The 144,179-nt window shown below is 44.6% G+C and overlaps 1 protein-coding gene across 4 annotated transcripts; it reads right to left on the reverse strand.

The window, feature by feature from the left end:
* Positions 1 to 53,052: 53,052 nt before the first annotated feature.
* On the reverse strand, positions 53,053 to 103,846 carry gramd2aa (GRAM domain containing 2Aa). 4 transcript variants are annotated; one of them, XM_072282274.1, is made up of 13 exons: positions 103,741 to 103,846; positions 99,095 to 99,232; positions 86,626 to 86,742; positions 85,153 to 85,213; positions 80,380 to 80,452; positions 76,547 to 76,650; positions 73,178 to 73,276; positions 68,721 to 68,792; positions 63,914 to 63,976; positions 62,313 to 62,409; positions 59,426 to 59,519; positions 58,136 to 58,243; positions 53,053 to 54,676 (listed from the first exon to the last, which is right to left on the reverse strand). In XM_072282274.1, the coding sequence occupies exons 2-13, from the start codon at positions 99,133 to 99,135 to the stop codon at positions 54,673 to 54,675; spliced, it is 933 nt and encodes a 310-aa protein (XP_072138375.1). In that variant the 5' UTR covers positions 99,136 to 99,232; positions 103,741 to 103,846; the 3' UTR covers positions 53,053 to 54,672. The 4 variants fall into 4 exon arrangements, with proteins under 4 accessions (XP_072138375.1, XP_072138372.1, XP_072138373.1 ...); XM_072282271.1 differs by having other exon boundaries at positions 62,313 to 62,472; XM_072282272.1 differs by having other exon boundaries at positions 62,313 to 62,472; positions 99,095 to 99,186; positions 103,741 to 103,837.
* Positions 103,847 to 144,179: the final 40,333 nt, after the last annotated feature.

Consider the following 144,179-nt stretch of genomic DNA (forward strand, 5'->3'; position numbering starts at 1 on the left):
TGCTGCCTGACCCGCCCAGCTCCTCCAGCATTTTGTGTGTGTTTTGGGTACATGTGATCGTGCTGTGTGCTCATGGGATGGTTTTGTGGAGGTGGAAACTGTACAAAGTCAGTGAGCCTCACATGAACTCAGTGGGGAGGGGGCGGCTAGTACTGATTGTGAAGGTTTAAACTAATTCAGGAGATGAATGGAGCACTGAGCTGGTGAGGAAAGCTCAGACAGCCTTGTCGACAGAACTTAAAGACCCTTGACGGCACTTGAAGGTAAACATTGAGTAAAGATCCGAATCAGAATCGGCTTCATTATCACTGATATGCAGTATGGCATGAAATCTGTTGCTTTATGACAGCAGTAAAGTGCAAGACATAAAAAATTGCTATCGGTTAAAATAAACAAAGAAATAAATAAGTTGTGTAAAAGTGAAATAGCGAGTCAGTGTACATCGGTTCACAGACCACTCAGAAAGCTGATGGCAGCGGGAAAGGAGCTGTTCCTGAATTGTTGATGGTAGTAACAAGGAGAGGGCAAGTCCCAGATGCTGAGGGTCCTTAATGATGGGTGGCACCTTCCTGAGGCAGATGTCCTGGGTGGCAGGGAATGTTCTGGCCATGATGGAGCTAACTGGGTCTACAATCCTTCACGCCAGCCTGTGGCCCTGGGCACTGGAGCCTCCACACCAGCCTGTGACCCTGGGCACTGGCACCTCCATGCCAGCCTGTGGCCCTGGGCACTGGCGCCTCCACGCCAGCCTGTGGCCCTGGGCACTGGCGCCTCCACGCCAGCCTGTGGCCCTGGGCACTGGTGCCTCCACGCCAGCCTGTGATGCAACCAGTAAGAATGCTCTCCACTTTACATCTGCAGATATTTTCTAGGCTCTTTGATGACACAACTAATTGCCCCAAACCCCCAATGAAATATAGCCACTGGCATGCCTTCTTCATGATTCCACCAATATGTGGGGCCTAGGACAGATCCTCTGAGATCTTGACGCCCAGGAACTTAAAGCTGTTCGCCCTTTCCACCACTGACCTCTCAATGAAGACTGGAGTGTGCTCTCCTGATATCTGCTTCCTGAAGCCCACGATCAATTTCTTCACCGGCTGAATCTTCTCACTCCTGTATGCCTGTTCGTCAGCATCTGAGATTCTGCCAACAACAGGAGGGCCATCGGAGAATCTAGCCACACGGTCATGAGCATAGACAGAGTGGACTTTGAATGGAGCTTGGCAGACTGGGTTTGTCTGCGTTGGAGTGAGGAAGGCTGAGGGGGACCTGATGAGGTGCACAAAGTTATGGGAGGCATAATGAGAACTTAGTAAGAGTATCTAAAACCAGCTGGAAACATCCTCCATTTGAACCGTACACCCTTCCTTCTCTGTGAAAACCAAACCCAATTTTTAAAAAAATGAAACCGTGGCAACTCAATACTGGTGTGAACATTTGGGTGTCACCGAAGGAGAGCCTGGTAGAAATGCACTGTTAAACCTTGTTCTCCAGGATAAGGTATTTGCTTCTTCAGGGGCATTTGCAATAAGCACTGGCCTTGTGTCTTGTTGTCTTTTCGCCATGGCCTGCTTAATCTGTGTGTTTTTGTACAGGAAGTGGTGTGTCTGGCATGGGCTGTTGGAGAGGGTGGTGGATGCAGATGTGACAGTAGAGTTTAAGAGGCTGTTAGATAAACACAAGAATATGCAGGGAATGCAGGAAATTGGAGCGCTACAGGCAGAAGAGAATTGGTTTAATTTGGGTCTGTGTTTAGCACAACATTGTGGGCCGGAGGGCCTGCAATGTACTGTACTGTTCTATGATCCGTGCTCTCTGCTAACCCCTTATTTATAATAAAGGGGCAGGAACCGGCTGTTTGATTCCAGCATTCCCTGTGACCTCCCCCTGTATGATGTACTGTGAGTATGGAGTTAGTAAGTGGACACGTGGCTGAGACCTATTTTTGCCCGACAGGGGAGGTGAGGTTTACAGGGGACTGAGGCCAGTGACCAACCATGAGCTAATTGAATGGGGGAGTAGCACCGAGGGGCCAAGTGGCCTACCCCTGCCTTCATTCAGATTTGCATGGAAATGCTTGGAAGGCCTTCTGGAGTCTGAGCAGTCACAGGAGCATTCTGGATTTGGTGGCACCATGCGAGAGGAGCACACAGTCCTGTCTGTATCTGTGGTATTGTGGTGGATGAGAACTTCAGATTCCTCGGTGTAAATATCACCAGCAGCTTGTCCTTGTCCAGCCACATGGACACGACACCCAAGAAAGTACACCAGAGCCTCAACTTGTGCAGAAGCTAAGGAAATTCGGCATGTCTCCATTTTTTATAGACATACCATAGAAAGCATCCTATCCAGATGCCTCAGGGCTTGGTACAACAACTGCTCTCCCCAAGATTGTGAGAAATTGCAGAGTTTTGAATGCAGCCCAGTCCATCACACAAGCTCCCCTCCATTGACTCTGACAATACTTGCTCCCTAGGTAAGGCAGCCAAGGTGATCAAGAACCCCTCATGTCCCAGACATTCCGACCTCTCTCCTCTCTGATCCGGCAGAAGAATGAAAAGTTTGAGAGCACTTAGCACAAGGCTTCAGGACAGCTCTTATCCCATTGTAATCAGACCGTTACACAAAATTCTCTTACACTTAAAAAAACCTTAATCTCCCAATCTACTGTATCCCTTCATAGCCTTGCACCTTATTGTCTACTTGTGCTCCACTTTCTCTGTAACTGCAACACTCTGTTCAGCACTCTGTTCTTATTTTACCTCTTCAATGTAACTATGGATGGAACAATCTGTCTGGAAGGCTTGGCATGGAAACAAACGTTTTCGACTATAACTTTGTACATGTGGATAAACCAATGCACAACCATGTTGTGTGGATTTTTCCAAAGATCACGGGCTACTAGAAAGGTCAAGAAGCAGAGTGATTTTACTGGGTCATAAAGAAGTGTCCGTTACCATAATTATCACAAAATTTTAAAAAATGAAACAGACACTCAACCAGTCAGAGTCATACTGACTCCCTTGGAATGGAGCGTCAGTCTGACAGGGAACAATGGGAGAACTTGGCATCAGTTGTTGGCAACGGGTTCTCCTTAACCTACAGGTTCTTAACCAGGGGTCCATGGATAGATTCCAGAGGGTCTGTGAACAGATGGGAAAAATTTACATCTTTATTTCACTAACCTCTAACTGAAATTTAGCATTTCCCTCAATTATGTAGGCAACAAACCACAGTAGTATTAGCATCATCTGTAACTGTCTCCAATAGAAATCACAGGTATTGTCATATCACATTACATTTGTTACAGATACCATATCTCAAAAATATCATGTACTGTATAAGGATAACTGTATTTCAATATAATTGGTTTCTTTTCTAATCCTATGAATTAGGCTGCCGTGGGTTTATTGCGTTCGCTTTCCAAAAGCGGCTGCGTGACCTTGGCTGCACCAGAAGAGAGAACAAGTCAACCAGCAGGGCTGTAGCTGAGGCAGCAGAGAAAGGATCAGCATGGGTGTGGACCAAGTATGTCCAGAGGGGCAGATAGTCAGACAGTGTATACATATCTTGCAAACCCTTCAGTAGTTGCATAGACACCTGAAGAGCAGACTACCTGTTGGATGGAAGTGACCAACAAATCTGATAGAGGCAGATGCCAAGTTTTTAAGCTCACCAGTGGGAGGTGGTGCTTTAGCACTGCTGGCCCACCACCTCGAGGGAGACTTGATCATAAGCGGGCCGAAACTCCTGAAGACAGGTGGCAGATTAACTGATGATCTCACTGGTGATAGCACATGACAGTTAACATCTTAGTCCACGTGTATTTTTTAAACTCTTTTGTTCTGGACACCAGTGACTACCGGGAATAGTCCAGTGACAGCGTGGAGAGACAGCGGACAGCCAGGAAAGACTGGCACCAAGGATGTCGGGATTGGCAGTCCGGGCACCAGCTCAGAAGAGCACCCACCTCTTGATGCTTCTAGTTTACACGGAGAAACATACCCTCGGGGTCCTCCGAGAGGGAGGGAGAATGATGGACCCTATCGGACGGATACTGTTAATTACAGGGAACGACTACGATCAAGAGCAAGGATAAGAGGCTCTGAGTGTCCAGTGTGTTGGTGTGGGAGAGCGTTTTTCCAGCATTAAAGGTTTACGAGTCCACCAAGCAAAGTTGAAGTGCTATTCCATCCCAGTGGATGAAGATGAGATTTCTTCACCAAGCACAGATGCTGTGGTCTTTTCAACCACTGATTCACAAGCCACAGCGATTTGCTCTGGAGAGCGCCATCATACTCCAGGTCAGACGAGAGATAACCCAGGTCAGGTTTCAGACCACAGTACCCAGGTAGATCCTTCGCATGATGGCAGTGGTGAGGAGGTAGAGAAAAAGAGGAAGGTCAAGTGGCCAGTAATGGCAGATGAGAAGGCTTGACATGTATTCGATGAGGATATCAGTATGATGTTGGAGAACACTCTCAGGGGAACATCAAAAAGAAAGTTGGAAGTGATGGGCGATATGATTTACGATGTTGGAAAGTACAGGTTTGGTTTGGTTGAGTTGAAGAAAGCAAAGCCTACACAGCAACCAAGCAGGCGCCAGAAGGAGATTAGTAGGTTGAGGAGAGAGCTTAGATCATTGAGACAGAGGTGGAAGGTAGCAAGTGAGGGTGACAAGCCAGGGCTTGCTGATCTCCGAGAGCAATTTCGAATAAAGTTAGCATCACTCTGTCGTGCAGAGTCACAACGTAAAAAGAGAAAGAAGAGAGAGAAGGCAAGAAAGTCATTCTTTGAGAACCCTCACGAGTTCACAAAGAAACTGTTTGAACAAAGTAAGAGCGGGCAGCTTAACATCTCTCAACAAGAACTTGAGGATCTGCTGGCAAGCACTTACTCTAACGAACAGTGGGAAGCTCCTTTGCTTGACATTTCAGGGCTTGTGAAGCCTACCAAGCCAGAACTGAAGTTTGATCTGTCAGAACCCAAACTGGCAGAAGTCGAATGGTTCATCAGAAAGGCAAGGTCAGGCTCAGTGCCAGGACCTAATGGAGTGCTGTATAAGGTGTTCAAGAAGTGTGAAGAGCTGAGGAAATACTTGTGGAGATTGTTAAAGGTGGTGTGGAGACAAGGTGTTGTTCCTTTGTCATGGAGTGAAGCTGAAGGAGTATACATCCCGAAGGAAGAGAATTCTTCTACATTGAATCAGTTCTAACCTTTACATCATTCTAATGATCACAACAAGCACCTTATTATTTGCGAATTTATTTGTGGTAATATTACCTTATGCATTGCGTGAGTTATATGTACTGTGTTGTGCACCTTGGTCCAGACGAACATTGTTTCATTTGGCAGTGTACATGTACTGTATACGGTTGAATGACAATAAACTGAACTTCAACTTGAACTTGAAACCTAAATGTCGGATTTGGAAGATGGCAAGTGCCTAGATAGCTGATGTTGGCACAGACTCGATGGGACGAAAGGCCTGTTTCCAAGCTGTATCTCTCTTCCTCCATTGGTAGCGCCTGTGACTCACTGCTGCACCCTCCAGGCCAGTGTGGGAACTGCAGGCTTGAATCCAAAGGTTTGAAGTCCGTGACTGGCTTCAAGATTCAAAGTTGTTTAATGTCATTTCCGGTACACAAGTGTAAAGGAGAATGAAATAATTGTTACTCTGCATCTGATGCAGCACAAACAAAACAGGATAAGATAAAGAACACAATAATGAAAATGAATAATAAATATAAATACAGATAGCTCATATGCATAGATCAATTGTATGTCCATAAAGTGACACTAGGCACAGGAGTGTCTGTACATAAGGTGACTCTGACAGGAAATAATACTGACCGGACCACCACTACTGTCCAGAACTGCTAAAACTCATGATCTCAAACACGATTGCCAATGCCTTCTTCTCCACAAAGATACACAAAGGCAATGCGGTCCTCCTGGCTACACTCCATAAGCGAAGCCATCACATGGGAGCTCGGCTGAGTGAGTTAACCAGCTCGGGCTTTTCATTCACCTTCCTCCACCATCGGGGGAAATCTTTCTCCAGCAAGGGGATGATCGGATGGGGTGGGTGGGGGAGAGATAAAGTCAGCCAGAAATCTTGGCCTAATATTGGATAGTGCAGACGATGACGATGGAGAATGGTACGGTACAGAAACAGACCAGCCGTTTATACAATGATATTTGTGCCAACCATTATACTTACCTCTTCTAGTTCCAGTTGTTTGTGTTTGGTTCATAGCCTTCTCTGCCTTGGTGATTAGAATCATAGGGTTATAGAGAAAGCAAACAAGCCCTTCGGCCCAACTTGTCCGTTCCAGCCCAGTTGCTTGTATTTGGTCCATATCCCTCTAAACCTTACCTATCCCTGCACCTGTCCAAGTGTCTTTTCAATGTCATAATTGTACCCATCTCTATTACTTCCTCTGGCAGTCATTCCATACACCTACCACCCTCCGAATGAGAAATTTACTGTACCTCTCAGTTCCCTTTCAATTTTTTTTCCCCTCTCACCCTAAACCTATGCCTATAGTTTGGGACTCCCCTACCCTGGGAAAAAGACTTTGACCTTATCTATGCATCTGATAATTTTAGAAATCTATGTAAAGCCATTTCTCAGCCTCCTACACTCCATGAAAAAAAAATCACAGCCTATCCAGTCTCTCCTCAGCTTAAATCCTCTAGACCCGACAACATCCACATACAATGTCTCATTTGTATCCATTCCAGTTTAACATAGAATAGAGAACATTCTAGCATTGTACAGTACTGGCCCTTCAACCCTCAATGTTGTGCCAACTTTTTAAACCCAGTCTAAGATCAATCTAAACCCCTCCTATGTAGCCCTCCATTTTTCTATCATCCATGTGCCTATGGAAGAGTTTTTTTTTAATGCCCCTAATGTATCTGCATCTACCGTCACTCTTAGTAACGCATTTCACACATCCACCACCCTGTGTAAAGAACTTACCCCTAGTATCCCCCCTATACTTACCTCCAATCACCTTAAAATTATGCCCCCTTGTACTTGCTATTTCTGCCCTGGGAAAAATGTCTCTGGATATTCACTTTATCACTTGTACACCTCTAAGTTACCACTCATCCTCCTTCACTCCAAAGAGAAAAGCCCAAGCTCACTCAAACTATCCTCATATCCTCTAATTCAGGCAGCATCCTGGTAAATCTCCTCTGCATCCTCTCTACTCCACATTCTTCCTATAATGAAGTGATCAGAACTGAACACAATATTCCAATCATGGTATAACCGAAGTTTTTGTCAGGGCATTGAAGCAGGGACCCAATCGCAGACCAAGTACTGTGCATACAGTGATATTTACTGAGTAGCAAATCCAGAGGGGCAACAAAGTCGGCTTCAAAGTTCAGGCGGAGATCAAAAATTTCTAGAGAAATCCAAAAACCAGAATCGGGAAACAGGCAGAGTCGATATTCAGACAGACAGAGTTCAAATACAAATGCTAGAAAGGCTCAGGAAAACTCACTGAAACAATCTGAAAACAAATAGGTGAAAACACAGGACTGAAATAGACTGAGCAATAACCAGAGAGGCAGATGATAGGTGGAGCACAATGAGACACAGGTGGCAGCAAAACAGGTGAAACAGGTGAGAGGCGGAGTACTCAGTAATACAGGGGCTGAAGTAGAGCAGGAGCGGGGACAGGAGCATGAAAACAAATGGCAATACAAGACCACAGACTGACAGCTAGGGGGAAAACACACAAAAAGACAAAGTTCAACTGGAGGCACTGACAGTTTTATAGAGCTGCAATATTACCTCATTGCTCTTGAACTCAATCCCCCAACTATTGAAGGCCAACATACCATACACCTTCTTAACAATGCTATCAACTTTGAGGGATCTATGGATGTGGACACCCTGCAATGCGAGTCCTGCAATTAACTCTGTATTCTGCCTTCAAATTTGACCTTCCAAAATGCATCACTTCACACTTTCCTGGGTTGAACTCCATCTATCACTTCTCAACTCAGATCTGTCCCACTATAACCTACAACAACCCTCCACATGATCCACAACTCCAATAACCTTTGTGTCATCTGCAAACTTACTAATTCATCCTTCCAATTCCTTGTCCAAGAAGTTTATAAAGTTTTCAAAGAGCAGGTGTCCCAAAACAGATCCCAGCAGAACACCACTCTTCGCTGACCTCCAGACAGAATACGTCCCATCTACTACTACCCTCTGCCTTATCTGGGCAAGCCAATTCTGTATGCACACAGCCAAGTTTCCTGGATCCCATGCATCCTGACTTTCTGAATAAGTCTAACATGGGGAACTTTATAAAATGCTTTACTAAAATCCATATACACCACATCTGCTGCTCTACCTTTATCAATGTGTTTGTCACATCTTTAAAGAATTCAATCAGGCTTGCAAGGCATGATCTGCCTCTCACAAAGCCTTGTTGACAATCCCTAATCAGGCTAAGTGTCTCCCAATACCAGTAAATGCTGTATCTAAGAATCTTCTCCAATAAATGTTCCTCTGCTGAAGTAAGATTCACTGGTCTACAATTCCCAGGGTTATCCCTACTCCCTTTCTTGAACAAAGGAATAACATTTGCCACCCACCAATCATCTGGTACTACTTCTGTGGCGAGTGAAAATGCAAGGATTATTGCCAAAGGTGCAGCAATCTCTTCTTTCGCTTCTCACAGTAACCTTGAATATATCCCATCAGGCTCCTGGGACTTATCTATCCAAACATTTTTCAAAGGTTTCAGTACATCTTCTTTCTCAACATTGACATGCTCCAGCTCGTTGGCCCATTTAATGCTGCCCCACGAACGTCAAGGGCCCTCTCATTGGTGAATACTGAAGCAATGTGTTCCTAAAGGACCTCCTCTAAATCCTCTGACTCCAGGCACATTCCTTGGAGTACAGTTAAGTCAATCATCAAGGAATGGAAAAAATATGGTACAGCTGTAAATCTGCCAAGAGCATACTGTCCTCAAAAACTGAGTGATAGTATAAGAAGGAATCTAGTGAGGGAGGCCATCAAGAGATCTATGACAACTCTGGAGGAGTTACAAGCTTCAATGGGAGAGATTGTGTATGCAACTGTTGCCTGGGTGCTTCACCAGTTGTAGCTTTATGGGAGAGTGGTAAAGAGAAAGCCACTATTGGGGGGAAAAAAAACTGACATGAAATCTCAACTAGTGTTTGCCAGATGTTATGTGGGAGAGACTCTGAAGTCAGCTAGAAGAAGGTTCTATGGACTGATGAAACCAAAATTGAGCTTTTTGGCCATCAGACTGAATGCTATGTTTGGTACAAACCAAATACTGCATCTCATCAAAAACACACCATCCCTACCATGAAGCATAGTGGTGGCTGCATCATGCTGTGGGGATGCTTCACTGCAGTGTGCCCTGGAAGGCTTGTGAAGGTAGAGGGTAAAATGAATGCAGCAAAATACAGGGAAATCCTGGAGGAAAACCTGATGCAGTCTGCAAGAGAACTGTGACTTGTGAGAAGATTTGTTTTCCAGCAAGACAATGACCCCAAGCATGAAGTCCAGACAATTGAGAATTTGTGGCTGGCTTGGAACAAGGCTGTACATTCATGATCCCCATGCAATCTGACAGAGCTTGAGCAGTTTTGTACAGAAGAATGGATGGAAAATTGTGGTGTCCAGATGTACAGATCTGATAGAGACCTATCTACACACTCGAGACTGTAATTGCTGCCAATTGACTTGAAGGGGGTGAGTAATTATGCAATCAATTATTTTGTGTTTAATAATTGTAATAAATTTAGATCAATTTGTAGAAATTTGTTTTCACTTTGACACAAAAGTGACATTTCTTTTGATTAGTGTCAAAAAAGCCAAATTAAATCCATTGTGATTCAGTGGTGTAAAACAATAAAACATGAAAATCTCTGGGGGGGTGAATACTTTTTATAGGCACTGCATGTAGGCAGAAGAGATTGGTTTGGGTAGGCACAACATTGTGGGCTGAATGGCCTGTCCCTGTACTGTTCTATGTTGGATCTTCTGTGAGGATTGTCACCTTGTCGTGTGGGGAGCTTTGTTGGTTCCTGAGAACGATGCTGTCTGGAGCTTAGCTCCTGGTAGGGTCACCCATGTGCTGAGGCTCCAGGCAAACAGCGATCTAACCAAGACCTCAGTGTTAGGGTTGAGAGAAGATGGTAATACATCACAATGGCAGTGAAGATAAAGGAAGTCTGCAGCGGTGAAGGGTCCCCAGTTGTCTTGCATTCCACACGTCTGGACGTTGACCCTGATCTGTCAAGGACTGTGCGCTGGGTGTCCATGCATCAGCCTCCTTACGTTAAACAAAATCACTCACACATGTTCTGTATTGAGGCGATCAGCCCTTATGAGAGCATCATACTCTGCTCGGGCGATCACACTACTAGGTGCTATGTTCTGCTGCCTTCTCTAAATGGTGCCGCAGACATGGGGTCCGCAAGGACATGCGGCAAACGTTACAGCTCACGGGTAGTGTAACTGGAGCACGTTAGTCACAAGTGAGAAGGACCAAAAGAAGCACTGAAAATTCCCAGCTTTCTGTTTTGTTGAAGTCTTGCTGTGTGTGCTTGATCTTTTTAAAGACTGGGTAAGCTAATCTTATTTTTCTAAGTGGATTGTGAGTCTTGTTGATTTTATATTTTGCTTATCTTTGGTTTTTTTCAGTGCCCTGCAGGGTTAACCCGGTAAGCTCTTCCCCCATGACCGCTCTGGGTAAGAGAGTGTTGTGGAATTAATAAGATGTAACAACAAACCGTGCCCTGAATGCTGAATTATTGAAGTGCTCCCTCCCCCAACCCATATATGGTGAACTCGGAATAACCCAAAGATGACTGATGGGCAAGCGTAGCCTAGTCATTGGTACCCATCACATCCCTAAATCCTTGGAATTAGCTCTTTTTTTCCCCCTTGGGCATTCCCATGGGATCAGTCTGGATTTAAGGGCTCTGAGCAGCCATTGTGGGAATGGTGGGCAGGAAACAGTGGGGGAGGGGGGGGTGTGGGATTACTTATTGAGGTGGTGAGTTCTCTCCACCAGTGAATGAGGACCTCTTTGTGTTCCCCACACATGGCCACGAGCTTCAGTACATCTCCACTCCAAGCTGCACCCAACTAGAGATTCCCAGGAATGCATGGGGATGTGGCATCGCTTCCAGGAGACTTTGAGCATGTCCTTGGATCTTTTTCCTTGTCCGCTCGGCCACCTCTTCCCTTGGCGGAGCTGAGGACGGAGCATGGGCTCGTGGCCAGCTCTTCAAAGCTGACTGACCAGTGTCCAAGTGCTGGAGATATCAGTCTGGGAGAGAACATTCGGCTCTCCCGTCTCTCGATGGAGTAAGAAAGTGTTGTGATGATCGTGTTCCAGTTACCTTCCTCATGCCGTGAGGTTCCTGCTCTACGTGTCCGACAGCAAATGCCACTGCTTCGAAGGTGTAGAAATAATGTGTGAAATCTGGAAGCCACAAGATCTGGGGTGAGACAGGAACTGCCCCCTCCTCTCCTCTCCCCCTCGGAAGCCTCCTGTTTGTTCCCAGCCTGGACTCTGTCAACTACCATTCAATATCGCTGTTTGGCTGTTCTTCCTCAACCCTCCTACCTCCTCTTCCCCCCCCCCCCCCCCCACCAATGCCTTCACTATTGGCTGGGAACTCACCAATGACAACAAACAAAGATCCAAATGAGGCATTGAGCTCTGGACTCACTGATGATGGGACCCCAAACACTAGATCTCAAACCCCAGTTTTACGATTTGCTTATCTTGGGGGTCACTGTCCCTCCTTCCTCATGCCTGCATAGAATCCCAATCCTGAACCATGCCAAAATATGTAGCGATTTTTCTCACTAAACTACAGGTCCAACATCTGACCATGCCCACATCGGTGGCCTTCAAATGTGGAGTGAAGGTTTAGACATTGGCATGTCTAGTTCCTTCATATTCCTATTCCTAAACCCTAACCTGACCCCTAACTCCGCTCTCTATCTCCCCCAAAAATCTTTTTTTTTTCAAAAAAAAAGAAAAATGTCTGTGCTGTGACCTCAACAGAGACTGCAGCTTGGTGCCATCCTGGGGAAAAGCACCTTGGGCTGGTGGAATGGGCAGAGAGGTGGTAAATGCAGTTTAATACAAAGAAGTGTGTATTGAAACTCTTAACAGAACAGAAAAGGGGAGGAAAAAAAAATTGCCATTCTAACAGTGCAGAAGCAGGGGATGGTGTGGGGGGGAGGGATGGTACTGATGTATACATGTAGAAATCTTCAACAGTAGCAGGATATGTTGAGAAAGTGGTTAGTGAAGTAAATGGTTCCCTTCTCACTAGGTAGAAGCAAAAAGAGTATGAGAGCAGACAATGTCAATAAATTCAGCCTGGGCCACATTTGAGTATTATGTCCTTGATGGCTTTACTTTGAGAGGAATAGGAAGGTCATGGAGAGGGGTAAGGGGAGGTTTGTAATGACTCGGGGAGGAAGGGTGTCAGATCCAGTATTGGACTGGGGTAGATCTCCATGGAGCGGGGAGGTGGGGGGGCGAGATTCTGATACTTCTGACTTGTAGCTGGTGGACAGCCTTTGGAGTATCAAGACCTGACTCGCTTACGTTGGCATACCCACCTCTGACCTAGTCGTAGACTCACCGTGGCTAATCCAGTTTCTGATTATGTTGCAGAAGTTCCTCAAGGTAGTGTCTGGGGCCCAACCACCTTCAGCTGCTTCATTAATGATCTCCCTTCCATCATAGTAGAGATGTTCACTAATGATGGTTCAATGTTCCATTCACGGCTCTTCAGCAAGGACCCAGTCTGTACCTGCATCCAGCAGGACCCAGACATCTTTGTCAGAGAAGACTAAATGAAAAAGAGTAAGCATGGTGAGAATAGGACCCCCTAAAGACCAAAGAAGACATCTATGCGTGGAGCTGCAGGAAGTGGGCAAGGTCCTCAGACGAACATATCCTGGGGATCTGCTTATAGGAGGGCAGGTGCTGGATGTCTTGAAAAGTATGAACATAGATCAATCTCCAGGGCCTGACCAGATATATCTAAGAACACTATGGGAGGCTAAAGTATAAAGAAGAAACTGCGGGAGCCCAAGGTAAGGTTTATGCATGATCACTGGTGACAAGTGAAATGTTGGAAGACTGGAGGGTGGCTAATCTTGTGCCTTTAGTTCAGAAGGGCTGCAGAAAAACTTAACATCTGTGGTGGACAGGTTACTGGAGAGTATTCTTAAAAAGTTGGGGCTTGATTAGGGATGTCTGTGTTCATGGGAGATCATGTCTTACAAACTTGATTGAGATTTTGACCAAGAAGGTCAATAAAGGCAAGGTGGTAGAAGTGGTCTATATAGACTTTAGTAAGGTTTCGATGAAGTTCTAGATCAGAGGTTTCTGACCATTTTAATGACATGGACCAACACCATTAAGAGAGGGGTCTTTGGAGCCTGGGTTGGGATCCCCTATTCTAGATGGTAGGCTGATGTGGAAGGTTAGATCAATCTAGGAGTAGTTGGCTAATTGGTTACACAATTTGCTTAATGGTAGAAAGCAGAGGATGGTGGTGGAAGGTCATTACTTGGACTGGAGGCCCATGACTAATGATGTGGCTCAGAGACTCATTGTTTCTTATCTCTACCAATGATTTGGATAAGAATGTACACGGCATGGCTAGTAAGTTTGCAAATGACACTAAAATGCGTGGTAGCACTGACAATGAAAAAAGTTATTAATTACAGAGGGATAAATTGAATAAATGGCCAACGATTGTCCAATGGAGTTTAATCCAGGTAAGTGGGTGGTTTGGCATTTTGGAAAGTTAAATCAAGGTAGGAATTCCACTGTAAATTGCAGGGTCCTGGGGAGGGATGTAAAACAGATGGACCTTGGAGTTCAGGTATTTGGTTCCCTTCAAAGTGGAGTCACAGGCAGACAGGATGGAGAAATAGTTTAAAGCAACACACACAAAATGACGGAGGAACTCAGCAGGTCAGAGAGCATTTATGGAAATGAATAAACGGTTGACATTTCAGGTCAAGACCCTTCCTCAGGACTGGAAAGGAAGGGGGGAGATGCCAGAATAAAAAGGTGAGTGAGGGGAAGGAAATAGCCAGCACGTGATGGGTGAAGCCAGGTGAATAGGAAAGGTAAAGGGCTGGAGAAGAAGGAATCTGATAGGAGAGGAGAGTGGGACATAGGAAAAAAGGAAGGAGGAGGGATACGGGGGGGGGGGGGGTGTGAAAAGCAGGTGAGAAAAGGTAAAAGGCCAGAGTGGGGAATAGAAGAAGAGGGAAGGAGGAAGGGAAGATTACCAGAAAGAGAAATCGAAGTACATGCCTTCAGGTTGGAGAAAAAGGTTGCTGGTACACAGGCCTTCATCAATCAGGGCATTGAAGCATAGTAGTTGGGAAGGCATGGTGTAGTTGTACGTGGCTCCAAGGTAGTGTAGCAGTTAGCGTGTCACACTCTCAGCTTAGGACATCAAAGGTCAGAGTTCAATTCTGGTGCCATCTGGAAGGAGGTGCTCAGAGGTTGGACAAGGTAAGAATTTCTAAATTTTAGCATGGTGACTGAAAGGTCTGGTAGAATTAAGTTGAGTAGATACATTTTCTTCATCCCAGGGTTGAGGAATCAAGAACTGGAGGGCCTACTGTGAGTTTCAGGCGAGAGGAGAGAGACTTAATAGGAACCAGAGGGGAAACCTATTTACACAGAGATTCAGAATCATATTTAATATTATTGGCAAATGTTGTGAAATTTGTTTTGTGGCAACAGTACATTACAATACATAATAAAACTAGATTACAATAAGTATATGTAATAATAAAAAAAATTAAATATGTAGTGCAAAGAGAGGGAAAAGGTACTGGGGTAGTGTTCATGGGTTCAATGTCTATTTAGAAATCTGACAACAGAGGGGAAGAAGCTGTTCCTGAAATGTTGAGTGTGTTTTCAGGCTCCTTGATGGTAGCAATGAGAAGAGGGCATGTCCTGGGTGGTGGGGATCCTTAAAGATGGGTGCCACTTTTGCCATATGTAAGAAATGTTCAGAGGGATAACCATAAGACCACAACATATAGCTGCTGAATTAGGCCATTTGGCCCATCGAGTCTGCTCTGCCATTTCATCATGGCTGATCCATTTTTCCTCTCAGCCCCAGTCTCCTGTCTTCTCCCCCTATCCCTTCATTCTCTGACCAATCAAGAATCAATCAACATCTGCCTTAAATATACATAAAGACTTGGCTTCCATGGTTGCCTGTGCAAAGAATTCCACAGATTCACTGCTCTCTTGCTAAAGAAATTCCTCCTCATCTGTTCTAAAAGGACGCCCCTCTATTCTGAGGCTCTGTCCTCTGGTCTTAGACTCTCCCACCAAAGGAAACTTCCTCTCCACATCCACTGTATCAAGACCTTTCACCATTTGACAGGTTTCAATGAGGTCACCCTCATTCTTCTGAATTCATGTGAATACAGGCCCAGGGCAATCAAACATTCTTCATATGACAAGCCATTCAATCCTGTAATCATTTTTGTAAACCCCTTTTGAACCCTCTCCAGTTTCAGCACATCCTTTCTAAGATAAGGGGCCTAAAACTGCTCACAATCCTCTAAATGAGGACTCACCAGTGCTTTATAAAGTCTCAACGTTACATCCTTGCTTTTATATTCTAGTCCCCTTGAAATGAATGTTAACATCATATTTGCCTTCCTCACCACAAACTCAACCTGCAAATTAACCTTTAGGATATCCTGCACAAGGACTCCCAAGTCCCTTTCTGCCTCAGTTTTTTTGTATTTTCTCTCCATTTAGAAAATAGTCAACTCTTTTATTTTTTCCACCAAAGTGCATGACTATACACTTCCTGAAACTATATTCCATCTGCCATGTCTTTGCCCATTCTCCTAATCTGTCTGAACCTTTCTGTAGCCTCTCTACTTCCTCAAAACTACCTGCCCCTCCACCTACCTTTATATCGTCTGCAAACTCTGCAACAAAGCCATCGATTCCATCATCCAAATCATTGACATTTAACGTAAAAAGAATCAGTCCCAACACAGACCCCAATGGAACACTACTAGTCACTGGCAACCAACATGAAAAGGCTCCTGTATTCCTACTCTTTGCCTCCTGCCAATTAGCCACTGCCTTATCCATGCTAAAATCTTTCCTGTCATTCCATCAGCTTGTAGCTTGTTAAGCAGCCTCACGTATGGCACTTTGTCAATGGCCTTCTGAAAATCCAAGTACACAACATCAACCGATTCTCCTTTGTCTATCCTGCTTGTTAATTCTTCAAAGAATCTCAACAGATCTGTCAGACAAGATTTCCCTTGAGGAAACCATGCTGACAATGGCCTATTTTATCACGTGCCTCCAGGTACCCTGAGACCCCATCCTTGATAGTCGATTCCAATATCTTCCCGACCACTTGAGGTCAGACTAACTGGCCTATAGTTTTCTTTCTACTGCCTCTCTCCCTTCTTCAAAAAGCACTGTGACATTTGCAATTTTCCAGTCTTCCAGAACCATTCCAGAATCTAGTGGTTCTTGAAAAATCATTACTAATGTTTCCACGATCTCTTCAGCCATTTCTTTCAAAACTCTGGGTTGAACATCATCTGGTCCAGGTGACTTATCTACCTTCAGACCTTTCAGTTTCCCAAGAAACTTCACACACTTCACTGACACCTGGAATTTCCACCATATTGCTAGTGTCTTCCACAGTGAAAATTGATGCAAAATACCTATTCAGTTCGTCCACCATTTCCTTGTTCCCCATTACTAGTACTCCAGTGGTCCAATATCTACTCTGGCTTCTCTTTTATACTTTATGTATTTGAAGAAACTTCTGGTATCCTCTTTAGTATTATTGGCTAGCTTACTTTCATATTCCATCTTTACCTTAATGACTTTTTAAATTGTCTTCTGTTGGATTTTAAGAGTTTCCCAATCCTCTAACTTCCACACTAATTTTTGCTCTATTATACTGCCCTCTCTTTGGCTCTTGTGTTGGCTTTGACTTCTCTTGTTAGTCATGGTTGTGTCATCTTTCCTTTAGAATACTTCTTCCTCTTTGAGATGTATATATCCTCTGCCTTCCGAATTGCTTCCAGAAATTCCAGCCATTGATGCCTTACCATCATCCCTGCCAGTGTTCTTTTCCAGTCAATTCTGGCCAATTCCTCTCTCATGCCTCTGTAATTCCCTTTACTCCACTGTAGTACTGATACATCTGGCTTAGCTTCTCCTCAAATTTCAGGGTGAATTTGATCATGTTATGATCACTTTCACTGAGAGTTCTTTTACCTTCTCTAATCAACTCTGGTTCATTGCACGACACCCAATCCAGAACAGCTGATCCTCCAGTGGGCTCAACCATGAGCTGCTCTAAAAAGCCATCTCGTAGGCTCTCTAGAAATTCCACGTCCTGGAATCCAGCACCAAGCTGTTTTGCCAAGTTTACCTGAATATTGAAGTTCCCCATCACTATTGTAATATTGCCCTTTTTCCATGTATTTTCTATCTCCCATTATAACTTGTAGGACACATCCTTACTAATGTTTGGGGGTCTGTATACAACTCCCATCAGGGTCTTTATACTCTTTCAGTTCCTTAGCTCTATCCACAATGATTCAACTCCTTCCGACCCCATGTCACCTTTTTTTCATTTCATTTTTTTAACCAACAGAGCAACGTCACCCCTCTGCCTTTCTGCCTTTCCTTTCCTTACAATGAGTATCCTTTGACCTTAAGCTCCCAGCTATAATCTTCTTTCAGCCATGATTCAGTGATGCGACGCCTACAACATCAAACCTGCCAATCTGCATGCACTCAAATATAAACACCTTCAGTCCTGAATTCGCCCTTTTCGATTTTGTCCGCCTATCAACAGCCTCTCCTCTCAACACATTGCCTCTGTTTGTAAATCAGTTACCTCATCAGCATTATCACCTTGCCTTTCCTACAATACTTCTGCATTGAAACACAGGCAGCTCAGGACACTAGTCGCACCATGAACAACCTTTTGTTTCCTACCTTTGTCTGAGGTCTTAGCAACATCTTCCTCCACAATCTCTCCACTCTGGTTCCCATCCCCTTGAAACTCTAGTTTAAGCTCCACCGGGCAGCATTAACAAACCTTCCCACTAGGATATTAGTCCCCCTCCAGTTCAAGTGAAAGCTGTCCCTTCTGTACAGGTCCCACCTTCCTTGGAAGAGAGCCCAATGATCCAAAAATCTTATGCCCTCTCTCCTTAGCCAAGTATTAAACTGTATATTCTTCCTAGTTCCACCTTCACTAGCACGTAGCATGGGTAGCAATCCTGAGATTACAACCTGTGGGTCCTGCCCTTTAACTGAGTATTAACGTGGCCTGAGCCTGGGGATTGGGACTAGCTTAAATGTGTATCTTGGTCAGCATGGAGCAATGGGCCAAAAGGTCTGCTTCCATTCTGTGTGACGCTACGATGATGTTTAGTCACTGGGAGATCCGTTGCTAGTTCGTGTCTCTGTCACACCATCAAGAGCGAATCTAAACACCTCGCCTTCACATTGTTTGATTTTTTTTTCTCCCCCTCCCCCCCCCAACAAACGCCTGTAGTTAGAATGGCTGGGTGGTCCTGTGAGGGAAAAGTCCAACAGACTGGGCTTGTATCTGCTGAAGCAGAGAACAGTGAGAAGAGACTGGATTGAAGCTGAATTCTTGAGGGGATCTCAGTGGTGGGGGTGTGGAGAGGATTCTTCTTCCTGTTTGAAAATCTACAACTACTGTTTAAAAATACAGGGACACCCAGTAAGCCAGGATGTCATTTTTTTTCCCTCCCGGAGGACGTGAATCTGGTACTCTGTTCCCTGAAGGGTGGTGGAAGCAAGTAACCAGGATCTGGTTAATGGTGGAGCAGGACTGATGGGCTGAGTGGACTTTTGATTCATTTGTTTGCCTGTATAGGGAACATCAGAGCAAAGGAGAAGGAATGGATCTGGGATGGGGCACGGTTTATCCCTTCCCCAACGTTCCAGACAGGTGGAGTTGTTTTGGATTTCCCTGTCCAACTGCAGCTGTACAAGGCTGCACCCTCACTGCAGGCAACTCATAAAACCTTGGCTCTTTGGCTCACCATGACTGTGCTGAGCATGAAGCCGAATTAAAGTAAACCTACCTGCCAGCACATGATCCATATCTATTCCCTGTATATTGATGCATCTGTCTAGAAGCCTCTTAATCGCCATTATCATGTCTACCACCCCTAGCAGCCTATTCCAAACACTCTCTACATTAAAAACAATACCCCGCACATCTCTTTTAAACTTTCCTTCTCTAAAGCTATGCCCTCTAGGATTTGACATTTCCACACTGGAAACGACTCTGACTATTTATCTATCGATGCCTCTCATAATTCTCTAAACCTTTATCTGGTCTCCCCTCAGCTTCCAACATTCTGGAGGAGCCAAGGAGCCTCGCCTCACAGGCACAGGTTCAGAGCAGCTGTCAGTGCCAGCCCAGTCTCTCTCCCTGGCTCCCTCACCGCCAGATCAGATTCCTTAATAAAGAAGTTCACTCAGATGCATACAACGGGACTATTGATTGCATCATTCACCACAGGGTAAGATCCTGCTGTCACCATGACTGTATTCCCTCTAAGTCCCACTCACCCACACTCCCTGCGTTCCCCTTTTGTTCCTTTCTCGGAATATTTCTAATTTAGTTTGGAAAATGTCCTTGAATCTGCTTCCACCAACCTTTTAAGTAGTACATTCCCAACCCATTCTCATACTCTCCTCTGGTTACAAATGACCCTCCAGCCAGAAAGGATTTCCCCGATTAGACCATAACACCACAGGACATTGGTGAATACCAGGCCATTTGGTCCATTGATTTTAATCTGCCATTCGATCATGGCTGATTTATTTTTCCTCTCTGGCCTTCTCCCCGTGATTTTGATTTTTGTTTGGTGCATCTGTCATGCACCTGGCCCTGATGCACCTAGAAACGACAGACACTTTTGACAGAAGGCTGTTTCTGGATTTTAACTTGGCATTCAACACTATTGTCCCACAGACCTTAGTGAACAAACTCCTCTCCTCAGTCTAAATACATCCCTGTGCGACCGGGTGTTGTACTTCCTAAGCAACAGACATTAGTTAGTCAGAATGCACAACCGCTCCCCCCTCTCCATTCTCAGCACGGCTACCCCAGGGCTGTGTGCGGAGCCCATTACTGCACACTCTGCTCACACGGGACAGCACGGCCAGACACCTGAGCAATCACATGGTCAAGTTTGCTGATGACACGACAGTGGTGGAGCTCATCACCAGAAACGATGAGACAGCCTACGGAGAGGAGGTGGAAGAGCTCGAGGCCTGGTGCCAGTCAAATAACCTCTTCCTCAATGTCAACAAGATAAAGGAGATGGTTATCGACCTCAGGAGAGTTCACACCCCTCTATAAATCACCAGTGGAACTGCAAGCAGCTTCAAACTCCAGGCAGTGCACACCACACACAACCTCTCCTGATCTCAGAACACACCTTTCATAGTCAATAATGCTCACCAGTGCCTCTACTGGCTGAACAGAGATGCACTTTGCACATCCATCCTCACATCTTTCTACAGACATGCAGTAGAGAGCATCCTGACAAGCTGAATCACTGCTCGGTACAGAAACTGCACTGCGGCAGACAGGAGACTCTACAACGGATTATCAAAACTCTGCAATGCGTCACCATCAAGGACATGTATACAGAAAGCTGCTGGGAAAGGGCCAGGAACATCATGAAGGATCTCACCCACCCTGCTCATGGGCTGTTTGTCCCACTCCCATCAGGGAGGAGGCTACGTAGCATTCAGGCCAAGATCACCAGATTCAAAAACAGTTCTTTCCCCCAAGCGATAAGGTTGACCAACACCTCCACCCACTAATCCACCACTACTTTATTACTTCCCATCAGTCACCTTATGTACAGCCGAGTGTGACTATGGACACACAATGAATCTATGTATACAAGTTATCTTGTATATGTACGGGGTCTTCCTTTTTTTTTGTTAAATTTAAAATGGCTTCCATGTTATGTTAAATGCTGAGAAAGTCTCCAGCTAGACAGTTGCTTGGGTTATTAGAGACAGCAGGGTGCGATTAACCAATGGGTGGTCATGTATCGTTTTGTTTTCGGATACCATGCTGTATCATATGACTGGGGACAGAGTTTTGGCGGGGAGTGGGAGGAGAGACGGGGAGTGGGAGGAGAGACACGGAGGATGGTGGAGAGACAGGGTTTTGGGGGGGAGTCAGAGGAGAGACGGAGAGGACGGAGGAGAGACGGGGAGGACCGCGGATGTGCGGAAAGGCGCTGGTCGATCACTCCAGGTGGTCCCGAGCCGTGAGTCGACAGAATTCGGGTGGTCGTCAGGAATCAGTTGAGCTCCAACGGTTGCGTGCGAAGAACTTGGACTTTGATAAGTGTTGGTGCCTTTTTTCATTACTTCCTTTTCTGTATTGAATTTGTATTAATGTCATAGAATTAGTAATATCTATAAAGTGTACTTGGTAAAACGTACTGGGTGTGCTGGCTGATGATTGATGTTTGGGATTGATTCGGGCAGCGACCAACTCCAAGGGAAGCGTTGAGGCAGGTGCTGGGTGGGATTTCCCCTAGACATATACGAGCCAATATAACTGAGCGTTACATATATTATATTCATAGTGCATTTCATATTATTGTCTTTATCTTTTGTAGAATTTTTTGTGTTGCATCAGATCCAGAGTAACAATTATTTTGTTCTCCTTTACACTTGTGTACAGGAAATGACATGAAACAATCTTGAGTTTAGAGAAAGTGTGGAACAGGCTCTTCTGGCCCAACAGCAGTGTGCAGGCAATACATAGCGTAGTAATTTATTTATAATAAGGAATGCATTATTTGTATATAAATAAAAAATGTGTGAGTATATATATTATACATATACAGTGGCATGCAAAAGTTTGGGCACTCCTGGTCAAAATTTCTGTTACTGTGAACAGTTAAGTGAGGAGAAGATGAACTGATCTCCAAAAGTCATAAAGTTAAAGATGAAACATTCTTTGACATTTTAAGCAAGATTAGTGTATTATTTTTGTTTTGTACAATTTTAAAGTTTGGAGGTATTTAATCTTCCACAATATTCCACTTGGGAATTTAAACTGGAGGTGGCAGTGTTTTTTTTTTAACGAGGTCGAGTTGTGAGCTTGACATCAACCCGACATGGATGGAGAGCGTGCTTGGGAGTGGTCTGTCACTGGATCGAACTCGGGAACCTCCGTTCTTGAGCCTGCGCTGATCTCACTGTGCCACCAGAGTCGGGGAAAAGGAAAGGAGTGCCATGCAAAGTTTGGGCACCCCAAGAGATTTGAGCTCTCTGATAACTTTTACCAAGGTCTCAGACCTTAATTAGCTTGTTAGGGCTATGGCTTGCTCACAGTCATCATTAAGAAAGGCCAGGTGATGCAAATTTCAAAGCTTTATAAATACCCTGACTCCTCAAATCTTTCCCAACAATCAGCAGCCATGGGCTCCTCTAAGCAGCTGCCTAGCACTCTGAAAATTAAAATAAATGATGCCCACAAAGTAGGAGAAGGCTATAAGAAGATAGCAAAGCATTTTCAGGTAGCTGTTTCCTCAGTTCATAATGTAATTAAGAAATGGCAGTTAACAGGAATGGTGGAGGTCAAGTTGAGGTCTGGAAGACCAAGAAAACTTTCAGAGAGAACTGCTCGTAGGATTGCTAGAAAGTCAAATCAAAACCTCCTTTTGACTGCAAAAGACTTTCAGGAAGATTTAGCAGACTCTGGAGTGGTGGTGCACTGTTCTACTGTGCAGCAACACCTGCACAGATATGAACTTCATGGAAGAGTCATCAGAAGAAAACCTTTCCTGAGTCCTCACCACAAAATTCAGTGTCAGAAGTTTGCAAAGGAACATCTAAACAAGCCTGATGCGTTTTGGAAACAAGTCCTGTGGACTGATGAAGTTAAAATAGAACTTCTTGGCTGCAATGAGCAAAGGTATGTTTGGAGAAAAAAGGGTGCAAAATTTCATGAAAAGAACACCTCTCCAACTGTTAAGCATGGGGTGGATTGATCATGCTTTGGGCTTGTGTTGCAGCCAGTGGCATGGGGAACATTCCTCTGGTAGAGGGAAGAATGAATTCAATTAAATACCAGCAAATTCTAGAAGCAAATATCACACCATCTGGGGGGGAAAAAAAAAAGCTGAAGGTGAAAAGAGGATGGCTTCTACAACAGGATAATGATCCTAAACACCTCAAAATCTGCAATGGACTACCTCAAGAGGCGCAAGCTGAAGGTTTTGCCATGGCCCTTGTTCTAGTGCGGAGGAAGTCACCGGAGAGGGAGTTACTGGTAGATACAAAGCAGCTTCTTTATTCGGCAAAACAAGGTACAGCAAGCATCATAAGGACAGATGCTTTCAGTGGAAAGGTCTGCTAGCCCAATGTGGGCTCTATTTATTTGCTAAACACAAAGGGCAATCCCTATTTACAAAGTATAGACAATGCTTTCTTTTGAGGATGCATACAAGACATCACACCTTCTGACTTCATCCTTTCCTCCTGATGCCTGCATGTCTGGGTTGGTACTCACAGCCTTTAGGAGTGCAAGTTAAATCCACAATGTATTTATTTGGTATATTACTTGCTAACATAGAGGACAATTCATATTTATAAGGTACAGATAATACTGTCTTCAAAACTGCAGCATCTGGTCAAACTATGGCGTCAACAGCATCTGGTATTCACAGCTTTTCGGAAATGCATTGTTGTGAACTCAATCCACAGTACTTTGTCAAACAGAAGACTGGTGGCCAAAGTCATTTAAGTGTATATGAATCATCTACCCAAAATCGCTCTAACAGCCCTCACAGTTCCCCGACCTAAACATCATTGAGAATCTGTGGATAGACCTCAAAAGAGCAATGCATGCAAGATGGCTCAAGAATCTCACAGAACTAGAAGCCTTTTGCAAGGAAGAATGAGTGAAAATCCCCCCAAATAAGAATTGAAAGACTCTTAGCTGGCTACAGGAAGCGTTTACAAGCTGTGATACTTGCCAAAGGGGGTGTTACTAAGTACTGACCATGCAGGGTGCCCAAACTTTAGCTTCAGGGCCCTTTTCCTTTTTTGTTATTTTGAAACTGTAGAAGATGGAAATAAGAGTAATTTTAAAATATTAAAGAAATGTGTCATCTTTAAGTTCATGCCTTTTGGAAATCAGGTCATCTTTTACTCGGTTTGCTATTCACAGTAACAGAAATTTTGACCGGGGTGCCCAAACTTTTGTGTGTGCATGCGCGCGCACACACACCTCCTCATCTCTGTTTTAAAGACACAGCCTTTTACTCCAAGGTCTAGTCTCTCCTAACAGAAACGTCCTCTCCACTTCCACTTTATCCAGGCTTTTTAGATTAACTCTATGGTAAACTTTCTGAATGTTTTTCACAGCTATTAAGTTTGCTCCAACCCACATGCCTGATCTGTGACAGCTGCCCCAATCTGTTCATGTGATAGGTTTCTTGTACCTGGACCGCCTCAGTAAGTGGAGCAGGATGCAGGCAGATGTGAGGTTGGCCCCCAGTGAGAAGTGGAGCATTGTCTGAGAATACTACATGGCTGTAGTGTGCACCACCTGCCAAATTGCCCCTGTTGCATGTCCAGGCTCCTCCAACGGGTAAAGCAAAGTGGGGATATCTCTAGCTCCTGAGGCTTTATAAGGTGTGGGTCAGATCACATTTGAAGTACTGTGAGTAGTCTTGTGTCCCATGTCTGAGAAAGGATGTTCTGGTATTAGAGGGGGTCCAGAGGAAGTTTGAGATTGATCCTAGGAATGAAAGGGTTAATGTACGAGGAGTGTTTGGCTCTGTGCCTATACTTGCTGGAGTTTAGAAAAGTGAGGGGGGATCTCACTGAAACCTATTGAATATTGAAAGGCCTAGATAAAGTGGATATAGGGGGATGTTTCTTATAGCAGTGGAGTCTAGGACAAGAAGGCACAGCCTCAGACCAGAAGGACATCCCTTAGAACAGAGATGAGGAATTTCTTCAGCCAGAGGGTGGTGAATCTATGGAATTCATTACCATGGGCATCTGTGGAGGCCAAGTCATTGGGTATATTTAAACTGAGGTTGATGGCTCTCAATTAGTAAGCATGTCAAAGGTTACGGGGAGAAGGTAGGAGAATGGGATTGAGAGCAGAAAATTCAATGGACTGAATGGCCTAATTCTACTCCTGTGTATTATGTTTTTACAGTGAACCCTACATCTTTCTGCTCACCTTAAAATACAGACAGATCCCAAGTTACCACAGTGTTCTGCTCCTGAGAACCATTTGTAACCAAAACTGGCTGTAAGTCAGAGATGAACAACAGTTGGTGAGAGAGGACCAAAGAAACGACGGTGATGGGAGACCGAGCAAGCGTGGGAAGAATGGACTGACTCTGGGAGGGAGCAAGGCAGCCTGTTCAATGCGCCCAGCTTTGCTTGACCCCATCCAGCCCCTGACTGTTGTGATTTGGTACGGAGAAGTTGCCTCTGGCCCCATAAATTCCATCGCTACTCGCCATGAAAACTCAAAAACATTTAATCATATGTACAGTCTTCTCATAAATTGGATGTTTGTAATTCTGGGAAAGCCTGGCATGGGCTGCTGTGTCAAATAGCTCCTCCTGGTGGTTGTACCTTTTGCAGTTTCCCACAGGCTAAGTTCAGTGCACTAAACCTCCCTCACCTCCCCCCTCCATGTCTCACGCACCCAAATTTTGAATTCCTTACATGTAGCAGTAATTTAAACCTGATTGCAATATTCAGTCTGGTAGTGCAGTGGGTAATCCTGCCCCAGGATAATCTGTCTGCGGTGCATCTTATTCTGCTGTCTGATAACTGAGGTACTTATTGTCACTGCTACAACAGTCTGAATGCAGAATAACAATTTCTATTTGTTACGAGGTATTGCACGGGCAGTGCATTCATCATGAGCTGCTGCCGGTGAGAACAGCGTCCCGTTTCTGAAATGCAAGCTCTCACACTCTACTCGAACCACTGGAGGGTGGGGTTAACCCCAATCGCACAACAGCACAGCTCCCTTCACATAATCAAGTGCGGACAATCAACAAAATGTGAAAGGGGTTTGGACCTGTGAGGGTGGCTCTGTCAAACCTAAAGCATTTCTTTTTCCTGCCTATTAAATACTTCTGAAGCACAATTACTGAGGCTGTTTGGAAACACGGCAGCCAATATTCCGAAATAATATGAGTATAACCAAAACCCAGAAACACTCGGCAGTCAGTCAGAAACAGTGTGGAGAGACCATTGTCAGTGGTTTCCCTGAATCTGAATGATGATGGTAACCAAGACTGGAAATTTTTCAGAAAAGCACCATTTTTAAGAGGCATTTAGACAAGCATGTGGAGGGATACAGACCATGTGCAGACAGGTGGGATGTTAGATAGGTTTGGTCATCACAGATATGATGGGCTGAAGGGCCTGTTTCTGGGCTGTACTGTTCTAGGTTCTGTATATTTTGTGACAACTCCTTTTCAGCTGATTCCTATTTCCTCTCCCGGATGAATGGCCACACTACTACCCACCTGCTGATCCTTCCTGAGCTCAGTTACTCCTCCCCTGGCTCCCAGCCATAGTGAGCTTCCTTTCAGGCACACTCCTATCCCTTCACCCTGGTCTACAGGCCAGCCCTGCAGTTCCTCACCGTCTTTTAACAACGCCTCCTTTGTGTAGCTTTTGGCCAGGACTATCAGAGAAGCCCTTTTCCCTTACCATAAGATTCAAGATTGTTTAAAATCATCTCCTGCAAAGTAAAGAGCCACCAGGACCATCAGAGGCTGCTGAGAGAGCCTCCAGACGGCTATGGGTCAGGAGGTGTGACCCGAGGACCAATACTACTGGGACACAAGCTCGGGCGGGGCACAGTCGTCCCAGGCTGGGTCGCCTGGGCAAGGGTGTCTGACGTTGAAGGACCGAAACACCCGGTAACCCCAAGTTACATCACTGATGATGTGTCCCAGCGTTTCTTATGATGTATTTCAGCATCAGTACACAAGTGTAAAAGAGAGCAAAATAATTATTACTCTGAATCCTATGCAGCACAAAAAACCCACAATAAGATATAGAACACAATAATAAAAATATAAAAACATAGAATGGCTTTGTACATAGATTGATCGTATGTCCTTAAGGTGACAATAGGCACTGGAGTGTCAGTTCATAGGTGGCTGGCGGGAAATGATAAAGTAGTGGTGGTCGGGGGGCATGGATGTGTTGATCAGCCTTACCACTTGGGGAAAGTGATTGTTTTCGAGCCTGCTGATCCTGGTGTAGATACTACATAGCCTCCTCCCTGACAAGAGTGGGACAACCAGTCCATGAGCAGGGTGGGTAGAATCCTTCGTGATGTTACTGGCCTTTTTCCGGCATCTTTCTGTATATGGCAGGTAGGCTGGTACCGGTTGTATTGGGCTGTTTTGACTACCCGTCGTAGGGTCTTCTTGCCTGCCTCAGCGCAGTATGTTAGGATGCTCTCTACTGCACATCTGAAGAATAATGTTGCGTGTAGATGTGCGTAGTCCAGCTTCTCTTCAGGAAGTAGAGGCATTGGTGAGTAATCCTGATTGTGTACCATGTGTTTTAGGACCATGAGAGGTTGTGTGAGATGTGCACTCCCAGAAGTTTGAAACTACAATTCCCATTGCTGTGCCACTGATGTAAGGATGGTTGTGAATGGTGCGAGTTCTCCTGAAATTGATAACCATCTTCTTTGTCTTGTTGACATTGAGGAAGAGGTTATTTGCCTGACACCAAGCTTTGAGATCTTCTGCCTTCTCTCTGTAGGCCGTCAAGGCTTTCAGCTCATCCGTCTTCTCCGTAGGCCATCATTGTTGGTGATGAACCCCACCACTGTTGTGTCATTGGCGAACTTGTCAATGTGATTACTCCACTGTTTGGCCATGCAGTTATGTTTGAGCAGAGTGTTCAACCATGGCTCAGCCTACAGCTCTCGGGGGAGCCTGTGTTGAGGGTGATGGGGAGGCAGGAGCGGTTGTGCATCCTGACTAGCTGAGGTCTGTTGATCAGGAAGTCCAACACCCAGTATTTAGACTGAGGAGTAGGAGTTCGTTCACCAAGGTCTGTGGAATAATAGTGTTGAATGCCCAACTGAGTTCAAAACATTTCATCGTGATTAGTGTCAGCTCCAAACGGTGGTAGTCGTTTAGTTCTGAGGATATATAGTTCTTTGGTACAGGGGTGATGGTGGCTGTAAGATTATAAGGTATAGAAGCAAAAATAGGCCAATCAATTACTCCATCATTCTATCATGTCTGGTTTATTTTGTGTCTCAAACTCCTTCTTCTGTCTCCTCTCTGTATCCTTAGATGCCCTTACTAATCAAGAACCTATCAACTTCTGCTTTAAATATACCCAATTTAGCCTCCACTAATTGCCTATGGCAATGAATTCCACAAATGCACCATCCTCTAGCTAAAAAAATTTATCTTCATCTCTGTTCTAAAGGAATGTCCTTCTATTCTGAGATTGTGCCCTCTAATCCTAGACCCTCCCCTCCTCTCCACATCCACTCTATCTAGACTTTTCACTATTCAATAATTTTCAATGTCCTAAACTCTAGTGAGTACAGGTCCAGAGCCATCAAATGCTTCTCATATTTTAACCCTTTTATTCCTGGAATCATTTTCATAAACCTCTTCTGGACCCTCACCAATGCCAGCATACAGGGCCCAAAGCCGCGCACAATGGCGCCACCCTGACTCATCTCCTCAAAGTGCAGAGACCCTGGGTGAGCTTAATTTGGTGTGTTGGCCAGCAAAGGTGTTACAGGTTGAGAGACACGCCCCTGAGCTGTACCAAAAGACTCTGTCACCAAAGATTGCTGGAGCTGTAGCAGGGACGGCAATCTGCCTGGCTGCATCCCTGCCTGGTCTGGGGGCTCCAGGGCGCAGGGTTGAATGAGGCTGCAGGGGGCACAACCCTCCCCACTGTGGAGGACACAAAGGTGGCATTCATCACGAAGGACCCTCAGCATCTGGGACGTGCCCTCTTCTCATTACTACAGGAATGGGAGCCTGAAGGCTCACACTCAATGTTTTAGAAACCGCTTTTTCACCTCTACCATTACATTTCTGAGCTCATGAACATTACCTCACTATCCCTCTTCTGCACTCTACATTTACTGTGATTTATACTGATTTTTTTTGTCTTGCTCTGTACTGCTGCCACAAAACAACAGATTTCATGTCATGCTGTACGTCAGTGATCATAAACCTAATTCTATTTCTTAAAGGTGATCCATGCTTTGTATATTTTAAAATTACAATTATAGCTGACAAAAAAGAACAAAGCATTACTAAGGCAGGAAGACCTTTCTGGAGGTGAGCGTGTCACCACACTCGGTGAGGCTCAGTGGATGAGGAAGCTGCAGCCAATTAATCACCGGGCACATCGGTCTTCATGAGGTGACTGCTGGGTTCCTGGCTGAATATTGATGGGCAAGGAGGAGAGTCGACACTTTGTAATGAAAAGTAGTTGTAGGGTAGTTAAAAGAGGAGCTGAGAGACAGATAGGGGGAGGCCTCATGGAGGGACATTGAGGCTGCTGAGAAGTGGTTGGTTTTGCAGAGACTTGCAAATGTTTCCAAACCCAGACTGCTCTGTTGTCTGACACGTTTAATTTTACAACAGAATTCTGACTGGCATTCCAGATGAGTTTAGATCAGAGGCATGCATCTGGAAGACTTGTTTTGGTACAGTGGGTAGTACCTTTACCACTGGATTGAAGGCTGGGAGTTCAAGACCTCTCCAGGAGACACCTTGGACTTAAGGCCATAAGACAATGGAACAGAATTAGCCTAATTAGTCCTTCAAGCCTGCTCTCCCATTCAATAAATTTTCCCAAACCCATTCTCCAGTTTTCTATCCAAAACCTCTTTACAATTAAAGAATCTACCTTAAGTGATTTGTTCTTCACAGCCCTCTAAGGCAACGAGTTCCACAGGTTCACCACCCCTGGGTGAAGAAATTCCAACTTGTCTGATTTTTAAAGGTAAGTTGCTTTATTCTAGGGCTGTGTGGTCAGATCCTAGACTCTCCTAGTAATGGAAACACCCTCTCCACATCCAGGCCTTTCAGTATTTGTTAAGTTTCAGCCGGATCCCCTCCTCATCCTTCTGAGCTCCTTTGAGTGTAGGCCCATAGACATTGACAAGGCCCATTGCGAGAGTGTGAGAGAGCAGCTACAAGGCTCTGGGACTGGACGGCATCCCAGGGCGGGTACTCAGTGTGCATGGCACAACTGGCTGGTGTGTTTGCAGACATTTTTAATCTCTCCCTCTCCCAGTGCAGAGAGTCCTCCTGCTTCAAAACATCCACCATTGATCTTGTATCAAAAAAGACCAAGATAAAATGCCTGAACGACTGACGTCCTGTTGCACTCACCTCAATAAGAAGCAAGTGCTTTGTGTGGCTGGTCAAGGACTACATCTGCAGCTTGCTACCACCCACACTGGACCCCCTACGATTCACCTACCGACACGACCGATAGACAGATGATGCAATAGCTACAACTCTACACATCGTCCTTACACATCTGGAGAAGGATGCTTATGTGAGAATGCTGTTCTTAGACTACAGTTCAGCATTCAACACCATAATTCCCTTGAGGCTCGACCTCGGCCTTCACCCTGCCTTGTGCAGCTGGATCCCAGACTTCCTGTCAGATCGCCGAGGTGGTAAGAGTGGGCTCCCTCATCTCTGCTCCTCTGACCCTCAACACAGGATACCCGCCCCCCCCCCACAGGCTGTGTCCTAAATTCCCTCCTTTACTCTCTGTACACCCATGACTGTGTCACCACCCACAGCTCCAATCTGCTAATTAAATTTGCTGACGACGCTATGTTGATTGGCCTAATCTCAAACAATAACAAGATGGCCTACAGGGAAGAAGTCATCACCCTGATGCATTGGTGTGAAGAAAACAACCACTCTCTCAATGTTGCAAAAACAAAGGAGCTGGATGTGGTCTACAGGAGGAATGGAGACAGGCTCGCCCCTATTGACATCAATGAATCTGGGGTTGAAAGGGTGAATAGCTTTAAGTTCCTCAGCATCCACAATACTGAGGATCTCACTTGGTCTGTACATACCTGCTGTGTGGTTTTAAAAAAAAAAACACAACAGTGCCTCTATCACCTCAGACGGTTGAGGAAGTTTGGTATGAATCCCCAAATCCTAAGGACTTTCTACAGGGGCACAATTGAGAGCACCCTGACTGGCTGCATCACTGCCTGGTATGGGAACTGTACTTTCCTCAATCACAGGACTCTGCAGAGAGTGGTGCGGACAGCCCAGCGCATCTGTAGATGTGAACTTCCCATGATTCAGGACTTTTTCAGCAACAGGTGTGTTTTTTAAAAAAAAGGCCCAAAGGAACATTGGGGACCTGAGTCACCCCAACCACAACTATTCCATCCAGGAAATGGTACCACAGCATTAAAGCCAGGACCAACAGGCTCCAGGACAGCTTCTTCCACCAGGTCATCAGACTGATTAATTCACACTGACACAATTGTATTTCTAAGCTATATTGACCGTTCTGTTGTATATCTTACTGTACATACTATTTATTACAAATTACTATATATTGTACATTGCACATTCAGATGGAAATGTAATGTAAAGATTTTTACTCCTCGTGTATGGGAAGGATGTACGAAACAAAGTCAGTTCAAAAATTCAAATGCTCATCATCCAGGAAGACTTTTGTTCCTGAAATTCATTCTAGTGAACCTCCTCTAGATCTTCTCCAGGACCCAGCACATCCTTCCAAATCAAGGAAGAAATCCAAAGGTGAAATAGTGCAAAAAATCTGTAATAAAAACGCAGCGCTGGGCAAACCCAGCCGCCTGGGCAGCCTCTGTGGTGAGAGGAAAAGACTGGAAGTTTGCAGCTCCAAGGCGGTCTCTAGTACACTGAAGAAAGCAAATACTGACCAGGTTACCACTTTGCAGGGAACCTGTGGTCAGCCCACGAAATAAGCCTAAGTTCCCTGTTGCTGTCATTTTAATTCACTGTCCCAGTCCTACACCCTCTTCGTCTGTGGCCTCTGGCACATCACAACAAAGCCCAACACGAGCTTGGGGATATTTTTCAATAATAATAATGTTATTTATCTAGCACTTCTCATTCAGATGATGTAGCTCAAAGTGCTTTGCTGTGGGATAAAAGTACAAGTGTGAAAATAAAATGAAAAATAAAAACAATGACAAAAAGACATTCATTAAAAGTAAGGTTAAGTAAATCTGAGCAACACACACAAGATGCTGGAGGAACTCAGCAAGCCAGGCAGCATCTAGGGAAAGAGCACAGTCAACGTTTTGGGCCAAAACCCTTCAGCGGGACGTGTTGACTGTACTCTCTTCCTAGATGCCGCCTGGCTTGTTAAGTTTCTCCAGCATTTTGAGTGCGATGCTCGGATTCCCAGCATCTGTGGATTTTTCTCTTGGTTGTGATTAAACAAATAGGCTTTGAGCAGCCATTTAAAAGTGTCAAATGAGTCTGCATCCCTCATAGCTTTTGGTACTGAATTTCACAGCTTAGGAGCATAGTTCAAATTATCTTTCAAGGGAGATGGTTTAATTTAAGAAGCCGGTGGGAAAAGACCTGTGTACTCGAGCAGGATTATTAAGCAAAACCAATTCTGTGATGAAACTTTTCTAGAATGTTGTTTTCATTCAGAAAGTTATTGGGTTGGTTGAAAATGACTTCCTCAAGAATCTTGCCCGGGAAGGGAAGATTTGACATTAGCCTGTAGTTAGCTAGTACCTCAATATCAAGGTTTGGCTTTTTAAGTAGGGGTTTGACAGCCACAGTTTTGAAGGCATCTGGAAAAACTCCACGATGTGCCAATAATTTTCCTAATGAAATTGAAAACTACTAAAATAGTCTTTAAGTAGTTCGGTCAGGACAGGATTGAGACAGCAAGTTTATTCTTCGTTACAATCTTATCGCGTTCTGAATCAGAAATACTTGTAAATTTTGAAAATGTTACACTGGACCCAATTTTCCTCCATTTTCAGCTACTTTGCATGATCTTTTAAGTTCATAGACAGAATTGTTTGACCATGGTGATGCTTTACTAAGTGATTTTTTTTTTAAATCCTAAGTGCAGCCACCAAATTTAATATATACCTCAAGTCATTGTTCAACGTATATTACTGGTCACGTGGATCAGATAAACTGGCCAGCTCAGAGTACTTAAGTAGTGTTGCAGCATCAAGATATATAACATAAAAACATGAAAAGTAGGAGTAAGCAAACACAAGGAAATCTGCAGATGCTGGAATTTCAAGCAACACACACAAAAGTTGCTGGTGAACGCAGCAGGCCAGGCAGCATCTCTAGGTAGAGGTACAGTCAACGTTTCAGGCCAAGACCCTTCGTCAGGATGGAGTGGTAGTCAGGAGAAGTAGGAGTGGGCCATCTGACCCTTCAAGCCTGCTCCGCCATTTAATAAGATCATGCCCAATCTGAATGATACCATTTTTAAACTATATCTTCTCTTGTGGTCTTGGTTCCAGGCAGGAGGACATCAAAAAGTACACAAAAACAATCAGAGATAGTGGTAACAGTCAGAGAGACAGTGATAATATTTAACCCTTTTGTTGTCCCAAAATCAAGTTTAAATCAGCCATGATTGTACAATGGGGCAGACTCAATGGGCCAAATGGCCTAATTCCGCTCCTGTGTGTTATGGTCTAACATCTCCGCTTCTGTCTGGGTACTTTCCAAATTCTCTGATTTCTTTGTCTGCATCAAAACAATTTTAAAACAATGGTGCGTGGTAGGGAAATTACATGGTGATTTTCATGATCAGCAGCCCAGAATCCATAAGATACACCCAAAAGCACTCAGGAAGCAAAATCTTTGTTGTCCAGTGTTACCAATGACATATGTTGTGAAATTAGTTTTGTGGCAGCAGTATTGTCCAAGATATTTAAAAAAGTTATAAGTTACAAAAATAAATACTGTAAATAATAAATGCATGAATAGTACAAAAGAACAATAGTTTATGTAGTGTTCATGGACTGTTCAGAAATCTGATAGTGGAGAGGAAGGAACTTCATAAGACATGCTCGAATTTCCCTCATAATCACCTACTCTGTCACAGATATTCCCTCGTCTTGTCCATCCCTTCTGCCTCCTGCTGTGCAGTTTAAAATGACCATTTTTACCTCTCTTTCCCAGTTCGCTGACCCAAAACGTTCACTTTGGTTCTGCCCCTGCAGATACTGCCTGACCCACGGAGTGTTCCCACCATTTTCCGGCTTTGTGAAGATTTGGTGTGGTGAACTTCCACCAGAACTGGAGAAAAATTAGAAATGCAACAATGTCAAAGTTACAGAGAGTTTTGGGGGAAGGGGAGGGAGTACGACAGGTTGGGAGATCAGAAGAGACGCAAGTATTGGGAGTGCTGGCTAAGAGAGGATGGGAACAATAATTTCAGAGAGGGCAGTCACACCTCGGAGAAGACCAGGAGAAGAAATGTGTAGAACATACAGTAGCTGGAGAAGCTAGTTCTCTGTCCTCTATCTATTGATGCAATAACACATCCTACATGGTTATTGTGTCCTAGCAATGCACCATCGCAACCAAATGTTGTAATGCGCCTGCTAAAAAGAAGCCCTTTCCTAGCTTTGAACACACATTGTCCTCCCTCAGAGTCAGAGGAGGGGTTCCTGCTGACACTGGTAAACACCCAGTCAATGTGGGGTGGTCCCAGGATACACACCAGCAGGTCCACAACAGTACCAGTATAGGGCAGGCACTGGACAAGCATGTTTCAGTAAAAACTGGGCAATGTTAGACCCAGCAATAAAATGTGCTCATGTGCCTCCCCACCCCTCCTGTAGAAACCTTCTCCTGCCCAGTGAGCAGCAACAAGCCACCCGTGAGCCCCAGGGTGTCACTGGTGGAGGCGAGGCGGGCGGTAGGCTCGGAGCAGCTCTGAGGATAGGAGGAGGAGGAGGTTGGGCCATCAGTCCGGGAATGAGGGGATGATGAGAAATCACGAGTGGTTGGTTTGAAATAGGGCCAAGGTCTGATAGTAACAGGTGGAGGAGTGTGGTGACAGTGAGATAAGAGATCAACAGGAGAATCCATGTGATAAACTCCATGAGCACCGACCAGATCCCTGGTGGGGTGGATCAAATCAGATCTGCACTGGGATGGCCATGATGGAATGGCGGAGCAGATTCAATGGGCCAAATGGCCTAGTTCTGCTTCTATATCTTATGGTCTCATGGGAGGGACCTGTCCTCTGTACACCTATGGGTTATGTCTCTAGTGCAGGCTGAGAGGCTCCCCTACAGTTAGACAGAAAATCACTAGTACATGGGACCCACACCAAAGAACCTGATCACCCCGCAATGGGGTCTTTAAATAAACCCTCTTGTGAAGGGTTGGGCTACACTGAAGACTTCCTTGCTTTTGACCCAAAATACCAATAGTTCCTCTCCCCACTACAGTTGCTGCTTGACCTTCTGAGTTCCTTCAGCAGTTAGTTTGCTGCTCCCTTAAAGGTCTTACTGTAGTTAAACATCTCAGGAAAATATTTCAGACTGACAGTGTTGTTAAGAAGGCCTATGGTGTGTTGGCATTCATCAACCGTGGGATTGAGTTCAAGAGCCGGGAGGTAATGTTACAGCTATACAAGACCTTGGTCAGACCCCACTTGGAGTACTGTGTTCATTTCTGGTCACCACACTGCAGGAAGGATGTGGAAGCCATAGAAAGGGTGCAGAGGAGATTTACAAGGATGTTGCCTGGATTGGGGAGCATGTCTAATGAGAATAGGTTGAGTGAACTTGGCCTTTTCTCCTTGGAGCAGCGGTGGAGGAGAGGTGCTCTGATAGAGGTGTACAAGATGATGGGAGGCATTGAGTGTGTGGATAGCCAGAGGATTTTTCCCAGGGCTGAAATGGCTACCATGAGGGGGCATAGTTTTAAGGTGCTTGAAAGTAGGTACGAAGGGGATATCAGAGGTAAGTTGTTCACACAGAGAGTGGTGGGTGCGTGGAATGCACTGCCGGCAACAATGGTAGAGGAGGATACAATAGAGTCTTTTAGGAGACTCTTAGATAGGTAGATGGAGCTTAGAAAAACAGAGGGCTATGCAGTAGGAAAATGCTAGGCAGTTTCTAGAGCAGGTTTACATGGTCGGCACAACATTGTACTGCAGATTTAATGTTCTATGAAACAACCAGGTTAGTTTGCAGTGTTTATACTGCCAATAAAAAGTATTCCCCCCAAAAAAAATTTCCATGTTTTATTGTTTTACAACATTAATTCAAAATGGATTTAATTTGGCTTTTCTGACAATAATCAAACATAGAAACATAGAAAATAGGTGCAGGAGTAGGCCATTCGGCCCTTCGAGCCTGCACCGCCATTTATTATGATCATGGCTGATCATCCAACTCAGAACCCTGCACCAGCCTTCCCTCCATACCCCCTGATCCCTGTAGCCACAAGGGCCATATCTAACTCCCTCTTAATGAACTGGCCTCAACTGTTTCCTGTGGCAGAGAATTCCACAGATTCACCACTCTCTGTATGAAGAAGTTTTTCCTAATCTCGGTCCTAAAAGGCTTCCCCTTTATCCTCAAACTGTGACCCCTTGTTCTGGACTTCCCCAACATCGGGAACAATCTTCCTGCATCTAGCCTGTCCAATCCCTTTAGGATTTTATACGTTTCAATCAGATCCCCCCTCAATCTTCTAAATTCCAACGAGTACAAGCCCAGTTCATCCAGTCTTTCTTCATATGAAAGTCCTGCCATCCCAGGAATCAATCTGGTGAACCTTCTTTGTACTCCCTCTATGGCAAGGATGTCTTTCCTCAGATTAGGGGACCAAAACTGCACACAATACTCCAGGTGTGGTCTCACCAAGGCCTTGTACAACTGCAGTAGTACCTCCCTGCTCCTGTACTCGAAACCTCTCACTATAAATGCCAGCATACCATTCGCCTTTTTCACTATCTGCTGTACCTGCATGCCCACTTTCAATGACTGGTGTATAATGACACCCAGGTCTCGTTGCACCTCCCCTTTTCCTAATCGGCCATGATTCAGATAATAATCTGTTTTCTTATTTTTGCCACCAAAGTGGATAACTTCACATTTATTCACATTAAATTGCATCTGCCATGAATTTGCCCAGTCACCCAACCTATCCAAGTCACCCTGCATCCTCTTAGCATCCTCCTCACAGCTAACACTGCCACCCAGCTTCGTGTCATCCACAGACTTGGAGATGCTGCATTTAATTCCCTCATTCAAGTCATTAATATATATTGTAAACAACTGGGGTCCCAGCACTGAGCCTTGCAGTACCCCACTAGTCACTGCCTGCCATTCTGAAAAGGTCCCGTTTATTCCCACTCTTTGCCTCCTGTCTGCTAACCAATTCTCTATCCACATCAATACCTTACCCCCAATACCATGTGCTTTAAGTTTGCACACTAATCTCCTGTGTGGGACCTTGTCAAAAGCCTTTTGAAAATCCAAATATACCACATCCACTGGTTCTCCCCTATCCACTCTACTAGTTACATCCTCAAAAAATTCTATGAGATTCGTCAGACATGATTTTCCTTTCACAAATCCATGCTGACTTTGTCCGATGATTTCACCGCTTTCCAAATGTGCTGTTATCACATCTTTGATAACTGACTCCAGCAGTTTCCCCACCACCGACGTTAGGCTAACCGGTCTATAATTCCCCGGTTTCTCTCTCCCTCCTTTTTTAAAAAGTGGGGTTACATTAACCACCCTCCAATCCTCAGGAACTAGTCCAGAATCTAACGAGTTTTGAAAAATTATCACTAATGCATCCACTGTTTCTTGGGCTACTTCCTTAAGCACCCTGGGATGCAGACCATCTGGCCCTGGGGATTTATCTGCCTTTAATCCCTTCAATTTACCCGACACCACTTCCCTACTAACATGTATTTCGCTCAGTTCCTCCATCTCACTGGACCCTCTGTCCCCTACTATTTCTGGAAGATTATTTATGTCCTCCTTAGTGAAGACAGAACCAAAGTAATTATTCAATTGGTCTGCCATGTCCTTGCTCCCCATAATCAATTCACCTGTTTCTGTCTGTAGGGGACCTACATTTGTCTTTACCAGTCTTTTCCTTTTTACATATCTATAAAAGCTTTTACAGTCAGTTTTTATGTTCCCTGCCAGTTTTCTCTCATAATCTTTTTTCCCCTTCCTAATTAAGCCCTTTGCCCTCCTCTGCTGAACTCTGAATTTCTCCCAGTCCTCAGGTGAGCCACTTTTTCTGGCTAATTTGTATGCTTCTTCTTTGGAATTGATACTCTCCCTAATTTCTCTCGTCAGCCACGGGTGCACTACCTTCCTTGATTTATTCTTTTGCCAAACTGGGATGAACAATTGTTGTAGTTCATCCATGCAATCTTTAAATGCTTGCCATTGCATATCCACCGTCAATCCTTTAAGTGTCATTTGCCAGTCTATCTTAGCTAATTCACATCTCATACCTTCAAAGTTACCCCTCTTTAAGTTCAGAACCTTTGTTTCTGAACTAACTATGTCACTCTCCATCTTAATGAAGAATTCCACAATATTATGGTCACTCTTACCCAAGGGGCCTCTCATGACAAGATTACTAATTAACCCTTCCTCATTGCTCAAAACCCAGTCTAGAATAGCCTGCTCTCTAGTTGGTTCCTCGACATGTTGGTTCAAAAAACCATCCCGCATACATTCCAAGAAATCCTCTTCCTCAGCACCTTTACCAATTTGGTTCACCCAATCTACATGTAGATTGAAGTCACCCATTATAACTGCTGTTCCTTTATTGCACATATTTCTAATTTCCTGTATATACCATCTCCGACCTCACTACTACTGTTAGGTGGCCTGTACACAACTCCCACCAGTGTTTTCTGCCCCTTAGTGTTACGCAGCTCTACCCATATCGATTCCACATCTTCCCGGCTTATGTCCTTCCTTTCTATTGCGTTAATCTCCTCTTTAACCAGCAACGCCACCCCACCTCCTTTTCTTTCATGTCTATCCCTCCTGAATATTGAATATCCCTGACCGTTGAGCTCCCATCCTTGGTCACCCTGGAGCCATGTCTCTATGATCCCAACTATACCATAATCATTAATAACAATCTGCACTTTCAATTCATCCACCTTGTTACAAATGCTCCTTGCATTGACACACAAAGCCTTCAGGCGCTCTTTTACAACTCTCTTAGCCCTTATACAATTATGTTGAAAAGTGGCCCTTTTTGATGCTTGCCCTGGATTTGTCAGCCTGCCGCTTTTAATTTTCTCTTTACTACTTTTTGCTTCTACCCTCACTTTACACCCCTCTGTCTCTCTGCACTGGTTCCCATCCCCCTGTTGTGAACTAACAGAAAAAGACTCCTTCATGCCAAATTGAAAACAGATCTCTACAAAGTAATCTCTATTAATTACAAATTTAAAAGACAAAATAATTGATTGCTTAAGTATTCACCCCAACCCTTTAATATGACATACCAAATCATCACTCTTACAGATAACTGGGTTTAGAAGTCACATAATTAGTAAAATGGAGATCTGTTTTTGAAGACCTGTGTGCGGTCAAGGTGTTTCAATTGATTGTATCAAAAATACACCTGAATCCGGAAGGTCTGAGTTGGATGATCAGCCATGATCATACTGAATGGTGGTGCAGGGTCGAAGGGCTGAATGGCCTACTCCTGCGTCTATGTTTCTATGTCCGATTACCTTCTAAATGCTGCAATTATACCCACCTCTGGATGTTCACTCCATATACTTGTGTGAAAAGAACTAATTCATCTGGCCCCCTTATACAAAATAAATCTATTATCAAAGTATCTATATATTATCATAAGCTTTTTCAAGATTCATTTTGTGACAGACACTTAGAACATGGAACAGAACAGCACAGGGCAGGCCATTTAACCCACAATGTTGTGCCGAACCAGCTAAAAAGCGAACCAAAAACACCCAAACACTAATCTCTCCTACCTACACCACGACCATATCCCTCCATCCACCTCACATGCATGGGCTGATACAAACATCCCTTAAAAGCCTCTAATGTATTTGCCTCCACCACCATACCTGGCAGTGCATTCCAGCCATCCCCCACTCCCTGAGTAAAAACACTTACCCCTCACATTCCCCTTGAACCTATCCCCTCTCACTTTCAATGCATGCCCTCTGGTATTAGACAATTCAACACCAGGAAACAGATGCTCCTTATCTATGCCTCTCATAATCTTGTAAACCTCTATCAGATCTCCCCTCAGCCCTTAATTTGTAATTAATATAGATTACTTTGTAGAGATCTGTTTTCACTTTGGCAGAGTAAACAACCCAAATTTACCCAGCCTCTCGAGATAGCACATACCCTCTAAACCTGGTAAACGTCTTCGTCACCCTCTCCAAAGCCTCGACATCCTTCCTATGGGGGGGGGGGGGGACCAGAACTGTATGTAACACTCCAGATGTGGCCACTTACAGGAAAATAAAGAAAATCTGTACCTAAACAAAGATGAGAACAACCAATGTGCAAAAGACAAATAGTGCAAATAAAAAATAAATAGGATTCAGAACTCGAGTTGTAGAGTCCTTGAAAGTGAGCCAAAGGTTGTGGAGTCAGTCCAGAGTAGTGGTGAGTGAAGTTATCTACACCAGTTAGGAGTCTGATAGTTGTAGGGTAATAGCTGTTCATGAACCTGGTGGTACGGGATCTAAGCAGCTATACTTCATTCGGGGTTTGAAGCGAGTTGGCATGTCAACAAAAACACTTAAAAGCTTCTATAGTTGTACTGTGGAGAGCATTCTGACAGGCTGCATCACTGTCTGGTATGGAGGGGTTACTGCTCAGGACCCAAAGAAGCTGCAGAGGGTTGTAAATCTAGTCAACTCCATCTTGGATATTAGCCTATAAACTACCCAGGACATCTTCAAGGAGTGGTATCTCAGAAAGGCAGTGCCCGTTATTAAGGACCTCCAGCACCCAGGGCATGCCCTTTTCTCACAGTTACTATCAGGAGGGAGGTACAAAAGCCTGAAGGCACACACTCAGCGATTCAGGAATAGCTTCTTCCCCTCTGCCATCCAATTCCTAAATAGACATTGAACCCGTGAACACTACCTCACTTTTTTAATATATATAATTTCTGGTTTTTGCACAATTTTTAATCTATTCAATATACATACACTGTAATTGATTTACTTATTTATTTGTTATTTTTTAAATTTTTATTTTTTTCCTCTCTTCTGTATTATGTATTGCATTGAACTGCTGCTAAGTTAACAAATTTCAGGTCACATGCCAGTGATAATAAACCTGATTCTGATTCTGAGCCTCCTGCCCCTCTTTCCCCTCACCTTAAACCTATGCCCTCTAGTGTAGGATACCCCCACCCTGGGAAAAAGATTATGACCACCCACCTTATCTGTGCTCCTCATCATAGTCATAGTAATACTTTATTGATCCCGGGGGAAATTGGTTTTCGTTACAGTTGCACCATAAATAATAAATAGTAATAGAACCATAAATAGTTAAATAGTAATGTGTAAATTATGCCAGTAAATTATGAAATAAGTCCAGGACCAGCCTATTGGCTCAGGGTGTCTGACCCTCCAAGGGAGGAGTTGTAAAGTTTGATGACCGCAGGCAGGAATGACTTCCTATGACGCTCTGTGTTGCATCTCGGTGGAATGAGTCTCTGGCTGAATGTACTCCTGTGCCCACCCAGTACATTACGTAGTGGGTGGAAGACATTGTCCAAGATGGCATGCAACTTAGACAGCATCCTCTTTTCAGATACCACCGTCAGAGAGTCCAGTTCCATCCCCACAACATCACTGGCCTTACGAATGAGTTTGTTGATTCTGTTGGTGTCTGCTACCCTCAGCCTGCTGCCCCAGCACATAACAGCAAACATGATAGCACTGGCCACCACAGACTCGTAGAACATCCTCAGCATCGTCTGGCAGATGTTAAAGGACCTCAGTCTCCTCAGGAAATAGAGACGGCTCTGACCCTTCTTGTAGACAGCCTCAGTGTTCTTTGACCAGTCCAGTTTATTGTCAATTCGTATCTTCAGGTATTTGTAATCCTCCACCATGTCCACACTGACCCCCTGGATGGAAACAGGGGTCACCGGTACCTTAGCTCTCCTCAGGTCTACCACCAGCTCTTTTTCACATTAAGCTGCAGATAATTCTGCTCACACTATGTGACAAAGTTTCCTACCGTAGCCCTGTACTCAGCCTCATCTCCCTTACTGATGCATCCAACTATGGCAGAGTCATCCGAAAACTTCTGAAGATGACATGACTCTGTGCAGTAGTTGAAGCCCGAAGTGTAAATGGTGAAGAGAAAGGGAGACAAGACAGTCCCCTGTGGAGCCCCAGTGCTGCTGATCACTCTGTCGGACACACAGTGTTGCAAGCACACGTACTGTGGTCTGCCAGTCAGGTAATCAAGAATCCATGACACCAGGGAAGCATCCACCTCCATCGCTGTCAGCTTCTCCCCCGGCAGAGCAGGGCAGATGGTGTTGAACGCACTGGAGAAGTCAAAAGGCATGACCCTCACAGTGCTCGCTGGCTTGTCCAGGTGGGCGTAGACACGGTTCAGCAGGTTCACCATCTACCTTGAACAACCTTTTGGCTCACTGTCAAGGACTCTTAACTCATGTTCTCAATATCAATTTTTTATTTCCACAATTTGTCTTCTGCACACTGATTATTCGCAGTCTTTGTTTATGTATAGATCCTCTTATTTTCCTGTAAATGCCTGCGAGAAAATGAATCTCAAAGCAGTTTGTGGTAACATATACATAACTTTGATAACAAATTTACTTTGGCTTTGACCAAAGGGGTCCAGACGAATAAGTTATTTCACACAAGTTTGTAGAGTGGGCTTCCAGAGGTGGGTATAATTAATTTTTTCATTTACGGAATTCCGCATTGCCAGGTATGCCGGTGTTTCAGCTGTACTGGAACAGCTTGGCTAGTGCTGCGGCGAGTTCTGGAGCACAAGTCTTCAGGACTATTACTGAGATTTTGTCTAGGCCCATGGCCTTTCTAGTATGCAGTGCTTTCAGCTGTTCCTTGATATCACGTGGAGTGAGTCGGATTGGCTGCTGGGGCCTTCTGGAGGAGGCTGAACTGGATCATCTACTCAGCACTTCTGACTGAAGATTATTGCAAATGCCTCAGCCCTATCTTTTGCACGGGTGTGCCGGGCTCCTCTATCGTTGAGGACGGGGATATTTCTGGAGCCTCCTCCTCCAGTGAGTTGTTTGACTGTCCACCACCACTCACGGCTGGATGTGGCAGGATCACAGAGCTTGGATCTGATCTGTTGGTTGTGGGAGCACTCAGCTCTGTCCATTACTTGCTGTTTATGGTGTCTGGCATGCAAATAGTCCTGTACTGTGGCTTCACCAGGGTGACGCCTGGTGTTGTTCCCGGCGTGCCCTCCTGCACTCTTCATTGAACCGGGTTGATCCTCTGGCCTGGTGGTAAAGTTAGAGTGGGGGATATGCAGGGCCAGGAGGTTACAGATTGTAGTGGAGTACAATTCTCCTGCTGATAGCCCACAGCGCCTCATAGATGCCCAGTCTTGGGCTGCTAGATCTGTTCAAGGTCTATCCCATTTAGCATGGTGGTAGTGGGTTTCTTCAATGTGGAGATGGGATTTAGTCTCCACAAATACTGTGCAGTGGTCTCTTCTACCAATGCTGTCATGGACAGATGCTTCCGCGACAGGCAGGTTGGTGAGAATGAGGTCAAGTTGCAACATTTAGAAGGTATTTGGGCTGGTTCATGGGTTGGAGAGGTTTAAGAGAGATATAGGCAAAATGTAGGCAAATGGAATTAGCTCTGAAAGGCACCTTGGTCAACATGGATGAGTTGGACTGAAGAGTCTGTTCTACATTACTGTCACATTTGATCATTTGGTCCCATTCTCAGAGATATTCCCTTTGTTCCACTCACCTGTTCCCCCCCTACCCTGCTACTGTGATAAACTTGTTTTCTCTCTCTGCCAGTTCTAATGAAGGGTCTCCAACCTGAAACGTTGTCTCTGTTCCTGCTCTCACAGGTGCTGCCTGCCCCCCAACTGCAGCATCTTCTGTTTTCATCCTAACATTGTGAAGTTCTCTGATACTCACTGGTCCACAGACAAAGCTGGCTGCATGAGAGGCAGGTGGTGTGGTGGGGGGGGGGGGGTAGTCTTCACAGCTGGGTCCCAGTTTTGGTCTCCAGTCCATCAATTCAAGGCCTCTTCCAGGACTGTCCAGCTCAGATGTCCTGCGCCTCTCCCAACAAACAAACTAGCTGTGATTCACCAGGATTCATGTCCTCCTTTCAGACAACATTGAGTGTCACCTGGACAGGTTTGGTCTCCACTCCCTGCGACATTCTCTGTGTAATCCCCCTATCTGCAATTTCACTCACTCTGATTTTTGCAATCACAGTTCTGATGAAAGATCAAACATTAATCATTTCTTTCTCCACAAATGCTGCTTGACTTGATGAATGTTTCCAGCATTTTCTATTCCATTCCATGTGTTAGGAATAAGTGCAGGTCTTCAGTAGAGGTTAGTGGGTGACAGACATTGGAAACATATTGAACGTAACACCAAACTCTACTATTCTATTCCTTGTTAATAGTGCTTCTGTAGGTTGAGCTGAAGATGTAGAATCTCCAATTTTATTCATTGCTGTTGAAGGGAAACACTGCAAATTAACCTGGTAAGGTTTCTTGGAATATTTAACTAGAGTAAGACCTTTAAGGGCAAATATTTCCAGGGTGCTATCTGTTCTAGTTGTACAGGACAGCCCAAAGACTTTTGAATAAGAAAATTGGGAACAAAAACATTAATCGCTCTGCTACCTGGAGAGTTGAGATTGTAAAGAGTGAAGAGCAAGGAGATGATTGGGAGCAATGTCACAGGTCAAGGGGCTGGTGTCACTGAAGGAATCAAAGAATTTCTGTTCCAGTCAACAGGTAGGAGCTGAGAACACTCAGGGTCCAGGGGAATGGTCACCTGTACATCAATACACAGTCACATCGCCTTATGTCAAGAGTATCATTGTTTTTGTCTCAATTGTGTAGAAGAAACAATCAGAAGGACATTGGGTGGAGATTCCCTCTGCACGCTCTCAGTGAAGGAGCATCAACACCAGATCCCTGTCTCTGGCATCTGAGAGATGAATGACACACAACTTGTACATTTCAGAAGAGACAGGTTTTGTGGTCAGCACTTGCCCCTTTCCCTAAGGTCCTCTGATCTATCCTGGGCCCAACACCTTGTCGCAATCACAAAGAAGGCACACCAGTGGCTCTTCTTTCTTAGGAGCTTGTGAAGACTTGGCCTGCCTCCAAAGACTCATGCAGGTTTCTATAGATATATGGTGGAAACCATTCTAGTTGGCTGCATCACAGTACAGAGCCTCCAATGAACAGGTTAACAGGAGGCTTCTGAGGGTTGTAGACTCAGCCAGCTCCATCACAGGCACAAGCCCTGCTCACCATTGAGGGCATCTTCAAGTGGCATTGACTCGAAGGCAGCATCCATCACTAAGGACTTTCACCATCTGGGGCATGCTACCATTGCGAGGCATAATCTCTCTCAGAGTACAGAGTGGGCAAATCCCCAGAGCCTCACCATGTGCACACCTAGACTTTCTGGGAGGCCAGGGCAGAAATTCTGGAGTCTCTTTTGAGATATTTGCTTCATCATTAACTATTAAGGTTCCAGAAGACTAGAGGGTGGCTAATATTGTTCCATTGTTTAAGAAGGATAGTGAGGACCCGCCAGAGAACTACAAGCTGGTAAGACTGACTTCAGCTGTAGGGAAGTTATTAGAGGGAATTCTGAGGGATGAGATCTACCATCACTTAGTCAAGACCTCATCAGGAACAGTCATCATGGTTTTGTGTTTGTAAGGTCATGTCTGACAAATCAATTGAGTTTTACAAAGAGGTAACTAAGGGGTAACTTTGGCAGATAGGGCTTGTCAGCCATAGTTGGCAACTCACCTAGAAGGAAAACTCGGACCTCAAACCTCCACGGCCTTGCAGCTATACCCAATCCTTGGGGAAGGCTTCAGGAGCAAACCCTGAGGAAAAAATACAGAGCTAGAATCCCTAATGCAGTCCCATGCTGAGTTCAACACTGAATGACAACTCCTGCGATGCTGCTGGTGCCAAACTGTATCAGTTTCTGCTGTTCCTTTGGGTTCATCAGATGCGTGGAGAGGGTGAGCTTGCTACATGGGCAACAATTTGCTCTCCATATTGTACTGTCCTGGCTTACATTTCTAGCCAGCAACACCCACAGTTGACCCTGGCCCATGGAAGCCTCACTCACTCACTCAGCTAAGGGGATAATGTAGATTGAGTAGTGGACATTGTCTATATGGATTTTTGTAAGACCATTGACAAGGTCCCACAAGGCAGGTTGATCTGCAAGATTGGGTCACATGGAACATGGGGAGTTAGCCCAGTGGATTCATAATTGGCTCAATGATAGAAAGCAGAGGGTGATGGCTGAAGGTCAATTCTTTAGCTGGAAGCCTGTGACTAATAGGGTTAGTGTGTGCCCCAGGGGTTAGTGTTGAATGTACATGGAACAATGAACAAGTTTGTTGATGACAATAAATAAGGGGCATTGTTGATAGTGAAGCAGGTTGCAATGAAATACTGAGATCTTGATGAGGTAGGGAGATGGACTGAGGAATAGCAAATAGATTTCAACTTAGATAAGTGTGAGATGATGCGATTTGGACATTCAAATCAGGGTCAGACTTATCCAGAGAATAGCAGGGTACTGACAAGTGTTGTGGAACAGAGAGACCTGAGACCTCAAGTGTACAGTTCACTGAAAGTGGATAGGGTGTTAAAGGCAGCTTTTATCCTACTGGCCTTCACCAGTCCAAGCAACAAGTTTAGGAGTAGGGACATTATATCGCAGTTATACAAGTTGCTGGTGAGACTGCATGTGGAGAATTGTGTATAGTTTTGGTCACTCTGTTATAGGAAAGACATTATCTAGAGGGCCTAAGTTATAGAGGGAGGTTGGCCACACTGGATCTTTTTTCCTTGGAACATAAGAGAATGAGGGGTGACCTCAAAGAAGTCAGGGTTATGGAGAAAAGTTTGGACATCCTGAAGGTGGGGAGTCTAAAACTAGAGGGACCCAAGAGAAAACTTCTTTTCCACCCACTCAGAGGGTAGTGTGTACCCGGAATGAGCTGCCAGAGGAAGTGGCTGAGGTGGATACAAATGCAACATTTAAGTGGCATTTGGATAGGTACGTGGAGAGGAGGGGTCTTGGAAGGATTAGCACGGAGGATGCTGTGGTCCCTATGGGCCAATGGGCCTACTTCCATAAGAGTTCAACCTTTCCAACACAGGACACATTATAAACAAGAAATTCTGCAGATACTAGAAACTTTGCATACTGTACACAAAATGCTGGAAAAACTCAGGCAACATCCAAGGAGGGGAATAAACAGTCTACATTTTTGGCCGAGACCCTGATGACAGAACACATTATACCGTTTCCTCCAATTTATCTGTAAAATGGAAATGTATTTCTTGAAGCAACACTAAGTTGCATTTTAAGAGCATTTAATAATTAGTTGCACATATAACAAGCCACAAGCGGAGATTTTAGTTGACAATATATTTTAGCTCGGAGTCAAATAGTGATTTATTAGTAATTGATTGAAGTTGAATTAGATGTGAGTTAATGTATCTATGAAATCTTAGGTATTAACTGGAATGTGTTAGGAAGTTTATATTTATTAATTTATTTACTTAGAATGCACTGGAAAATAGTTATTAGTTCTGCAACAAAAGCAGAAAATGCTGCAAGTTGTCAGATCAGGCAGAAATGCAGAAGAGTCAAGGCTTGTTCTGACCTTCTATTAACTAGGTATCTCTCTCCACAGGTCTCTGCCTGACCTGCTAGATGTTTCTAGCATTTCCTGCTTTGATTTCACTTAAAAAAAAATTTTGTTTCAAATTTACAGTATTTCGTATGGAAAGTGATTCTTCTCTCCAAGCTGGAAGGTGGGTGCTAACAAAGATGTCATGGTAACAATGAACTTTAGCTCAGAGACAGGAAAGAAACTGAAAAAAAAATGAACAAATAGTTTTTTGTCTTCTGTCTCTGAGTACCAGAATTAAAGGCAATTATTACCACAACTTTGGTCTGCACCGTATCACAGACGATCTCTTACCCTCACCTCTTTCTCTACCACTTCAACTACATTTGTCCTCTCACATTCAGCCAGAGACTCATTCCACCAAGATGCAGCACAGAGCGCCATAGGAAGTCATTCCTGCCTGTGGCCATCAAACTTTACAACTCCTCCCTTGGAGAGTCAGACACCCTGAGACAACAGGCTGGTCCTGGACTTACTTCATAATTTACTAGTATAATTTACATATTACTATTTAACTATTTATGGTTCTATTACTATTTATTATTTACGGTGCAACTGTAACGAAAACCAATTTCCCCCAGGATCAATAAAGTATGACTATGACTTTCCCTGTTCTAAGAAGCACTGAGCTGAAAGGTAGACTCTGTAAACAAATTGGACTGTGCATGAACAGGATGCTGTTCTACCCTTAATTGCAAATGTGTTTCATTACCTTAAAGCCAGCCCCAGATTTGTGAAAGGTGCTCTACAAATAAATCCATTCTTTCTACCTACTTAATTCCTAAATGTTACCTCAGGGTGAGTGGGAAAGGACTTGTGTTTAATTGAAAACCTTGAGGACAAAAGGGCCTTAAGTGGCAGTGTTGTAAAGTCACCAACAGCACAAATACTTACCTTTCTCCCCACTACACCCACTGTACCCACCTACACTAATTACACTTACCCACGTGCATAGTCTGTAGTCTTCTGGGCCTTGGCAGTTCAAATACTTGCCTTGATGCTTCTTAAATGTGAGGATCTGTCTCCACTGGCCCTTCAGGCACTGTGTTCCAGGCTCTAAACATCCTTGCTCAGTTCCCCTCTGAACCTCCTACACCTCACTTTAAACCCATGCGCTCATCTAAGGTGGATTCACCACAGGGAAATAGTTTTGACCATAGACCCATCCAACCCCTTCATAATTTTGCACACATCTGTCAGGTCATACCACCCCCCAGCCTCCACCACTCCAGGGAAAGCAATCCCAATATATTCACTCTTTCTTTATAACTGTGATGTTGCTCCAATCCAGGCTCCTCTGCTGTCTCCAGTGCAAGAGAGAGAGAATGAAGAAGTAATTTTCCAAACCAGGGAGCACAGGTGTTCCACCCAGCAGACAGATGGTGGTCAAGAGCATAATGAATCAACCCATTCTTGGCATTGGCTGGGCTTGTGTTGTTGATTCGTTAAGGACATAGCTGAGTCATGGCGAGTTGGTTGGGGGAGGAGAGCTTTCTGTTGCCAGGAGACATTAGGAACCTCTCCTACCCCACTGAAGGAACCAGAGGTTCTTGATGATATCCGATTTTAATTGGTTCAGGGTGCAAGATTCCCAGGAGCTGCTGAGGGTAGTACACATTTTCAAAGAGGCTTGAGGACATCCTGGATAGTCTCCTCCATTTGCCTGATCCTCTCTGGCTATGTTGACCTAGTGTATCCAGAGAGCTGTGCCTGTCCAGCTCAGCACTGCCCTCTACCTGCTTGGAAGGCACACCACATGCCAGTCAACATTTCACCCTTCCCAACTAATCAATGCAGACTTAACAATTGGCCACCTTAATTGGATTAACCTGTCTAGCACCAAGCTGTTGCCCCCCTCTCCCCCCCGTGAATCACCTGGGCTGGACCCTCCAGCCCCCTGACCTATAAAGGGTGCTACATGAGCTTAGCTCGCTCTCTTTTTTTGCTATCTCCAAGGGTGTTAGCACAAGGCTGTTGGTGAGTTGTGCATTGAATAGGGTTTTGGGAGCATTTATTGTTGTCCCTGTAGCAGAGAGCTATGCCAGACCATAGTCAAGGGGTGGCAGATAGCGTAGTTACTTTTCCCTTGGTTGTATATGTACCTGTACTCTATCCCCAGTTTTCCCGTGTATTGTACTGCCGCCCCAACTTTTCCCACGCTCGTCTATTCTAAGCACATTTGTGCGAATATTGTAGCCGCTTGTGTTGTCCCCAAGCTCTTCTCCCCTTGTAAATAAACTCCTTATTGTTGAAACTGTGTCCAGAATCCTTGCCTTTGAGACCCAAAGAACCTGTCATTTCCATCACAACACCTGGGTTCAGAAGTCAGCTGCTGGAGTATTGCAACGTCCACTGGGGCATCAAACAACAGAGCTTTAGTACTGGGAGATGTCCTTCTGTTGGTTTACTTACCATGATGGTGGATTTGGAGAATTTTAAGCTGTATTTTAATTTCCTTATGATTAGAAGGAAGCATTACAGCTCATTCAGTCTACACAATTTTAAGAGTAATACCATTCCTTACTAGTCCTCCCTCTATCTCATTCTCTCATATTCCATCGGTTTCTCCTCAGATTCTACCATAGACAGCCTGTGCACACATCACCTTCGCAACCCCCAGCAAGTCCCACTATTCACATGCCAGAAAACCTCTGCCACGTTGATGCTGCTTTGAGATCTGCTCACGGCGCAGGTGCCAGTCTCAACCCTAGACCTGAATCTCCCACTGCCGGTGGGTGAATGACCCACCAGAAACTTCATGAGCTTGGCTCAACACCATGAAAAAAAAGGTCCTGTTCAAGTTCTGTTCTGACAGACAGAGAGACAGGGAGACAAAACAAGTGCGAACGTACGTCTAAGTACAAGTTCATGCACGTGTATATGTACATAGCGAGTAAAAGATGAACTGACTTCCAAAAGGCATAAAGTTCAAGATGACACATTTCTTTAATATTTTAAGCAAGAACACTTTATTTCCATCTGTTACAGTTTCAAATTAACAAAAAAGGAAAAGGGCCCAAACCAAAAGTTTGGGCACTCTGTATGGCAGTACTTAGTAACACCCCCTTTGGCAAGTATCATAGCTTGTAAACGCTTTCCATAGCCAGCTAGGAGTCTTTCAATTCTTGTTTGGGGAATTTTCACCCATTCTTCCTTGCAAAAGGCTTCTAGTTCTGAGAGATTCTTGGGCTGTCTTGCATGCACTGCTTTTTTTGAGGTCAATCCACAGATTCTCAATGATGTTTAGGTCAGGGGACTGTGAGGGCCATGGCAAAACCTTCAGCTTGCACCCCTTGAGGTAGTCCATTGTGAATTTTGAGGTGTGTTTAGGATCATTATCCTGTTATAGAAGCCATCCTCTTTTCATCTTCGGCTTTTTTACAGACGGTGTGATGTTTGCTTCCAGAATTTGCTGGTATTTAATTGAATTCATTCTTCCCTCTATCAGTAAGTGTTCCCCGTGCTATTGGCTGCAACACAAGCCCAAAGTATGATCGATCCACCCCCGTGCTTAACAGTTGGAGAGGGGCTCTTTTCATGAAATTCTGCACCCTTTTTTCTCCAAACATTTCTTTGCTCATTGCGGCCAAAAAGTTTTATTCAAAAGGTTCAAAGGAACATCTAAACAAGCCTGATGCATTTTGGAAACAAGTCCTGTGGACTGATGAAGTTAAAATAGAACTTCTTGGCCGAAATGAGCAAAGGTATGTTTGGAGAAAAAAGGGTGCAGAATTTCATGAAAAGAACCCCTCTCCAACTGTTAAGCACAGGGATGGATCGATGATGTTTTGGGCTTGTGTTGCAGCCAGTGGCACGGGGAACATTTACTGGTTAAGGGAAGAATGAATTCAATTAAGTACCAGCAAATTCTGGAAGCAAATATCACACCGTCTGTAACAAAGCCGAAGATGAAAAGAGGATGGCTTCTACAACAGGATAATGATCCTAAACACACCTCAAAATCCACAATGGACTACCTCAAGAGGTGCAAGCTGAAGGTTTTTCCATGGCCCTCACAGTCCCCTGCCCTAAACATCATCGAGAATCTGTGGCTAGACCTCAAAAAAGCAGTGCATGCAAGACAGCCCAAGAATCTCTCAGAACTAGAAGCCTTTTGCAAGGAAGAATGGGTGAAAATTCCCCAAACAAGAACTGAAAGACTCCTAGCTGGCTATGGAAAGCGTTTACAAGCTATGATACTTGCCAAAGGGGGTGTTACTAAGTACTGCCATGCAGGGTGCCCAAACTTTTGGTTCGGGCCCTTTTCCTTTTTTGTTATTTTGAAACTGTAAAAGATGGAAATAAAGAACTTTTCTTGCTTAAAATATTAAAGAAATGTGTCATCTAACTTTATCCCTTTTGGAAATCAGTTCATCTTTTACTCGCTTATCTATTCACAATAACAGAAATTCTGACCAGGGGTGCCCAAACTTTTGCATGCCACTGTACATGTTTAGGTGTGTATGATTTTGAGTGTTCAGTTTTAGCATGTGGGTGTGTGCGTTGATAGGTATGTGTCTGTATGTCTGTGTGAATGTGACCTTTGGAGGTTGTCCAAAGGAGATCCTGACAGAAATGAGGACATGAGTGAGCACACACGCACACAGTTAGCAACTAATTGTCTTGTGCAGATTACCTGAGCTTTTCAGCAGATATCCCCAACACATCTGCCTCTGTAACATCGTTCACCACCCAGCTTCAGTTTAGTTTCCAGAGGAAATTTCCTGCAGATCTTTGTCCCTCTAGACACTCCTGTTGCCCTGATCTGCATCGACCCTCCCAGCTCCTCACCACCATCCCAAGCTCACAAAAACCTCTTCTTCCCATATTCCAGCAGGAAAGGATGTCATGGGGTGTTTCTATGACAAACATTAATGAAGGTAGAACGCAGCACTGAGGAAAATCACAGGAACACCATTGTAACATTTATTAATCTAAATAACGAGAATAACAGGCAAGTATTTCTGATCAGCAAGAGTGAAGCCCAGTGTGCACGAGGCCCAAATAGCGAGTGTTCCCGGGAGAGCCCACACCCTGTTCACAGGTCAGAATCTAAGCATCAGAAATGCACTCGGTACACCAAAACTCTCCCAATGACCGTGATCTACGATCAATTCTATCACCTTATAACCCTAGCGTGAAGGGTCCACCTTCTCCTCTGTTCAGTACACACAATTCAATACTACTAAATCATTCCACAGTATCCTGCCTGTTCCCATATCCACCTGCTGCCCATGCCCAACAGAATAACATGTCCAACCACTGCTCATTGCACTTTAAAGCAAACTTCTTCTTTCAGCTTTCTTACTTTTCCAAGATACCCAGCGAACATCCACCCACAGCTACTGGTCTCTCTCCTGCTCTCCCGCCATCAATGGCCCTCCCTTCGTCCCCCCCGGCTCTTGTTCCTTTCTTCCGCTGTGGCCTCCTCCCTCCATCTACTCCACTTGTGGCCCTCCCACCACTCTCAATGATGACGCCTACTCATGTCACCCTTTTGATCACCTTCCGATCATTATGTTTGGGGATGGCCCTCCTTCCAATGACTGCGTTCCCTCCAGCAACCACCCTCACTCCCGGCAATCTCCTTCCCTCCACTGTCTGTGCTCCCTCCAACAAATGCTCTCTGTCCCACTCTCTCCACTGGACACCCTTCTTCCAGAAACCACTTCCCTCCACTGACCACCCTCCCTCCAGCAACTGCTCTCCCTCTGCTTCCTGTGACTGTGTTTTCTCCATTGCTGTGAATCTGTCTCCATAGCAGGAGTAGGTGCTGTCTTCTTGCATTACTGAACACAGAAGGGACCCACACTTTTAATTATCGTAATGCCCACATAAAATCCAAAGTTGAGTCATTTCCAATGTAAACAGCTGCTAAAGCTTCTTCGAGATGTGGAGAGCACAGAAACAATTGGCACCTGCTGAGTAAGGGTGTGGAACAAAGCGAGGAGGCAGGGCAGTGACTGGCCAAGGTCAATGGAACAATTTGTTTAGTGGGTGGGGGGCCAAGAACTCCCATCGTTCCAGTGACAAGGGCGCTGTAGACACTGAGTTCCAGTCCGCTGTGGTCTCTTCTGCTGCTTCAGAAGGTCCAGTCTTCCATCACTCGGCGCATGGGGTTCCCAGCTGCCCTGTCAACAACTAGCCCTGATGTCCAATTCACAAATGATTAGAAGCAAATAAAGCTCTTGCTTGTGAATGCTGGGTGCCCTAGCCCCAGGACAGTAGGAGTGAGGTACTTTAACCTTTGGAATGGACAGATAACACACTGAACTTTATTTAACAAATAAATTAAAAAATAGGCTTCTTATTGGGTTTTGTGCAAGTGTTCTGAAATTGAAACCTTTGTGTTGTGGTAATATCAGAGTGCACTGGAGACATCAGCAGCTCACGGTTTGTAATTGGCCTCTTTCAGTTCCAGTCCCATCCAGTGAGTACAGGAAAGAGTAGAGTCTCTGGGCTGTCCGGTCCAGCGCTGAGCCAGTGTGAGCCAACAGCTTCAACAAAACCTTAGGGACCTACCTTACCTGGAACATAACAAACATGAAGGTGAGTGGGTTGCACAGTGCTTCACGAGTTCGAAAAGGGTAGTCCTAACAGCTCTTTTGATGTTAATTGAAGATTTTGACAGAGGATTTAAACATTTACACCAAATCAGACCCTACTTCCTATCTCACTGCAGACAGCAGCTGCTTGCCTCTGCATGAAACAGCACCCAGAAGAATGTTATCGAATTCCCCCCGAGAGCCCACGTTTATAATGGCAGATGGCCTTCAACCCAAATAAGTGTGAGGTGGTTCATTTTGGTAGGTCAAATATGATGGCAGAATATGGCATTAATGGCAAGACTCTTGGCAGTGTGAAGGATCAGAGGGATCTTGGGGTCCAAGTCCACAGGACACTCAAAGCTGCTACGCAGGTTGACTCTGTGGTTAAGAAGACATACGGTGCACTGGCCTTCATCAATCGTGGATCGAGTTTAAGAGCAGAGAGGTAATGTTGCAGCTATATAGGACCCTGGTCAGACCCCACTTGGAGTACTGTGCTCAGTTCTGGTTGCCTTACTACAGGAAGGATGTGGAAACCATAGAAAGGGTGCAGAGGAGATTTACAAGGATGTTGCCTGGATTGAGGAGCATGCCTTATGAGAATAGGTTGAGTGAACTCGACCTTTTCTCCTTGGAGTGGCAGAGGATGAGAGGTGACCTGATAGAGGTATACAAGATAATGTGAGGCATTGATCGTGTGGACAGTCAGAGGCTGGATACCGAGGGCTGAAATGGCTAGCACGAGACGGCACAGTTTTAAGGTGCTTGGAAGTAGGTACAGAGGAGGTGTCGGGTAAGTTGTGTTGTGTTTTTTTTATTAACGCAGAGAGTGGTGAGTGCATGAAATGGGCTGCTGGCAGCGGTGATGGGGGTGGAAACAATAGGGTGCTTTAAGAGGCTCCTGGGTAGGTACATGGAGCTTAGAAAAATAGAGGGCTATGGGTAAAGCCCAGGTAGTTGTAAGGCAAGGACATGTTCGGCACAGCTTTGTGGGCCGAAGGGCCTGTATTGTGCTATAGGTTTTCTATGTTTCTATAACACCCTTAATGGAGCCTGCAGAACTCTTTCATTATCACTTCAGCATAAAGCGGGTCAGCTATTGGGGTAAGTCGGGGCCGGCTGTCTTATCAACCCACACTTCCCCCTCAAAGAATGTCGAACTGTTTTCTCACTACTGATATCAGTATCCCAACTAGACAGGCAGATACCACTGAGACACAAAGTGAGTGCCAATGAAATTAATGACGTACCCTGACCCCTCCGTTCCCCTCACCCCAAGCTTTCCCCACATGCAGGAGTTACCCTGATCCCATTACATTTAGAAATATTAAATCTGATCGGAAGAAGTGCCAGCAAACATCATCAACTACTTTGGTGAACTGCCTTCACCGTGGTTATTTTACTTTACTTAAGAGATACAGCACAGAATAGGCCCTTCAAGCCACACTGGCCAAAAATCCCCAACAGCGCTGATTTAACCCTAACCTAATCACAGGACAATTCACAATGACTAATTAACCTACTAACAGGTGTCTCTTTGGACTGTTGGGGGAAACCGGAGCACACGTCCCACAAGGAGAACGTACAGGCTCCTTACAGGGGTAGCTGGGATTGCACTCTGAGCTCTGACGCTCCCAGCTGTAATACCATTGCGCGAGCCGCTACACTACTGTGGTGCCTCATGGCTGATGGAGAAGTGTCAATGGAAAAAGACTCAGGACCTTTTTGGACTTTGGGAAGTTCCAGAGGATTTAACCCTTCTACACCCTGGCCAACGGAAGTGGGGTGGGGGTGGGGGGGGAACAGGGAGATGAACCTGGTAACTAGAGGCCCAATATCAACAATGGGAAAACAGAGACTGAGGGGGAAGTATGGGTCGATAACAGACACCTAGCCCTGATTACGTCCAATAACCTGAACCACATTTTGATGAAGTGAAGTGACGATGAGAGAACCCTACAGACTCTACCATAAAGGTTTTACGTAGAGGCTTCTCAGGAGAACTTGGTAACTTATCATGGACTCTTGGACAATGGAAGCACATTATACAGCTGGTAACTTTGGTATGCAATTTCATGAGGCAATTGGATTATCTTCAGACTATAGTGACATGTGTGGTAGGGACCTTCTTCACCCAGAGAGAACAGTGAGTATGTGGAACACACACCAGAGGAAGTGGCAGAAGCAGAGCTGCTGAGAGCATTTATTAAGTGTCAAGCTAAGCACATAAATCACCCAGGTAGAGAAGGGGCCAAGAAGTGGAAGGTGTGATCAATATGGACAAGTGCCCACTGCTTGTGATGTATGGGGCCAAAGTGCCTGTTTCCAGTCTGTGTAACTCTGAGTCCACAGTGGGACCAGAGTGTTTCCAATAATATATAAATGATCTGGCTACAGGGGGTGAAATATATGCTATCAATGTGATAATACAGTGAGGCGGACGGCAGAGAATCTACCATGAGATTTGGGCAGCAGCTGGCAGACGCAGTTCAGGTTGGACAAGGGTCAAATTTTAGTAGGAACAGTTTGAAGGTTGGTATCAGTAACCAGTTTGAGGTGGGTGAATACTCTGTGAAAGTCAGTGTGCAAGTGGACGACGTGGTTAAGAAACCACTTGCGGCACAACTTTGTAAATAGAGGGATTAAATATATATGCAGTATCTATCCACAGATGCTGCCTGACCTGCTGAGCTTTTCTAGCCATACGTGTGCTGCTGTTAAGACTCTAAGCAACAAGCTTCAAGCTGGGAATTTTGGTATGAACAGGAATATTTACTGTTAATCTCAGAACTGGTCAGCACCACTGCCCTCAGCACCTAGGATATGACCTTTGCTCATTATTACCAATGGAGAAGAGGTACAGGAGCCTGAAAACCCACAATCTATGTTTTAGGAACAGATTCTTCCCCATCCACCATCAGATTTCTGAACAGTTTTCATGACAACTACCCTTCTGTTCCTCTTCTGCACTATTTCTTTTGTTTTATTTTTATTTCCTGTACAGTACTGCTGCTACAAAACAACAAATTTCACGTCACTGATAATAAACCTGATTTGAGATACTGAGAGCAGATACATTTCCGATAAGTCACTACAGTGTGTATCTCTGTTTCTCCGACACCCACAATGGTCCATCTGAAAACACTTTGCAGCAGATGTTTACAGGAAATTCAGAAATGGCCAAAGTTGCTGGGTGATATACAAGCAGGAAATAGACATTAAGGGGGCTTCTTGTCTTACCCTGTGTGTGAACAGGATGTCAGGAGGCTTTATTGGGCAACAGGCTTCAACTCTACCCCAATGTTTGAGCTGCAAAGCAGAGCAAGATCGCTCTGCTTCCAAACCCACCCTGATAAGTTACCACAGAGCAAAATGTCCCTGTTCTGGTGCATGGAGATTGAATGGTTAAATTTGTCCAGATCCAGGCTACCAGCTTACCTCTTGTGGGTGGGTGACTGGGAGGCTGTGTCCAGGAGTCCCAACTGTTGTTCCAGTGAGAACACTCTGTATGTCATGTAAATGGAGGATGCCAAGAGAAAAATGACGCTGGAAAAATATAAACAATGTCAGTCCACACATTGGAAAACAAATGAACCTGCAAAACAGAAGTCATTCTTCCCTCAACAACAGGTAACTCTTTCATAATGCTGCCGCAAGATGTGAAAGATATGAGTGTTTTTAATGCAAATGGTTCACAGCTGAAAAACCACAGGATGTTCTACCTATGGTGCATGATGTTTACACAGGAGGCTGTGTAAACATCGTGCTCCGTAGACTAAGATCACAGGAGCTTAATAAGGCCATTCAGTGTATGGAAGCTTCAGAACTAAGAGACACAAGAGGCTGGAGATGTTGAAATCTGGAGCAACAGAAAACCTGCTGGAGGAACTCAGCGGGTTGAACAGCATCCGTGGGAGGAAAGGAATTGTCAGTGTTTGACCTGCCAAGTTCCTCTAGTGGATTGTTTGTAGCTTCAAAATTATCCCCGTTACTGGCAGTGTAACTAACATGAACATAACTGGCTGCATCAGCGTCTGGTAAGTGTAGGGAGGCTACTACACAGGATCAAAGTAAGCTGCAGAGAGTTGTAGAATCAGTCAGCTCCATCATGGGCATTTGCTTCTGTAGTATCCAGGACATCTTCAAGGAGCCACATCCATCATCAAGGACCAAGGATGTGGCCTCATCTTATTGGTATCATCAGCAAGGACGTACAGGAGCTTGAAGGCACACACTCAGCGATACAGGACAGCTTCTTCCGCTCTGCCATCTGATTTCTGAATGGACATTGAATCCATGAACACTACCTCACTAATTCTTTAAAATGTCTATTTTTTCACTATATTAACATGTATTGCATTGTACTGCTGCCGTAAACTTAACAAATTTCACAAGTTATGCTGGTGATATTAAACCTGATTTTGAGGATGATTTAATCACACTTTAATTACAGCATCAATTCAACACCAGGTTTTAAATACTGAAGGCTGCTTGTTATAATGGAGTTCATTGGTCAGATTTTAGGCAATATGAAAAAAAAAAACAATCTTCATTTGCTTCCTGGAGCACCTCTATTCAGAAGTGTGTAGGTGCTCCTGGAGGGCAAGTGACTTGTCTAGGAGGTGACAAAGTTTGGAGTCCTGACGATCACAATCTACCTTGGAAGACAGTACCACATTCCCACTCCTTTCACCCCACGTGATATGTGAGACACTATTCAATACTCACATGACAATTAATATCCTGAGTATTCGATATTCTACTTGGCTGATTCCTTTGACTGAATCTAATTCAAGTATTTTTTCTTTCTTCACCAGTCTTTCTGAAAGACGGAAGCATACAGAATATGGAATGAGAGGCAACAGGGCACACACTTGTACATTTACTTAATAAAGGTACACATCCCACTGTCTTACCATCATTCTGCTTTCCTTTACCCTCCATCCACCGCTGCAGCCAAATACACTAACTGCAGATCTACTCCCTGATCTATAGTGGCCGAATACTCCGGCTTCAGATACAGCCACATCTGGGTTGCAAACATTCTCATTCTGTGTTCAGCTCCGAGGGTCTTCTGTCTCTGAAAGGCAACTCCCCACGTCCCCACTACCTCCGTCCCAACTGCACAACCTGCAGCTTCCCTTGCCTGCTCGCTCTTCCTAAAGCTTTTGCCTGAGCATGCTTTCAGCTGGAGGAACTCAGCAGGGCATGCAGCCTCTATGGGAAAAAAAAAGCACAGTCGACACTTAGGGCCAAAACCCTTCGGCAGGACAAAAGAAAGCTGAGAAGTAGATTTAAGAGGTGGAGGAGGGAAGAGAGAAACACCAGGTGATAGGTGAAACCTGGAGGAGGAGGAAGGATGAAGTAAAGAGCTGGGAAGTTGATTGATGAAAGTGACAGAAGGCCATGGAAGGATGAAAAGGGGGAAGGGGCACCAGAGGGAGGCAATGGGTAGGCAAGAGATAAGGTGAGGGAGGAGAGGGGAAAAAAAAGGATGGGGAATGGTGAAGGGGGGGGTTGGGGTGCATTACTGGGAGTTTGAAAAATGATGTTCATGCATCAGGTTGGAGGTTACCCAAACGGAATACGAGACGATGTTCCTTCAACCCAAGTGTGGCCTCATCACAGCCGTGGAGGTGGCCATGGGTGGACATATTGGAATGGGAATAGGAAGTAGAATTAGAGTGGGTGGTCAATGGGAGATCCCGCTTGTTCTGGTGGACGGAGCGTAAGTGCCCCGCAAAGTGGTCTTCCAAACTATGTCGGGTTTCACTGATATCCATCAATGGCCTCCTCCTCTGTCGTGGTGAGGCCACACTTAGGTTGGAGGAACAACACCTTATATTCCATTTGGGTAGCCTCCAGCCTGATGGCATGAACATCGATTTCTCAAACTTCAGGTAATGCCCCCCACCCTCCCCCCTTCACCATTTCCCATCCCATTTTCCCTCTCTCACCTTTATCTCCCCGCCTGCCTATCGACCACCTCTGGTGCTCCTCCTGCCTTTTTCTTCCTTCCATGACCTTCTGTCTCTTTCATCAGTCAACTTCTCAGCTCTTTGCTTCATCCCTCCCCCTCCAGGTTTCACCTATTAGCTTGTGTTTCTCTCTCCTCTCACCCAACCTTTTAAATCCACTCCTCAGCTCTTTTCTCCAGTCCTGCGAAGGATTTCGGCCGAAACACTCACTGTACTCCCCCGCCCCCCCATAGATGCTGCCTGGCCTGCTGAGCTCCCCCAGCATTTCGTGTGTGTTGCTCGGATTTCCAGCATCTGCAGATTCTCTCTTGTCTGTGTATGCTTTGCTTGTTTCCCACTTTAACCTGCTGCCGATCATTGTTGGTATTTTTAAGGCCCTTCTAGAAATGTAACTTACAGAGTCACAGTTATACAGCAAAGAAACAGGCCCTTCTGTCCAACTTGACTATGTTGGGCAAGCCATCTACCTCAGCTCCTCCCATTTGCTTGTTTTTGGGTCATTTCCCTCAAAACCGTTCCTAACCAGATACCTGTCGAAAATTATTTTAAGCAGTGAAATGATACACACTTCATATACATACCACCCTTTATGCAAATGTAAGTTTAAACCTTTCCCCTCTCACAAACCTGTGCCCTCTAGTTTCAGGCTCCCCTACCCTAGGAAGAAGACTGACCTCATCAGTGTGCTTCATGATTTTATAAACTTCTTTAAGGTCTCTCCTCATCTTCCCCCACTTCAGCGAAAAAAAAAAAGTCCTAGGCTCTCAGTCCCTCTTTGCAATTCAAGCCCTCCAGCCTCTCTAACATCTCTTACTGCATCTTCTCCAGCTTAGTGACATTCCCGGGCGATCAAAACCAAGCAATACACCAAGTGTGGTCTCACTTCACTTCTGCTAATCCCATATTTTGCTGAGTCCATTTCCAGGTGAGGACAACCTTGCACACCTTCCCAAACTAACTCTCAGCTTGGAAGCAGGCAGCAAGTTGAATCTACCCCAAATCAAATTTATTCTCATAAACATACCCCCCCACATTTTACTCCTCACACAATCTGGAGAATGATTAAGCTACTTTCTTTGGGTTGTGGGAGAAAACACATCCTACATAGAGCGGATGCTACCAACTGTGGGAATGTCTAGGACCAGAGGGCATGGTCTCAGAACACAAGGATGTCCCTTTAGAACAGAGACAAGGAGGAATTTCTTCAGCCAGAAGACAGTGAATCTGTGGAATTCATTACCACAGATGGCTATGGAGGCCAACACACTGGGTATGCTCAAAGCAGAGATTAATTGGTTCTTGATTAGTAAAGGCATCAAAAGTTACAGGGAGAAGACAGAAGAATGGGTTCGATGGGAAAATAGATCAGCCATGTTAGAATGGCAGAGCAGACTTGATGGACCAAATGGCCAAATTCTGCTCCTTTGTCTTATGGAAACAGGAGCATCTGAGGAGGGAAACTCCACACAGAGAGCACCCGAGATCAGGATCGAACCAGTATCACTGGATCTGTGAGGCAGTGGCTCTACCAGCTGCACTCTCCTGTGTGGTCTCTGCTGACACACACTGGTCCCTCACTGCATACCCGTAAATGCCGGTTATATGCTGACAAGGTGTAACCCAGACTCTGTACTAACCTCTGAAGGTCTGACTGTTGCAGCTGGAGCTCTCCACCTCTGGAGTACTCAGGCTGCTGGTGGAGTTTCCCAGCAGCGACTGGTGTTCTGTTTCAGGCTGTGAGGATGAGGAGCCATTAGATAGTTTTCTTTTCCACTCCAAATGTAACCTATAGCCTTCCTGAGAAACAGCACAGAAAGTAATCTCACCCAATAATAGCGCCACGGACTGTGAGCAATGACACCATGGCTAATGACAACACTGACAATAGACAAGTGCAACTCCACTGCCCGCCTTGGGCTTTCTACCTATTACCTCACAAAGGTGAGACTAATTTATAAAGAAGAGGGAAGATGCTGGGTGTACTTAACGGCTCAGGCAGCATCTGAAGAGAGACGCAGAGTTAACATTTCAAGTCAATGACCAATTAGGAAGGTGTTGTACTGGAGCTGCTGGCCAATCAGATGAGGGATAGTGTCATGCGCCCAAAACCTGGCAAGTTTAATATAGTTCTGCTATTTAAGTGCACAATAAATAGCAGAATAGCAAGTGTTGTGGAAGTACAGAGGGAGAACATGTCAGCAGATCCTCTAAAGTAATACAGAGGTTAGTTTGATGCTGACCTCTGGGGGGCTGGCAGGGTGCACATTCTCCCTGTGTCCATGTGGACTTCTGCTGGGAGCTCATTTCCTCCCACATCCCATGGATGGACAGTTCATTAGGTTAATTAACTGCTGTAAATTGTTGCTAGTGTTGGTGGATGGTGGTGGTGGGGGTGGAAATCAGGGAGGGGAAACTGATGGGAAGGAGAGAGTTGATAAGTGAGTGCAAGAATGGGATTAACAGGATTGTTCTGTGAACCAGCATAGACTTGATGGGCCAAGCGGCCTCCTTCCACGAGAAGAAAAGCTTAGCCACGGCTTGACTGGTCTGGTCACCACATTACAGGAAAGATGTGGAAGCTGTTCTTGAGGCTGGTAGGACAGGCTTTCATGCTTGTTTTATCTTCTGCCCAAAGGAAGAGGGGAGGGGAGAACAGAGTATGTCCGAGGTGGATGGGATCTTTGCTTACATTGGTTGCTTTACTGAGGCAGTGAAAAATGCAGACAGAGTCCATGGAGGGAAGGATGGTTTCCGTGATATGCTGAGCTGTTTCCATGCCTATATAGTTTCTTGTAGTCTCGTGCTGAGCAGTTCCCCTACCAAGCCATTATGCATCTAGATGGGATACTTTCTATGGTGCATCGATAAAAATTGGTAAGGGTAGACAGGAAAATACCAAATGTTGTTAGCCTCCTGAAGTAGAGACATTGGTGAGCCTTCTTAATAAAAGACACCCTGCTCTGATTATAGCCAATAACATAACCAACTTTTTGATGAAGTGATAATGAATGAGACTTGCAAGTGCTGTAGGTGTTGTACATAGGGGCTCTCAGGAGAATTCAGTAATTATTCTGGCATATCCCATTTTGACCACCATTGTGTGGTTCCTCATCCAATACTTTTATGTGGTAACCTCAGGGTCAGCACTATTCCAGCATCAGGTTTCTTGGGACGAAGGAGAAAATTGCTCCAAAAATTAAGACAGGTTAAAAATCTAAACCCCCAGAAATCAACTCACCGAAGGATGGGAATCCAATGTGTCCGTGCCCAAGCCCACACTCAAGCTCTTCTTACTGTTATCCTGAAACAGAGAATGGCCAGTAAATGAGCTGCCAAGAGAATGAACGATTCTACCAGTGCAACACCAGAAAGGAGGCAATGCTACCTTCCAAAGTGGAACCAGTACCTCAGAACTCAGATAGTCACACACCTATGATATGAAATTGCACTTTACGGAACTTCTTACGTTTATAGTAATCAAAAGCACTTTGCCTCTGTGCTGTCCTGGTAGGGATGGGGATCAGATGAGTGACTCTCCTCTTGACACTGAGGGGTCTTTCCACCATTTATTAGTCAGAAGTGCGGTGGATTCTCTCCACATTCCTGATGAATGCAGCTTTAGCAACTTTCAAGAAGTTAGACAACATCCAGAACAAAGCAGCTGCAAGATTGGCACCCTGCCTGCCACCCTAAACATTCGCTTCCTCCACCACAAGCACACCACAGCTCCACTGTCCACCACCTTCTAAATGTACTGCAGTCAATCGTCCCGGCTACTCTAACAGCAGCTGCCAAACTTCCAATGTCTAACACCCAGTTTGAGGGCAGCAGTCACAGAAGACACCATCATCTGTAGATCCATAAGAACACCAGAAGTGGCAACAGCCGCAGGTCAACTGAACCCTTTACTCTGCCATCAAGATCATAGCTGATCTTTCCCCAGAAACACAAGAGATTCTACAGATCAACACACACAAAATGCTGGAGGAACTCAGCAGGCAAAGCAGTATCTATGGGGGAGAATAAAAAGAGTACAGTCAACACTTTGGGCCGAAACCCCTCATCCATGAGCCCTGATGAAGGATCTTGGTCTGAAATGTTAACTGTACTCTTTTCCATGGATGCTGCCTGACCTGCTGAGTTCCTCCAGTATTTTGCGTATTGCTTGGATTTTCAGCGTCTGCAGATCTTCTCTTGTTTACGACTTACAGATGCAGGAAATCTTAAGCATCTCTCTCTCTCTCTCTCTCTCTCTCTCTCTCTCTCTCTCAGAGCATGTCAGGTGGCATCTGTGGAGGGGAATAAACTCTTCATCAGCCTCAAACATTGTCTGCTTATTTCCTCAATTGATGCTGCCTGATTTGCCAAGTTCCTCCAGTATTTTGTGTTTATTGCTTTTATCTCAAAATTTGATTTCCTGCCCCATCCTCATTACCACTCAATTCACTTAAAATTCAGAAATCATAACATTAAAAAAAGTGTTCGTACAGGATAGGAAAGGATGTGGGCTTAAAGTGCGCAGATGGGATAAGCATCACAATTGGCAAGAATGAGGTGTGCTGTACGATTCTTTGGTCTTATTGTTCTGTGTTCTGAATGAACTCAGCACATTGCACAGCTGGAGAGGAAACAGAGGAGCCATCAGAACATTGCCTGGATTGGAAGACTTTGGTTATGGGGAGAGATTGGATAGGCTAGACTTGTTTTCCCTGGAGCAAAGGAGCCTGAGTGGTGACCTGATAGAGACACATGGAAAACATAGGCAGAATCTTTTATCCCATTCAAAGGATATCAAGAACAAAAAAGCATAGGTTTAGGATGAGTGTTGAGGAGCCCTGAGGGGAAAGTTTTTTTTAAAAAACCCAAAGTGGTTGATATCTCAGGTGTACACTGAGGTGGTGGTGGAATCAGGTACAATTATATTTCAGAGGAATTTAGATCGTCCAGGCAAGGCATAGAAGGGCCAGTATGTAACCTGGGTAAGTGAATATGGATTGACAGAGGTCAGCATGGAAGAGACGGGCTGAAGGGCCAATTTCTGCACTGTATGACTCTTTTAGACCATATGACTTACAAATTCCCATGTTCTCACGTGAAAAAAATTCTCATCTCACTCCTAAACAGTCTACCCATTAACTGAGCCTGTATCCCAGATCTAGGCAGCATGGCCAAGGGAATCCTCTTTGCAACCCATCCGTGAGCCTGTAAGAATTCTGTTAGCTTCACTGTATCCTCCTCACCTTCTGGTAGTGATTTAGAAAGAGAGTCTGACAGGAAGAATATTAAGTACCCACATTTGAAAACTTCTGAGAACATCTACAGGAATGACTAAGCTAAAGCCCTGATACAGGGTTTCAACCTTGAACATCCAGCCACTCCTCCTCCCTCTCCCTCGAAGATGCTGCTTGACCTGCTGAGTTCCTCCAGCAGACTGATGCACATTTAGACATTCCCTTTTTGGGGCTGAAATACTGAACAGTAACTTTTAATGCTCCAAGTCTAATCTAATCATAAATAGGCAAGTATCAGGCCTAATTTCTGTGGTGACTTCAAATGCATAGATGCAGCAACCTCTTTCAAGACAGCAGGAAGACTGAAAACATCCACAGGACTAACAGGGCAATGCAATCTATCTAGCAATTAGTGACCATTTGTAACGTGGGACATCCCTTATTGTAGGCTGCCAGATCATTTACACCTAGATTGTAAAGAATGGTGAAGCTTGCCAAATAGTTCTGACCTTTGCTCTTACCTCGAGTAGATCAATCCAGAAAGAGATTGGTTAATTCTTAAAGAACTTGCACTGATCATCAGAACTATGCAAACCTGTTATGCCAGTGAGATATTGGGCATATACCAGAGAGGTGTACTGCAATCGTGTAAAGACCAGGAGTCCTGTATGTTGTATATAAATATTTAAATATTCGCACAGCCACAGGTAGAGCAATCTGAGTGCTTGATGACATTGAGCAGGGGTCCCCAACCTTTTTTGCACTGCGGGCCGGTTTAATATTGACAATATTCTTGCATACCGGCCGACCCCAGGGGGGGGGGGGGGGTAGGGCTGCCAACGGACAAGAGTAGCAGTCAAATACGTTGTGTTTACCCCGAGAAAGACTACAATGACCATGAAGCCTTGCGCGGGCACCTGTGTGCGCATGCGTGTATGTGCTGATTTTTTTCTACAAATCGTTTTTGGCGATTCTGTTCGGGGGGGGTGGTGTTAATCACGACAGGAATATAGGTGATAGGTGGCTAATACACGCAATTTCGCTTCCAAAGGATTTATCTAACGAATTTAATATTAAACACAGCGCATATTTTCCTCGCATGAATACAGTGATAAGTCAATTATCAGGGGAGGACAGGGGAGCTTGAAGTAAGTGTTGAACGAACTTCCCGTACAAGTGGTTGAGGCAGGTTCGATACTATTATTTAAAGAAAAATTGGACAGGTATATGGGCAGGAAAGGAATGGAGGTTTATGGGCTGAGTGCAGGTCGTTGGGACTAGGTGAGAGTAGTGTTCGGCACGGACTAGAAGGGCAGAGATGGCCTATTTCCGTGCCGTAATTGTTATATGGTTATAAGTCACTTATAAGTCAATAGCATCATAACATTTTGAGTAACGTTTGGATATTAAACACACGGCACATATTTTCCGCATATGAACACATCAAATCATTGCAACACACCAATATCGCTGAATCAGTGGGAGCCCTGGGCTTGTTTCCCTGCAACAAGACGGTCCTATCGAGGGGTGATGGGAGACAGCGATACTCGAAGGGAATTCCTTATGTCCAGTCTATTCCGCAATTTAGTTTTCGTTGCATTCATTGCAGAGATATGTTGGAAATGGAAGCAACGTTTTCAGTGCTTTTGTGGCTATCTCAGGATATTTAGCCTTGACTTTGATCCAGAATGCCGGCAGAGACGTTATGTCAAACATACTTTTCAGCCCGCCATCATTTGCAAGCTCGAGGAGTTGATCTCCTTCCCACGCTGACATGGATGACGCGCAGGTAATGACATTGCGTGCGTAATGACCTCCGGTGCATAATAACCTCGCGTGCATAATGGCTCAACAGTGGGCGTGACAGGGAATGCGGAAAGGTTTCCTCGTGGCCCAGTAGCACATGCTTTGGTGGTTGGGGACCGCTGACATCGAGTACTAATGCTTGCAGGTCGACTGTCTCACTACTGAGGTAACCATTAAAAGATAAATCAATTCTTTAACATTGTGTTGATCATAACAGCAAAATGGAAGATAACACATAGGACCTGGAAACCTTTCTCACAATAAACTTGAAACCACAGAGGAATTTCAAATATTCCAAGTCAACACGTACATTGTATAGGAATAGCATGCTTATGATAATGAAATGCCTAAAGGCAGTTTATAGTAACAAGCTCAAATGCAATGTGGCAGATGAGCAAGTGTCTTAAAGGAGGGAAAAAAAGGGGGGGGGGGGCGGTGGGTTTGAGACATTTAGAGAGGAAACCCCAGAGCTTCAGGCTCAGCTGCTGAAGGCAAAGCCATTAATAAAGTGAGAATAGAGAAGAAAGCTTGTATTTATAGTGTAACATTCTAGAGAATTTCAGTTATGAGATGAGCATAGTTCATCTATAGTACCTGTAGAGCACTTCGTGTCTTGTACAAGACAGACACAAGAAAAGCAATTTTTTTTTTTTTTTTTTAAAACCACACCAATTCAACGTATGCCCAGTTGTAATTTTGTTTTGACTGTAGAGGTTGTCATTTTACACACAGCAAGACCCCACCATTAACATGACAACCACTGGCTGATCTGCGCTACAGGGAATAAATAATGGGTTGGATCCCAGGGAGTACACCCTACTCTTCAAAGCGGTGCTGTGGGATCTATGTGGCATGACTCTTACTGGAGAGTCGGTCACATTTCCCCAGTGCCAGCCCCCAGCTGTGTGTTCATAGATGTGGACTGGAACCAGAAGGTGGCTCCCCTCATTGACTAGTCACTTGCACATTAGGCAGAGACGGAGGGCGCGAACTGAACTGAGACCCTACCTGTAAGTGTGAGCAGACCTGCTTCAACACATCGTAGACACTGTCCCTCGAGATGAAGGAGACGAAGATGTACTGCAGGAAAGAGTAGAGAAGCTTATTAAACAGAGTACAAATCCTCAGTGCTTAACCCACATCACAGGAAACAGCTTCACCTCCATGGACTCTGTAGATACTTCTAACTGCATCAGCAAAGCAGCCAGCATAATCAAAGACCACACTCATCCTCGACATTCTCTCTGTTCCTTTCTCCTATCGGGCAGAAGATACAAAACATAAACACAAGAAATTCTTCAGATGCTGGAAATCAACAGTAATACATACAAAATGCTGGAGGAACTCAGCAGGTAAGCCAGCACACTGCATCTTGTGCTCCTAGCGCAGACTCCTCTACATCGGTGAGACTCGATGAAGATTAGGAAAAGTACCTTCACTTGTCGAGCACCTTCACTCCTGCAACAAGCAGGATTTCCCAATGCAACCATTTTAATTCCAATCCCCATTCCCATTCTGACATGTCAGTCCAGGTCTCCTCTACTGCCTCAATGAGGCCATTCTCAAGTTGGAGGAGCAACACCTCATATTCCAACTGGGTAGCCTCCAACCTTGTGGCGTAATTTCTTTAACTTACAGTAATTTTTCCCCTCCACCTTCATTCTCCTTCCATTCCCACTCCAGCTCCCCTCTTAGCTGTCACTTCTCCTACCTTGCCTATCACCTCCACACACCCCACCCCCCGTGTCCTCCTCATTCCCTTTCTCCCCTGGCCCACTCTCCTCTATTAGGTTCTTTCTTCTTCAGTGCTTTACCTTTTGCTTAGTAAAAGGTCACCATGGTCCACAAACTCAAGAGAGCATGCATAGTAGCTGAGAGAAGATTGAAGAAGACTGGGTCCACTGTAATGTTTAAGGAAAAACTAGACTCTCTTAACATTGATATATGCTCTGCAAGAAGAGTCGATTTTTCCAAGATTACTACAGGGAATAGCAGCAATACTGTTCTCAACTATAAACTAACTGTTTAACCCTGCTCCAGCCTATAATTGCTCAGTCAAACATTTGCCACAAAATGTCAGGAATTTTTAATTCAAAAAATTACTTCCATTAGGAAGAGTATAGCTACAGGTACCAGTAACTTCTAAAGATAATCTCTTAAAAAGAGCGCAATCTTGTTAAAATTTACAAATATTTCTGATTCAGAACTCTACAAGATTGTAACAAAGAATAAACCAGCTACTTGCTGTCTCAATCCTCTCCCTACCAAACTTTTAAAAGACTCTTAATAACGTTTTCACTTTCATTGGAAAATTATTGACACATCTCTTGAAACTAGAGTTTTTTTCCCAAGATGCCTTCAAAATTGCAGCTGTCAAACCCCTACTTAAAAAGCCAAACCTTGATATCAAGGTACCAGCTAAATACGGACCTATATCAAATCTTCCCTCAGTGGGCAAGATTTCTGAGGAAGTCATTTTCAGCCAACTCAACAACTTTCTGAATGAAAACAATATTCTAGAAAAGTTAGTCAGGTTTTAAAGCAAACCACAGCACTGAGACAGCCTTTACCAAAATTGTCAGTGACATTAGACTCAGCACTGATGACAACATTCTCAGTTCTAATTCCTCTAGATCCAAGTGCTCCTTCCACACAATTGGCTAGATTGTCCTAAATTACATTAGGAACTGGATTGGCCTCTCTGATAGTGCCCTTAAATGGTTTCATTCATATATCTTAGAGGGAAAATCTTTCATCTGTCTATAGACCAATTTTCTAACAAAGTACCTTTTGGCGTTGCTCGGGAAAGCTGTCTTGGTTTCCTACTCTTATCCTTATACATGCTCCCCTTCGGAGACATCATTAGAGAGCATAAACTTGATTTCCAGATGATACACAATTGCACACCTTGGTTAAGCCTAATGATGATCACACCCCATCTTCTCTGACTTCTGGTCTGGCTGCAATAAACAAATCAACGAGCAATAATTTCCTAAAGCTAAATGAAGATAAAAGTAAAATACTTTTGGTTGGCTCCAAAACCAAAAGAAATAAACTTACTAATAAACATGGAAATTTGGCTCCCCTTGTAAAATCAGATGGACCTTGTATACAAATTGTTGAAAGATGCAGTAAATTATTAGATACAGGCCCTCATTAGGAAAGGACTTGAGTACAAGAGTAAAGAAGTTACAGGCACAAGAGATAAGAGGTCCCAATAATTGATTGTTACTTTAATAATTAAGGGAATGAAGTTAATGCAGGAAAGCAGCATGGGGTAAGACAGCATTCACATTCTTATTGAATGGACATATGGGAGGTGCTGAATGATCTCTTCCTATTTTTACAAGGAACATTCCTCAGTTTCCTTGTCTGTCATGAACTGTCACTTTTCCCTTCATCCTTTTTTTTTTACGCTTCCAACCACTGTACCCTTCAAATAACAGACTATTGGTAATCAATGTTCCAAGGGTGTGCTCGATTCGCTGGACCTGTGGGTACATGCAAATGTTGAGGGAGTGATCTGTAGAACAATTAGTATCCTGGGATTCAAAAAACAGAGTAGAAAAGCAGACATTTATGATGAAATAAAAACTAATTCTCAGTAGGTCAGGCAGCATCTATGGAAAGAGAGACTAGGTGAATGTTTCATCAGAACCGACGGAGATAATCAAAACGAAATAACTTTTCTCTTTCTGAGAAAAGTCATACAGCATGGAATCAGGCCATTTAGTCCAACTGGTCCAAGTCAACCCAAACTTCTATTTAAGCTAGCCCCATTTCCTATGTTTGGCCCAAATAAATAAACTTTTCCTAGCCATGCACCTACCAAAAAGCCTTTGACATATTGTTAAAGTACCAGCTGCTGAGAGTTTCCTACATTTTCTGTTTTTGTTTCAGATTTCCAGCATCTGCAGATCTTTTGATCTAGGTGTATAATAATACACCAATCATATCTATATACTACTAAAACTCTCATGCTCTGTCTGTCTGTGACCTCCAGTTAGCGCAAATGGTGCATTACAGCAGCACTTTTTTTGGCTAAATCAAATTAAAATATGCTAACTTACAGAATGCAGGCAAAGTTCAGCGTTATATATTCGTATAAAATTGCTCATTCGCCAAAAATCAACAGGCTGGCTTTCAACCAAGAGCCAATCGGCCATAATGGAAATCGGGATGCGACAGCCCGACGCAGCATGGCCAGCCTCAGCAGCGACACCTACCGGAGCAAAAGGGCAGGACAGGGCAGCTCTATTTCGAGGGGTCACATTCTGCTAATCACCATCAGCATGTGCAGGATTGGGACAGATCTAACTGCCACCCATCAATAAGAGATAATTAAATCTTATTGTAATGACATACTTCGAGACACCCATAAAACCCTTTGCTGCAGTCAAAAGAAGCAGTGACCATATGACGTCCATTTAGGAGAGCACCAACCACATCATCAAGAATAATCAGCATCCTTTGGTGTTAGTGCTTTGTATCTTCTATCCAGCATTAGGGTAAAAAAAATGGTCAGCCTAATTATGCCGCGTGGAAAGGGAAGGGGGACATTACGGTCAAGAGATGACGCCAAACGTGGTCGGGTAGCGGCAAGGAGAGGGAGAGAACAAGAATCAGATGAGGCCAGGGCCACACGACTCCAGGATCAAAGAGTCAGGACAAAAAAAGATGAGAGAAGAAGAGACAGAGGAGGAGAGGTATGCACGTCTCCAGGATCAGAGACAAACAACAAACAGCAGAAGAGCTTAAGAGACAGGGGATGAAAGGGCTACATGTCTCCAGAATGACAAAAACAGGCACAGGAGGAGAGAAGAAGAGACAAAGGAGCTGAGAAATGCACATCTCCAGAATCAGAGACAAAGAACAAACAGCAGAAGAGGTGAAGAGATGGGGGATGAAAGGACTGCACGTCTCCAGAATGACAACAAGAGGCACGAGGGTGGCAGATAAACCAGAAATGATGCCATCAAAAGTGTACTTCATTAAACGAGGAGGAGCTATATTTGCTTTGCTACACGTCGCATCTTTAATAAACTATGGTTTTCTACTTCAGTTTCCAAAGCAAAGCGATACCAATAGCATTCAGGAAAATTTAATATTCATTCTGGTCACATCAGACTGCACTACCCTTCTCTCAAAGGGTGCCCAAATGGGTCACCCCGTTGTCTAGTCATAACTTAAGCACTAGTCACAATTCAGGCCATTTTATGAAGAATGTGCAGAACCGCCAAGGGAAAATGGGCCTGTGGGAATTGTGCTGCTAGATTAGGCCAAATTTCTTCCCACTGCACCTTTGCCAGTAGGAACCAGGGATTGGGCACATAGGGGGCAGGAGGTTTGAGGAAATCTTGCAGCCCACTTTCCTTATGATCTCTGCTACTAAAGGTGTGGTTCTCTGTCGGGCATTTCCTTCCCACCTAACACAGGCATGGTCTAGAGTCAATGTTTGGCCCCACCTTTTCATTTGAGCTTGTTCTGATCACAAGTCCATTGGGCAGAAGCCCTCCTGTCCGATGCTTCTTAACCAGTACGACCGAGGTAACCGAAGCCATGACCTGAAAGGGAAACAGCAACAGCTCATTCTTTTCTTCATCTGTCCTACGTTTCAGGTATGGTGTGGTGAACAAACAGGGAGATGGAACGGACAGATTGGAGCTTACTTGTGTCATGTAACAAGCCTCACACCAGATCTACTGAAGACATTTCAAGTGCCGGAGAATCATAAAATCATAAGATTTAGGAACAAATTAGGCCATTCAGCCCATTGAGTCATCTCCGCCATTTGATCATGGCTGATGAACTTTCCTTCTTAACCCCATTCTCTTGCTTTCTGCCTGTAACTTTTCACATGAATCCTAATCAAGAACCTATCAACCTCTTCTTCAAAGTGACCAAGTGACTTGGCCTCCACAGCCATCTGTAGCAATGTATGGTTTCACCAGCCTCGAGCTAAAGAATTTCCTCATCTCTGTTCTCAAGGGATGTCCCTCTATTTAGAGGCAGTGCCCTTTGGTCCTAGACTCTTCCAATAACGTAAACACCCTTTCTGTACCCTCTGTCGAGGCCTTTCAATAGTCAATGATCAGTTCCACACAGCACAGAAACAAGCCACCATGTACCTTTTGCCCACCTACACGAATCATAATTGCCCAAATTAGGATTGTATCCTTCTACGGAGACACAATTCTGCAGATCAGATGCAATCACCATATTTAAGAGGCAACAATCTGATGGAGGGACTCAGCAGGTCGAGCAGCATCCATGAGAGGAGAAGAACTGTTGACGTTCCAGGTCAAAGCAGGACCTGTCGATAATTCCTTTCTCTCCCATAGATGTTAATTGACCAGCTAAGTTCTTCCTGCAGATTGTGTTAACTGGTATCCTCTGTGCTTTGCCTATTTAAGTACCTGTCTAAATGCCTCTTATACATGGTGACTGTAACTGATCGCACAACTTTCTCTGGCAGCACGTCTCCACACATCAACCACAGGTGGTGAGGTGTAACACTGTGTGAAATTTTATACTGTCTGCCCGTGTTCCCAAACACCTTGGATTCACTCAAGTTGACTCCACACGATCATCGACAAATCACAGAGATCCCGAAAACATACTGTGTCGTTGAAAACTGGGTTAATGTGCAGCAGAGCAACTTCGCAATCAAGTGGACTGCACAATATTCAGGAATTCATCTTTGAATCCAAATGATTATGCCATAGTGGTCACTGAGTTCACCAAGATCTGTGCGTGCCTTTGAGAACCTAATAGACATACCTAACCCAGAAGCCACTGATGAACCAGGGAGTAGTCTGCTGTGAACCAGATCTGTATCATTCAAGACAGTGACCCAGAACTATACAAGTAGTTCAGGTACGATCTACAGAAAGCTTTTTTAAGAGCAAAAAAAAACAATTCCAATTGAAGTTAGGGACAGAATCGGATGCACACCAGTTCTGATGGGGTTTGCAGGCCATTACTTCCTGCAAGGCGAAACCTAACATCATGAATGGTTGTGATGCTTCACTCCCAGGTGAGCACAATGCTTTTTAATTTTTGCTTTGAAAGAGAGAATAAAATTAGACCAGTCTTAATCCATACAGCACCCGGAGACCCCGTGATCTTTTGTCTCGGAGGTTGACAGCAGAACATCTTTCAAGGGAGTGTGAACCCTTGCAAGGGTGCCAGATCCTGATGGTGTACCTGGTAGGGCACTGAAAACCTGTGTCAACCAACTGGTAGGAACGGTCAAGGACATCTTCAAGCTCTCCCTGCTGATGTCAAACGTTCTCATCTGCTTCAAAAAGGTGACAATCATACCACTGCCCAAGAAGAGCAAGGTGAGCAACTATCACCCAGTTGCATTCACATCTACTGTGATGAAGTGCTTAGAGAAGGTGGTCATGGCCAGAATCAACTCTTGCCTAAGCAAGGACCTGGACCCACTGCAAATGGCCTATCATCATAACAGTTCTACAGAGGATGCAATCCCACTGGCTCTCCACTCATCTTGGATCACCTGGACAATAGTAACACCTACATCAGGCTCTGCTGTTTAGCATTCAACATCATCATGCCCTCAGTTCTAATCAACAAGTTCCAAAGCCTGAGCCTCTGTACTTCCCTCTACAACCAGAACCTTGACTTCTTCATCAGGAGACCAGTCAGTGTGGATCAGAAATAACATATCCTCCTCACCGACAATCAACAATGGCATATTTCAAGGGTGCATGTTTAGCTCACTGCTCTACTCTGCCTATACCCATGACTGAGTGGCTAGACACAGCTCAAACACTATCTAGAAATTTGCTGATGATACTATTGCTTTCAGAATGTCAGATGAGGAAGACCACAGAAGTGAGATAGATCTGCTAGTTTAGTGGTGTTACAACAGCCTTGCACTCAATGTCAGTAAGCCAAGGAGTTGACTGTGGACCTCGGGAAGGGGAAGTCAGGAGAACACACATCAGTCCTCATCGAGGGATCAGCAGTGAAAAGGGTGAGCAGTTTCAAGTTCCTGGGAATCAACATTTCTGAAAACCTATCCTGGCCCCAATATATTGATGCAGCTACAAAGAAAGCACAATATTTCATTAGGAGTTCGAGGAGACTCGGTAGGTTACCAAAGACTCTCGCAAATCTCTACAGATGTACCATGGAGAACATTCTAACTGGTTGCATCACCGTGTGCTATGGAGGGGCCACTGCACAGGATTGGAAAAAGCTGCAGGAAGTTGCAAACTCAGCCAGCTCGAACATGGGCATTAACCTCCCCAGCATCGAGGACACCTTCGAAAGGTGATACCTCAAAAAGGGAAGCGTCCAGCATTAATGATGCCATTCAACTAGGACATGCCCACTTCTCATTACTATCATTCTGTAGGAGGTACAGGAGCCTGAAGATGCACACCCAATGTTTCAGAAACAGCTTCTTCCTCTCCACCAGATTTATGAGTGTGCAATGAACCGATGTACACTACCTCAGTATTTCTTTTTCTGTCTTTTTGCCCTACTTATTTAATTATATATATTTATTATTGTAATTTATAGTTTTTATTATGTATTGTAATGTACTGTTGTCTTTACATGATTCTCACAAACAGCATTGGAGTAGGCCCTGCAGCCCTATTTAATGTCAAAAAATAGAGTGTGATTTCTCATCCATGTATTTTAGTAAAGTACAAATCATTAAGAAAAATCACCATTCACTTTAGTAATCATTGAACTACTTAGAATGATCGTTAGGAATACTTAGAGTGATTTATTGTGGTCATAAGTCAAGCTCTAATAGTCATAAAATGAGCTGAACATCATAGACATAGATCACATACCTTAATATCTTTTCCAAAGAAATTAGCGTAGAAGCATACCCAGTTGCTTGAGATATAGAGACGGCCCTGGATTAAGATGTCTTTCTGGAGAGCACAGGAGTAGACTGCATAGACAGAAGGGACGGGGGGAAACAGTCAAACACAAATCCTTTGACTTAGAGGCACAGCGTTGAGCAGAACAAGTAATATTTCAGAGGGGACGACCCATTTTGGATAATGGAACATTTTTCCCTGATCCTAGAAACAGTCTTTCAGAAGAGAATTCTAAAGTTGTTCACTCACTCTTTCCCTGCAACCTTGCCTTTCACCCATTGATCTCTTAATCTCTGTACCTTGAAGGAGGTCCTCCCCACAACCGAGGGTTCAGTCCCAGTCACCACATCCCCTTCGACATGGTCAGTTTTGTCTGATAATGCTCCTACAAAACTCCTTGGATTATTTCTTTTTAAATTAAAGGAATTCAAGTTGTCTTTGATCTTGCTATACGACCAAGCAATGAATTTTTAACTCTTCTTTAATATATAAATCACCAGAGATATATTTTTTTTAAGTCTACTCAACCTCTCAAAAAGATCACAACTACTCTGATTGCAACCTCATTCCTGGTAACTTACTTTCCAAGCATTTACCTGCTGCTACCTAATAAAGGTTCATAGATGTTCTACACTCAGTAGTCACTTTATTTGGTATGCCTGTTCATTAATGCAGATATCTAATCAGCCAATCATGTGGCAGCAACTCAATGCCTAAAAGCATGCAGGCATGATTAAGAGATTCTGTTGTTGCTCAGGCCAAACATCAGAATGAGGAAGAAATGGGATCTAAGTAACTCTGACCGTGACATGGTTGTTGGTGCCAGACAGAGTATTGCAGTTTGAGTATCACAGAAATTGATTTCCTGAGATTTCCATGGTGCAGAACCAAAAATTATCCAGTGTTTGGCAGTTCTATGGGTGAAAACATTTTGTTAATGAGAGCGGTCCGAGAATGCCCAGACTGGTTCAAGCTGATAAGAAGGCAACAGTAATTCAAATAACCACGCATTGCAACAGTGGTGTGGAGAATGTCTCTGAATGCACAACATGTTGAACCTTGCAATGGATGAACTGCAGAAAACCACAAATATACTCAGGTACAGGAGGAACCTAATATGACTCTGCTCCAGGGATCCAGGGTCTTTCTTGCTGGGAGCGCCTAAAATTTTCTAACACACTCTACATGCACCAAAAAAAAAAATCTCAGTGTTAAATGAATTTTAACTTCAGTTGAAGGTTCTAGATGACCTGGGTACTGTCCAGTAAAAAGATGGCAAAGGGTCATCAAAAATATTTCCATAGGTTATGGCTCTCCCATTTCTAATACATGGGGAGGGTCTTGTCATCAAAAGCTCTGAGAGGGATGGGGTTAGATTACAACCTTCACTAAAATAAAGGAACACTTGGGCACCACGGTAGTGTAGCAGTTAGTGCGATGCTATGACAGCTCAGGGCGTCAAGAGTTTGGAGTTAATTCTGGCGTCGTCCCTGTTGAATGCCTGTTTCCCTCCCCCGCCCCAGATGCTCCGGTTTCCTCCCACACTCCAGACATATCAGTTAGGTTACTCGAATATTGTAAATTGTCCCACGATCAGGTCAAGGTTAAATCGGGATTGTTGGGGGTTGTGGGGCAGTGCTGCCTGAAGAGCTGGAAGGGCTGCATCTCTAAATAAAGTAAATAGTTGGAGAGCTAATTTTGCTCAGCAAGGCACCTCTTAATGAGGGAGGTCAGGAGTTTAGGCTGGAATTCAAGAGCAGGGAGTTGTACATGGCCACTCAGTGTAGCTTCAGCTTGTAGGGACAGACTGAAGACGTTTTGGCATTTAAAAGTTTGACTGGAACCCTATCCAGAAAGATTTTTTTTTGGCCTTATCAATCTTTTCCTCATTCTGAAGTTATTTACACAGCAATAATTCTTATCTTTTGTGCCTGTGAATGTTTCTCCATCAACACCTAGCTGCCTGCAGACAGCCACAGTTTACACCTGTCTTTCACATAGCTGGAAAGGTGGGAGCAACAGGAGTTCAATGACAGGGCAGGTATTTTTCCACCTCACCTTCCATCACAGGAGTAAAGAGCAGACTGGGCACAAGTTGTGGAGCAATGACACACAGAAACAGGCCCTTCAGCCCAACTCATCCATGCTAACCAGGTTGTCAAATGAACTGCTCCCATTTGTCTATGCTTGGCTCATATTCTTCTAGGCTTCTCTGACTATGAACCCATTCAAATATCTTAACATAATTGTACCCACCTCTACCACCTCCTCACGCAGCTCATTCTGTATACCCACCGCCCGTTGTGTGAAGACAATGCCACTCCAGTCCCTTTTAAATCTTTCCCCTCTCACCATAAACCTGTGCCCTCTAGCTTTAAACTCCCCTGGGGGGAAAAAAAAAGACCATGATTGAACTTTCCAGTGGACAAACATTTTAATTATGATTCCCATTCCAATTTTGCCATGTCAGCCCATGATCTCCTCTTGTGCCACAATGAGGCCACTCTGAGGTGGAGGAAGTCTATCTGGGTAGCTTCCAACCCGATGGCAGGAATATAGATTTCTCCTGGTTTAAAAAAAATCCCCTCCCCCTTCCTCCTTCTATTCCCCACTCTGGCCCTGTACCTCTTCTCAATTGTCTACATCTCACTCTGGGTCCCCTCCTCCTCCACTTTCTCCAATGGTCTATTCATTTATTCATACCCATAGATGCAGCCTGACCTGCTGAATTCCTCCAGCATTTTCAGTGTGCTGCTTCCAGAATTTCTCATGTCTTTGAGAATTCACCCTACTTATGCCCTTCGTGTTTTAATAAACCTCTGAAAGGTCACTTCTTGGCTTCCTTCATCCCAAGGAAAAGTGTCTCCGACTATCCAGCCTCTCCTTATAACTCAAACCCTCCAGTCCCAGTAGCATCCTCATGAATCTTTTCAACTTAATGACATTCATCCTACACTGGATGATCAGAAATACACACAACACTCCAAGTATGGTCTCACTATTGCCTTGAACAGCTGTATCATGACATCCCAACTCTTGAACTCAATGTCCTGATAGAAGAAAAAACAGGTCAAACACCTCATGCAATCTACCTGTGTCACCACTTTCAGGAAATTATGTACCTTACCCCCAAGGCCCTCTGTTCTACAACACTCTCCAGGCCCTGTCCTGATCAAAATACACCTTGTACTTGTCCAAGTTAATCTCCATCTGCCATTCCTGGTCCCACAACCTCAGTTTAACTAGTTCCTGTTGTATTCTTAGATAACTTTCTTCACTGTTGACAACCCAACCAATCATGATCTCATCTGCAAATTTACTAATGGTGTCAACGTTGTCATCTAAGTTAACAGATAACAAACAACAGTGGACCCAGCACTAATCCTTGTGGCTTCTAATCTAAAAAACAAATCTCTACTCCCATCCTCTGACTCCTTCCATTAAGCCGATTCTGTATCCAAGAATGAACTTTTCTAAAAGAAAGCAGTATTAACCAATAATCCAGATACGTGTATGACTGAGCAAATAGGCTAAAATATTCTTTTGGTACTGTGTCCCTCAGTAATAACCCCCTTGCTAATACTTGAGTCAATTTGTAATGTAATGTTGGCCTTTATTTCACTATCTCATTGAGAGGAAAGCTCTCACAATAGATTAACAGAGGAGGACTGATCAATGGCCAGTATTTTAACTCTCTATCCGTGTGCACACATTGGTTTCTGTGAGCTCATCTAGTGTCAGTATCTATGTCAGCATCTATGTCAGCACAACAGAAAAAGTATCTCACATAAGAAACACACCTTTCCTCAATGTCTCCTGCTCAGGGACATCCTTGAAGAGTTTGTGATACTGAGAGTTGTACTTTTTGATTGTCTGAAAAGAAAGAGAGACTTTCAGTTGTATAGGCAGCAGAATGTTTCACAACCAACAGTGATTTTTCTTGTCTTGTAACCAACTTGGGTAGAGTACAGCACACAGACAGATCTTCATTTTATTCAAGATTCAGAATCAGGTGTCAGTGGCAAGGCTATCATTTATTCCCCACTGCTAATAGTCCGTGGATCGCCAAGCATGCAAAGTCAGTCCGGGGGTCATTTTGGACTCAACTACATAAGGAGCGTCAATTGTCTCCTTTAGACTAGATCAGTAGGATGGCAGATTTTATCTCCTAAAGGACAGTACTGAACAAAATGGTTTTTTAAACCAATCCCACAGTTTTTGTGGTCATTATTTTAAGACTAGATGCTGTTCTGAAATATTAACTAAGTTCAAAATCCTACCCCTACTGTAGTGGGATTTAAGCTCAGATCTCTGGATTGTTAGTCTAGGCCTTATTACTTTATCATTTTTAAGATATCACCACCATTTCAGTGCTAGCACTGGAGGGATAACAACTATTGAGGAATGACCTGATTTTCTTCAAATAGTGCCATGCAAACTCACATCTTCAGATGTGGACTCAGCTTCATGACTCATCTGAAGACCACACCAGCCTAGGTCCTGAGCTCAAGAAACCTTGGCCTCAGGAAGTTCTGAAGGTGGTCGTGTGTCTTATTCGAGCTTAGCTTTGACTCCTTGGAACTGTGCTTAGCTAGTACATTGGAAAAACGTAATCAGGTAAAATGAAGCATCTAGACAATTATTTACAAAGAGCTCAGTTTGTGGGCAATGGAAGCTGTGAGATTAATAATCTATCAATGATAGATGCGGAAGAATTAGAAAGTAAATCACGAAAACCACTCCACCGCCTGATTCCGTCATGAATTAAATTCTCTATCAACACTGAAGCAAATCTTTGAAAGTATAATATTACTGACAGGTGAGAAAGGAACATGTCTGTTCTACATTACGTGAGAGTTAGTTTATTGTCATATACACCAAGGTTCAGTGAAAGTTCAGAGGGAAAACAGTGTACAAGACAATTACAATAAATACTGCAATAAGTACAAAACAATGAAAACAGTGTTCAGTACTGCAAGATGAAAAATTAGTGACAATAACGGAAGAGGTAGAATTAGCAGTTTGAGAACATGGCAGCACCATCGAGAAAAGGAGGTGAATGAGGCAACTGGTTCAGAAGTTTGTCTGGATGTAAAATGGCTTGGTATGGCAACTGCTCTGTGCGTGACCATAAGAAATTGCAGAGAACTATGGATACAGCTCAGCACATTACTGTAACCAGCCTCCCCTTTATGGATTCTGATTATGCTTGCTGCTTTACTGAGGTAGCAAGAAGTGTAGACAAAGACCTTGCCCATCCTGAACATTCTCTCTTCTCCACTCTCCCATTGGGCAGAAGATAACAAAAAAGGTACATAACACCAAACTCAAGGACAGCCTTCAATCCCACTACTATCAGACTCTTAAATGGACCACTGGTACATTAAGATGTACTCTTGACCTCACAGTTGGGAGGAGTCAACATCTCTGAAGATCTGTCCTGGGCCTAACATATTGATGGAATTATGAAAAAGGCACACCAGTGACTATATTTCATTTGGAGTTTGAGGAGATTTGGTACGTCTAGCAAATATCTATAGATGTACCATGGAGAACATTCTGACTGGTTGCATCCCCATCTGGTATGAAGGCGACAGTGCAAAGGAATGGAAGCAACTGCAGAGGGTTGTAAACTCAGCCATCTCCATCATGGGCACTGGCCTCCACACCTTCGAGGACATCTTCAAAAGGCGATGCCTCAAGAAGGCAGCATCCATCATTAAGAACCCTTACTATCCAGGATATGCCCTCTTCTCATTGCTACCAGCATGGAGGTGGTAGAGGATCATGAAGACACACATTCAATGTTTTAGAAACAACTTCTTCCCCTCCAGCGTCAGATTTCTGAATAGACCATGAGCCCATGAACACTACCTCACCCTTGGCTCTCTTTTTGTACTACTTTTTTTAAATATATATTTTATTGTAACTTCTAATAGTTTTTATATTGTACTGTACTGCTGCCACAAAACAATAAATGTCATAACATGCAGAATGATAAGTCCGACTTGTTACGATTTTGTACTTTGTTTCCCTGCATTGCTCCTTTACTCTTTATTCTGCATTGTTATTGTTTAATGTTATTCGAGCTCAATGCACTTTGCAATGATTTCATGTGTATAAGCAGTATGCAAGACAACTTTTTCCCACAGTATTTTGGTAGATGTGACAAATGTAGGTCTTGGTAAAGACAAATGTAGGTCCCCTGCAGGCAGAAACAGGTGAATTGATTATGGGGAGCAAGGACATGGCAGAGCAATTGAATAATTACTTTGGTTCTGTCTTCACTAAGGAGGACATAAATAACCTTCCAGAAATAGTAGGGGACAGAGGGTCCAGTGAAATGGAGGAACTGAGCGAAATACATGTTAGTAGGGAAGTGGTGTTAGGTAAATTGAAGGGATTGAAGGCAGATAAATCCCCAGGGCCAGATGGTCTGCATCCCAGGGTGCTTAAGGAAGTAACCCAAGAAATAGTGGATGCATTAGTGATAATTTTTCAAAACTCTTTAGATTCTGGACTAGTTCCTGAGGATTGGAGGGTGGCTAATGTAACTCCACTTTTTAAAAAAGGAGGGAGAGAGAAACCGGGGAATTATAGACCGGTTAGCCTAACGTCGGTGGTGGGGAAACTGCTGGAGTCAGTTATCAAGGATGTGATAACAGCACATTTGGAAAGTGGTGAAATGATCGGACAAAGTCAGCATGGATTTGTGAAAGGAAAATCATGTCTGACGAATCTCAGAATTTTTTGAGGATGTAACTAGTAGAGTGGATAGGGGAGAACCAGTGGATGTGGTATATTTGGATTTTCAAAAGGCTTTTGACAAGGTCCCACACAGGAAATTAGTGTGCAAACTTAAAGCACACGGTATTGGGGGTAAGGTATTGGTGTGGGTGGAGAGTTGGTTAGCAGACAGGAAGCAAAGAGTGGGAATAAACGGGACTTTTTCAGAATGGCAGGCGGTGACTAGTGGGGTACCACAAGGCTCAGTGCTGGGACCCCAGTTGTTTACAATATATATTAATGACTTGGATGAGGGAATTAAATGCAGCATCTCCAAGTTTGCGGATGACACGAAGCTGGGTGGCAGTGTTAGCTGTGAGGAGGATGCTAAGAGGATGCAGGGTGACTTGGATAGGTTGGGTGAGTGGGCAAATTCATGGCAGATGCAATTTAATGTGGATAAATGTGAAGTTATCCACTTTGGTGGCAAAAATAGGAAAACAGATTATTATCTGAATGGTGGCCGATTAGGAAAAGGGGAGGTGCAACGTGACCTGGGTGTCGTTATACACCAGTCATTGAAAGTGGGCAGGCAGGTACAGCAGGCGGTGAAAAAGACGAATGGTATGCTGGCATTTATAGCGACAGGATTTGAGTACAGGAGCAGGGAGGTACTACTGCAGTTGTACAAGGCCTTGGTGAGACCGCACCTGGAGTATTGTGTGCAGTTTTGGTCCCCTAATCTGAGGAAAGACATCCTTGCCATAGAGGGAGTACAAAGAAGGTTCACCAGATTGATTCCTGGGATGGCAGGACTTTCATATGAAGAAAGAATGGATGAACTGGGCTTGTACTCGTTGGAATTTAGAAGATTGAGGGGGAATCTGATTGAAACGTATAAGATCCTAAAGGGATTGGACAGGCTAGATGCAGGAAGATTGTTCCCGATGTTGGGGAAGTCCAGAACGAGGGGTCACAGTTTGAGGATAGAGGGGAAGCCTTTTAGGACTGAGATTAGGAAACACTTCTTCACACAGAGAGTGGTGAATCTGTGGAATTCTCTGCCACAGGAAACAGTTGAGGCCAGTTCATTGGCTATATTTAAGAGGGCGTTAGATATGGCCCTTGTGGCTATGGGGGTCAGGGGGTATGAAGGGAAGGCTGGGGCGGTGTTCTGAGTTGGATGATCAGCCATGATCATAATAAATGGCGGTGCAGGCTCGAAGGGCCGAATGGCCTACTCCTGCACCTATTTTCTATGTTTCTATGTGACAAAAATAAGCTAATTCCAATGGCAGTGGGGCAGAAGATCAGAACCACAACAGTCTATGATTAGGGAACGATGAGTTAGGGGAGAATAGACATTCATGAACTACACTAACCTAATCACACCTCCACCCACCCTTCTTCCCATAAGGACTCCATTCCATTCTCAATGTTGCTCTGGCTGAATACACGAGCATTCTGATAATGAAACTTTCCACACCAGTACCTCTGGGATGTCTTTCTTTTACCTTCCCCACCACCCACCCCCTGCCAATCAGTTGACAGTCCTCAATGAATTCTCATCTATTTCTTGCAGTTCCCTGAACCCTTCCCCTCCTTCAAGGCAGGCATTGCATCCTCTATAGTTGTAGGGAAAGTGCTCTGAGAAGAGGAATGGTTGGACATGAGATAGTTTCAAGGGAACAGTTCTTTGGAATGAATGGAAGGGAAAATGAGGGGAAACTGCGTTTAGTGGTTGAGTCTTGTTGAAGGTGGTGGAAGCTCTGGAGGTCGATCAGTTGAATGTAGAGGCTCATGGAATGAAAGGTGCAGCCCAGGAGCCTTCCCTGCATTATACTCACGGATCCACGGTGAAACTTCTTGAAGTCATCAGAGTTCAGGGACTCACTTAACTTGACATCTCTAAAACACAGAGCAGAATGCCAACAAACAGTGGATTATTTAACTACAGTATACTCATGCACTGTGGTTTCCGTTATCTCTGTTGACACACACGTTTGAAGTGTCTGGCTCCCTACACAAAGTTACTGATATACAAGACAAACAGTCCCAGGTTACATTAGGTTCTGTTATGGAGAAATTGACTTGTGGACTGTTCTCAACAAGACAGAAACGTCCATTTTCTACAGTAACTCACATCATATTGCATTATAATTCTTTAATTTCATTGATTAATCACCCTAACACTACCCATAATTTAACCTATAAAATATAATCTGTCCCCAGCCATTAATGAATTACCACTAAACATTTTATTGTTGTTCTTATCAGATTGAAAAATGCTTAATGTATGGGAGAATGTGTGTGAAGTTGGAATTCAATAGGTCAGGTCATCGGCACCTGAGGAGCCTCTATAACCATGTCTATGTAAATTGGTACATCAGTGTAGGTTCCAGCATCAGTAGAACACCACCTATCTTTCTAGGCTCACTGGGTAAACACGAGGATCTAAAGCAGCAAGTTATGCGTTTAAACCCTGCTCCAAGATTTAGGAAAATCATCCTCTATACCACTGCAGAGGGACAGATTATAAAGGACTTCAGGTAATCGACTTCCCCCACCCCACTTCACCATTCCCGATTCCCTCTCTCACCTTATATCCTTACCTACCCATCACCTCCCTTTGGTACTCCTCCGCTTCCTTTTCCTCCATGGTCTTCAGTCCTCTATCAGATTCCCCCTTCTCCAGCCCTTCAGCTTCCCAGCTTTTTTCAACACCCCCTCTCACCTTCTCTTGGTTTCACCTACCACCTTCCTCTCCTCCCCCCACCTTCTTACTCTTGACTTTTCCTCTTCCTTTTCAGTCCTGAAGAAGAGTCTCAGCCTGAAACGTCAACTGTTTACCCTTTTCCATAGATGTTGCCTGGCCTGCTGAGTTCCTCCAGCAGTTTGTGTGTGTTTAAGTGGTGGATGCAGCAGAGGTCAGGGTCACTACCTAGTGTTGTAAGCTGTCTCTAGTGTGTAGGTGAGAGGTAGAATCCGAAGCAATTGATGGGAGTGTGGGAAGAGCAAAAATGGGAATTAAGAGTCAATGGCTGCATTAAAGGATTAGCTTTCATGTTATGTGACCCAAGTACTTCCTCCACAACTCTTAATTTCTGAGCCAAAGCAAATATGCATCCAAAGCATATCCAAAGCAAACATTCCCTACTCTTATCATATGCTTTTAATATGTGAAATACTTTAATCAGAGTTCCCACAATCCTCTATCGTCAAGGTTATTCTACCAATCCACATAATTATCATGATAAGGCCCAGCATAATGAAAGGTTCTGCTGCAACATACTGTACATCAGAGGACGCAAGTCCATTACCTTCCACGTGAGCGCAATTCAAAGCTATCCTCTTCCACCGAGGTCTCAATTGCATCCAGGTTTGGGGAGGGGCAGCGGTCAATTTGTAAGGGGTCCATTTCTATTGGCAGCTTTAGCCTGTAATAACAGAATAACTTGTCAGCATTGTCCATGTGTATTGGCCTACTTAACAACAACAAAAATTTGGGTATACGTAAAACTCCCAATGGAGGAAACTTCTTGAGGTCCTTCACAAGAGAGTAATTAGACCAAAATATATGGTATTTTGCCACTCAGCAATTCCAAGTAAAGTGATATAGATTGTAAGAAAGGTGACCAAAACGTCAGTCCAAAAGACAAGTTTTAAAGGTCTTCAACCTGAAACGATAACTTTTACTCTTTCTGCCAATTCTGCCCCAACTTGCTGAATGTTCTATCGTTTTCCATTTAACTCCTTTCTTAAAACTTAACAGAGGGAGGCAGGCAGAAAAGTAGACAGACTAAGTTAAAAGACACTGGTTCAGAAGAATAACGAGTTCAATTAAAATAGGCAAGTTTTCAGTAGCTTTGAACAATGAGTCTCGGGTTAAATTTCACAGAGAGGATGATTACATCAGCTCGTCAGAGTGGAGCAGAGAACTGAGGACCACTGCTTCATGCTCTGTCACTCCTTCTCTAGCTGTTGGAATAACAAGCAAATATTTCAGAACACACGATTAGTCTCCTGGGCATATACTGCTTCATTGATTTTCCTATCTGACTACACAGTAATCATCTGACAAGAGATTAAATCCTTCAGGGGAAGTCTAATTCCATTCTGCTCTTTCAGCAGAGTCAATGTAGTCTGTCCGATTCATTTAATCAATTAGCCACTCACATAGAAGTGATGGCCACAGTTTTGCAAAAACAAAAGAACTTTCTTCAAGAATGGAGCTAATCAAAACTGGTTACAATCCACCACAAATTCACAAAAGAACATGGGTGAGAAAGGTTCAAAAACTTACCTTACAAATAAAAAAACCAAGCTGATTAGTCCATGTTCTATATTAACATTTATTTTCAAATTCTCAAATCTCAATTCTAATGTTAGCAAACTGATCAAAAAGGAAAAGCAGTCACCCAAACAATATTCCACTAAACAGCAGGCTGTCAGTTAAACATTCAAGCATTTAGTGACCACATCCCCCACCATCAACATCTAGAGGGTCATCCAGAACCCCAGCTAGACAATAACAGTAATGCCATGACTACAGGAGCAGGTGAGAGGCTGGGTATCCCAGAATGACTGACTTACCTCCCAACAACCCAAAACCCTTCTACACTCTACAAGCAGGTGATACAATATTCTTCATTTGCCTGGATGATTGCAACACCAAAAACGCTCAAGAGACTTGACACCAACCAGGACAAAGCAATCCTCTAGACTGTCAATCCATCCATCCATCCATCATCATAGAACATAGAATAGTACAGCACAGTACAGGCCCTTTGGCCCACAATGTTGTGCCGACCCTCAAACCCTGCCTCCCATATAAGCCCCCACCTTAAATTCCTCCATATACCTGTCTAGTAGTCTCTTAAACTTCAGTAGTGTATCTGCCTCCACCACTGACTCAGGCAGTGCATTCCACGCACCAACCACTCTCTGAGTAAAAAACCTTCCTCTAATATCCCCCTTTAACTTCCCACCCCTTACCTTAAAGCCATGTCCTCGTGTATTGAGCAGTGGTGCCCTGGGGAAGAGGTGCTGGCTATCCACTCTATTTACCTTCAATAAACCTTCAATCTTTTCACCACCAACACACAAAAGGTTCGAAGGTTCATTTATTATCACAGTATACAACTCTGAAATTCTTCTTCTCCAGATAGCCACGAAATCAAGAAAGAACAGCAACACAACCGTCAACCCCCAAATCCCCCCTCCCTGCACAAAAAAATGAAACAGGCACATCGACCCCCCAAATCACCCTCCCCCACAATGAGAAAGATCGGGCAAAAAAACCCACAGAATATAAAAAAACTGTATGACTGAGAAAAGTCTACAGTCCAAGTCCACATCCGTATCCAAAACGCAGAAAACCTGGGTAACATCCTCTGGGCACAGCAGCAGGCCTTTCCCTCTGTGGCAGTAGAGCAATCCTCCAGCGATCAAAAGGCAGTCTCCCCTCTCCAGCAGCAGAGTGATCTCAACAGCGATCAAAAAGGCAGGCAGCCAGTGCTCACCTTCTGCATTCACCTTGATGTTTCAATCTCCCTCGTCGCTTTCACCAGCGAAATGGAGTCGACCATGAACTCACAGCCTTCTCACCACAAATTTGCACACGCTGCCTCTGCCTCCTGGAATCATCTAGGAGACTGCACAGCACTGAAACACCCAAACGAACTGCAAATCACAGGCTCCAACAGTTCCAGAATCACAATCAAGATGAAAAATAAACATAAAAGACATAAAAGAAGTGAAATATATGGTTTCATGATCTATCCAGAAGATTTCAACCAAAGGAAAGTTGTACACAGGCGTCATCTTGACTGGAAACCATAATGGCTACAGTCTACAAAATGACAAGCTATTTTTACTAGAAGTCCCTAATGTACAACCTCTTCCACTGAGGACAAAAGCAACAGATACATGGAAACACCACCACCTAGCAGTCCCTCTTCAGGTTCTGCAGCATCCTGACATAGAACTGTGTCACTGGGCTGTGGCTGTCACTGGATTCAAATTCTGGAACTCATTCTCCAACAGGAGGACTACAGTGGTTCATCAACCCCTGCCTTAATGGTTTGGTCTCCACAGCCATCTGCGACAATGAATTAAACAGATTTGCCACCCTCTGGCTAAAGAAATTCTTCCTCATCTCTGTTCTAAAGGGATGTCCTTCTACTCTGAGGCTGTGCCCTCTGTTCCTGGACTCCCCCACTATCAGCAACATCCTCTCCACATCCACTCTATCTAGGCCTTTCAATATTCCATAGGTTTCAATGAGATCCCCCCTCATTCTTCTAAACTCCAGCCAGTACAGGCCCACAGCCATTAAATGCTCATCTGTTAACCTGTTCTTTCCCAGGATCATTCTCATGAACCTCCTCATCTTCAAGGTTTACTTTACTTGTGTTCCTCAGCTGGAATTCAACATCTTAATTCGACTCTAATTTAATATAAATCCTTAACCCCTGAGGGCAATTAGGGATGGGCAAATAAATGTTGGCCTTGCTAGTGCTGCACAGATTCCCACGAGGTGAATAATAAAACAGATACTCTTTAATGTTAGTCACAAGTTGAACGTAGCAAATGTTACACTTACTTAAAAACAAAGAGACTAAAAGCCACTATTTATTTCAGTATCAGTCACAGGCTCAGCATATCCCAAAGTGCAGTCAATATTATGCTATAGAAGCTATTTTTATACACAAGTAATAAGGTAAAGGGAGGTGGAGGTTATGAGTGAAAACACCAGAAAATATAGAATGGCTATTGGTGAGAGTGTGGAACAAGCTGCTAGTAGAAGTGGTAGAAGGGGGGTTCAATTTAAACATTTAAGAGAAATTTGGATAGGTACATGGATGGGAGTGGTATGGAGGGCTATGGTCCAGATGTAGGTTGATGAGACTGGGCAGATTAATAGTTCAGCACGGACCTGACAGCCAAAGCCCTGTTTCTGTACTGTAGTGCTCTATGACTATTTGATTAGGGACCTTGTGCTTTGCTCTATCTATATATCTTTCTTCAAGTCATAAGACCACAAGATATAGGAGCAGTAGGCCATTTGGCCCATCAAGTGCTCCATCATTCAATCATGGGCTGATCCAATTCTTCCAGTCATCCCCACTCCCCTACTTTCACCCCATAGCCAAAGTCATTTTACTTTCATTTATTTGTTTAAGACCCATGATACAAAAAAAAAGGCAAGGCTGGTTTATAATTGCATCTTCACAACTCGGAATGTCCCCAAACAGGTTCATAAATCAAAAGCAAAGGCTGTTTTCATGTAGAAAGTATGGGAAGCAATTCACAAAGAGCAAGAGCTCACATAGAGCAGTGGGCACAGAGCAGGGTATCTCTTGGATGACAGGTACACGACCAGTCTCATTTTAATCTCTTATCTACAATCCAGCACCTGAATGCTGCTCTCTCAATACTGCAGACCAATACTGAGATGATTCACTCATGTCTCTAGGATGAGGACTCAGTTTACAAATTCCGATTTAAAGGCAAGAATGTGACACAACCAGTCACAACATCACTGATTGTTTCGTTCCCAACGTAACTTGCCTTCTGTCTCCCACCCTGTTCCCACCAGAAGTAACAGAGAATAGAAGAGCATGGAATTTCGTAATTTTTAAACAGCTTGTCTCACAGAAATATCACAAATATGAAGGTTGCTAGGGATGAAGGACATCATTCTCATTTCAGATTTCCTAATGACATATTCAGTCCATCACGTCTATGATGGATCCCAGAACATTCCTATCCATCTCACTCTCTCACCCATTTCCCTGTAACCCATTCTTTCCAGTGTGCTCATCAGCTTTCCCAGGCAAATTATAATAACTGTTTAACATAAGTACAGTATTAAACATGTTCCCAATGTTGGGGGAGTCCAGAACCAGAGGCCATAGTTTAAGAATAAGGGGTAGACAATTTAGTACGGAACTGAGGAAAAACTTTTTCACACAGAGGGTTGTGGTTCTGTGGAATGCTCTGCTTCAGAAGGCAGTGGAGGCCAATTCTCTGGATTCTTTCAAAAAAGAGTTAGATAGAGGTCTTAAAGATAGCGGAGTGAAGGGATATGGGGAGAAGGCAGGAAAAGGGTACTGATTGTGGATGATCAGCCATGATCACAGTGAATGGTGGTGCTGGCTCAAAGGGCTGAATGGCCTACTCCTGCACCTATTGTCTATTGTCTAGTATTGAACAAGCGCTTCGGCTCGCGATGTTATGCCGGCATTTTAACCTACTTCAAGATCAATTTAACCCCTCCTACAAAACCTACCAATCTGTGCATCTTTGGGACATGGAAGGGGCACTAGAGCACCCAAAGGAAACCTGCACAGCCAGAAGGAGAGCATACAAACCTGACAGGGACAGCACCGGGGGAATTGGGACTGAACCCAGTCACAGGAGACTGGAGCAACAGGACCACCTGCTATACCACCATGCCACACATCTATACAGCAATCCAGCAACAAGAAGCTCCCACATCTCAGCCATGCTGGCTCTCAGAATGACTGTGTGATTGACCAGGGGCAATTTACAGTTGCCCCGGTGTGGGGGTGAGAAGTAGAATCGGGGGCAGGGTTTGGGAGTTGATGGGAATGTGAGGAGATTAAAATGGGATTGGTGTAATTATATGCCTCACGCTGTTTAATTGCAACTCTATGAAAGAAAAACATTCAAGAAAACGGCATGTAAACTGTGGCACCACAATACAGTGACTGGCACAGTAAACAGGGTACAAAGCTTCTCAGTAAAGGCTTATCTTCTTTAAATAGTACCCATGCAAAAAGGATTCCAATTAAATTACAGCCGCATTAAGGCATCAAATACCAGCTGAGGAACACAAATAAAGTACTCAAGTCTGTCTTCTCTTAGCATTCGTAACGGTGGGAGACATGATCGGCTGCTTGTTGGCACAGAGCTACCGCACAATGGGAACAGTGTATTCTCTGGAGCCCAAACCCTCATCTACAACCAAAGCTCCAAGCAGAGAATGTACAGAGGAAGTCTATAACTCTCCAGTGGAAGGGGAGGGGAATGGAAATTTCCACTGCAGAGTAGAAAGCTTTTTTTAAGTTTCTGCTTTGTACTTAAAAGGTATCTTAAAGGGGGGAATAAGAAAAGATTTTCATATTTGTTGAACTTTGCCTGGATGAAGAGGTCACCTGGAAAGTCCATTAGCAAGGAGGCTATACTGTGAGAAGAATGATTGCCAACATACATTTAGTTTTCACTAAATTTAGATCACTATCATATGCACCGTGAGAAAAACGCTTCTCACAGAATGCCCTTGTAAACTGCAAAACACAGCTAGCATCTCTGTAGCTCATAATCCAGCTCCAATGATCCACTGATCATCTAAAAAACAACTCTACTATCTAGCTATAATATTCCACTAACTAGTTGCACTACTCCACTAAGCACCCCTTACTGGGTTACCCACCATCCTAAACATTCTGCTATAACAGCAGAAAATTCTGGAAAAAATGCCCCAGCGAGTGAAGCAGCATCTGTGGAAAGAGAACTTAATGCTTTGGAACTGTGGGCCTTCAATGTATCCCAAATGTTGATTATTTCCCTCTCCACAGACACTAGCCAACTTGCTGAGTTTTTCCCAGATGTTTTGTTTTTGTGTGTTTTCTGGCACCTGCAGTTTTTTTAAAATATATAGATACCCTTACTAGCTGCAATATACACTACAAAGTAAAAATTATCTTTATTTGTCACATGTATACCAAACTATACAATGAAATGTGTTACTTGTGTCATGACCAACACAGTCCAAGGTTGTACTGGGGGGTGCGGGGGAAGACAGTCACGAGTATCGCCATGCTTTTTGTGCCAAAATGGCTTGCCCACAACTTACTAACCCTAACCTGTATGCCTTTGGAATGTGGGAGGAAACGCACGTGGTCACCGGGAGGACGTACAAATTCCTTACAGACAGCAGTGGGAATTGAACCCTAATCGTTGGCACTGTGAAGTGTACTTCTCTATGCCAACAACTCATTGACCTCAACGCCACAATACTTGCTGCCTCGTGTATCTCAGGCAGTGTTCCAATCTTCAGGGCCAGTCTGAGCAGGGTCGCCCAGTTTTCCTTCCCAGAAGATGCCTTGATTACCAGGGGAATTTAAATTAATCACTTTGGATTGAAAAGCCAGTAAACTGGTGAGGATCACAAAACTAATGGGGTGTCTTTAAAATCCGACTTATCGACTGAAGTTCTTTGGAGAAGACCATCATCCTTCCCTGGATGAATCCATGACTAGATCCACTGAAGTACTCAAGCACCCACCCAACCCACCACTAAAAAGCACAGTAACAGGCCCACGGCAGTGGCCTGTGCACTGGATTCAGACTTAGTGGAATTGCTAGCAAAACCTGCCAGGCTTCTGTGAACACTGGAGGACTGTGGCTGAATTAGGATTCAAAACCACCTGTCCATGTATTAGCCTGACACAGCTGCATCAAATCATCGTGCTGTTCACCCAACGTCCCAGATCCCACTGTCCCACTCACTGGTTATGTTTTTCCCCACAAGCAGGGCATACCCTGCCTATGTTTCTCAAGGCCTTGGAAAAGCAGCCAACACAATCAAAGACCCCTCCCATCCCAGACATTCTCTCTTCTCCCACCCTCCAATCAGACTTTAGGGTGAGAGGGGACACAGGGCAACTTTTCATGCAGAAGGAAGTGAGTATAATGAATGAGCAAGTGGTTGAGGCAAGTACAACAGTACTCTTTAAGAAGCACTTGGTTAGGTACATGGAGGGGCAGGGCTTGGGGGAGATATGGGCCAAACACAGGAAATTGGGATAAGCTGTGTGAACCCTATGGTTATACCCCTCATGATTTCATAACACTATACAAAGTCACCCCCAGAACTACCTACGCTCCAGGAAAGACTAACAACCTCTCCTTATAATTTCAAATCCTCCAGACCCAGCAACATCTTGTTACATACCTCATGGATATCTTGTGACTGTCTTATGAGGATGATGTAATGGTCTTTTGGAGGTCACCTGATATAATTTTCCCACTGATGTGAGGTCACCTGATGACCTGTTCTCACCAAGTATACAAGTATAGACCCCTGGTGACGCAGTTAGTTTCCCAGTTAGAACGTTAGCCAGATACTCCGCTCCGCTATGTATTTGCTTTATGACGCAGTTTCAATTTAAAACGGAGTTTTACGTTCTATTGTAAGGTACAACAGTGTTGGGCCGGCAGGTTAATCAATCGCTGCCGGGTTTGTTGATGTATCTTTTCAGTAGTATTGGAGAGTGAAGACAGGAACCTGATCGAGTCATTCGATGGTTGAAAGGATCGACCATTATTGAATTTGTTCAAGAAAAAGTGACCTGCATGAGATAGCCTCTGCTAAAAGTGGCAGAAAAGGCTGTAGAGGATCTAGTATCTAGAGGGAAAGGTCAGTGCCTTTAAACCGTTTTACTTCCGTCGTCGTGAATCCTGCGGACAAGGCAGGATCCGGCTGGGACTGGCGTGATGTCGTGTCTTCGAGGAATTCTTTACTTCAGAAAAGTCTCTCCCAATTGACTGTATAAATCTCTTGGACTTTCGAATTTACCATTCTAAAAACTGTGTTTGAATTTACCGCTTTAAGAACTGTTTTCCCATTTACCACTTTAAGAACTAGTATTGAGTGGTGGTTTGTTAAATAGCTGCATAGCAGTTTACTTCCGGTTAAGAGTTTCATTTTTTTTTTAAATAAAAATTGTTTTTATAAAACCTGACTCAATTCAACTCCATATTCATTGTTGCCGGTCACGTGACAATCTTCACAAAACCTTTCCTGCAAAAAGTGTCTATCCAAAATAGTTGAATTCAAAATAGAGGGTGGAAGAAGCCATCCAAGTTAGACAACTAGGTGCTGCCACCAGCATTTACATTGGGCACAACAGTACAGAAGACCCCAGGTAGGACATAGTGGAAGTGAAATGGAAAATTAAAATGGCAGACAACAGGAAACTGAGGGTCACTCTTTTGAACTCAGCATGAGTGCTCTTTAAAGTGATCACACAGTCTGGGTATGGTGTCTCCAGCGGGGAGCAGTCTGTATTGTGAGCACCCAATTTATTTATATATCACTTTTCACATCTCAAAACATTCCAACCAATGAAGACCTTTGAAGTACAGTCATTGTTTTTAACGTGGCAATATTTAGATATATTTGAATATAGTTTAAATGCAACACCAAAAGTACAGAGCTTTAAAAATCCTACAGTTGATTACAAATACAGTAATGCTTCACAAAGCTTGTCTGGGCACATAGTACTTCAAACCAGTTTACACAAGACTGCAACTTGTACTTCCACACAGATGAGATCACCATGTGATTTTCGAGCACATCCTGAGTTGATTCATACTGTACAATCCCCCAGCCTTCCCAAAGTGAAGATCGCTGGGTCTTTCTGACAAGAAACTTCCTCTATCACTTGATTCTTCTTACTTAACACAAACTCAAGGGAAACATTGGAGCAGTTTACATAGTTTGCATAGTTATTATTATTGCCTACCTAAGCAGAAGGAATAGGTATTGGTCCTTTATGCCTGCTCTGGTATTCTTCAAGATCATGGCTGATCTCTCTGCTATTTTCCAGTACTATCCTTGTATCCCAATTCCCTTAAGGTCCAGAAATCTAACAATCTCCATTTTGAAAGAATCCTTCAACACTCACCACGGTGCAGAATTCCAAAGATTCACCATTCTCCAAGTAAAGATATTTTTCCTTATCTTTATCTAACTGACCTATCCCCTCATTCTTAAATTGCTCCCACACCCAGTTCTAGACTCCTCAGTCAGAGTAAATACCCTCCCCATAGTAATCATGTTGAGTTCTTCAAGAATTTTATAAGTTTCAGTGAGTATTCTAAACACAGGCCTGATCAGTTCAACATCTTCTCATGTGCCAAACACCTTTGCCAAATCATTGATGCAGATCATGGATGGCTGGGGTTCCAAGCATTAGATCCATGTGATCTGCTACTGTTCATTGCCTGTGGCTTGTTTATTCCCATTCTTTACCATCTCTCCAATGATAAATTCCCAACCAACGGCAGTAAATGATACCATGATTCCACGTACTCTGTTGGCCAAACTTCTACATGGAACATCAAAAGCCTTCTGAAAATATATTCATCCACCCTTTTCTCTTAGCTGCTCTACAGTCACAACTTCAAAGGACTTCAACTGATTCAGTCAAACATAATTGCCCTTCATAAATCCATGCTAACTCAATCTTACTATTCAAGACTTTGTTATTATATCTTTCTGATGGTGTACAAAATCCTGAGGAGTATTGGTAAAGTAAACGGTCAGACCTTTTTTTCCCCATAATACAGGGGTTTAAAACTAGAAAGCACAGGTTTAAGGTGAGGGGAAAATTTTAAGAAGACTAGAAGAGCAAATTCTTCTGATCGAGGACGGGGTGCATATTGAATGAGCTGCCAATGGAAGCGGTTGAGGAAGGAACAATGGCAATGTTTCAACGACATTTTGACCGGTACATGGATAGAAAAGATTTAGGGAGGTATGAACCAAGAATGGGATTAGCTTAGAGGGGCATCATGGGCGGCATGGACGAGTTGGCTATTTCTGTCCTGTATTGCCCTATGAGTCTTCATTATAGATTCCAGCAATTCCCCTGGCATTAGGCTAACAGAACAGCTGTTTCTTGTCTTCTCTCCCTTTCTCCAATAATGGAGTCACATTTACTACACTCTCCAATCCACTGGAACAGTTCCAGCAGCCACAAAGTTCTGGAAGATGACACTAGAGTTTTCACAATCTCTTTCACCATTTAACTTCCCAGCTATTTACTTCATCACCTTGTGTTCCTCCCTCCCCCCACCTTTTAAACCTACTCCTCAGCCTTTTTTCCTTCAGTCCTGCCGAAGGGTCTCGGCCCAAAACGTCGACTGTACTCTTATAGATGCTGCCTGGCTTGCTGAGTTACTCCAGCTACTTTTGTGGCTGTTTCAACAGGAGAGTATGCAGACAAAAATTTACACTGAATTGCAGGGAGTGTTGAGGGGCCAGAAAAATCTCAGAGAGCACTTTAAGGAGCAGAAGAGGCTGAAATAAAAACAATCGGAGTGACTTCACCACAAAGATTCTGCATTCCACAATGAGCTCCCGTGACAGGCAATAAACCAGCTACTCATTAGTAATTACAAAACCTCTTGAATTTCTCCATAAAAAGATTAGCTAACAGCAACCAATGAACAGCAGTGGGAAGACGACCAAAACTTAGACCAGGCCTGAAATACAGCCACAATTGTGAATAGAATACAAGTTATGATCCCATAAACAGAATATAATAATCAAGGAACTCCTGGTCTTTTTAAATCATTACAGCAAGAATGGTTGTCTTGAGAGGGCAGATGGGACTTAGTTTGGCATCAGATCCTAAAGGGAGCACCTTAGTTGGTTGCTGCACTGGAGTACCAGTCTGGAGTTTGATCCAAACTTCCTAAGCATCTTGTGAAACCACAAACTAACCTGAAAGAGTGGAATCCAATGAACTGCTGTAGTAAGGCAGGCAGAGTCGCGGGGGAGGGGAGAGAGAAACAAAATATAACCAAGCGGAAGACAGAGAACAGTAATCCAATCTAGCGTGCAATGTTCCAACATAAAGCACCTGGGCCGTGTGCTCATCTGAATGATGCACTGACAGCCGGTACAATCTTCCTCAATGACGCACCTGTTGGAGAGTTGACCTCTGCAGGAACTTAGATCAGCCAGCAGGATAAACCCAGAGGTCACAACTAAAAAACAAGGGAAGAACCAAGAGTGGCATGAAAAAAAAACTGTCTTGGTACAGGGTGTGATTGCCATCTGCAAATGTTATGGAGGCAGGTTGTGATGTAGCTTTCCAGAAGAAACTAGAGAAAAACTTGCAATGGCTACAAAGAAAGAGCCAGAAGTGGAAACATATTACTCAGGCAGAGACAAGATGGGCTGAATGGCCTGCTTGTTTGTTGTGATTGTTCATCTTCATTCTGCTTTTGGGGGCACCACACATCCCTATAAGCAAACAGCCCACCCCAGGGGACCCTAGGTATAGGCAGATAGTTCCTACCAGAGGGACCCTGGCTAGAGACTAGGACAGCCCCCGAGGGGCCCCGGCTGCAGGCAGAAATCCCCTCCATCTCCCCCCCCCCGCCTCCCGCCCCCGGGCCCGCCGGCGACCGCGTGGTCACGTGGCCTTCCCTCCCCAGCGGCGGCTGCTCCCTCTCTGCCGACTTAAATACCAATTAAAGGGACAGAATTTAAAGGCGAGACCTCCGGCGTGGGTCTCGCCTCACGCCACAACACCCTCTCCCCACACACACTGCCGTTTCCCGGCCTGCTCGCCCTCCTCACTACCGTGCTCCTGAAGTACAGAGAACTCCTCGGGGAGTCTGCTCGCCAGTTAATTCGCTCGGCCGAGGCCCGTTACCATGACAATTAGACGAAGTGGGCCGCGGGGTCCGCACTGAGGGGAACCTTGCTGCAGATCCCGGGACCAACATACCCCGTCCCTGCCACCGGGGAGGGGGATGTTGTGGATGGGGGGGTATCTACCGTCGCTAGGTTATCTATTGTAAGCTTGAGGAGGAAAATAAGCGTCCAGTGCAGCAGCCGAGACCCCCCCCCCCCCCGGTCGGGTTACAAACTTCCGCAAAAGTAACCGGAGACGGCGGGGAGCGCGACGTCGGCAGGCTGGTAATCCACACACCGGCACCAACAGGCGAACGATAACTCACCTTTGGCTGTTCATCTTGCCTCTGCTTCTGAGAGTAGTCATCCCATCCTCCGCTGCCAGCGTGCCCACAGCCGGGTGTGTTTGTCAGCAGAGCTGCGGGAAGGTTGAAGGAAAATAGATCCGAGTTCAGCAGCGCAACCTGCCAGGGTGTGGTTAGAAAACAAAATATTCAAACCACCTCCCACACCAAACCGCAAGCTGCAGAATTAACACCAGGGCACGACATGGATCCACCTCGCACCTGGGAGAGGATTCGGTGAAGGCTCAGGTGACCTTTCACACTGCAGCTGACGGTCTAACACGAAACAAAAAGAGAAAATACTTTTTCTTTAAACTGGGAAGTGAATGGAATTCCGGGGAGGGAGTCTCAAGGACTGAGATAGCACCAGACCCAAAACCAAAGACTATAATATATAGGAAAAGAATTTGACAATTCAGCCCCAGGGGTTTGCTCTGCCATTCAATCATGGCTACTTTTCTTTTAACCCCCCCCCCCCAACCCCATTCTACCACCTTCTCCTCTTTAACTTCCTTATCAATCTGGAGTTGATCAATCTCTGCCTTAAATACACCCACTGACTTGACTTTCATGGATGTGTGTAGCAACAAGTTCCACAGATTCCCCTGGCTGAAATTGCCCTTCACCTCAGTTCTGTGTCCTCACATTTTCCTAACTCTGTCCAGGCCATTTTTAGTATTTGATCAGAGATTATCTACAGAGCCAGCATATGTACCCACTTGAAGCTGAACCAAGGGAAAGATCCAATGAGATGCTTCACTGCCCACACTCAGAGCTGAAGTACTCTGGCCCTCAAAGGCATCAATTGAGAGACCAGCTTTCCAATTGGTCCCAGAAGTGAACTGCCTCCTTTTGCTAGCAGCCAGTACTAAGATCCCCCTTTCTCTGAGGGATTATAATACAAGACCTTTTGCTACTGATTAATTCTGAAACAGAGTCTGTAGAGCAGAATAAATATTCCACACATAAAAAAGTACCACAACAATCCCCCTTTGATTGCTTGAGTATGTGATTGTGCTGTAGAGATGCTGAAGTGATTTGCAGGTCCTTCAGCCCAGAACATGGTGCTAAATTAAACAAACTCTTCTGCCTGCACATAATCCATATCCCTTCATTGTCCGTACATGCATGTGTCCACCCAAAATCCTCTTTAAGAGGCACTATCGTATCAGTTCCATCACTATGCTTGCAGCCTGTTCCAGTCACCTACCATTCTCTATGAAAATACTTGCCGCTGATCTCACTTAAGCTTTCCCCTCTCACCTTAAATGCATGTCCTCTAGTGTTTGACATCTTTTTTTTAAAACCACATTGCCCGGCTTGGAAAAATATAATCATGATTGGAAAGGTTAGGCTTATTTTCCCTGGGAGTGTCAGTAGCTAAGGGGCTACCTGAAAATCTAGAATTAAGAAACGCCTTAATAGGGTAAGTGTATCAAAAATCATGAGAACAAAGGTTTAAGGTAGATCTGAGATCAAAGTGGTTGATACCTGGAACATACTGACACAGGAAGCAGTGGAATCAGATAGTTACTGTATTTAGACACTTAAGACACTTAAATAGGCAAATGGGATTAATATAACCATATAACAATTACAGCACGGAAACAGGCCATCTCGGTCCTTCTAGTCCGTACTGAACGCTTACTCTCACCTAGTCCCACTGACCTGAACTCAGCCCATAACCCTCCATTCCTTTCCTGTCCATATACCTACCCAATTTTACTTTAAGTGACAATATCGAACCTGCCTCACCCAACAATTTAGTTGGGCAGAAAAGTCTAAATGATCTTGGTGGACCAAAGAGCACTTTTCTCTATAGACATGCCTATTATTTAACCTTCATATTGACAAGAACACAGGTATCACTAGCAGGGTTCAGAACTCCAGATACAAGTGTTTCAAAAAAAAAAGTGTTCCAACATGTTTCAAAATAAATAGAAAATGCTGGGGATACTCAGCAGGTCAGGCAGCATTTATGAAGAGAGATATTCCATCAGAACTTTTACAAAATGTAGCATACAGTTTTATGGCCTTTGACAAACTGCCCAATTTTGTTGGTTTGAGGGGGTTTTAATTCTCATTGTAGTGGATGATTACAGAATGATTTCCACATTGAGGGAGGCCGTTTGGCCCACAAAGTCCCAACTAGCTGTTTGTAAGCACAATCCAACCAAGCCCACTCCCCCACCCTCTCTCCATTACCCTACATGTAATTTCACTCCTGTTTGGAATTGTGCCTGGAACTATTACAATGAGGGAGGATAGATAGGTGGTGAGGAGTACCACTGGTGTGGCTCAGGGTCACTGTTTTATTTCCTGTAAGTTCCCACAGGATAAATAAACAATGATTGTCACATAAACAAAAATTATGCTTTACCCATTTCTCAGTACTATTACGAATACCACATACACTATCTTTGTATATTGGAATTATGGACAGGCTAATAGAATGGTCAGGTAGGTGACAAATGCAGTTTAATGCCGGAACAGTTAAGTGTTACATTTTTGCAGAAAAAAGCGATCTAAATGAGAATGCAGAATTTTGAAAAGGGTACAAGAACAGAGTTCTTGCTGGTGAATATTTATTGTTCCTGGGAAGTGACAGGGCAGGATCAGGGTACACAGAACAATGGCAATTGGGAAAAGAACCGGCAGCAACATAAGGATGGTTGAGAGGCTTTTGGAAGGCACAGCCAGCATAGTAGTGGGGTCAGGTCCAGACAGGAGCCTGGTGAGTTTGTGAAAAGGGAGAACTTGTAGGACGGGGAGAAGGAGTGGATTTAGCTAATTTGCTCTAGCATAGAGCAGTAGAGACTCTATGAGTCAAATGGCCTCCTTCACTGCTGCAGTCATCCCGTGTTACCATCCGTAAGGAATCAAAATTAAAACATTACTTCAAAACACATCATTAAATAAACAATGTGAGTCAGGCGGCATCGATGGAAGGAAGTGGAGTTAACTTTTCGGAATGAGACTAGTCTCAATCTGAAACATCGACTCCACTTCCTTCCATAGATGCCGCCTGACCAGCTGAGCTCCTCCAACATTTTTGTGTGTTTCTCCAGATTCCACCTTGCTTCTCCATTAAACACACAATATTGGGGCAGCTTGTGTAAGACATAATATGCTAGGCTGTATTTTGTAACGCATTTCCAGTGAAACATTAATAGTTTCTCAGTCCACAGATGCTGCCTGGCCTGCAGAATATTTTCAGCACTCCTCGTTAACTGCTGCATGCACAGGTTTACTACAATGCAGCACGTATGAGAGAGGTAGGACAAAATTGAGTTGTTTTATCTGTACCTTCAGAAGCTGATGAGTAGCCTGATAGAAGTTTATAAAATTATGAGAGGGAAAGACAGGGTAGAAAGGTCATAACAGTACATCAAAGGAGCAAGATCTTCGGTCCATGATGTCTGTTCTGAGAATGATGCCAAATTAAACTAATCTCTTCTGCCTACACTTGATCCATTTCCCTCCATTCCTTGTACTCACCTTATGTGCTCACCTTAGACACAACTATCGTATCTACTTACATTACCTTGGCAGTGTGTCCCAGGCACACACCACTGTGTATAAAAATTTGCCCTGAACATCCATTTTAAGCATTCTTCCTCTCTCTCTTTAAAGCTATGTCCTCCAGCATTCAACATTTCTACCCCAGTAAGAACATTTTCCCTATCCTATCTGAGCCTCTCACAATTTTATAAACTCCTCCATCTCTGACACTCTAGAGAAAACAACCCAGTTTGTCAAACTTCTCCTTATGGCTAACACTCTCTAATAATCCTGGCAGCATCCAAGTAAACCTCTTCTAAACCCATGGATAGTCAACAGCCTTTTCCCCAGGGTAGAAATGTCAGAGCGTGGAGTGATTTAAAAGCGAAGAAAGTGAAAACGACTTCACACTGAGAGTGGTGGGTAACTGGAGTGAACTACCAGAGGGAGATGTTGACATAGGTACAATTATAATACTTAAAAGACATTCAGACGGGTAAATGGGCAGGAGGAGTTTAGATGGGCCAAATGGTGCAATTGTATCTGTTTCCCGGCAATCAGTTCCAAATACAGAAATGGGGTGAGTTTAGAAAAGAACTTCGATTGGCATGGACAAGTTGGGCAAAGGGCTGTTCCAATACTGTACAAGCCTATAGTTGCAAGGTGAGAGAGGGGATAAGGTGACTTGGGGGTTGTGTTTTTTATTACACAAAGAGTAGTAGGCGCCGGGAAGTTACTGCTAGAAAACAGATACAATAGCAACATCCAAGAAGCATTCAGACACGACGGCAGAGAGCGGACAGGTAGGAGTAGTTAGGTTTGGGATCGGGGCAGTCCACACGGTGGGACGAAAGGCTTGTAATGTCCTGTAATGTTAGCGGTTCAGCGACCCAGGTACAGGGCGTCCGCTGCCATTCGATACCCCAGGTCAGAGCGTTAGGAGTGGATCAGGTACCGAGGACTCGGCTCCTTTCTCTCACCCCAGTCACCCAGCGGTTGTTGTGAGGTTGGCCCGCCGCTTTCCCGCGACTAGGGTTAGGGTTCCCCCGGCTAGAGCCCGCCGTCTCATCCTGTCCGTCCCCGAGAGGCAGCCCCGAATCGGCCAGGCAGCCCTGACTCCCCCTTACCTAGGTCACGCTGCCGGGTTTGAGCAAGGGCCGCTCCACTCCGCTCGTTCCGACTCGGTGCTGACGACGCCGCTCGCTGGATCCCGGCCCCTTCCGGCAGTCACTGGCAACCACAACCTGTTGCAGCCTGGCCGGCACAGGCCCTCCAGCACAGAACACACGATCAACGTGGCACCCTTCCTCTCCTCTCAGCTGGCCCACTGCATATACAACTCTCTCTGCCTTCCCCCACCCTAATTTGCCCTGTGTGTGGGTGGCAACATCTGGGGGGAGGAGCGGGGATAATTGGGAATGTGGGTGAACAGGTCATGGGGAAATTTAACAGAGGTCCGGGGTTGTCTTTGGGCTGGTACCGAATTGTTGGGCTGAAATCGCTGCCCCCTGTGTGGTAAGGAAGCACAGACCAACCTAGGGTTAGGAATATCCAATTTACGGATACCCCTCTAAACGAATGAGCCCCCATAATATTGTTAAATTTAAAAGTCCGACGTATGTATATTTGTTCGTTTCTCTTCAGCCTAATGTCCATGACCAATGTCAGAAAGATCAAGGTGTCTTTTGAGCTAGTCCAATTGCCTGAATTTGTCTCAGATCCCTTTAAACCTTTCCTATTTATAAACTTGTTCGTGTCTTCTGAATGTTGTAATTCAAAGTAAGTTTATTATCGAAGTATCTGTATGTCACCAAATACTAGCCAGTGATTCATTTTCTTGCAGGCATTCACAGTAGAACAAAGAAGTACAATAGAATCAATGAAAAAACTAAGAGTGATAAATTGTGCAAATATAAAAAGAAACAATAAATAAATACCTTTATGACTGAATGAATGAAACTGAGAACATGAGTTGTAGAGTCCTTGAAGTTGTACCTGCCTCTACCACTTCATTCTGGCAGCTCTTAAACCTATGCTGTCCTGATTTGGTCACCCTTACCCTGGGAAAAAGACTGTGACTGTATCTATTCCAGCGAAAATAGCCCCACCCTTTCTATCCTCAGACTCATTTTTTTTCTGCACTAACTATAGCTTAATGATATCCTTCCTATAGCGAAGAGACCAGAATTTGCACAATATTACAGGTTTGGTATCACCAATATCCTGTTAAGTTGCTTTTGTGATTTCAGATTATATTAGATAAAATCAAATATTATCAGTTACTAAACAAAATCTCACAATAGAAGCATCAAATTTAGCTCAGCTAAGTCATCCTCCATTACACAATAGTTCAGTTTTACTCTAATTCCTTGACAAAGTCTTGGTTTTCTTTCATGAAATTCCAAACTATTTTCATTTTCCATTAATTTCCTTGTCTGGCCTCTTCCTCTCATGACTTAGAATCAAGTGACCTAGGATTGGTATCTTACTCCCTTTTCTGTAAACAGCATAGGGGATGATTCTTGTTTGTCCAGTCTCTTAGGGAATTCTGTAGGTTGACCTATCTGGTGCTTGAGCCAGATTAAATGTTAGGAAGAGCACGATTTCCTTAGTCCAGGAAAATGGGCACTCATTCAATAGAAATCACATCCTCCGTACAACCCTCCCTGTCCCTGATGTATACGGTAATCACTGAAAAAAGTTAATTCTGTCTCAGTCCAAGATGACTAAGTGTGTACATAGCCGATTTGTCCCACTTTTGCAACTTGCTGTTTCAAATAATCACACTTAGGTAGCAGTTCCAGCTGTAACCAGTGCTGTGACCCCATGTCAATCTCTCTTGCCTTGCTCACTTAAGCAATAGCTGTTCACCATCTCTCTAAACACTATTATATGTCCAGATTCTGCTCTGACTATTTACAAATTCACAGATGATATCACTGTTGTGGGCAACACCAGACAGAGTACAGGAAGAAGATGGAGTGCCTTGTGGTATGTCAAGACAACAAACTTTCCCTCAACAACATACACAAAATGCTGGAGGAACTCGGCAGGTTTGGCAGCATCTTTGGAAATCAATAGATAGTCAAGTTTTCAGGCAGAGACCCTTCTTCAGTACTGAGAAGGAACAGTAGCACAGTGGTTAGCACAATGCTTTACAGAACAGGCGACCCAGCTTCGGTTTCTGCCACTGCCTGTAAAGAGTTTGTACGTTCTCCCCGTGACCGTATAGGTTTCCTCTGGGTGCTCCGTTTTCCTCCCACAGTCCAAAGATCTACCAGTTGGTAGGTTAATTGGTCATTGTAAATTGTCCTGTAGTTAGGCTGAGATCAAATCAGAGAATTGTTAGGCAGCAAGGTTCAAAGTGCTGGAAGGACCTATTCTGTGTTGTATCTCTATAAATAATAAATTAAAAAAAGGAAGGGGAAAGATGCTGGAATGAAAAAGAGGCTAGCTGGAAAGTGATAGGTGAATCCAGGTGGGTGGGAATATCAACTAAACAAAAGAACTGGCCATCCGCCTTCAGGAGGTGGAGTGGAGTACATGCCCTCATCTGTATCAATGGTGTTGAGGTGGAGGTTAGATTAGATTAGATTATGAGGACACGCAGTCCTCTTGTATTGTCATTTAGTAATGCATGTATTAAGAAATGATACAATATTCCTCCGGTGTGATATCACAGAAACACAGGACAGACCAAGACTGAAAAACTAACAAAAACCACATAATTATAACATATAGTTACAACAGTGCAATAATACCATAATTTGATGAAGAACAGGCCATGTCACAGTAAAAAAAGTTCAAAGTCTCTCGAAAGTCCCACATCTCATGCAGACGGGAGAAGGAAGAAAACTCTCCCTGCCATCCCGACCACAGTCCGGCTCTGAGTCGTCCAAAAACTTCGAGCACCGATCAGCCCTCCAACACCGAGAAATTGAGATGATTGAGAGCTTGAAGTTCCTTGGTTTAAATATAACAGCTTGTCCTGGTCCAACTACATAAACACTATGGCCAAGAAAGCACATCAGTGTCTCTACTTCCTCAGATGGCTAAGGAAATTCAACATGTCACTGTTGTCTGTCACCAATTTTTTATCAACTCACCATAGAAAGCATTCTATCCAGATGCATCACATCTGGCAAGTACCTTGCTCTAGACCCTGAGAAATTGCGAGAGCTGAGAACTCAGCCCAGTCTGTCACAAAGACCTCCCAAAGAGAAACACAAACAAAATGCTGGAGGGAGTCAGCAGGTCAAGCAGCATCTATGGAAGGAAATAAACAGCCAACGTTTTGGGAGCAAAACATCAACTATTCATTTCCCTCACCTAATGGGTTCCTCCAGCATTTGTGTCTGTTGCTCAATATTTCCAGCATCTGGAGAGTCTTCTGTGTCCCCTCCATTGACCGTCTACACTCCTCACCATCTCGCTAATAGCAAACATAAATAAGAACCCCTTCCGCCCTCACATTTCCTCTTTTACCCCCTCCCATCAGGCAGAAGATAGAAAAGCCTGAGAACGTATACCAGCCAGGCTCAAGGACAGCTGTTGAATGCATAAAGATGATCGTTCGATCTACCTCATCACGGCCCTTGCCCTTTTTTCTGTCTACCAGCTCTGCATTTTGTAATTGTTACATGATATTCAGCATGTTGTTGTTGATTTTTCTTTTATACTACCTCCATGTACTTGTTTTGAAAGACCTGTCTGAATTGCATGCAAGACAAAGCTTTTCATTGTATCTCTGAACACGTGACAATAATAAACCAATTACCACTTCGTTATTGGCCCATTAAAGGGCTCTTTTGCTAGCTTGGGGCTTTTGCCTAATTTAGAGTGAAGGTTTGCCCCACCATTAATTCTACGAGGTCACCAGGGAAGCTGTTTTGTGGGGAAGACTGCAGCCTCCCTTTGCCAGTGTAGCCAATGCCTGTTCTTCTTCACTCCTCACGCTGGAGAAAGTAAAGGTACCTACTGGCCTCCGACCCAAATGTCACTGAAGGAGAAGCCTCACCTCCAGCAATGAGGATCTGCTGCACCCTCCTTTTCAGTGAGACACCAAACTGGTCCTACAAGTACATAACACTAGGAAAGCTGAAAGAATTCTCGAACAAACTCTCCATCCATTGGTTAATTATTGTAACTTGGTGACGTACATTGACAAACCTTGCTCTGCATGCCATTCATACAGATCATTTAATTACAATAAACACAAGAGATTCTGCACATGCTGGGGATCTTGAGCAACACGCACAAAATGCTGGAGTAACTCAGCAAGTCAGGCAGCATCTATGGAAGGGAGTAAACAGTCAAGACTTCGGGCTGGGAACGAAAGGCAGAAGAATCAGAATAAGCAAGTGGGGGAGGGGGACAGGTACAAGCTGGCAGGTGAGAGGTGAGACCAGCTGGGAGACTGGGGTTGAAGTAAGCAGCTGGGTGGTGATCAATGGAAGAGGTAAGTGTCTGAAGAAGAAGGAATCTATTCATTACAATAGTGCATCAACGTAATACAAGGGAAAATTGGGATGTAATGTTGAATTTGTATAAGGCATTGGTAAGGCCAAATCTGGAGTATTGTGTACAGTTCTGGTCACCGAATTGTAGGAAGAATGTCAATAAAATTGAGAGAGTACAGAGGAGGTTTACTAAAATGCTGCCCGAGTTTCATCTCCTAAGTTACAGAGAAAGGTTGAATAAGTTAGGTCTTTATTCTCTGGAGCGTAGACAGTTGAGGGGAAACTTGATAGAGGTGTTTAAAATTATGAGGGGGATTGATAGAGTTGACGTGGTTAGAGTTTTTCCATTGAGAGTGGGGAAGATTCAGACAAGAGAGCATGGGTTGAGAATTAGAGGACAAAAGTTTAGGGGTAACATGAGGGGGAATTTCTTTGGTAGCTGTGTGGAATGAGCTTCCAGCAGAAGTGGTTGAGGCAGGTTCGATGTTGTCGTTTAAAGTTAAATTGGATAGATATATGGACAGGAAAGGAATGGAGAGTTATGGGCTGAGTGCAGGTCGGTGGGAATAGGATAAAGTGAGAGTTCAGCACGGACTAGAAGGGCTGAGATGGCCTGTTTCCGTGCTGTAATTGTTATATGGTTATATGGTTAAAATAATAACATAGAACAGTACAGCACATTGCAGGCCCTTCGGCCCACAATGTTGTGCCGACCCTCAAACCTTGCCTCCCATATAACCCCCCACCTTAAATTCCTCCACATAACAGTTTAGAATAATCAGGGAGGATCTTATTGAAACATATCAAATACTGAAAGGCCCAGACTGAGTGGTTGTGGAGCGGGTGTTTCCAGTCATGGGGGAGTCTAGGACCAGAGGGGACAGCCTCGGAATACAAAAATGTCCCATTAGAACAGAGATGAGGAGGCATTTCTTTAGCCAGAGGGTGAATCTGTGGAATTCATTTCCACAGACAGCTGTGAAGGCCAAGTCATTGGGTATATTTAAAACAGAGGTTGATAGGTTCTTGATTAGTACGGTCGTAAGATTACAGGGATAAGACAGGAGATTGTAGTTGAGAGGGATAATGAATCAGCTGTGATGGAATGGCAGAGCTGACTCAGTGAGCCAAATGGCCCAATTTCTGCTCAAGTGTCTAATGAATGCAAAAAAAAAAAGTTTTACAGTTACAATGCAGGCAGACAGAAAGGTGCAAGTCCATGTTGAGGTAGATTGTGAAGTTAAGAGTTCATCTTATCATACAAGAAGTCCGTTCAATAGTATTACAACAGCCAGATAGAAGCTGTCCTTGACCCTGGTGCTGCGTGTTTTCAAATAAAAGCAGTGATGCTTTCTTCTCTTGTAAATGTGCTGGATGTGTGTGCTACTGAAATTGCTAGATTTACAGAGAAAGTGTGGTGCAGTCAGGCAGTCGGGTACAAGGCCATGACAAGGTAGGTTGTGAGGTCAAGAGTCCACCTCATTGTACTATGGAACCATTCAATATCTTTATTACAGCAAGATAGAAGCTGTCCTTGAGCCTGGTGGTATATACATTCAGGCTTTTTCTTACTGCATTCCTGTTGCTTTGTGCAAGCAGTTGTTATTTTTTAAACATTCAAACTGCTCCTCCACCTTATTAAGATGTTAATGTAGATACTTAAGATGACTTTGCAATATTCAGAGGGTGTGATACAAATGCTTTCAGTTTCATTCAGGACAGTCCAAGACCTTCAACTGACAGTAGTTATAACATTTGACTATTTTTCCCTTCTCTCTCCTCCTGCTCCTGTTTGGCATTGATTCCTTGTAGGGATAACAGTCTGTGCCTTCTGCGACTGATCTCATACTTGTGGCCAAGTTTCAAGTTTCCTCCACCACAATTGTGAGCAGACGTCCCAGATGCAGTGGGTGTCAAAACACGAGCTCTGTCTGATCTGCTGTACCCTCTTTCAATGTGTTCATGTTCACCCTTCACACAGGCATTCACAACAATAGCAAAGTCAGTGAACGGGAGTGAGGTTGCTGGCCACTTCTTTCATCCCAGCTGTGAGGTGATAGATCCCATGTTGACTTTGACTGAAATTGGATCTCTAGTTATATTAAATGATAAAGGTATTGCCACACTACCTGTTTGTCATGGAAAAGTTCTTCCAGATAAACACCTTTCACCACGAGTCCATCAGGCAATGGTCAACACAGAACCTCCTGCAGGTACTCGGAGAAGAATCCTATTGATACAGTATGATCATTCCATGAGTGGACAGTCCACATCACCTGGCAGAATGCCTCATCACCAGAACTCAACAACAAGCACCAAGCCCTAGCTTGGCTGGTAGTGAGAGGTGCTCTCGCAGTCAGATCCGTCTTGTATAGTTAGAATATCACTCGCAATGCAAGCTGCCTGTGTTGAGTTGGAGATGATCACCCACCTCTATGCAGACTGTGGTTTTGTTAAGAGGGTGTGGAGAAAGATGCAAAGGTCTGTGTCCAAGTTCATCCCCAGCAGCTGTGTAACAGAGGACTCTCTGATCTAAAGGCTGTTCCTAGGGACATACACTGACACAGAATCAAGTCCCTGCTCGAATGTTATCAACTCGGTGAAAGATGTCCTTTAGTTATTTACTGCCTATTACACCACTGGTGTTTAAGGCAGCAATGAAGGTTCTCCATCTCTGTCTATCCTATTGTGCTCCAGGTGTGGTTCAGGGTCCTCATTTCTACCACTACCGTTATCTTTGGACTCCTGTTTTCCTCTACCCTCAGGGGTCCAATGAAGTGTTGTCTCGATGATGGAGTTGGCCTCACTTCTCATCACGTGCCCAATCCATTTCCAACATTTCCTCATGATGATTGTGGCCACGTCCTCTTGGTGTAACTGAAGGAGTAGGGCGTGTTGGAGATCTTTCTTGTCCAGCAAACACTGAGGATCTTTCGGAGGCTCCAGATGTGGAATGACAACAGCTTGGCAAGTACGTTCTCTGTAATGTGCCAGCATTCTGATCCTTATAAGAATGTGGACAGAACCAGCTCTGGTACAGTTTCACCTTGGTGTGGACACTATACTTGGTTGATCCCCATATGTTGCTCTGAAGACATTTCTAGCTTTGCTGAGTCCGCACTGGATGCCATCCTTGGTCCCACTATCTTACCGATTGATTGGATAGGTGAATCTGCCAGTGCTGGGTAAGTCGATGCCATATGCCTTGATGGGAGGAGGAGACCCTACTTTGAGGGCCATGGTCTCAGTTTTTCTCTGACTGACCAAGTCCAATGTGTCCTCCAAAGGTACACAGGCACTGAGTTTTCTCTTGCAAGTGCTGGTATGTATGTGATAGTAATGCGAGATCATCCACAAAGTCATGGTTTTCTAAAGTAGAGAATAGAGTCCACTTAATACGTCTCTGCTTATCATTCATTGTTTGCCTCATAACCCAGTCAATCACCAGGTTAAGTAATATCGCCAACATCAACCTTGCCTGACTCCGGCCTTGACTTCAAAGCTCAAATTGCAGATTCCATCTGTGCAGCTGGATAAGCTGGACAATTTTGGAATCGATCCCATAGGGTCTGAGAATTTGCCAGAGGCGCTCCCTATGGATGTTATCAAAGCCTTTTCCAAGTCCACAAAATTCACATACAGTTGTCTTCGCCACTCTGCACTGACAAGTACTTAAGAACTGGAGAAAGAGAGTCATTGTAAGGATCCCCAAGAAAGGAGCACTAAGTGATTGCAACAACTAGCATGGCATCACACTTTTGTCAGTGACCAGCAAGATTCTCGCAAAAGTCATTGTCCAATGGATTACAGATGCTGTTGATATGTCCTCTAGGAAAGAACAAGCTGGTTTCAGGAGAAAGATGCCCTTTGGTCTGTGCAAAACTTGTTGGTCTTCTAGCACAGCAAGATGTCCGTGAAGGAATGCTGCTGAATGACATATTCCAAACTGCAAGAATATGTGCTGGGGAATGCACTGAAGCTTGTTATAGCTAACGCAAAGTCTCTGGTGAAGAATCAGTGCCTAGGGTCTTCTACAACTGCAGATTGAAGGGCTACATTGGTGCCAACATTGCTATGGTTTAAAAATGTATTCATAGTATTCATACTACTGAATGTATTGACAAAATGACAATAAGGATGTATAAAGTTCCACACTGTCTTTTTCTCTATGCAAATACAATTTATTATGAATAAAGCTTAGTTTTAGGAAAAATAGGAAAATAACATAAGTCATATTTGAATATCAGAGGGCTGAAACCAAATTAATATCCTCTCAGGTTAATTCCTCAGGCAATGTACGTGAAAGAAAAGTTGCTATCATACTGATATGATGTAAATCTTGTAAACAACTGGGATATTTGTTTTGAACAACCAACTATTCAAATTAGATATTGGTGTAAGCTACGCCACTCAGATCTGCTCTGCCATTCAATAAGATCTTGGCTGATTGAACTGTAACCTCAGTTTCAGATGCTCATCCATCCAAAGTAACCTTACACTCACTTGTTTAACAGAAGCCAAGCTACCTAAAGCTTTTCACACGCTCATGAAGAAGAGAGTTGCAATGACTTGCCAGATTTTAAGAAAATGCTTCATCTCTGTTTGAAGTTGGTGACCTTTTATTATTAAACATTGACCCTCTCTAGTTCCATATTTTCCTACAGGAAGGAACATCTTCACCGCATCAACCTGTCAGGGATCCACGTGGTCTTCTGAATGGCGACATATAAATATAATGTATTATACTATATAGTAAGTGTCATAAACAAAGTATATTTTTGAAAATAAATATGAAATAGGAGAAGGAACTGTTACCTGGACTTTGAGTTTGCTCCGTCAGTGAAAGCGATATCCTCTACCTCAAGGGATTTGGTGCTGTGCTGATTAAGTCATTGGGCTGGCTGCCAGAGATTTGGACTGTTGATTCAGGAAAATGAGATCAAATACCACCATGGCAGCTGGTAATTTACATGAATAAAATATGGAATTATGAAAATAAGGTAGTCTTAGTAACAGTAACCATGAAATGACCGGGTTGTTGTAGAAGCACATTTGGTTCTATCAGGTCTTCCACGGAAGTGATCTGCTGTCCTTACCAACATGGTCTCCCTCTAGTTCCCTCTGGGCCTGTGTCTTCTGGAGGGAAATGAAAGATGTAACCAGGGTGACAGATAACAGAGAAGCCAGTGGAGGTAGTGCATTTGGACCTTGGGAAGCTGGTCAATAAGGTGAAAGCACGTTGAATTGGAAATAATGTACTGACACAGATAAAGAGCTGGTTATTGACCAGAGGCAAAGAGTGACAATAGATGGGTCGTTTTCAGTTTGGCAGGCTATAGGTAGTACCATTGGGTTCAGTGTTTGGCATCCAGATATTCACAGAACATCAAATCATAAGGTACTACAGAACAGAAATCGGCCCTTCAGCCCACTGTCTGTGCTGACCATTTACACAAATCTTACCTAACTCGTTTCATTCTTCCCATATTCTCACCAACTCCCTGCAGACTGCACCACTCACCAACACATTGGAAGCAGTTAACACACCAACTCGCGGGAGGAAACCAGAGCACAGGGAAGCAACTCACATGGGTCAGAGGGAGCATGCAAGCTCCATGTATTCAGCGCCCAACATCAGGATTAACTGGCGGCATTGGTGTACGGAGAGATCTTGGGGGTCGAAGTGCAAAGCTTCCTGAAGTTGGCAACACAGACATATAGAATGTAAAGAAGGTGTATGCGATGCTTATCTTCATCAATTTGGGCACTAAGTCATGATCCAGTTGTATAAAACTATGGTTAGGTCCACATTTGGAGCATTGTGTGCATTTCTAGTCATCCCGTCACAGGAAGGATGAGGAGTTTTGAAAAGGGTGCAGGAGAGGTTCTCTGGGATGCTGCCTGGATTAGAGGGTATTAGCTGTAAGGAGAGGTTGCAAAAACTCGGGTTATTTCCTCTAAAGAGTTGGAGGCTGAGGAAAGATCTGATAGAAGTATATAAAATGATGAGAGGACAGATGAGTAGACAGATGGTATCTTTTTCCCAGGGCAGAAATATCAAATACAAGAGGACTTGCATTTAAGATTAGAGAGGAGGTTTAAGGGAGATGGTTTTTAAGGTTTTTTTTTACATAAAGAGTGTGTCATAAGGAGGTGGCTAGGAACGGACCCAAGTGCAAGACACAGACACTGAAGGACTAGGGACAGGACTAGGATACAGGGTGAGGGCAAGGACATGGACACGAAAACCGGGAACCCAGAACAGGACTGGACAAGAGAGCTAGGAGCCCGGGCTTGGACTCCAAGGCCAGAGACTGGACAAGGACCCAGTACCTGGGTCTTGCCTCTGGCTCAGACCCCAGAACTAGGCAAGGACGAGGCTTGGCTGGCAGGCAGGACGAGGCTGGAGTCTTCAGGCTTGAAGCTAGAGGCTAGAGGCGAGGCTTGGCAGGAGGCAGGAGGCTGGAGTCTTCAGGCTTGAGGCCAGAGGCTGGAGACGAGGCTTGGCAGGAGGCAGGAGACTGGAGTCCTCAGGCTCAAGGCTGGAGGCTAGAGACGAGGCTTGGCAGGAGGCAGGAGGCTGGAGGCTAGAGGCTAGTCCTGGGCAGGGCGTGGATCACCACCCGACAGAGGCAAAAGACAGGAAGGGACAGAACCAACTGCAGGTAACGGCAAGATGGCCTGGTTTACCCGACAGAGGCAAGGGACAGGAAGGGACAGAACCAACTGCAGGTAACGACAAACGGCCTGGCTTACCCGACGGAGGCAAGAGACAGAACCAACCGCAGGTAACGGCAAGACGGCCTGGCTTACCTGATGGAGGCAAGGGTTAGGAAGGGACAGAACCAACCACAGGTAATGGCAATACAGCGTGGCTTACCTGACGGAGGCTAGGGACAGGAAGGGACAGAACCAGCCGCAGGGTAATGGCAAGACAGCCTGACTTACCCGGCGAAGGCAAGGGACAGGAATGGAGCTAGGTGCGGGGTGGCTCCAGGACAAGACTGAAGACGAGGTGAGAGTTACTAGCAAGACAAGGCAAGACTTCAGGCATTGCAAGGCGAGATGAGAACTTCAGGTGAGGTGAAGTGAGAGTTACCGGCAAGACAAGGCAGGGTTTCAGGCGAGGAAACGGAAGGCAGGGGAAGGGATACAAGGAGTAAGGACAAGAACAATCTAGCAGCCACGCCCTGGTCTCTGAAGATATTTATGCAGCCAGCCCCAACGAGCATCAGCTGCCTCAATTAGAGCTCAAGAACAGAAACAGGGTAGACAGGAAAACCTAGAGCAAGGGTCGATGGACTGGACCGTGAACCGGAATATGGACTTCATGGGCCGGACTATGACAGAGTGGTGGGTGCCTGGAACACACTACCAGAGGTGGTGGAGAAGGCAGATATGATAGTCACATTTAAAAGACTTTTAGATAGGCCGATGAATATGTCAATACAAAGGGAATATAGACTTGTGTAAGCAGAAAGGAATAGTTTAACCATGCTTGGCACAGGCACTGTGAGCTGCAGGACCTGCCCCCATACTTTACTGTTCTGTGTTCTATGAACCTGAGTCAGTGGAGCTCTGGCTCCACCAGAAATGTCACTGTGCTGCCCTGTATGTTCATGATATCAACAACAACAATCTTGCACTCAATGTCAGTAAGACCGAGGAATTGATTGTGGACTTGAGGAAGAGAAATTTATGATAGGACACCTAAATTCACATTGAGGAGTCAATGGTGGAAAGGGTGAGCAGCTTCAAGTTCCTGGGCGTTAATATCTCAGAGGATCTATCCCGGGCCCAACACATTGATGGAATCATGAAGAAGACAAACTCATTAGGAGTTTTATGAGGTTTGGTTTGTCACTGAAGACTCTAGCAAGTTTCTACAGATGTACAGTGGAGAGCATTTTGGCTGGCTGGTATGGAGACTCCAGTGCACAGGATTGAAAGAGACTGAAGAGGTTTATACACTCGGCCAGTTTCATCATGGGCACAACCCTATCTTCAAGAGATGGCGCCTCAGGAAAGCAGCATACACTATTAAGGGCCCTCACTATCCAGGACATGCCCTCTTCACATTACTACAAGAGGAACAGGGCATCCTGTGACTCTCACAGGGGCGTATCTCTCCTGAGCATAGCCGGGAAGATCATGGCCCGTATCCTACTGAACAGGATTACCTCTCAACTCCTCGATGATGTTGTCTCAGAGAGCTAACGTGGTTTCAGGTCTAACAGAGGAACAGTGGACATGATCTTTGCTGTCTGACAGATCCAGGAGAAGTGCCAGGAGCAGAACCAGAATCTCTACATCTCTTTGTGGACCTGACAAAGGCACAAAGGCATTTGATACCATCAGTCATACAGGCCTTTGGTGCATCCTTACCAAGTTAGGCTGCCCTCCCCCCCCCCCCACTGCAAGGCTGGTCAGCATAGTCATGACATTCCACAATGGCATGGCAGCCAGTCATCAAAAATGGCTGCACATCTGACCCCTTCCTAGCAACTATCGGTGTCAAGCAGGGCTGTTCATCCTGCTGTTCTCTGCTCTCTCACAGACTGATGCAGGAATAACAATTCGCTACAGAACCAATGGACGCTTCTTTGATCTGCGACGCCTCAAGGCCAAAATCAAAGTGCTGGAAGCAATAGTACAAGAATTTCTCTTTGCAGGTGACTGGCCCTTGCAGCACACTGTGAGAGGGACCTGAAGGAGCCCACTGACCGCCTCGCTGTGGCAGCAGGAAAATCTGGCCTAATCATCAGCCTGCAGATGACAGAAGTTCTACTTCAGGCCCCACCCCATACCAACCCTGCGGAACCACGAATTGAGACTGAAGGCGCACAGCTCAACAATGTTGACACCTTCACCTACCTTGGAAGCTGCCTCACCTCCTCCTGCAGCCTAGATTGAGAGGTCTCAAACAGACTTGCAAAAGTTGGGGCATCCTTTGGCAGGCTACGGACACGTGTGTGGGGAGAACGTGGCATCCAGCTGAACATCAAGATGGCAGTCTACAGAGCAGTCATCCTGACTTCTCTCCTGTATAGCTGTGAAACGTGGACCCCATATTGCAGGCACATCAAGATGCATGACCAGTTCCACCTGCAATGCCTTCACAAGATCATGGGCATCTTGTGGCAGGACAGAGTCCCCACCACAGAAATGCTACAAAGGATCAAGAGCTCTGGCACAGAGACACTGATCATGAAGGCTCGACTTCAATGGGTTGGACATGTGGTCTAGATGGAAGACAACCACCTTCCAAAGGTGGTATTCTTTTCTAAGCTGGCACATTGCATGGGAAAACAGGGAGGCCCCACAAAATGCCATAAAGACTGCGTGAAAGCATCCTTGAAGACATGCAATGTCCCTGCGACCGGTTGGGAGGCCTTGGCCAAAGACTGCAATGGCTGGTGCCTGGCAATCTACAAAGGCACCAGCACATTCAAAGAACAGCGGCTGAAGGACCTCGAGCAAGGAGGGACGACCCGACCCTTCAACGGCTGTAACGTGACCGACTTGCGGGGGCATCCATGCTTCCCAGTTTGGGCTTCGCTCCCATCAGAGGCGTCGCTGATGTCATCATCATTCCTGGCGGACTTCCAAAGGAAAGACCATCGGAGGGAAGGACAGCAGCCTGAAGACCCATATTCATGGCTTTCAGAATAGCTTCTTTCCCTCCACCCTCAAATTTCTAAACAGTTTGTGAATACTATCTCATTATTCCTGTTTGGTATTATTTATTTATTTTTGTGACTTTTACGTCTTGCACTGTACCGCTGCCACAGAACAGCAAATTTCATGACATATTAGTGATCCTCTTATCAAAATGTTTGCCTTGTGTACAAAATGTCGTATGTCCAAGTTTGCTGGTTATACAAAGTAAGTGGGCTGGTTAATTTAAAGGCTTTAGGGGAACACAGATAAACTGAGTGAGTGGAAACAGGAGAGATGGAATACAATGGTGACAACTGTGAGGTCATCACACTGGTGCACCAAACAGTGAAGCAGAATATATTTCATGTGGTGAGGGATGAGATAGTGGAGGTGTGCAAAGGGATTGAGACCTGCCTGGACACCAGTCTGGAGAGATCTAAGTGCTAAACCTGCACCCTGAATCTGGCTTTCCCATGGGACCAGTCACACTCTTAATTACAGCTCAGATGAGGACAACACACAAAGAAACTCTCTCATACAGCAGTGGTGGGTTTATTCAGGCTGTACACTGGGGAGCACTTCAAGAGAGAGCTGAAAGATACTTCACTGACCCAGAATCTTTCTAACCATTTATAGTACTCACATTCTAATAGTTATATGATGATTTTGGAATTTTATCCGTAACCCACTTTGTAGTACTTGATCCTTGTTTCTATGTGCGTGACAAATGGGACTATGCCTTTCTTTGTCAGTCAGTTGGTTCCCCCAGTTTTCCTACAAATGAGTGTTCTAAGTTAAGGTCTTTTCCTTCCCCTATGACTCTGCTTATCTTATAATCAGCTCCCCTGTACTTAACCTACATCCCAGCCTCCATCTGTTTACCTACGCTCCAGCCCTGTAATCTAAAAAACTTCCCTGATTTAATGACTAACCCATTTCTTCTAATGTGGACTTTATTTCACCTTCACTGTTGACCAATTTTCCCTTCATGCTTTCCCAGTTTGTATGACAATTAAGTTGACTTTGTTACAAAGTTTCCCAAATTCTTATGATTTCTAGAAATTTCTTTTTCAAAGCCAAAATGCAGATGGAGCAAGCAATTAGCAAAGTCAGTAATATGTTAACTTTTATTACTGGGGGTGATTCAGGAATTGAAGAGTTAATGTATAAGGAGCATTTGATGGTTCTAGGCCTGTACTTGCTGGAGTTTAGAAGAATAGGGTGGGGGGGGGTCTCATTGAATTTTACTGATTATTGAAAGACCTAGATAGAGTGAAGAGGATTTTTCTAATAGTGCAAAAGTCTAGGGCCAGAGGACATCGCCTCAGAGTAGAAGGACATCAGTTTTGAACAGAGGTGAGGAGGGTGATGAATCTGTGGAATTCACTGTCATAGACAGCTGTGGAGGCCAAGTCATTGAATATATTTAAAGTGGCGGCTGATAAATTCTTGATTAGTAAGAGTGGCAAAGGTGACAGAAGGCAGGAGAAAGAGTTTGAAACAGAAAATAAACCAGCAATGATTGAATGATGGAACAGACTTGATTGGCGAAATGGCCTAATCCTCCTCCTACAGTTATGTCTCATGGTCTTAAGGTTTTAATGCAGGAGTAAGAAAGTCTTCCTGTAATTGTATGTAACACTCAGCTATATTGGCTCGTACTTATCTAGGGGAAACTCCGTCCGACGCCCGCCTCGTTTCCCGGTTGTGTCGGTTGCTGTACAACTGCCACCGGATTCAGCTTCAAACATCAATCATCAGCCAGCACACAACGTACGTTTCACCAATTACACTTTATAGATATTACTAAATCTATGAGATTAATAGAGGTTCAATACAAAAAAAAGGAATGGAAAAGGCGCCAGACTTATCAAAGTTCAATTTCTTCGTGCACACGTTGGAGCCTCGGGGACCTCTTCGGGATCACTCTGACCCCGTAAAACTCGCAGCTCGGGACCACCCAGTGATCAACCTGAGCTTTCCCGCACGTCCGTCGTCCTCACGGCCTCTCCTCCAACGCCCCGCCAAAACCCCCTGGTTCCCAGCCATATGAGACAGCATATCACCCCAAGAAAGAATAACATGGACACCCATTGGCTGATAGTACACCTGCTATCTGTTATAACCCAAGCAAACTGCTAGTTAGAGACTTTCTCAGCATTTAACATAACAAAGAAGCCATTTTAATTCACATACGCAGCAGCTTCAAAGATTAACATAACAAAGAAGCCATTTTAATTTTAACATCACAAAGAAAAAACCCCGTACATGTATAAGGCTTTGGTGAAAGAGCATGTGGACTGTTGTGTACAGTTTGGTCTCACGTGAGAAAGCATATACCAGCCATAGAGAGAGTGCAGTGAAAACTCACCCACTGGGATTTCGGGATGGTGCGAGGGATTGGGACAATTGCTCAGCACTCACTAGGGGTAAGAATAGGAAAAGATTTCTTTGAAAGTTACAAAGTTCCCATAGCAGAGGACAGTCTGAATTCTGCATCTCTGGAGACTGGGAGTAGGGCACAGTTTGAGGACGGGGTAGAAAGAGACTTCTGGGTTGAGATGAGAAGGAAGTTCTTCACCCAGTGGTTAGTGAATCTTTGAAATGGGAAAACAGGCTGCTGCTTCTCCGACAGTGCCATTGCTTCAGGCAAAGCTGCTTACGGCTTTATACAACAAGGTGATTGTTTTCATATCAGTGAATCAGGCAAACATTCCACGGCAAGAAGTAGCTCAGATCAGAAATGGAATCGGTGTTATTATCACTGACATCATGTAACTTGTTGTTTTGTGTCAGCAGTTCAGTGCAAGACATAGAAATTATTACAAAGTTACAATAAAACTAAAATAAGTTGTTAAGAGACACACCCGACTGCGCCAGCCTCTGGGATTTAGACGCTCTAACTCTCTGGAATATGGATAGCCGATGAGGCCCCTATAAAGATTCGGGGCTGCCCCGCTATTGGTGGCCATGTTTTAGTGTTTAAAGAGCACCTGAACTGAGGTCAGCTCAAATCTGGAACCTCGCCTAGCGTTTGGTGTAGAACCCTGTCTTCGTTGCAGTCTTGTATTGTGTCACAGTTCTAGTCTTAGATACTCCAGCACTTGGGTCCTAACTATCTTCATCTAGGTCTCTTGTCACAATATGACTGAGCCTAACACAGACCCAGCGGGGCCTCTTGTCAGCTGTGGCCAGCCACAGCGAGAACATCTCTAGACAGAGCCTGGAGATACCCAATCTCCCGGTCATCGTGTGCCACCTATCGCAGGGAGGAGGCCAGAGCCACTCAGCTGAGGCTGCCGGTCGTTCTGCGGAGACAATCCATCTTCAACCCCAGAGAGATCATCAGTGACCCAGGCTCTTGCTGCAGCTTCCTCGCTCAGTGTTCATTGGTGTTTGAACTCCAGCCGTCCCAGTTCCCACGGAGAACAGAAAGGTGGCCTTCATGATCTCTCTCCTGACCAGGAGAGCCCTGGCCTGGGCTCCCCCATGCAATGGAGTGAAGGTCGAAGATTTGCTCAGATTCAGAGGAATTCATGGCCGCCATGAAGAGGGTGTTCTGTCATCCCGCCAAAGCAAACTGAGCTTCGTACCGTCTGATGAAGGTGCATCAAGGTAGTCAGTCAACAGCTGACTATGCTATTGAGTTTCAAACTTTAGCCGAAGAGAGTGGCTGGAACGGGGAGGCCTTGGCCACTCTGTACCGCGATGGATTTTGAGGCAAACTAAAGGATGCCCTTGCCTTTAGAGAGCCAGTAGAGGCTCTGATTGACCAGTCCATCTGACTCTGGCGGATCGAGAGTAGGACTACCTCAAAAGGTCAAAGAGGGCTAGCCCAAGCCTAGCCTCAATACATCGCAGTTTCACTTCCTGAACTCAGACATTGACCAGCCCATTTCCCTGTCCAGGATTCTGTCGAGCCCATGCAAATCGGCGGCACAAGACTCAATGAGAGGTCCCGGCATCAGAGTGAATGGTTTTACTGCAGGGAAGCAGGTCACCAGTGAGACCGACTGTCCAAGGCTGCAGATGTCACTGCTCAGACCGTCCAGTGTCGAGAAGACTGCGATGGTAGCAGCCACTTCTCAGAACTCTACTGATTCCGGTGTCACGCTGAAGGTGGAGGTCTCCTGGGGTAAGAACCAACGAGAGGTGAATGCCTTTGTGGACTCTGGGGTAGTCGGTAAATTTCCTGGACCTGGGGTCTACCCATCGGCTCAACATACCTCTGCAGGGGTTGAACCGGGCCATGTCCACAACATCCCCGGACGGCTGTCCTCTTAGTTTCAGGCAGATCCTGCAACAGATCAGTTTTGTGGATGAAGGTAAAGAAACAAGCGGAGGACATTAGTTTCTATATCACTGATTCTCCTCACTTACCCCTGATCCTCGGGCACCCTTGGCTGTCCCAGTATAACCCTCCTGTGAACTGGAAGGAAGGGAGAATGATTGCATGGTCCAGTCGTTGCAAGAGGGTACGTTTTCGGCTTGGTACTCTCACTGCCAGACTCTCCCAATACCCGCAGCCATTGAGGCAAACTTTTGTTCGGGATAACCTGTAGCCTTCAGGAGACCCAGACCTTTTTCCAAGGGCAGACAAGCTGGCTCCAGCCAACAAGACCTTGCCAGTCCTGACCCTGTCTAAATGGGGGGGGGTGCGCTGGAACTAGAGAGAGAGGCTCTCCGGTTCAGGAGCAAACCGAGGAGGTGCCCAAGCAGTTGGGAGCTCTAGCACCCAAACCTAAAGAATCCAGTCACCAGGTCCCATCTACAGGAATGGCTCCTAAACATAGACCATTGGAGCCTAGTCCCAGAAGCACAAAGACTATTTGTAGCAGCTCGTCACCATTGTCTGAGGATATGGATGAGGATTTGGACTCTGATTTGGTCTCTGCTTCAAATAAAGTCTCTAATGAACCTTTGAGGTCTGCCAAATCACCCTCACTACCTAAGGAGCTTAGGATTCACTCTCAGAGGGAAGTTCAGAATAGTTGTAACACCCAAACCAGTCCTTTCCACCTGCAAGGATTCGGAAGAGGTCTTCAGCAATGGAAAGGCCTCAACTCTTCCACCATTCTGACCCTACGACTGTGCAATAGATCCTACTGCCTGGTACTTGTCCTACACGAGGTTGATTGTCTGTGCGGTCAGGCCCAGAGAAAAGCACTATGGAGGAGTACACAAGGAGGCTCTTGCCATGGGATTCATTCAGCTCTCCACCTAACCAGCCAGCACAAGCTTCTTCTTTATACAGAAAAAGGACAGGAGCCTGTGACCATGTATTGATTATAGAGGGCTGAATCATATCATGGCCAAAAGTCATGACCTCCTTCAACTCATTAACACTGCCTTTGAGATTCAACAAAGGGGCAAGAGTATTCCCAAAGCTAGACTTGTGGAGTGTGTACATTCTTATCCGCATAAAGGAGAGTGATGAACGGAAGACTGCATTCAACACACCAACAGGGGACTGTGAGTACTTGGTCATGCCCTTTGGTCTCGTGAACATGCCAGCAGTTTCCTAGGCCTTTATAAATTATACGGTCCGGGATGCTCTCCATAAGAACGCCTTTGTCTACTTAGATGATATCCTAATCATCTCGAAGCCCATGGAGGAGCATGTTGCTCACGTCAGAGATATCTTAAAAAGGCTTCTAGATCATGGACTTTATGTCAAGCTGGAGAAATCTGAATTTAACATGACATTTTTGGATTTTATCATCTCTAATGGCAATCTCAAGATGGGCTCTAAGACACAGGCAGTCAGAGATTGGCCACAACTATCCAACATAAAACAAGTCCAACAATTCCTGGGAATTGCCAACTTTTACAGAAAGTTCATCAGGAACTTTAGCTGAGTGGGGGCTTTACGGGCAGCACTAAGAGATCCATGGGCCCTTTTGTTTGGACTACCAAAGTGGAGGCTGCTTTTGCAGAGCTCAAACGGTGGTTCATGACAGTTCCCATTTTGATTTCTCCTAACTCAAACCTTCCCCTCAATGTGGAGGTGGATGCTTCAGACATCAGAGTGGGTGCAGTGAAGACTCAACGAACATCTTGAAACAATAAACTGCACACGTGTGCATTCTTCCCCAGTAGACTATTCCCGGCAGAGGTGAACTACAACATTGAAAATAAAGATTGCCGTCAATACGTACAGGCCTGCGAGGTGTGCACTTGGAACAAGGGGTCCCACACCCAGCCTCAAGGGCTTCTTCACCCTCTACCTGTTCTGGAAAGACCATGGGCACACATCTCCATGGACTTTGTCACGGGTCTTCTGCCTTCTAAGGGGAAAACCGTCATCATGGTAATTGTAGATAGTTTATCAAAGGCCTACAAATTCATTGTGTTGGACAATCTACCATGTGCGGCGGAAACGGCTGAAATTATCCTGCACCACGTCTTCAGGACATTGTGTCAAATCACAGTCCTCAATTCACATCATGTTTTTGGAGGGTGTTCTGTACACTGAATGGAGCAACAGCGAGTCTTTTCTCTGGGTTTCACCTGCAGTCCAATGGCCAGATGCAGCGGGTGAACCAGGATATGGAATGAACCCTAAGATGACTGGCCCCAGACAAGTGGTACTACCATTTGATATGGGCGAAGTCGCCCACAACACTTTACAGCATCCTACTCAGGATGACCCCCTTCGAATGCCAATTTAGGTATTCTCAGCCACTCTTCCCTGAGCAGGAGACCAGAGATCTCATCCAATGCTGCAAGGAAAAATGGACTAGAACAAAGGAGATTTTGTTGGCCTCTACCCAGAAGGCTGAAATAAAGGCTAGCCACATGAGAAGACAGGGTCCAGCTTTTCAGCCTGGGCAACAGGTCTGGCTGTCTACTCAGGATTTACCTCTCCGGGTGGAATCCAGCTGGTGCCCAAATTCATTGGTCCCTTCAAGGTTCTCAAGGAAGTAAACCCAATGACTTACAACTTGCAGCTCCCCAAGACCCTCAAGATCAATCCCACCTTCCACATTTCCACATTAAAACCTGTAAACACCACTCTTTTAGCCCCACCACCATCAGACCAGGTTTGTCGATGGGAAACAGGTCTTCACTGTAAAAAGAATTCTCAATTCACAAACTGTTCAGAGTGTTCAGCAGTTCCTCATGGATTGGGAAAGATTCAGACCCGAGGAACAGTACTGGGTTCTGGAAAAGGACATCTTGCATACAACATTCATCCATAACTACCATCATCATCTCTCCAAGCAGCCAGGACCAACAGGAGTGGGCCATAGGGGAGAGGCTCCTGTTACGACACGCACTTGACCGTGCCAGCCTCCGGGGTTTAGATACTCTAACTCTCCATAAAATGGGTAGCTGGTGCAGACCCCTTAAAGATTTAGGGCCACCCTGTCAAAGGGCACCTGAACTGAGGTTTGGTGATCAATTGTCAGCTTAACTCTAGGTTCTCGTCCAGTGTCCAGTTTAGAACCCTCTTCGTTTCAGTCTTGTATCATGTCTTGATTCTAGTCTCAGATACTCCAGCACTTGGGTCCTAACTGTCCTTGCCTTGGTCTCTCATCACATAAATAAATAGTGCCAAAGAGGAATTGCAATGTAGTGTTGATGGGTTCATGGACTGTTCAGAAATCTGATGGTGGAGGGGAAGAAGCTGTTGCTAAAGCATTGTGTGCGCCTTCACGCTTATGTATCTGCTTCTCGACTGGAGCAAAGAGAAGAGGGTGTGACCCATTTTGTGAGGGTAGTTAATAATGGATGTCACCTTCTTCAGGCAGTGTCTCTTGAAGATGTCCTCAATGGTGGTGAGGGGTGTGCCCATGATGGAGCTGGCTGGATCCATGGTGACATACCAAATCTCTTCAAACTCTGAATGAAGTACAGTCATGAGCACACCATTATGATTCCATCAATTTAGTAGTCCCAGGAGAGATCATCTGAGCTGTTAATGCCCAGGACTTTGAACTCAAGAGATTTTGCAGATGGATCTGGGGTTGAGAGGGTAAACAGCTTCAAGTTCCTTGGCATCCACATCACCAAAGGCCTCACAACAGCGGCTCTTTCACCTCAGACAGTTGAGGAAGTTTGGTATGGACCCCCAAATCCTAAGGACTTTCTACAGGGGCACAATTGAGAGCATCCTGACTGGCTGCATCACTGCCTGGTATGGGAACTGTACCTCCCTTAACCACAGGACTCTGCAGAGAGTGGTGTGGACAGCCCAGCGCATCTGTAGTTGTGATTCCTGTGATTCAGGACATTTGCAAGGATGGGTGTTTAAAAAGGGCCTGTAAGATCACTGGGGACCCAAGCCATCCCAACCACATTCTATTCCAGCTGCTACCATCCGGGAAGCAGTACCGCAGCATAAAAGCCAGGACCAACAGGCTCCAGGACAGCTTCTTCCACCAGGCCATCAGACTGATGAACTCACGCTGATTTGAGTGTACTCTATATTACATTGACTGTTCTATTTATTATAAATTATTATTAATTACTATGATTGCACATTGCACATTTAGATGGAGATGTAACATAAAGATTTTTACTCCTCACGTATGTGAAGGATGTAAGAAATAAAGTCAATTCAATTCAATTCTTGATCAACACATGCAAAATGCTTGAGTAACTCAACACGTCTATGGAGGGGATTAAACAGTCAATGTTTCGGGCTGAGATGCTCCACCAGGACTGGAAAGGAAGGGGACAGATACCAGAAGAAGGTGGTGGGGGGAGGGGAAGGAGTACAAGCTGGCAGGTGATAGGTTAAATCAGGTTAAGGGAGAAGGTGGGGGGGTGGGAGAGGGGGGATCAAGTTAGAAACTGGAAGGTGATAGATTAAGTCAGGTTAAGGGAGAAGGTGGGGGGTGGGAGAGGGTGGATGAAGTTAGAAACTGGCAGGTGATAGGTTAAGTCAGGTTAAGGGAGAAGGTGGGGGGTGGGAGAGGGGGGATGAAGTTAGAAACTGGCAGGTGATAGGTTAAGTCAGGTTAAGGGAGAAGGTGGGGGGTGGGAGAGGGGGGATGAAGTTAGAAACTGGCAGGTGATAGGAGGAAGAAGTAAAAGACTGAGGAAAAAGGGAGTTGGATAGGAGAGGAGAGTAGACTATGGAAGAAAGGGAAGGAGAAAGGGCACCAGAGGGAGGTGCTGTGCAGAAGTGAAAGGCTGAGAGGGGGACCAGAATGGAGGAAGGAAAAAGAGAGAAGGAACATGTGGAAGAAATAATAGGAAGCTAGAGAAACCTATGTTCATGCCATCAGGTTGGAGGCTATATGAGGAGTTGCTCATCCAACCTGAGTGTGGCAGCAAATGGGTGGCCACTGGGATATCCCACTTTTTGAGGTGGACAGAGCAAAGGTGCTCGACAAAGCAGTCCCCCAACCTACGTCAGATCTCATCGATGTAGAGGCGGCCACATCGGGGACAACAGATGCAGTAGATGATTCTGGAAGGACTGTTTAGGACCCTGAATGGCGGTGAAGGAGGAGGTGCAGGGGCAGGTATAGCATTTGTCCTGCTTGCAGGGATAAGTGCCGGGTTAGAATCAGTGGGGAGGGACATGCGGACTAACAGTCACATAGGGAGCAATGTGCTTAGTTGAAGATGGTGGTAGTTACGGAGAATATGTGCTGGAAGCAGAGGCTCATGGGGAGGTAGGTAGAGACTAGGGAACACTTTCCCTGTTATGGTGGCGGGAGGATGGGGTGAAGGCAGATGTGCAGGAAATGGAGGAGATGTGGGTAAGGGTAGCATTGATGGTGGTGGAAAGGAAATCCTGTTTTTTGAAGAAGTACATCTCAGATATTCTAGAACGGAAAGCCTCATCCACAGAACAGATATAGCAAAGATGGAGGAACTGAGAAAAGGGAGTAACATTTTTACAAGTGTAACACGTTGTAAGGTTTCACTGCTGAGGCTAATGTAATGGCTTCTATGTAATGTTTCATTATTACGGTAATGGTTTCTCTGTAGCAGCAATGTTTGGGTTATGACTAGAGATAACGGGACTTGGGAATTCACTGGCTAGCCAATAAGAGATTGTTGCTGTGTCTTGTGATTCTGGAAAAAGTTGTTTTTGCGGGCTTTTGTGAGAGGGAGAGAGAGAGTTGAGGAGAGAAGACGCCAATGGAGAAATTTGGTAGGCCGCCGGACAGGGTGGACTCGGAGCAGGGGTCCTAAGGTCGGCGATGCTCGGAGGAGATCGATGGTGGATGAAGAACTACTGAACTGCGTGAGCTCCAACTTCGTGTGCACAGACTGTTTAATAAGATTGGCACCCTTTTTCTTTTATATTTTGTATCTCTACTAACCATATAGTCAAAGTAAGAGTTATAAAGCTTAATTGTTTAATCACATATTGTGTACTGTTTGTTATTTCGGGGTACTGGGACAAATCGCGCCGCATCCACCCAAACGAGATTTCTTTAAGTTTGGCCGGGCAGGGGGTTATCGCCCCCTATATTAAGCTGCTAGGTGAAGCGAGTGTTACACAAGTAACGGAGTGGAAAGAAGTATAGCCAAAATAGCTGTTAAAGTCAGTATGTTTATAAAAGTTATCAGTGGATAGTCTGACAGAGATCAAGAAAGAGAAGCATCAGAGATGGACCAAGGAAATTTGATGACAAAAGCTGGAGGCAAAGGTGATGAAATTGATGGGCTCAACGTGGGTGCAGGAAACAGCGCCAATGTAGCACTGAAAGAGGAGTTACAAGTGCAGGCTTAGAACATGGACTGTTCCTCATAGAAAATGAAAAGTCAGGCATGGATGGGGTCCATGTGGATTCTCATGGCTACACTATAGGTTTGGAGAATGTGGGAGGAGCTGAACGAGAAATTGTTGAGGCTGGAAATCAGTTCTGCCAGACAATTTTGCCCTTCCTACCAAGATCCACTGGCCTTTCCTGTCAGATTTCTTCTTCTTCAGCCCTTTACCTCTTCCACCTATTCTGTCCCAGCTTCAAAGGCAAAGTTGAATCAGTTCAGTGTTGTGGTGAGTGAAGTTATCCACACCAGTTCAGGAGCCTGATGGTTGTACAGTCATAACAGTCCCTGAACCTGATGGTGTGGAACCTAAGGCTTCCCTACCCCCTACCCAATGAAAGTAGCGAGAAGTGAGAATGGCTTGGATGATGGATGCTGCTCTCTTGCGGTAGCGTTTCTGTAAATGTGCTCATTGATGGGGAGAGCTTTGTCTGTGATGTTCTGGGTAATACCCACCACTTTCTGCAGACTTTTCCACTTCATACTACCCACCTTCCCATCACCAGGCCTCATTTACCACCTGCCAGCTTGTGTAGCTTCCCTGCCCCCAGCTTCTTATTCAGGCTTCTTACCCCTTCCTTATTATGGCTTCTTATTCCTTCCTTTCCAGACCTGATGAAGGGTCTCGACCCCAAACATTGACTGTTTATTCCCTTCCATAGGTCTTGCCTGACTTGCTGAGTTCCTATATCTGTTGCCCAGGAACTTGAAACGGCTCACCACTGACAAAACAGTCCCAAATCTTTCACATGGAAAAATAGGTAAAGAGGAACATGCAGAAGATATTTATCCCCTTGAGTCTGCCTCACAACCCTCCTGCAACAGATTATCGTCACCTCATCTGGTCTCATTCGACCTGTGTCAACGTTCCCAGCCTTAAACCACCCACCATTAAGTGTGTGTGTATATATATATACACACACTCTGTATGGGCCTAAGACCGCACAATACCATAGAAGTGTAAAGGTGAGCATTAGAACTGCCCATTGTAAATTACCCCTTGTGGGTTCACACTTTGTGAGTTGTTGCTGGATTCATATTCATGTTATCATGTGTTCATCCGTCGTCGACGTAGATGAGGACCTCGACACCATTGTGATGGTGTTGAGACTAGCGCGTGATCTGGATTTAAGTGAGGGAGAGTTGCGCGGCGTCAGCCTCACTCTCTCTTCCCAATTCCCATCTGGATCCAGTGGCAAGACAGAGTCTAGACGGCCGGAGGTGGGACCAGGCGCAGTGGATGACCAGGACGTCTTCTGTGTCTTGTCCTGCTCTACATGTTCCACGACACTTGCAGAGACCGCCTTCTTGACCGTTGGACCTTCCATTGGTCTCGTCCGCTCAATCCGCCGGAGTCTGCCTTCGCATGCTGGGATAGACAACTCCCTATCTCACCGAGGGTTTGAGACCCGTCGGCTACCCTCACCTGGTTTAGCCGGCTTGTCGAAGCCGTTGCCCGAGGTGTGGCCTCTGTCGCATGCAAACAGCTACGGGGAGCCACAGGTGAGAGCTGAGTACCAGGTGGGGACCAAAGGTGGACTAACCACCTTGAAAAGGACGTGACATGTTCCCCCACCAGAGGTGCTACCCCTCCCTGACACCCCACATATATATAGTTATCATACAAGATGGAAGGAGGCTGTGTGGTAGGAAAATCAGGTGTGGTTGAAGAGTATGTAAGAAAGAGACAGGGTTACGGGGAAGCAAGTTGGGGAAGGTACTGATGGCTTGCTGTGTGAGCAGGCATATGCTCAATTTTCTAGAACCCTCTCTTCCTGTGGGAAAGTTTCCAAACTTCATTCCTGTCATCACTAGCATCTGTCTAAGACTCTGCAGGGTAACCAGTGATTTAAACTACCTAAGTGTTCTGTTAAACAAAAGAACTTACCATGACAAGCAGCAATTCATTGGAGTGTGTCTGCTAAACCCAGACAGCCAGGAACCTTCTCTTCACAGGCAGACTTTATGGAACCCACTCTGTGTCAACATTGTTGCAATATTTGCACTGAAAGCATTTGGTTGCTTGCTATAATTCCTAAGTGGAACAAGTGAACTTACATGTCACATTCCTCCTCTGTGACCAAGAGAAGAGATCATGGTAAGCTGCCTGGGAAGGAAGACAACCAGTGGTCAAGCCTCTCTTCTCCACCTCTCTCAGCCTACACCACTCCAGTTGGATCAATCAATCTCTCCACTGTCTCTCAGACATTCACTTTTTCCTTCCTCATCCCTACTCCTCTCAGCAATTTAGAAGATGGTTGAGATATAAATTTTCTTTGTTCTGATCATTGACCTGAAACCTTAACTTTGTCTCTATCTCCGAGTTGTTGTCAGAACTGCAAGATGTATTCAATTCTGTTACACTCTCGATGTCTTCTGTCTTTGCATTTGCTGTGGGTCTGCATATAATGTGTCATTCTATCCCTGTAAATGCCAGGATTACCACAACCTCTTAAGAGAGTTGCATTACTCATCCCATTAATAATTCGTAGGAGCTGAGACCCAGCATGTGGTTTGGGGTTGCTTGAAATCTCATCAGGATTCCTGGTAATATGTCAACCCATGTCTTTCCCGTCTCAGTTATAACTTTAGCTAACAGTCTTCATTGTTCAGTTCATCCTTTCTACCGTTCCTGAGCTCTGACGGTGTTAGGGTACGTGGACTGACTTGTCTTTGGGGATGAGAACTACCTGCCAGGCCACCCTTCTGCTGTCGGTGACTGCTCTCAGCCTCTCTGCATTCAGGAGCTCTACAATGGTATGTGTTGTGTGTAGCATGAGTTGTCTCATCATTACAACTGGGTCACTTACTCACATACCCTGGTCTAAAGCTGCAAGTCCTGGGTATTGGTTTCATTGAATAATATGCGCTGGTCTTCATGCGTCCCCATGGTTCTGCACTACTACCGTGTTTGTAGTACCCTCCCTCATTGCTGCAGTATAAAAGAAAGGGGCGAGCTGCCTCCGGTAATCCTAGAGTGGGTGCAGAGACCAGGGTTTTCTTGATATCTGTACAAGTCTTTTCTTCATCTGGCCCCCATCTTACTCCCTCCAGAGGGGGCTTCCCTCCGTTAATTAAGGCCTGTATTGGACCCACCAGTGCTGAGAATTCTGGTATGAAATTATGGCAGTAATTGAATAGACCCATTAGCTTCCTCACTCCCTTTACATTTACTGGGCGGGACATGAAGCTGATTGCAGAACGTCTATCGTCTTTCCTCCCATGGGAAATGGTCCAGCCTAGGTACTGTATGGTTTGCCTTCCCATCTGATCACTGTGTGGATTGATTTTAAACCCCTCGCCTCACGGTATCTCTAAAATGCTGGCTGTCACCCATAAATGACCCACTTCATCTTCCGAAGCGGTTAGTAGATCTTCTACAGATTGTAAGCTGGTCGGTAGGTAGGGTGTTAGATTGAGCTTTTCCAAAGTCTGCGCCATGACCTTATGAAAAATGGCTGGGCTATTGTGGAATCCCTGGGGGCGTCTGGTCCATGTGTACTGCCACGCATCCAAGGTGAAAGCAAATCAGTCTTGGAGCTCAGATGCTGAAGGGAGCCCCCACAATCCATTAGGGATCTCCAGCACTTAGAAAATTTTATGTTCTGGAGACAGACCATTCAGAATTGAAACAGGGCTTGCCACAATCGGATGCAATCTCAGCATGGTCTTATTAAGGGCAGTATTGTCTATTGTTAGCCGATATGATTTATCTGCCTTCCTTGCTGGCTAGAAGCTGGTGTTCTAGTTCCTAAACTACACTCTGAACTGCTGTCAGGACATCAGCTTTTATAGGACACTGCTTATGGGAGTTACACAGGTCCCCTTTTATCTTAACTGAGTTTATCTTCACCCAACTGCAACCTTGCTTGTGTCTAGCCCACACCACGAGGAACTGCTGGCAAAGTAACCCATAGACACCATCCTGGCTCCAGTCTCTGATGATCGGAGTGGCTGTGGCTATGCTGGCTAGGGTGTGTACTCTATTGGTTGTATGCGTTCACTGCCCCTGACTTGTCCATATTATTTCTCCCTTTCCTGAGTCTATAATGGCCCCTGCTCCTCTTAGGATGTCTATTTCCAAGGATAGTACCTGCGTTGTTTGGACAGACCCACTGTCAATCTCAAGTACCTGGGGCTGCCTCCTCTCTGTCCTCTTAGTTTCACCTCTTGTACTGGTAATATAAATCACCTTTCCAGTGATGGGCAAGGGTAGATCAGTTATCGATAGTGACGATCCCGTGTCCACTAACATTTCACATTGCTGGCCCCCTAATAAATCTTTTGTGTACATCCATGGATTATCACCAGGGGCAATAGAGGTGGCCATCAGCTGTTCGTCTGAACTCACCAGCTCCATAATCTGGTCAGCAGTAAAATCAGAAAGATAGGGAACTGTTGTGGACTCCGCCTGCTTTGGTAAGTGACTTTCGCATTTTCCTCATTTTCAGAGCACTGCCTGCAACATGGCCTGAGAAGCCCCGGCTGTAACAAATGATCTCCTTTACCCTCCCTCGTCTAAGCCAGCAGTTTCTTGCTATGTGTCCTGGCTGCTGGCACACAAAGCAAGTTGTCTGTGATGTCATGGCAGCTACATCCACTACAGGCACTTTACGATTCCTCTTCCCCCTCCTCTGGTCTATCTCACCGGCCCATGATACAATCGCGAAGTAGGTCAATCCCACCAAAACTAAAGCTTCCTGCTGGGCTGAGCTCAGGCCTTCCTTCAGCACCTTCAGGAAGACTGGGCCATCCCTCCCTGGATTATCCAATCCTGAATACTTCTCATGTCTTCAATATTTGTATTTTTCATAATCCATGGCTGTCTCATCAGCCCTTTGAATCACTGCCATTATAATTCCCCAGTAACTCTCGCCTCCCTGAGTCGCTGCCTCACCTCCCCTTTATAAAAGTGATATCTCTCTTCATTGTTGGTGTTCCCGGTAGTTGCCCATGTACCACCCTGCACCCCCAGGACCGTACTGTCCCACATATTCCTTGGGCACTTGGCTTTTACCAATATGCGTATATCTTTATGGTGCAACTGGTGAAATTCAAACATTTCCTTGAGCTTGCAGCAGAATCCTGAATTTCCACATGCATCTTTAAGTGAGGGCAATTCTGACAAAATGCTCTGTTTCTCCCCGGGGGTGAAGGGCTTATGAATGATCGTAATCAGGGTCACGGGCTGGCTTGGGTCTTCAGGGTTCTCGACCCGATGTTGCTTGACCTCAGTAGGTGCCATCCTGACAGATATATCTAGGTAAAACCTCTCCCTGAAATATCTCTAAACTAATCACCACTCTATGTAAAATATAGGAAAGAGATACCTGTTAAACAGTGCATACTTAAAACTTCCGGATATCTGCCACTTCTGTGCTTCTGAACTCATGATGCCTGTTCTACTCCCTTGCATCTAACTGTTACACCAAGGTTACGGGCGTATCGGTAAAACACATACACACTCGCAAACACATATGCTGAAATACTGTTCCCAGAATGAGTACACACACCCACTAGTGTCCCAAACCTTCAATAACCACCACAACTGGAGGCCCTGTCTCATCAAATTAACACACAAAGTTTAGTCTCTTACATGCTCACACATGCACACACACACACACCACACTACTTTTACACCTGCCAGTTCAGTTCTCCTCTGTGTTCGTGATATCTAACAAGCCTGTAGCCACCGACCCAAACAGGTCCAAGTATGAGTAGTGCTAATTTTAAAAATACTCACCCACTCAGACTGCTGAGGCCAATGGCCACAAAATTGACACTAAATGTCACGTGAACGGTCACTGGAGAGACTTTTAGAAAGGAGTGGTTCCATTAGACAGACGCAGCATGGATTCAGAAAGGGCAGGTCCTGTTTGACAAGCTTACTGGAGTTCTTCGAGCACATAATGAGTGCAGTGGATAGAGGGGAACGGGTGGATGTCGTATACTTGGATTTCCAGAAGGCATTCGATAAGATGTCGCACAAGAGACTTATAAATAAGATACAGATGCACGGAGTTGGAGGAAGTGTATTGGCATGGATAGTGGATTGGTTAACCAATAGAAGACAGAGAGTTGGTATAAATGGGTGTTTCTCCAGTTGGCAGTCTGTGGTGAGTGGGGTGCCGCAGGGGTCGGTGCTGGGCCCACAGCTGTTTACATTGATGATTTGGAAGAAGGAACTGAGTGTAGCGTAGCAAAATTTGCTGATGACACTAAACCGAGTGGAAAAGCAAATTGTACAGAGGATGCGGAGAGTCTGCAGAGGGATATAGATAGGTTAAGTGAGTGGGCCAAGGTCTGGCAGATGGAATACAACATTGGTAAATGTGAGGTCATCCACTTTGGAAGGAATAATAGGAGAGCAGATTATTATGTAAATGGTGAAAGATTGCATCATGCTGTTGTGCAGAGGGACTTGGGAGTGCTTGTTCATGAATCGCAAAAAGTTGGCTTGCAGGTACAACAGGTTATTAAGAAGGCAGACGAAATGTTGGCCATTGCTGGAGGGATTGAAACCAAGATCTGGGAGATCATGCTGCAACTATACAGGGTAATGGTGAGGCCGCATCTGGAGTACTGCGCGCAGTTCTGGTCTCCATACTTGAGGAAGGATGTACTGGCTTTGGAGGCAGTGCAGAGGAGGTCCACCAGGTTGATTCCAGGGATGAAGGGGTTAACCTATGAGGAGAGATTGAGTCGCCTGGGACTATACTCTCTGGAATTCAGAAAAATGAGAGGGGATCTTACAGAAACATACAAAATTTTGAAAGGGATAGATATGATAGAAGTAGGAAATTTGTTTCCATTGGTAGGTGAGACTAGAACTAGGAGATATTGCCTCAAGATTCAGGGGAGAAGATTTAAGACGGAGATGAGGAGAAACTGTTTTTCCCAGAGAGTGATGAATCTGTGGAATTCTCTGCCCAGGGAAGCAGTTGAGGCTTCTTCACTAAATATATTTAAGATACAGTTAGATAGATTTTTACATAGTAAGGGAATTAAGGGTTATGGGGAAAAGGCAGGTAGTTGGAGCTGAGTTTACGGACAGATCAGCTATGATCTTATTGAATGGCGGGGCAGGCTCGATGGGCTGGATGGCCTACTCCTGCTCCTATTTCTTATGTTCTTATGACTTAGCTGGTGGATATGAAGTAATGACTTTATTTGATAAAATGAGACACAGCGGGTATTATATGGAGACCCTTCCGAAGGAAGAGGTCTGCTTGACCCTACGCTACACAACATTTTATGTGTTAAAGATCAAAGGACAATTCAGTATTTACAATGCATCACAATGCTTCCTTCGAACTACACACAAGCTTTGCAGCTCCCACTTCGCACCCACACCACAGATTTTAGTTAGCATTGTCTGGTCTTCCTATTAATTGTGACTCACAGCTTTTAGGAACCCATTGTTCAGAGCTGCATTTTAAATCTAATCTACAGTCCTATATTCAGATTTGGTGATTGGTGGTGAAGTTATTTGCTATATGGGTTAACCCTAAAAATGCCCTAATGCTGCTTCCCCTTTCCTCTGCTGACTCTTTGATGAGGAAGTCCACAGTCAATTCTCTGATTTTACTAACATTGAGTGCAAGAGTGTTGTTGTGGCACCACACCACTCAACCAGCCAATTTATCTTACTCCTCACGGGTATCTGAGACACTACTTATTTTGTAATTTGTAGTAATTTCTTATCTTTGCAGCATACTGTTATCACAAAACAACAAATTTCACGTCACGTAAGACAGTGACAATAAACCTGATTGTGATTCTGGTGATCTATCTGGTCGTGATGTAAGACTGCACTACTTCCCAATGTGGATATGAGATTTTCTGGTCCTAGTGCTGACTCTCCTGAATCAACGCGTTCTCTGCCTTTAGAGATATCCCTAGCCTCTCTCAGTGCAATCTTGTCCACCAGATCTTGGCTCAGGCTCATTGGGTTCGACAGATGACTTGCCTCAGGAGGGCATTACCTGTGGCTCCCGAGACAGGCTGAAATGTCACTGGTTGGTGACGATATTGAGTGTTCCTTCCTCAGTTGTTCTTGACTGGCACCAGGAATGCTGACTTCACGTAATGTCTGTACTTGAGCTGCTGCCTGTCCCATTTCAGCTGCTCTGTGGACCTTTGCTCTTTCCTTCATTGTGCAGTCTGTAGGGATGATCTTCCAATCCCACATTCCCACACGAGATATTTCCTTCTCAACCCTGCTCACAGCCATCGCTAATACCTGTAACACCTGGCTGCTTCAACGGTACTTTTCCTGTTCTCACCTTTCACCTCTCGTACCGCAATACTTCCACTCCACCTTTGCCCGGTTGCACAGCTCTGTCTGTCCAGGTACACCTTGTTCCTGCCTCATGCAGTACCTGTATCTCAGGCTGGGTCGCTGTATCTCCCGTATATAGAACGTAGGACAGTACAGGCCCTTCGGCCCATAATGTTTTAACCTACTCTGAGATCAACCTAACCCTTCCCTCCCTCATACACTTACATTTTTCTTTCATCCATCTGCCTATCTAATCTCTTCAATCTCCCTAACGTATGACCCTCTACCACTCATGGCAGCAGGTTCCATGCACCTATCCCACTCCTGGGTACAAAAAAAACTACCTCTGACATCCCCCAATCAATCTGACCAGTGACTCCGCTAATCCTGCAAAACTTAATGGGTATCTTTGGGTAACAGCCAGGGGACTGGCTGTTTTGGATTGGGTGCTGTGTAACGAACCTGAGGCGATTAGGGAACTGGAGGTAAAGGAACCCCTTGGAAGTAGTGATCATAATATGATTGAGTTCAGTTTCAAATTTGAAAAGGAGAAGCTGGTATCAGGTGTATCGATATTTCAGTGGAACAGGGGAAATTACAGTGGTATGAGAGAGGATCTGGCCCTAGTCGATTGGAAAAGTAAGCTAAATGGAGGGATGGCAGAGCAGAATTGGATGAAATTCCTACAAGAAATAAGGAAAAGGCAGGAAAAATATATTCCAAGAAAAAAGAAAATCATGAATGGAAAAATGGCACAAATGTGGCTAACGAGAGAGGTTAAGGCAAAGATAAAAGCAAAAGAAACGGCGTACAAGGAAGCAAAAATTAGTGGGAAAAATGAGGACTGGAAGACTTTTAAAAACTTACAGAAAGAAACTAAGAAATTCATTAGGAAAGAAAAGATGAATTGTGAAAGGAAGCTGGCGATTAACATAAAAAAGGATACTAAGAGTTTTTTTAAATATATGAAGAGTAAAAGAGTGACAAGGGTAGATACGGGACCGATTGAAAATGATGCTGGAGAAATTATAATGGATAACAAAGAGATGGCGGAGGAACTGAATGAGTATTTTGCATCAGTCTTCACAGTGGAAAACATGAGCAATATACCTGATAGCCAGAGGTATCAGGGGATAGAATTAGGTACAGTCAAGATTACTAGAGAGGAAAAGCTTGGGAAGCTAAGTGGACTAAGAATAGATAAGTCTCCCGATCCAGATGAGGTGCACCCAAGGGTTCTGAAGGAGGTGGCTTTGGAGATTGTGGAAGCATTGGAAATGATCTTCTAGGAATCAATAGACTCTGGCATGGTTCTGGAGGACTGGAAGGTTGCAAATGTAGTTCCGCTATTTAAGAAAGGAAAGAGGCAGCAAAAAGAAAATTACAGACCTATTAGTCTGACATCGGTAGTTGGAAAGATATTGGAGTCAATCTTCAAGGATGAGGTTATGAAATACCTCGACGTGCATGACAAGATAGGCCGAAGCCAGCATGGTTTCATGAAGGGAAGATCCTGTCTCACCAACCTATTGGAATTTTTTGAGGTAATCTCGAATAAGATTGACAAGGGAGAGGCTGTGGATGTTGTGTATTTGGATTTTCAAAAGGTCTTCGATAAGGTGCCGTATATGAGGCTGCTTAGTAAGATGAGAGCCCATGGAATTATAGGAAAGATATTGAAATGGGTGGAGCATTGGCAGATAGGCAGAAAGCAAAGGGTGGGAATAAAGGGATTCTATTCTGATTGGTTGCTGGTTACTAGTGGTGTTCCGCAGGGGTCAGTGTTGGGGCCGCTTCTTTTTACAATGTATATCGATGATTTGGATTATGGATTAAATGGTTTTGTGGCTAAGTTTGTGGATGACACCAAGATAGGTGGAGGAGCAGGAAATGTTGAAGAAACGGAAAGGTTGCAGAGAGACTTAGTCAGTTTAGGAGAGTGGGCAAAGAAATGGCAGATGAGATACAACATTGACAAATATACGGTTGTACATTTCAGAAGAAGAAATAATTGGGCAGATTATTATTTAGATGGGGAGAAAATTCAAATATTGGAAGTGCAAAGGGACTTGGGGGTCCTCGTGCAGGATACCCTAAAGGTTAACCACCAAGTTGGATTGGCGGTAAGGAAAGCGAATGCTACGTTGGCATTCATTTCAAGAGGAATAGTGTATAAGAGTAAGGAGGTGTTGATAAGGCTCTGTGGGGCACTGGTGAGACCTCAGTTGGAATACTGTGTGCAGTTTTGGGCCCCCTATCTTAGAAAGGATGTACTGATGTTGGAGAGAGTTCAGAGAAGATTTACGAGGATGATTCCTGGAATGCAGGGGCTAACATATGAGGAGCATTTGTCGGCTCTTGGATTGTATTCATTGGAGTATAGAAGAATGAGAGGGGATCTCATAGAAACATTTCGAATGTTGAAAGGGTTGGACAGAGTAGATGTGGAAAGGTTGTTTCCCTCGGTGGGTGAGTCCAGGACAAGAGGCCATAGTCTTAGAATTAGAGGGTACCCAGTTAAAACAGAGATGAGGAGAAACTTTTTTAGCCAGAGGGTCATGGTTTTGTGGAATTCGTTGCCACATACAGCTCTGGAGGCCCGATCATTGAGGGTGTTTGAGGAGGAGATTGACAGGTACCTAATTAGTCAGGATATCAAGGGATATGGGGAAAAAGCCGGAAATTGGAACTAGATGGGTGAATAGTTTAGCTCATGGGGGAACTGTGGAGCAGACTCGATGGGCCGAATGGCCTACTTCTGCTCCTTTGTCTTGTGACCTTCCTCAAGAAAACATCAAAGGATTCTCCGTGGACAAGTTGCAACCTGATTGTAACAGATCGACTGGAATCTCTGGGATCTGGTACAATGCTTCCACTGTGACCAGTGGTAAATAATGGCACCACCTTATTTGTTCTGATTGATACGCCAAAGCACAATGACCAGCATAGCCCCTTCCCTCCAGTGACCGGTTAAACACCCAGACTCCAGCACTGTTATTTCTCAGACCATGGACTCTCCTGGTTGAAACACACTAGTCAATGGCCACATATAATTGTGACTGGGAAAGATCACACCCAGCAGTTCAGACTCAGCATCGAAACTGCACCATTCCATTGACCAGCATTTCAGAATCACAATCAACTGTACTATCACTGACGCACATCGTGAAATTTGTTGTTTGTACAGTGCAAGGCATAAAAGTAACAGAAGTTACAATTTAAAAATAAATAAATACAAATGAGGAATAGTGAGGAAGTGTTCATGGGTTCATGGACCATTCAGAGATCTGAATGCAGAGGGGAAGAGGGATTGTGTGTGAATCTTCAGGCTCCTCTACCTTCTCCCCATAGTAGTAACGAGAAGAGGGTGTGTATCTCTTTCTCTCTCTCTTAGATAATAGGTAATTTAGCCCAACAGAGTGTTCAATTAAACAGAAAAAAAATCATAGGGAGACAAGTAGCAATTTCTGTTCATATTTCCATAGAGAGACAGATGTTTTGGGGCCTTTAAGTCAAGGAAAGTCAAGTTTAATGTCACAGGCAGACACACGCCCAGAGTATAAATACCTTGAAAATGATCTTTTTGCGGCAGCAGCGCAGTACATTAGAAACATGACAAACATAAACTGATATTAACATGTTTGATATATAACTTAAATGAGAAAATAAATAAAATCAACATAATAAAATTAGTGCATATTGAGAGAGAAAAGAAATGTAGTCCAAGGTCGTGTCAGAACGTTTTAGGCTGGTTCAAGAACCTGATGGCAGTGGGGAAGAACTTTAAGGTCTGGGTCTTCAGGATCCTGTATTTCCTGCCTGATGGCAGCATCGAGAAAAGGATTTGGACAAAAGAGCCTGATGAAGCAAATTCAAATGAGAACCAGTCTTCAGTTCCTAAGGTAAATAGCAAGCAGCAATCAGTTTGAAGTTAAAAGAACAGCTTTGTACACAGAGCACTGGCTGCTGGCCCACATTAGGGGGCTGGATGCCAAGAGATATGCTTTATAAAATGATCATGAGACATTCTTAGCAACCAAATGGAAGGCAATGGGGTTACATTCATTGGCCACAGCAAATCAGGCAACATCGGCTAAGTGATTGCAGCATTGCGACCGAGTTCAACAAAGCTTGCAGACCAGATTGATGTGTGACGAGAATACACATAGATAAAGATGTTAGCTGTCTTGGGCTGGCACCAGTGGGATCAGCAGTTGGTCTGCCATCTGTCTTCAGGAGAGAGAGATAAGGAAAACAATGGAGCAGCGAAGGAGAGCTGTCAAGATCGGCTCCCCCTTTGAACCCTGAACTGTTTGAAGTGATGGACAGGCGATACCCCAGCAGGGGGATAAAAAGGGACAGGTTCGCTAAGGCAGGACGCACACGACACCCAAGGTAACGAGACCCTGGAAGCAGTGCGTCTCCCACAAGTCGGTGGGAAGTTTTGGACGGCCGGTTGCGGGATCAGGCCATAGACGCACAGGGTGGAAAGGCACGATCGGCGGGAACCTGGTGTGTGTCCACCCTTGCCTGGGTGCCAGGTTCAGCGCAGGGAAACGATCGTATCTGGAAATGGAGGGGTCACGGTCGGTGACCTCAGATGACATCACAAAGGACTCGCCCGAAAGCTGACTGCGAAGGTCTGTGTGGAAGCCGTTTGAATATTCATTCGTTTTTGCTCTCTCTCTCCTTCCCCCCACTGTCCATCGCCACGGCAGCGATTACTGCGAACTGAACTGAACTAAATTGAACTGAACTTTGCGTCACTTTGAAACTGGTCATTTACCCCTAGACAACGATAGAGCTTGATTGATCCTGTTATCCTAATTCTGTGTACATGTGTGTTTATCATTGCTGAACTGTTGCATTCATTATCCTTTTGATTAGAGTACTGTGTTGCTTGTTTCTTTAATAAAACTTGCTTAGTTCTAGTAATCCAGACTCCAACTGAGTGATCCATTTCTGCTGGTTTGGCAACCCAGTTACGGGGTACGTAACAGATGTCACTTCGCACATCCAATGTGGTCACAGGTATATTTGCTTTATCAGTTGCTGGGATATTTATGTATTTGTGTAACTAACAACTTTATTTTTTGAGTATCTGGGTTCTCTGAGCTCAGAAGCTTTCATACAGTGCATGTGAATTAGTTTGTTCCAGCAAAGGTGTGTGAACATATGGAGGCGTCTGACAGCATTGTCAGACAAAAACTATTGAAGTAAATTAAATTGTATCGAATCACCTGCTGTTACCTTTGATTTTAAGGGAATGAAAATGTGAAGTATTTTGAGCTTAGGAGACAGAGAGGGTTCTCCAGTATGTCTGCTTGTGGTGATAAATACAGACCTTCTTATCACCAGCTTCAATGTCTCTCCGGTCCCTCGGCTCACAGTCACAACAACTGCAGTTTCCTGTGTGTAACTGGCAGACCAGCAGCTCCCTTCCCCACCGGAGAAATGGTCAACGAGAGACGATGCTGCAGTTTCTGTCACGGGTGCCTTTTGCTCTACTTGTGGAATGTCTATTTTGAGACCGTTTAAACAGCCTGACTAAGGTAGACTTAATTTTCTGTAATGTTAGCTGGAGGAACTCAGCAAACCTAGCATCTGTGGGTGCGGGGGTGCGGGGGAGAGAATTATCAATGTTTTGGAATAAAACCCTGCAACAGGACCCGAAACATCAACAAGTCCTTTCTGTTGCCCCCTGCCCCGCCTACAGTGCTGATACACCTGCTGAGTTCCTCCAGCAAGTTGCTCATTGCTTCAGATTCGGCATCTGCAGTCCTGTGTCTCCTCTGTCTCTGCCGGCAGCCTGGTCTTGGGCACTTTGCTGGGTGTAAGACTCTTTCCCCCCATGTGCTTCAGTGAAGGAGCCTGTGGTGCCTGGGAGCTTGGCCTTTAGGAGGCCGATTGTAAATGTGGTGCCACACAACTCTTATGTTCTTACCATCAGCAAAACCAAAGAGCGGATTATCGACTACAGTAGGAAGAAGCCAGAGATCCATGAGTCAGTCTTCATTAAGGGATCAGAGGTGGAGAGGGTCAGTTACTTTAAATTCCTTGGCTCTGACGTATTGGAGGATATGTCCTGGGATCCTCAAAGAAGTGCCATAGCAAAGAAGGCCTAACAGTGCTCCTACTTTTCTTAGAAGATTGTGCAGAGTCGGCATTTCACAAAAACTGCTGTAGACGTGGAGAGAATCCTAACTGGTTGCAAAATGGCCTGATATGGAAACACTAATACTCAGAAACGGGAAACTCTGCAGGAAGTGGTGAATACAGCCCAGTCCATCACAGGCAAAACCCTCCCCACCATTGAGCACATCTGCATGGAGCGTTGCCGCAAGAAGTCCATGTTCTTTATCAAAGACTCCCACCATCCAGCCATGCTCTCTGCTTACTACCACCAGCAGGCAGGAACAAGAGAAGCCTTAGGCCCCACACCACCAGGTTCAGGATAACTTCACTCACTGATGTGGATAATTGAACTCACCACTATTCTATAACCTATGGACTCACTTTCAGGAAACGTTCCCTCTAATTTGTTTTACAGCCATGTGGACCAACCATTGCTCTGGGCAGGAAATTTTTACACGGCCTGAAAACAGTGTGGGACTGTTTTCTTTGTAATATGCACACTATGAATACTTGGAATGAAAATTTAAAAATCACATACTTGCTTATTAATTGTAGGGTATAATGAAATACAGTACAACAAAGAAAACCTTTCATGTTTCGTAAACTTTTTCTTATCTGCCTTTATTACAATCTATTGTCTATAAACACTGTCCAGATTAATTTCACACCCAGATGAAAGATACATCTTAATTCCTCATTAGATCATCCAAATGTTCCACTTCTACTCTGTTTATGAATTTATGTTTGATGGAATTCATAAGACTGAATCCACATTCTGAGTCAGCGCTAGAAGCTTAAAATGTTCCAAAGAATTGACAGTTCTTCAAATTCCTCCTAAGCACATAGTTCAACATATCAGTGAGCATCTTAATTGAATCAATCTTAACATAATCCGAAATGACATGTTTGAATACGTAGTATTGGTGCAATATTTTTCAGGCAACACTTTCATTGTAGCTCATAATGGTAGCTGAGCATTTTTGCCAGTTTTACAACATTCTCTTTCTCAGATTCAGAATTGGTTGCATCTGCAATAGCAACAGGGTCAAAAGCTTGCGACTTTCCTAACTCGATGTCAGGAAATCTATTATCCAAGTGATTACTCACTTGTTGAATTAATTGAATAAAAGGCGTAGTATCGATGTCAGATCTTTCACATTAATTACAGGGTATTTCACAATGACATTAACATTATATAAAGAAAATTCCAGCTGCGTGACAACAAAGGCTATGAGAGCAGGAGCATTTTAGTTACTGTGTGGTTGCACGCCCAAGCAGCTGAGAGAAAATAGTA

This window comes from Mobula birostris, chromosome 18 (assembly GCF_030028105.1).
Source record: "Mobula birostris isolate sMobBir1 chromosome 18, sMobBir1.hap1, whole genome shotgun sequence".
Classification (NCBI taxonomy): Eukaryota; Metazoa; Chordata; class Chondrichthyes; order Myliobatiformes; family Myliobatidae; genus Mobula; species Mobula birostris.

Bases quoted from the DNA above. Each gene is read 5' to 3' on its own strand.
- gramd2aa (XM_072282271.1), bottom strand. From the start codon at position 99,135: ATGACTACTCTCAGAAGCAGAGGCAAGATGAACAGCCAAAG. The intron at 80,453-85,152 runs GTGAGTATAATG...CTTTCTTTTCAG, and splicing joins AGAAGTTTCACCGTGGATCC to ACAATCAAAAAGTACAACTC. The intron at 59,520-62,312 runs GTTAGTACAGAG...TCCGTCTTTCAG, and splicing joins CAACAGTCAGACCTTCAGAG to AAAGACTGGTGAAGAAAGAA.